The following is a 128,821-nucleotide window of genomic DNA, read 5'->3' as shown; positions in this document are numbered from 1 at the left end:
TCTTCAATCAATAATAACAATGTCTTGTGCAAATCTCAGATTGTTAATTCTCATCCCATGCACTGATATTCCTTTTGCATCTTCCTTCATTTTATCCATTGCTCTTTCTAAATGTGCGATGAAAATGCTTAGTGATATTAGGTTCCCCAGTACCTCTGCCTGTTTTAAACCATTTCTCCAAATTTGGGGAAATGGTTTAAAACAGGCACCTATTCTAAATGCTGCAACTGCATTCTTATGAACATCTTTTAATATAGCTATTAGTTTCCTGTCAATTCCATCTAGCACTGCTAATGTCATTTTCTGGTCAATACTGTCAAATGCCTTCTGAAAATCAACAAAGCAAGTATATATGTTTTTGTTTTTTCTGCTAGCTTTCTCTGCTATTAACTACATTGTCAAAATCTGTTGAATTGTAGTTCTGTCTTTCCTAAATCCTGCTTGATCGTCTGTAAGGTATGCTTCCAATTATGTTCTCAGTCTTTCTGTCATTATCATCATCATCATCACCTTTCCAAGATGACTTTTCAAGACGATTGTTCCATAATTTTTACAATCTAGCTTATTTCCTTTCTTGTATAATGTCACTAATATCGATTTCATCCACTCCTCTGGCATTTTCCCTTCTTTCCATACCATATTATAGTTGGTGCATTTCTGTAACCCTACTTTTGCCACCATATTTAATCATTTCTCCAGTGATGTTATCATTACCAGGACTCTTGTTGTGCTTTAGCCATCTTATTGCTTTTTTTTACCTCTCCTCTTAAAATGTCCATATCATACTCCTTACATTCAATTCTTCAGTCAGTTTCCCAACACTATCTAAATCTAGTTTTTTCTTCATATAACTTACTACAGTATCTTGTCCACTGCTGTACAATTTTATCTTCAATCAATACTTTGCCTTTTTCATCTTTAATTGTAGTCTGTTTTGGTTGCCACCTTCTATTAATGGTTCTAATCATTTCGTACACCTCCCTAGTTTTATGCAACAGTTGCCTGAACTTTATTGACTAACTCTAGCTACTTCCACTGTTATGTTTTGGGAAATGATCTTTTTTTTGGGGGGGAGGGGGTATTTACGTAACATTTCAGAAAATATACTACTCGGTTATTTAGGATGAAAAATTTGATAAATAAGTATCTTGGCAGCATTAAATTTTAGAATAGAAAACAGCGATATGTATTTCCTGACATGTAATGAGAAATGGGATTGGATAAACAGTTCAGCTGATGCTTTTTTTTAATGTGAATCCCACCCACAAAAGGCTCCATATCCATAGTACTTTAGGGCAGGCTAAGTGTTAATCATCTGAAAGCCCTACTCTAGAAACCAAACTTGGCGGTTTTTCAAATCACATCAGGCCTCTAGTAGGCAAGATGATGGTATTCTGACAGCAGACATCAAAAATTGTCTTCGACCTAAAAACATTCACAAACATCTGTACCACAGTGGGATTTGAACCTATGGCCTGTTGGTTTGAGAATGAAGACACTGTTTACTCAAACAGACTGAGTGTGGTTATATTTATTGCTAAGTAATGAACAGGGAGTCCATATAGTGTAATTCTGAGTATTACAGGTTTCCTGTAATTTATATACAAACCCTATCAAAGAAGCAATTTGGTTTTTTTTTTTTAATGTTTTGTCAGTACATGATAGGTTGATTGATCAACCTATAGTACATTACTGTATATGGGTAGCAGGCTGGGAAAGGAGAAACTTTGTTTACATTTGATTTAAAAGCCTGTATGTTGTATTTCTTGGGAAACACATCATGGAGGAAGAGTGTTTCACAATACAGCAGTAGCAGGGATGGAGGAGGAAAAGAAACTTGTTTTTTGGGTTTCAAGGTGTACTGTGAAGGGATGTTGAACAGCAACTCCACATGTTCCAATAGGCTTTTAGTACTAAGTGGGGGAATTATTGATGCTATTTCAGATGAATATTTGCCATGAAAATATTTATAGAATACATATATTGCAGAAACCAAACGTCTCTGAAAGTAGGAGAAGTGAGTTGGTAACAGATGTGTCATTAATCAATTTAATTGCTCTATGTATTCAGTCAATCATTTTGAGGGAGTTCTTATGGGCCCCCACTCTAAATGTGAGAGCAGTATTCAATAGGCAGATTTGTCATTTGATAACGTTAACAGCTGTTTAGAAGTAATGTCTTGAGCAAAAGAGAAATCAGTTTTTTAGAAGCTGAGGATCCAATGATTGTGATGTGTTTATGCCAGGAGAGGCTTGATGTCAGGGTAATTCAAAGAAGAGAACTCTTATTTGTCTGGAAATTTGAGTATTGTCAAAACCTGGGAATTTTTTGAGAAATATGATAGAAATGGGTTTTACTAGCATTGAAATTGAAGAGGTTATCTGAACCCCATTGGAGGACGTCTTAGAGATTTGAGGGCAATGGTGGTTAATGTTCTGTAGGTTGAGGTGAGTTGTGTAGAGTATGGTTTATCAAATGAAAGGGAGGAGTGCAATGTGCTATCATCTACAAAACTGTATTTGGTTGGAGGTCAACTGAAGTAGGTCATTGATATATAGAAGGAAGAGGGTTGGTGAGAGAACAGAACCTTCTGGGAACCTGGCATTAGTTGAATGGTGAGAGGATAAGGAACCATCCACCATCACACGTAGTGTGCATCCAGACAGAAAGCTGGCAATCCAACTACAGAAGTCCTGAGACAGACCAAATGATGGAAGTTTGCTTAGTAAGCCTTTGTGCCAGATCCGGGCAGTAGCTTTGGCGATATCAAGTGTAACCACTTGAGATTTGCCAAACTTCTCCATGGCATTTGTCCAGAGATGAGTGATATATATTAGTAGATCTCATGTTGATCAGCAGCAACAGAATCCATACTGGTGATGGATTCTGTTTATTAGCTGGGTGCCTTTGAGGTAGCATAGGGAATTGACGGTTTTCTCCATTACTTTAGACAGGACTGAGATGAGCACAGGACTATAATTAGATGGCAGTGATTTGTCACCCTTCTTGGGAATGGGTTGGATATAGGCCAGTTTCCAGGCTGTGGGATAGATACCTGTGGAGTAAGAGAGTATACACAGATGACATAGAATAGGAGTAAGTTCTGGTGCACAAACCTTTAGGACAATTGGAGGAATGCCATTAGGACCACAAGACTTTTTGTGTCTAATTTGGACAATATTTTTCTCTTCTCCTGGCAACATTGCATGTTGGGCATCTGGAATGGTTAGGGGATGTTTACGATTTTCAGTTATGCATACATTGGAAGCAAAGTGTGAAGCCAGGAGATTGGCTTTTTATGAGGGTGATGATGCAATAGAGCCATCTGGGTATGATAGGAGTAGGAATAGTGTTGAGCAAAAGTTACAACCAATTGCTTTGACAAGAGACCAAAAGTCTCAATTGCTGTTTGAATAGGCTGCAAGTTTCCTGCTTTTTTTTTTTTTTTTTGAACCCTGTTTTGGAAGCATTGATGCAAGTTTTCTTGCATCTATTTTGAGCTTGAGTACGTAGAAGCGCTAAAGGAGGATGGAGTACTGGATGTGAGCCAGTTATGGTATGTTTGATTTTTCATTTTGCACAAGCTTGGCATGTATTTTGGAGAACTAGGATTTAGTTAGTTCAGAGTAGTATGGGGAATGTATGTTTCCATGCCAGAGAGGATTACTTTGGTGATACATTTAGTACTTATGTTTGAGTTGGAAGGCCAGAAGTAATAGTCCAACCATGGGAATGAGGCATAGAAGTTAGGGAGGCAGTCTCATTTGGTACTGTTATGATGCCAAACTGCTCTTGTATGGGAGTGGCTGTGTAAGCGTTGTTGCATGGGGAAGGAGATGAGCACTAGATTGTGGTTGGAATTACCCAAGGGATCCACTGCATCCACTATGTATTTTGAAGGGTAATTGGTGAGGAAGAAATCCAGGGCGTCTGGGGAGTGGTTCATGTTATTTGGTTGGCATGTGAACAATTTGTGTACGGTCGTTAGTGATGGCAAATGTTTTGGCATCTCTGCCTGCAAGATCTGTACACCTGGAGGATGAAAGCCAGTTGGTGTTGTGGACATTAAAATCTCCTAGGAGGATGATTTCGCTGTTGGGAAAGTGGGACCGGAGAAAATCAATTTTTAAGGAGAGGAAATTAAAGAGTTCAGAGAGATTGGTGGCATTAGGGGAGCAATAGAGACAGCAAATAAATATGAATTTGACTGAGTAGGGGAAAAGTATATTTTCTACCAAAGAAGGTCAAAGTTCGGTGATTCTAGGTTGGGTGCTCTCAGGCAAGGTATGTCAGAGCAGATGTTTGCACAGATGCCACCCTTAGGTCAAAAGGAGTTAGAGTGTGTAGTTTGGAAGGTTGAGATGAACTGAGGGGAGGGGAGATTTGAGTTCATGCCAAAAAGAGTAGGTGGGGTTTGGTAGACTGAAGATGGTAGTATTTATGTAGAAAGTGAACTCATTATGACACACAGCTGAAAAGTCTGAGCCACCATAGCATTGGTGCTAGAGGAAATTGACTGTAATCTTCTATTACAAATTTCTTTCATCCCTGCAAATCCACTATTTGATGTGCTCCCTATATGGCAATAAAAGGCATTAGCTGATTTTATATATATATATATATATATACACAAACATATACAGTCATCCCTCGACTTATGTCCAGGTTCCGTTCCATCCAGCAGGACGTAAGTCAATACATTAAATCAACAGAGTTATAGGGATTAGGAACTTAACCGTAATAAGTATACTGTCATTTTGATTTTTAGACCTTATTATAAAACTGTACTGTGTGTTACTGCAACTATAAAACAGGAGAATAATCACCCAGATCTTCCTCCACAATCACATCTTCGTTACCTTCCCTGTGTGAAGATCAGACTGGCTTTTCTGGTGTAACCTTTGTTTTTTTAAGAGCATTGCTAACTGCAAAAAACATTTCTGCAAGACCCTTCACTGTAACTTGTTTTAACTACCCCTTCCTGTTTCTCTTTTTCTCATTTTTCCTCTTCTGCAACAGTTGTTCCTCTGGTTTGACCAATTCTTCATTGATCAACTCTTCAGGGAACTTTCAATGAGTTGAATTATGTCATCATCATTCACTTCAAGATTCAGATTGTTTGCTAGGCACACAATTACAAACTTCCAAAATCATGCACATACCTTTTTAATGTCTTTTTTCCATATGTCACTCATACATTGAGAGGTCACTTTGTCCCAAGCCACAGCAATATTTTTAATAGCATGATAAATATTGAATGTTTTCGAGAATTGCATGAGAGTCTGGTCATTTCCTTCAGTAGCAGAAATGGCTTTTGAAAAAGTTCTCCATAGATAATAAGCCTTATCCACTGCAAGAACTCCCTGATCCATTGGTTGGATCTATAAAGTAGTGTTTGGAAGGAGAAACATGACCTTGAACTTGGTGAAGATCACTGCTATAAGATGGATGACTTGCAGCATTATCTAGAATTAATAAAATTTTAAATTCTACATTTTCTTAAACACAAGAGCTTTTTATTTCACTCGCATAACAGTTGATTAAGGCATCCTCAAACAATTTTTGAATCATCCACAACTTATTGTTCCTATAATGAACTGGGAATATGCTTCCTAATGTTTTTGAATATTCATGGATTCTCACTGTGCCATATCACAAATGGTTTCAGTTTATATCCAGCCACATTACCCGTAACAGAATCATAATATGGGCATTAAGAGCCTTGAAACTAGGTATAGATTTTAGCTTTTTGTGGATGTCTGCTCAGGCATTTTTTTTGAAACAAGGACATCTCATCCATATTAAAAATTTGCTGTGACAAATAATTTTCCTACATAATAATTTGATCCAATTTTTCCACACACTCCTTGGCAGCCTTCTCAGCACTTGCAGATTCCCATACATTTTCACATAATGCAGTGCAAAACGCTGCCTCTCATGAACCAACCAGAAGAAGCATTGAATTCATAGTCATAATCGGGTTCTGCTTTCTTCTTCAACATGTTGAAGAGACTTAGTGCCTTAGCTGTAATGGTCACAGTGCTAAGGGGTATGCCCTTTTGGTTTAGGTCCTCTGGCCATAATGTAAGTAGCTTTTCCATATCACTGATAGGACCTTGTCATTGCTTCATCACTATCATTGATTTAATGAAAGCAGATCTTTTTTTTTTTTTTTTTTAGATCCTTTCGATTTTATCCTTATTTTTCAAAATGGTTATCACTGTAGAATGAGACCATTCAAAGTCATGTGTGATCACATTGACAGGCTTACCAGTTTCATGTTGCTTTATAACTTGCAACTTTTCAAGATCAATTGCTCACCTTTCTTCTGGGATTCTTCACTAGATTTTTTTGACTGTGCATGCTTTACTTTACACTCGCTTGCGTCTTGTTCAGAAGTATAGCCGAAAATCTTATTTATTCCCTTAAGAGATCACGAGCGTAACTCGAGAGATGACTGTATATATATATATATATATTTATTTATTTAGGTCTTCACTAGCTACCTGGTCTTTTCAGATCTATATGAAACATACCAGTAGCTAGGTGGTATCCCAGACATTTGATGAACAGTAATAAGTGAAAAATATTTTGAGCTTATGAATATCACTACATTTGTTTTGAGATTTCTAGGCAAATATTTAGTAATATTTGTTATCTTCTAAACAAATTGTGTAGTTCCCCATTCTGATATTTGCCCACATCACTCTACTTGAAATTGCCTGTCATTCAAGAAGATTAGCCTTGTATTTAGTGTTGAATACTATGGCTTCTCCTTTTCTTTAATTGTCATTTCCTGAATATAACATTTTGTATTTATTGCTCAGAAAGGTCTCACCAGTTTTTGTCTTTTTTTGTTTCAGTCACCCCTATTATGTCGATCTGGTACTTATCTAATTCCTCAGCTTGCTCCATTTCTTTGCCATTCAGGCTTCTTATGTTGATAGTACCGATCTTTAACTTAGGTAATGTTGAGTTGGGTGTGTTTTCATATTTGTTCCAGTAACTGACTTTTCGCTGTTCACCCTGGTTCCCTGGCGAAAACAGTGGGGGCCTTGTTTAACCGGGCGACGCCCCAGCCAGCATGAAATTTTGTCATGTTGTACCATCCTAACTGTGAATATCATATTGAAAGAAAAAATGTATAAGTATAAAAGCAAATGCTACGCAATTTTTGCAATAAAGCAGACCCTTTTTTTTTTAAAAAAATTTAACTCGTAAGCCTTGTTTAAAAAAAAAATGGAGAGGTCTACTCCATTACAAAAATTGCTTAGCATTTTCTTTTGCATTGTAAACATTTTAAGAGCATCATGAATTTCAGTTATCTAAAGTATATAAGAAGTTTTAAAAAAAAAGTGGAGCAGGCAGCTTCTTTCAGAGTCAAACTATAAGTTTAATTATACAAATATTATTGGGGAAAAAATGAGTTTGAAATCTTGAATGAAATCTTGGAAACTTAGTGGCATGCTCTGAAGGTCTTGATGAGAAAATAAAAATCAGTCATGAGAGGCAGTCAAGGAAAAGAAATTGCATCAAGAGTTCCTAGCAAGTAAGTCAACATGATTTCTGAAAGAATACAGAGAAAAATGTATGAAAGTAGAGCAGTGTATAAAAGTAACTAAACAAAAGTCACAGAAAGACTTTGGTAGGAATATCAAAGATCAATATAGGAAGGTGGCAAAGTGTTCTGGAGGTGATTAAAAAAAGCTTTGAAATGGAGAAAAGAGTGTTGTAAAAGGAATCAGAGATGATAAAGGCAACACAAAAACTGAAGATTAAAGCTATCATGCATCTTTGTGGAAAATATTTAAGAACATTGCACCTAAACGTACATATAGCTTAAGGTAAAAAAAAAGCCATCAAAACCTTAAATGTGCAAAATGTGAAGTGACAGGAGTAGGTAATATTCAACCAGAGATGCCCAAATATGCAGATTTAATGTTTTACAGTGGCCACACTGCATAATTCAGATTCTGAAATGGAGCTGAGTTTGCATAGTACCAGTCTATAAAAGATGAAAATAAAACTTGGTGAAAATGCTAGAAAAATTTCCCTAACGAATGTTAGAAAGCAAGATATATGCTGGCATACTTGAGAAGCAGCTAAGAAAAATTGCAGAAGAGAAACTCAGAGAAGAACAAGTTAGGCTCAGGCCAGTTAGTGGTTTTCAGGAAATTTGCACTTTTAAAACAACCAGTTGAAATATGACAAGAAAACATTGAAATATGACAAGAGTCTCTATTTAAGTTTTATATCTATTTAGATCTAAAACTTAAATAGAAAGGATAAACTTAAATGGAAAAGGCACATGGCAAGGCTTAATGACTGCAATTCAAAAGACTCACTTAGAATAGGAGGTACAGAAAGGTGGTTTGATGTGATATCATGTATGACAAGGGTGCACATTATCTTCCCTATTATTCATTATCTGTATGGATCATACTAGGAAGAAATGTGGTATTAAAATTGGAGATGTTAATCTAAGATCTTTACTTTGTGCAGATGATGATAAACTCCTCCTGTAACAAATTTTGAATGAAAACCAACAATCAATAAAATGACAGTTATTTTATGTACCATGTTTAAAAGGTGCACAGTATTTTCCACAATTAACTGTGGAAATAGACAATAAGCAAAGCTGATATTTTAGGGAGTTGACTAAATAAGAAGATGGAATAAGAGAGAAATTAGTCAAAACACTAAACTATCTATATAAAAGACAGTGTTCAAACCAATTTTAACTTATGTATCTGAGAACTAGATAAGAAATAAAACAGTTGATCAAAAACTCTAGAGACCATATATATATATGAGAGTTTTAAAAAAATGTGTTAATAAATGGAATTAATGGCAGAATCACATTAATAAAATGAAGATAGGGAATTTGACACTGTTATCATTCATAAATGTGTCAACAGAGTTAATGTAAAGTGTTTAAGTGACCATAATGATTTTATAGTCACTTCAAGGTTAACAGCAGATGCTAGATGTCCCCTATTAAACCTCATTTGGAAAGGGGTGCAAATTTTGAATAGAATGAGGAATCGGGATCATTCCAGTGAGGATAATTTCTGACTCATTCAGAACAGCTATTTGAACGAAGAGTAGAAGTAGTAAGCTGACCACACAAAGGGAATAATATAGTTTCTAGAGGTCGTATAACCTATTGTAGTACCCAAATACATAAGTCTAGGAATGGTTGGAGGGGGGGGATTCTATGAAAGAGAACACTTGCACAAAATTATCTGAATTGAAGAGAGCAGTGATCCTATGGGCAATGTTATAACTAGCTTTTCATGGGCCCTGTGCAAGATTTTATTTTTGGCCACCCTTTTTTTGGAAAAACAAAAAAAACATAGAAGTAGATTGGTTAATTTTTAACTTGAATGAAAATCTTTTATTATTATTATTATCCCATGGTATTAATATTACACCAGATCATAGAGGTCAAATTTGTGTATTTTATAAAGTAACTTTTCTGGATTGTTATAAAGTTCACATTTAGAAATATTCATACAAGTTGTAAATGCAATGGTGATGCTTCCTCGATGTTACAGATTTGCAGATGGGAAAGACTTTTATGGCATTGCTAAACTTGATTGATCTTGTGTGGCTGGTTTTGAGTCGAGATCATGGTAGTAGCACGCCGATTAAACTTGGAGTTGATGGCGACTTCTGTTTTTTTTTTTGCTGAGTATCAGTGGTGAGCCATGTCCTGAAGAATCATTCTTTGTACAGTTTCATTTTGAGTAGTTTTAAAAAGATCAAAATCAGTGGTATCACTTGATGTTGCAGCCATATTTACTACATCACCTACAGTTTTTCTTCCTTTTAATCCACATGGGATGGCATCTATTGAAAAATTATTATGGAATCCTTATGTTTTTTTTTGTTTTTTTTAATATGTCTCTAAGTATTTCTTGGTGGTTAGTGTAGTAGTTCTTAATAGCTGTAAGGGCTGCTAAGGAATCTGTGAAAAATATAAATTCCTTTGGGTTTTGTTTATCCAAAAGGTGCAGTGCTGTGTTAATGGCTATTAATTCTGCATGGTATGAGTTGCATCCTATACTGTTGGTTGTTTTTAGTTCTATATTTTGAGGGCCATAGATGAGTGTGCCACTCCCAGAATTGCCATTCAGGGTTTTCTAGACTTTTTTTTTTCCTTGTGGTTCCTTATTTCAGAATTAATGACTATATTTTTGCTGTCTTAATTTGGAGGAAATGCTGGGTAGTTGGCTATTTTATTTGGACAATCCAAGGGAATTTTATTTTCTATGATTTTATGCATTGTTTTTTCTTTATTCTGTTTGTTGGTTGCCACTTTTTAAAAAGTTCACTTGTTCTATGATTTGCAAGGTTGGCTCTTTTTTCCACAAAATTAGTAAGATTTTCTTGCCACCTAATTTTCAAAGGAACTAGGTTGGATTCAAATTCTGCTATTTTTCAAGGAGTTGTATTCCTTAGATCACATATTTTTCTGAATTTTTATAACTTGTCTAACCTGCTTTGTGGTGTTTGCATCCTGATGGGTAAAGTATATTCCATTAATAATCAGATAATATAGGTGTATGTGATTTTTAAGGTTTTAGCATCAGCTCCGCACTCTCTACCAGAGATTCTTTTCATGATATTTAGTCTTCTTTTTGATCTGATCTGACAGTGACATTGTTGATATGTTTATTGAAGCATAATGATGGATCCAGAGCAACTCCAAAGTATTTCAGGTTTTCATTGAATGCAATTAGTCAATTGTTTAGCTTAATCTTTGGTCTCCACTTTCTACAGTGGTTATTAATGATAAATACACAAATTTCTGATTCAGTGGGACTAATTTTGATTTTTTTTGGTTTTGACAATATTTAGATAAACTTTCAATGGCTTTGTTTAAGTGACCTTTTGCTGTTTCTAATGAGCTGAGAATAGGACCAAATATCCAGACCAAATATATCCCAAAAGTTTACTTCAGAAATAACCTGGGGAAATATAATAATCATCCAAAATACTTAGGAGTTACCTTTGACAGAAGTTTCACATTTAAATATCATCTAGAAAATATCACTGAAAAATTAAAAACTCGTAATAATATAATGCATAAACTTGCAGGTACTTCTTGGGGTGCTGATGCCAACACACTACATACTACCACACTGTCTTTGGTTTATTCTACAGCAGAGTACCGTACGCCTGTGTGGCTGAACACCGCACACACTTCTTTAGTCGATGTCCAGGTGAATCAAACCATGAGGATAATCTCTGGTGCTCTAAGATCTACTCCTGGCTACTTGCTCCCAACTCTCAGTAATATAGCTCCTCCCTCGCTTTGCAGGACCCAAGACATTTCCTTCCATACCTCACAAAGATTGAAATCCAGGCACCCTGCCTGAGGAGTGCAATACAAATGAACGACTAGAACTTTGACTTATGCTCGTCATGGGGAGAGTATTGGCTTCAACATACTCCAATCTTCAAATTCCCATCTCAAAGCCAACATCTCGTCTGGAAGGCTTCAATCTCCCTAGACATGTATGGACCACTTTAAATCAGATCAGAACAGGACATGGGAGATGTAAGCATTTCTTGCATAAATGGAGCTGGTCCGATACTAAAAACTGAATGTGGAAGCGGGATCCAGACTATATGGGTTGCCAGAGGTAGTTGTGAGTGCTTGTCAGTGAATGAGTTCAAGGAAACAGGTGTGATAAAATATTGTGTGAATAATGGTAATGGGGTCTCCTATGAGTTGGATTCCTTGGAGATGCCTGAGGCATAAATAATAATTTGTCCATATTAGATCATTTCTAGTCATATTTTCCCATTTTATATTTTGATGATTTTCTTCTGCTTTCTAGTCATTCAGAATATGCTTATTTTCAGTTTTTATTTCACCTTTGTCATCTGTGATTCCTTTAACAGTTCTCTTTTCTCTATTTCTAACCTTTCATAGTAACTGAAGCATTTTTGTTACCTTAATGATATTTATTTTCTGTATTCTTTGTAAAATATTTTAAGATATTTGAGCCTTTGAGGATAACCACATGGACCTCTGTTGCATGAATTGGAGCAAATGAGGATGAAGCTGGTGATGTGAATAAGAGAGCAGCTGATGAATACATATTAATGAGTTCTGTATGGGGAAGTTGAGTTTGGGGGAAGGCAGGTAACTAGTGGTATGCTGCTGAACCCTGCAGTATACTACTACAATATACTAATGATGCAAAAAGAGTGATAGTTAATACACATGATGTAGAGATCCTGCAAGATGATTTAAATAGATGCAGTGTGGTCATGCACTTTGAAATGAAGAGATCACAAACTGTGCATTATGATGGAGGTGAACTGCACTGCATGAAATTGATGAGGCTAGTGAGAGTTTGGACAGGGAGTTTAGAGGGCATATTGTAAATGTGACCAAACATCAGATTATGTGGTTATTGAAGAAAACACTGACAACCAGAGATAAGACATCCTGGATCTCCCAAGATGAGTCTTTGACTCCATGAAGATGCTAAGAAATAATAATAATAATAATCAATCACATTTTACTTGAGTGCCCTATCTACTCATTCTCAGACACTAAAGAGGACTTTTTTAAACTGATCCCAGAATCCTTGGAGTGGATCTGGGATTTAAGGATTAAGCTCTGATTCTTAATTTTTAATGTTTAATCATTTCAACCTATTGTACCCTTTTTAATATGATTTTTAAAATTGTTTATATGTTGTTTTATATAATATGTATGTAATATCCTGAGACCTGTACATCATATGCTAAATAAATAAATAGGACCAAATCATCAGCAAGCTTAGTTATCTTTGTTTTTCTTTATTTATATTTTTGTCTAAGTCGTTTAAGTAGATGGAAACAAGGAGTGGGTTCAAAATAATACCTTGAGGGGGGGGGTTCTCTGTCTTATTTTCACTTTCTTGGGAAAAGTATTATTTATTTTAACTCGAACTGTGAGGACTAAAAACGTTATGTAATCAACCCCCACGGCAGCAAAATTTAAAATTTGAAAATATAATACTGATTATTTTTTGATATACCATTTCAAGGCCCTCTTCGTCCTGTGCCTTGTGCCTCTGCACCTGCTTAGTTATGGCATTGTGTATGCGATATCTGAAAGGAAAACTGGTTTTCTAGGAAATACTCTAGAAAAGCTCTAGAGTATTGCAGCAGCGAATTCTCCATGCTTGCTGCGCAAGCTCATTAATTGAGAAAGAAGTAATATTTATTTGTTAATAAATGCATGCATTTATAAGCATTCCATTTAGGCTTTTATTTTTGTAGACAGAAGATGTCTTAAGCTTACGTGGCAATAATTGAGCTTTGCGTTGTGTATCGAAGGCCGATGTTTGCTCGTCTAGTCAAAGCTACCTTGGCTTGCTCGGTTGTAGGAGCTTCCAGGTCCTCGCAGCAGCACTGTGATTTCATGTGCGCACATAGCCATTTCACGTCGTCTCACTCTGTTGCTTAAACACAGGCCATACGCAGTCAACGTAGCTCTAGCCAGTGAGCTTCAGCCAGCCTTTCCAAGTGTGCGTGTTGCTTGGGAAAGTTAAATTACAACCAACTTTTTATGACGATGTTATTGGCCAGTTCATAAAGAAGAACTGTAGGATAGAATTTGTATTCAAGTAGCTAAATTGAAAAAGATAGAATATTCATTTGTAAAATAAATGTTGTATTTGTATGATTAAATGTACATAAATTTCTAAATATATAGTTTTAAATGGTCAGTAATTCATTATTCCCTAATCAGACTTCAATCACACCTCTCAATCCCTGGATGATAACAAGAGCAAGCGTGAATTTCAAGAACAGCATTCTCTCCTGGAGTATTGAGAGAACGTTATCAGGTATCTTAACAGATGTATAAGTTGCATTAGGTGACAGCTCATAGCAAATATTTTCGCATCTGGTCCTGCATGATTAGCGGAACTGGAAAAAGGAAGTCAATTACTGTGGACATTAAAGCCATTAAGGAATATGACTTCACATGAATAACTTCTGCAGAAAGTCGAGCATCTGGGATAAGAAGTGAATAGATCATCAAGAGATCATTTTGGGATTTGGAAATATCGCAGTTGAATGTTGCCATTTGGGATAAGAAAACTTTATGCCAAAGGCAAAAACAAATAATTCTAAGTTTTTTAATTTCTTTCAAGCAATCTGGGATCTCAAAAAGGTACAGATACCATCCTTATGGTAAAATAAATCGTGGAAGGTGTAGATATTTTTGTCAAGAATCAAAAATAGGAGGTCCATATTGATGTCTGTAAATGGTGGCGCACGTTATTTGTGTTTGGCGTACATGCCAAGGATATTGATAAAGTGGATATGAAAGTGGTTTATTTTTGTAGAGATTTCAGCATATTTTATATATTGTGTTTGAATTGTCATTTTTGCTTAAAGTAGTTTTTGAGAGAGGCTTTTTAATTATCTGATACTATCATGCATTTCATTTTTTATTAGGAAATTATTGAAAAGAGAATAGGGATATGAGTGAGAGTTAAGGGCATGACGCCTACATAGAAAGCAACCGTCTCCTTGCTACAACGTGGCCTTGTACTACTGCCCGCATACACGAACTCTCGCCTCCAGGCTCACAAAGGCAATGTGCTTACAGTCAATAATTTTTGAACTGACTGCGTCTCAGGATATTACACATTACATAAAACAACATAAAAACAATTTTAAAAATCATATTAAAAGGGATACAATAGGTTGATATGATTAAACATTAAAAATTAAGTCAGGAATCAGAGCTTAATCCTTAAATCCCGGATCCACTCCAGAGATTCTGGGATCAGTTTTAAAAAATCCTGTTTATAAAACAAGTTTTCTCTCCACATGAACACCATCAGGCAGTTTTTCATTTTTTTGTTTTTAAAGAAACTCATATTTCAACTAGAGAACAGAATCAATTTCAACCTATTTTACAAGCAGTTATTTTATAATGTTCATATCACCTATTTTATTTAGTGATATCTCCACTACAATATTGCTCTAACCGGTTCCAACGTAATCCACTCTAATTAGTTATTTTTAGCCTGTGTCATGAAGTCGAACTAATGTTGAAGAGGCATACCTATTTGTTTAAAGGGTCTACTGTCTACTGAACTTCTAAACGGTGACGAATTTTTGTAGCTACGCAGATTTAAACGAATTAATTTAGTGCTCGATATTTTACAGGTGATAACTAGACAAAAAAAGGGCAGCATTAATATGAGAAATATTATCGCACATATTGAGTCTAAAACCGGAAACTTGCACAAAAATGTTCATTATGCGCCCATGAGCATACAAAATTTAGAGGAACATTGGGTTTTCTCACACTACATGGCAAAGAGAGCGAGAAAAATAGAAAGAAGAACGCTTACTCTGGAGATCATAGGTGATCTTTCCCCCCATCTGGGACAATATCGTTTTGTAGATGAAATGTTCAGTCGACCCCACAGATCCCCTTTTTTGTGGAAACAAGTCAGCCACCATAAGAGAAGGCGAGATTGACAACTGACAGGTAATTCTATATCTTGTACATACCTACCCATTATTATCTCTAATGCAGATTACCATCAGTTGATATAATTGCCATATTTAAAGCATCAAAGAACAGTAAATGATACCATTAAAAGATGAAAGCATGAACGAAAAGAAACAGAAGAAATAGCAGACCATATAAACTTTAAAGGATATGTGCTAAAACAAGTCTTTCCTCTCTTTGTGCTTCATGATGCCAGAGTCGTCAGTGGACTATTAGAAATATGGGGTATGTGGTGAGGATCCATAATACACAGTCTTCAAATCAAATCAAAATCAAATGGCCGTTTTGAATATGAATGCTACGGAAGAGCATTATTTACCAAAGTATATATACCCTCTGTCCAAAGAGAAATCGAATTTTTCGAAAATAAAAGAAACTAGTGACTCCACCTGGTGTATTTTTTGTTGTCGAAGCGGCAACCTTCATTAGTGTTGTGTCAACTGTTTATGACATTTGTTACATTAGAAGCCGAGTTATAGTGCCAAGAGTGACAGTGTGTTTTGACCAACGGTCGGAAAATCAGTTTCAAACAGAGAGCTGCGATTGACTTTTGTGTTAAACTTGGTAAACATTTTACCGAAACGCATCAAATGCTTCAAAAAGCATACGATGATGAATGCTTATCCCGTACTCAAGTTTACGAGTGGTTTAAGCGATTTCAAAGTGGTCGGGAGACGTTTGAGGACGACGAAAAGCCGCGCCGTCCAAAAATTGGACTGAACGAAGTTAACATCCAAAAAGTGCGTGATGTCATCAAAGAAAACCCGAAATCGTCCTTGAGATTGATGATTGATTGAAGATGAATTGGGGATTCCAAAATCAACTGTGCACAACAATTTGACCGAGAGTTTGGGCCTTCGTAAATTGAATTCGCGATTTTTTCCCCACAAGTTGACCGACGACCAAAAAATGTATCGAACTGAACACTGCAAGGACCTCATTAAAACCGCTCATAAGGACTCACTTGAAATGATAGTTACTGGTGACGAAACGTGATGTTTTGGGTATGAGTGGAGACCACCTTTCATCCGAAAAAAAGTAGCTTGGAGAAGTGTCAAAAGTAAAGACAATGCTGATTTGTTTCTACGATTCCAAAGGCATTATCCACAAAGAATTCATTTCACCAGGCCGAACGGTCCATAGTGAGTTTTATCTCGAAGTTTTGGAGTGATTGATAACAAGAATTCGTCGCGTACGGCATGAATATTATTATTATTATTATTATTATTATTACGGGCAACTCCAATTAGTCCTTAGACTCTTCGAGAGAGGCCCTAAACACCATGTCAAGAACAACTATCCACACAGTATCTAATATACTTGGCCTTGAACTCATTCACAGTCATGGCACCCACAACAGACTCTGGCAACTTATTCCACTCATTCACCACTCTCCAAGTAAAAAACCTAGTTCTAACACTCTTGCCCAGCTTCCATGGATGGCCCCTAGTCCTCCCACCACCAGTCCTGTTCTGAAAAATATCATCTAAATTAATCTTATAGGAAACCCTTCAGTAATTTGAATGTCTCAATCATATCACCCCTTTTCTGCCTATCAACCAATTTCTGCAACCCACAAACCTTCAACCTGTTCTGATGAGGTTCATTCCATAGACCTGCAATTATCTTGGTCACTCACGTCTGGATCCTCTCCACCCCCCCCCCTCCATCAAGAAGAAATTCTGGCGCCCAAATCTGGGTACAGTAGTCAAGATGGGTGTCTTATCAAGGCTCGATACAGAGGAACAATAACTTGCTTGTCTCTGCTCGTCAAAGTATTCTTCAGTAACCAAGTGATTTGATGAGGTGATTTAGCCACTTTTGCAATGTGCCCCCTAAACTTCAACTCCGTATCCACCAACACTCCCAAATCCCTGGCCTTGTCAATCTCCTGGAGTACAGTTCCACCAATAAGGTATACTGCTGCTAATCTTTTCACCCCAAAATGCATAACCTTACACTTTGCCACATTAAATTGACATCCATTCTCTTTAGTCCAGTACTCTCATCTATCCAAATCATCCTGCAAAATTTTGATATCATGTGCATTCACTATTGCACTACCCAACTTTGCATCATCAGCAAACAAATGAACACTTTCTCTCAGATCCTTTCCTATATCGTTAATGAAGAAATGAAATAGTAGTGGTCCAAGAACAGAACCTTGTGGCACACCACTAGTCTGAGGTCGTCTTTTGAACTCTACCCCTGAATAAACTATTCAGCGATATCGGTCCGTCAACCGCACTCCTATCCACCTCACCAATCCTATATCCATCCCCATATGCTGCAGTTTACTGATTAGAATTCCATGTGGTATCCTGTTAAAGGCTTTAGCAAGGTCCAGCAGTATCACTTTATACCCATTACCCTTATCCAGTTACGTTTTATAACTGTGTTATAAAACGTAAGCAAGTTAGTAAGGCATGATCTACCCTTCACAAAACCATGCTGTCTGCTATACAGTATCCCATTTTCATCTATCCATTCCTGTATTTTTCTCTTGACTACTTCCTCCAAAACCTCGACAACAACTCCTGATATGCTGATCAGTCGGTAATTTGCAACAGCAGTCTTGGATCCTCCTTTATGCAATGGAACTATTTTCCCCTCTTTCCACCCCCTCGGGACTAACCCAGACCCGAGACTCAAATTAAACAAAATGGTCAGGGGCAGTGGCAATTCTTTAGCCGCTTCACGTAAGACTCGAGCTGATACACCATCCAATCCCACAGATGTATTCATATTAAAGTTTTGTAATATGCTATTCACCTCAATTCCCGTATAAGCTATTGGTTCCTTCATTCCTGCAATATCACCACCTGGATGATATACTCTTGTAAAGTGCTCGCTCAGTAATTCCACTATATCAACTGATTCAGTTCCCTCCTTACCATTGGCATTCCTTAAAATCATTCTGCCATATACATTTTTCTTTTACTTGCAGCATATCGAAAAAACTGTTTGGGATTCTCTTTAGCTTGCGTGGCTAATTTCCTTTCATAATCCGCTTTTGCTTTTCTTACCGCACTCGTTATCCTTCTGGCCTGTGCTTTATACTGTTCATGGGCCTGCAGGTCACCTTTCTCCTTAAATTCCCTCCACAGTTGTTTCTTTTTTTGTAGCTCAAGCTTAATAGTGTCATTCATCCATTTAACCCTTACTTGATTTACTATCCGGACTCTAGGTATACAGTCAGCCATAACCTCCTGCAAATGCTCCTTGACCACTTCCCATGCACTATCAACATCCAGCCCTTGTAGTTTTGTATGCCAAGGCGCTGAACCAAGCAATCTCTAAGCTTGTCATACTTACCAGCATGGTTATTCCACATGTACCCTTTCTTAATTGAAAATACCACACATTTAGCCACCTCCCAGGTCAAGACCTTATGATCACTCTCACCAATAGGTGGCAACATGGTCATATTCATTACAGTCAAATTCTCAGATGCAATTTCTAGGTGAAGCACTCTCGAACCCCTAGTATATTCCATTACATGCTGTCTCAGGTAGTTATCCCTTAATAACTGCATAAAATCCAATTCCTCCCATGTGTCCTCTCCTCCTTCCAATCAATGTTACTATAGTTGAAATCGCCCATAATAATTACCCTCCTTCCACTCATTGCGTCTATTTTCTATGCATACTATCTGCACTATCTATTCCATCACCTGGTCTATAGCAGCACCCAACTGTATGTTATGTTCTGCTAGTCTCAATCTCACACCAAATACCCTCAAATGTGCTCTCTCTTCACTATCCTGCAGTTTAACTTCAATTCTCCTTGGCTGCAGTTCATCAGCTATCATCAGTAACACTCCCCCCCCCATTCTTTTCTCTCTGTCCCTCCTAAACACACTATACCCTTCACATTCTATCCTACAAGCTATATCATCTTCTGTCAGTCATGTCTCACTAATGCCAATAACCTGTGGCCAGGAAGAGTCAACCAAGGCCAAACATTCTTCCTTCTTGTTCTTAATAATCCTGGCATTAGTATACATGAAGCGCAGAAGCCTGTTAGTCACACCCCTATCTTGATGCCTTATACTAACTATCCCATTCTGATTTGTTGTCCTTCGTACTAGCTCAGGCATATTATACACATTCTTACACTCAACTGCCTCCCTGATGTCTGCATATCCACTCCCCCCCCCCCCTAATAGCTCTAGTTGCCCTGACTCTCAAAAAATATCGTGACGACCGACCATTCTTCAAAACACACTGTCACTCTTGACACTATAACTCGGCTTGTAATGAAACAAATGTCATAAACAGGTGACACAACACTAATGAAGGTTGCCGCTTTCGACAACAAAAATATACATGTGGTGGCACTAGTTTCTTCTATTTTCTAAATGTTCGGTTTCTTTTTGGACAGAGGGGGTGTATATTCCATCTTTTTGATGTGCTGATATTTCTTTTGTGATCAGAAAACTTTCCATATTGTTCAGAAAAAGTAAATATTATACTGGCATTCTAATGCTGTGTTGTCTGTGATGTAGCAGTTCTATGAAAATAATCTAACTTGGTAGCATTAAATGCATCATGTCATTTAATCTAAGGTTACTGGTTTAGAAAAATGGAAAATGGAGCCTAAAGATGAGCCTTGTCAACACGTCTGACTTCACTATATTTACTGTCACAGTTTGGTAGAGAAATGGGCTACAGCGAATTTCCACAGCTGGTGTATCTTATAATCCCACTGTGATAGGATTCAAAGCGGACCAAGTGGAGAGATTTCGCTTTACCAACCATTTCGTTTGCTGCTGTTGTAAAATCCTTAATACTCCTTGCATTAACAACACGTTCTGGTAATGCGTTTTCCATTCACTGACAATTCTTCATATAAAAATTTACTCTTCACACTCCTCTTCACAACACCTACATAACTTCCCGGGATAACCTCTGGTTATTCCTCTCTCACCTTCTCCTCTTTTATAATCCTCTCTGGATTAATTCAGTAAAATCCTTTCACTAGCTTAAACGCCTCTATAATATCGCCTCTATAATATCGCCTCTTTTCCTCCTATCTACCAAATTCAGCAATCCACATTTCTTGAACCTCTCTCCATAACTTGCATTCCAAAGCCCTGCCTTAGTCATTCGTCTCTGGACTCTCTCCAATCTTTCCATATCACATTGAAAACCAAGCCAAATCCGAGCACAACTTCCTTATCTCTACATGTTGGAGTACATAGCATAGAGGCACTACGATGTGCAGTCTTTGCACACTTGCAATTTGCCCTCTAAACTTCAGTTTATTTTCAACCATCATTCGAATTTCGTCCACTTCCTGCAATACAGAACCGTTAATATAGTGCAGAATCTTATATTTTTGCACTCTAAAATGCAACACCTTGCACTTCTTAATATTAAAACTACAATCCCACTTATCCAAGTCAAAAGTCTAGTCAGATCTTTTGAAGGGAACTGACATCAGCAGTATTACTTATCAGGGCCGTCGCCAGATTAGATCGCGCTCTGAGACAAACAATTAAATATCGCCCCTGATGGATTATAAGACAAAAATATAAGAAAATCTCCAATTGCTCTTTTGTTTTTATTACAAGAGAAATATTAATGCAAAACGATTACATAATAATATTAATTAAATGTTTGTTCTACGGGGATATCGCACAATAAAACTGTTTATAAGCTATTCTAAATTTAAATTATAAGCATAATAATTATAAATTATTATGCCCGCCTCTATCGATATAGTTACTAGACCAACCAATTTTTCTTGGGTCATTGCTGTTTGCAAATAATTTTAATCAGTTTAAGCTTGGAAAAACTTCTTTCCACACTCGCTGCGCTAACAGGAATTGCTAGCGTAGCGACTGTGCCTACCGCAATATGGCTGAACTAGCGCCCTTATTAAGCCGTGACGTGAGGCAGGCTGCCTTTATTTTACGCCCTGTCGACGGTAATTGCTACTTATAATTCTCCTCAACTTTGCATCATCAGCAAACAACTGAAGATCCCCAATCGGTCCACATGGCTGGGGATCTTCAGTCGAGGATCCACATGAAAATATCTTTGTGTCCTTGACCCTGGCTACTATTTTCGGCTATTTTCTTAATTATTCTGCAGTCTTCTATTCCTTCTTTTCTTCTTTGCATTACACTCTCCTACAGTGCATGATTTCAAGAATGCTCCTTCATGCCACATTCTCCTGTAAACTTGCTAATTTTTAAATGGCTCTACCCTCAGTTTTTTCTCAATATGAACAAACCATTTCTTTTTTTTTTCTTTTTTTTTTTTCAAAGAAACTCATATTTCAACTAGAGAACAGAATAAATTTCATTTTCGACCTATTTTACAAGCAGCAACTGCTCTTATTTTCAAAGAAAAGCCAATGCATGTAACACATTTAACCCATGAAGTAGCTGACATGGATAATGCAAACTTGGTGTATTTCTCACAAAGCAGAAAAGCTATTAATCTGTTTGTTCTTTTTTTATCTGATTCCTAATCACGATTTTTAAACTCATTATACAGTTAAGCCTGTAGGTTGGCTAGGGTTAGATAATCTAGTTTCTCTGCTTTAGAGAAACCAGATTAACCACATAGGACTTTTTCAAGCCTACAATAAGCAGGATGGTGATGTCACATTGGATAACAAAAATCCTACAACACCTAAAAACGCTCGCGAACATCCATGCCTACACCAGGATTGGAACACTCTGTCATGTTCAGGCGCTGGTGAAAAAGAATTCTCGGCTCACTCCAGCAAGAACGGACATGCTAATAATGATACTACTGAGAAAAAAAAAAACATGTGCAACTCAGTCAGGTCCCTTTAATTTGTGTTCATCCTTGCTTCCCTTTCGTCGGCCCAGCCTACACTGGAGCTCAAACCCACAGCTTGCTAGTTGGAAAGTTACAACACTGTCCACTCAGCCAACTAGGCCGACTCTTATCGAAATATTAAAACCAAGCAAATGGTCGATATGTTATGGCATTTCTTTATCTGAACAGTTTACTTTGTTCAACTTAATTTAAAAAGTTATTCCTTACTCTTGTTTCCTTAGCTCAATGATTCTTTCTTGAGAAAAATTATCAAAGAAGATAACAGTATAGAAAGTCGACACAGTATACCCGTAAACATAGTCACATATCATCAATAGCGTATGATCCCCTCTAATGGCTAAAAGAACTGGTATCAGTGGATCGTGGACCATAATCGATAAAATGGTGTCTATAAGATTCTGTGGCAATAAAGCTCATTCTTCCACTAGTGAAGACTTGAGCTCATTATGTGACCGAGATGTTGCTGCAGGCGTGAATGCGATGTCCAAGATCGTTCCACACAGGCTCGATCAGATTAAATTGGGTGATCGTGCTGGCCACGGCAGTCCTTGGATATCATTAGTTTCAAGGTGCACTTTCACTACTCGAACTCTATTGACAGTGGCATTTTCATTCATAAAAAGAAACGTTTGACCATCCTCACCTCTTCAAATTCATACATAAAGTTCCATGATTTGTTCTCAGTACCTCTGGCAGTTACGCTATCTCTCCCTGTCTCTAAAATATGAAAGGGACACGTCGGTTGATCATTATTCCGCTCCAAATGAGAACACTGCCTAATCCTTAAATGTTCCTTTCTCTGATGCTGGAGGTACCGTATTCCTCTTTTTCTCCAGATCAAACAACATCTAAAATCCATTCGTAGTTAAAACTGGATTAATCAGAAAACACAACTGTACTCCATTTGTCAGGGATCCAAATCGCATGTTCATGGCACCAGTTTTGTTAAGCTCTGTGCTGGTTTGCGTTTAATGGGATACAAACTACTGCTTTCTTTGCATAGAGTCCAGTTGGAAATATTTTCATCTGTGGCTGCTGCAATCTCAAGAGACACTTGGTTACAAGACATCGTAGCGCTCCGTCTTGCTGTTAGAGCCAGATAGCGGTCTGTTCTGGCTGTTAACGTAGTTCCTGTCTCCTGAAACCGCATTCATAGTGCTGAGATGAAGCTTCGTGGCACATTAAGCAAACGTGCTATCTTAACTTGAGACTGCTCAGCTTCAACTTGTCTAACGTCCAGCTACGTCAAAAATCATTTAAACGATGATAACTTGACATCTTGTTGCTACTGGAAATGTGACTAATCCACTTTCTTAGTGGATTAGCCACATCTAATTGCACTGTGTGCAGATCGGTTGAGTGATAGATCAGTTTTTATTGAATATTAGGAATGTGCATGCCAGAATTCCTATTATATCAAATATTCACCTTCGGCCGTTAAAAATAAAATATTCACCAAAATCTTTTGTTCTGTTGGTTTTGCCGATCAGCTCTGGCCACCCCTGTTATATTACATATAACAGGGGTGGCCAGAGTTTTTGCAGCAAGAGCCCTAGTTACCTACCAGAAATTGTTAAGCGCCACATCCGAAAGGTCTATGTCAGTCATATACGTACACATATAAATGCAATATCATTTATAAGGAATAAGAAAAAAAAAGTTTTTGAAACATTATATTTATTATTACATAATTTTTTACATGTATTTACATTTTTTTATTTTCTCTTTACTAGTAGAAGGTTTACGAATTTCTAAGTTAGCAACTAATTTTTGATAATTTGGTTTGTTATTAGTAATCGAACTTCTTATTAATTCTTTCAAATGTTGGTTTGTTAATTGAGAACGATACTTGGATTTTACAAATTTCATCGTTGAGTACAGTGATTCAACATCATACGTCGATCCAAAAATTGATAATAAACGATATGCTGCATTTTTTAAATGGCTGTACTTTATGGTGGGTACACATTTCGAAAATTCATTGATTGAATTTAGTGATTTATCTAACATTTTAAGACCTTCATCTTCTTGCATTTCTATTAACTCCATTTCTCCTGTTACCGTTCCAGGAAGTAAGCTTTTTAAAAGCGGGAAACCGTTGTTAATTGCATCAATTTCAAATGGATTTAATAGAAATGCGATAGATGGTTTTAATTCTTGTAAGTCTACAAATTGTTCTTCAAAATCGTCCAGCAGGGTTGTTTAATTTTGCTCGATAGTTACTGATGGCTGTAGGAAGAATATCACATCCTGATGTCGCTTTTTTCAACGTGGAAAGTGATTGAATGTCTTTTCACTTATATTTTTTTGGAAAAAGTTGTAATTTTTTTTAAACTAAAAATGCTCTGACTCAATTCTGAAATATTCTTATCCTTGCCTTACAGCGGCACATTGAAATTTTGTAAATGTTCCATTATATCAGTAAAAAACATTAAGTCCTGGATCCATTCATTGTTTTTTAATTGCGGATATGATTGTTTTTTTTTTATATCAAGGAATTCGATAATAGGTTCCAATAAAGCTACAAATTTGTTCAATACATCGTACGTAGATAACCATCTCACTATGCAGTACAACGATAAATCATTTATTTGTTCATTCAAATCAAGTTCATCAATAAAATTTCGAAACTGACGGTGGTTTTTTGCATTGGTCCGAATGCAATTTACGATTTTTATGAGTGGTGTAAACACATGTTCAAAATTAAAGTGTTTTGCAACAAGATGTTCTCGATGCAAAATACAATGCATTGGAATGAAATCGGGAATGCTTTCATCTTTTTTAAAAGTCCAATTAATCCTGCATTCTTACCCACCATTGCTGCTGCTCCATCAGCAGCCACATTTATTAATTTACTTTTTGGAACATTTTTAAGGGCAACATCAAAAGCTTCCTTAATATCAAGGCCACGAGTACTACATTTTAATGCTATTAAATGTAATAATTCTTCTCGCGTCACTCCGTCCTCTAGAACGAAACGAATAAAAATTGCTAATTGTGGTTGGTCTGTAATGTCAGTTGATTCGTCAAGCTCCAAACTAAATGCTGCATAATCTTTTATATCATTTTCTAATTTTGATAATAAATCCACGTTTATTTCTGAAATTCTACATTCAATTGTATGTCGTGAGGTAGGAATGTCGGTAATTAACTTTAAAAGTTTTGAATTATTGATACAATTGAGTCCAGTGACTCAATTGTATCAAGAATGTTTTGCTTAATAAATTCCCCTTCGGTATAAGGCCGTTTTGCACGTGCAATGTTCCATGATATTTTAAAACTAGCTTCTATTACAGTTTTAGATTCTTCAGTATATTTTGTCATGAAGTTAATTTGGTTATTAATTGAAGATTTCAACGATTTAAGCTTTTTAATTCGTATTTCAGATTTTTCTGGATATTGAGACGAAAAATCGCGATGCAATTTTTCATAATGACGTTTTAAATTCCCTATTTTGAAATTGCTCACTGTTGAATTACAGATGAGGCAAAAAGCTTTACCATTTTTCTCAATAAAATCATAGTCTTCTTTCCATTCTTCCTTAAAATTTCCATGTTAGTCGATATACTTCCGCTTCTGTTTATTTTCAAGTGTCATGCTGCAAAATATTCTATAATAAAATTTTAAAAATAAAATATTAATATTTAAATCATTTGGAATTTAAATTATTACCTTTTTATTAATATAAGAAGAACGAAAATTCAGTAATGTATCTTTCTAAATTAAGAAAATTAAGAAAAATTATGAATATTTTTTATTTGTTAGTTGAGCCGCAATAAAACTTAAGTAGAGCCACATGCGGCTCGCGAGCCGCAGTTTGGTAACCGTGGACATATAATATATATCGAGTTATTTGTTTGGTTTTGGATCGCTAAATATCCCCTGGTTTCATCAGAGGGTAACAAAATCGTTATTTAATTACTTGAATATGCTTCTTGGAATCTATACACACTGAGGGAACATGGGCATGCTATGCATTACTCAGAACCTGTATTAAATTGCCTTTAAGTCTACATGCATTTTAACTTTTAAAAGATCCACCTTCATTATTTATACATGTTTTCTTGAGTTTTGCAGTCATATTTGCTTCCAGAGACAATTCTTTACATGCTGCTTTACTTTTACCCCACAAATGTTCAATCATGTTTAGAGCGGGTCGAGATGGTCAGAACATTATAGGCATTATTGTCCAAATTTAGCCCTAAAGGATTTAGTTGTATGACAATGAAGACCGAAGTTTGTTTTTCAGGAAATGTGTCGCCACTATAGAATTCCATAAGTGCTGCATTTCTAAATATGGAGGCATACTTATTTTCTATAGCAATATCGATAAAAACCAATAGCTGAGTACTGTTATGATCTGTTCTGGAGCAGTTGACGATTGCTGTTCTTGTGCCACTAAACCTTTAACCAAACAAAACGAAACCAATAAATGAGTTTCATATCATTTATTGGTTTCATTTCGTTTGGTTAAGGGTTTCACCACTTTCACCACTTTAACAGTTGGAACAATGCAGTTCTTTTCATATGTATCAGTGCTGAATCACGTGCACTTCTGTCGGAATATTCCAGTACTTCTGGAAACATTACCTATTAGTGACGTGACTAGATGGAGTCGTCTATTGTTGCTTTTAAACCCTTGCATCACTTAAAAAAATCTCTTGAATGTATTAATACAGATTCTAGTATTTACAAGGTATGAATTGAATCGGTGCAATCATACATCCAAAAGAGAATGAATTTCAAGAAAACTGCTTAATGATAAGAGAAGAACAATTACGATCACAATCCATAAGAAACTGGATTCTGTTCCAGAAACAGTTTTCTACAGACTTCAGTGAAGAGAAGAGGCTGTATGAGTAGGAACAGAGTATTAAGTGCATTATGCCAACATCATATTTCAGAATGATGGTGGTCGAAAGAGTGCTTCACTGCATCGACCACAATCTAAAATCCAATTCGCTATTGCAGAGTTAAAAAAAATGGGTTCTTACGAATGGCGGATTGTATTATATGATCTAACGAATAAAAACTGCTCCAGAATCATGTGCAGCAAGGGTATGTTAACCAAGATTAATCCACAAGCTCCACGAACTTGGTCCAAAGGTAGGTAGTAAACAGCGCCCAGAACATTAAGTAAGAAGGAACTGATCTTCTTTTCATACTGGATAAATAGATGAATGCTGCAGTCTACCAGGATATCGTTATTAACTAAATAGCGGAGATGCTTGTGGTCGTTTCTTTCAAGATAAAGATGGAATGTGGGCCATACCACTGAAGTTCAAGATACAGAAATAATGCTATAGCTGTTCAAGAAAAAAATCTATAAAAATTTTTATTCTTTATTTATAAACTTTTTTTTTTCAAGTCTTATCTTTAACTCAACTCTGTAACAGAATTAAGGGTGGAATGCTTCATACGTATAGTCTCACTACTATGAGAAGGATTTCCTCCTCTGGGAAGAAATTCGAGTTTTTAACCTGTAGTTCGAAATATGTGTTGTAGATAGGCTGACCATACGTAACGTTTTGAACGGGACAGAACCGGGTTTTTTTTTTCACATTTCCTGGCCGTCCCATCGTTTTAATTAAGATGCCAATTTTGTCCCGTTTTTAATAAAAACTATAAATATACTTTAATATTGGTCAATCATAAATTATTATTCATTACCTATAATCGTATATCAATATCACGGATACCAGTAATTTGTATAACCATGGAGTCTCATTGTTCGATACTAAATATCGATATCTGCAGCCATTTGTTCAGAGAAAATAAAAACTACATGTTTGCAACACTTGCGCGTCTCAGGCGCGGTGTCTGTTTTCCTGTAGCGTTAGTTTTGTTTTGCTTGTATGCTAACCGGTGGCTTTGTTATTCAATGCCGGTGGTTTAAATTTCATATTTTTAAAGTTTTAAGTCTTTTTTTTTTAAGCCTATCCTTGCAATGTCGAAGAGGCGAAACTACAGTTTTAATGACGATCTCCAGAAAGAATTCAAATTTATTAAACTGGACAAGCTGAATGGGAAGAAATACAGGAAGGCCTGAACGAGGAACTCATCACACGCACAGAAACAGAAGAAACTCGTGTATTCGATCAGTAAATCCTCATAAAATCTATAATTGTGAGGCAGTTGGATACACGGAATACGGAAAACGTTCCTGTATCTGATAGATGGAATTTTTCTGAAATGAGCGAAAAACGCCTAGACGTTAAGCCTTTTGTAATATTGTAGTTTATTCTTTGTCTTCCAGGAAGTACCGCACCTGTTCAGAGAATATTTTCTGTTATGAACAGTATGGTCAAAGGAGAAATCTAGATTAAGTGTTGACACAATGAGGGCTATGTTAGTTGTAAGACAAAATTGTGTCATGCAGTGTGAAAAGTTTTATGATAGGTGTTGAAAGACCGAAATTTGCTGCGTAAGATCACTTCATCGGAGAAATATTCATGATACGATCGTCGTGAAATACAATCCTCCTCCTCCTCTACGTCTATCTACATTTTTGCATGGGTTCTGTCACTGAAGAATAATGATAAGCTCAATATGTTTATGTGAATAATTTTTTTTTTATTGTCTTACCTTTTCATGAATACAGAATATTCCATAAACCCTGTCCCGTTTTTGTCATCCCAATGTCTCGGTTTTGTCTCAAGGAAATATGGTCAGCCTAGTTGTAGATCACACGCACACTATATTTAATGCATAATAATACTAGATATGATAAAGAACATGAGATGGCTGTGGTTTTCTGTGGTATTTTCTCACTATTTTGTCTACAAAATGTTCATAAAACAAAAGTAGCCGCCGACGATCACGAACTGTGTGTTACAGATATCAGCCTATTTGGAAGAAATTAATATTAAAAAAAAAAACGCCATTTGCGAAATAAAAGGAATTGGGGATTTTTATTTACAAGGTTCGGCAAATATGTCCGCCCACTTGCCTGTGCCGAGCGCATTTTGCCAACTGGAGAGTGGCTGCAGACTGGACAAAATAGAACATTTTATTTAATAAAAAAATAACTTTCTAAACAAACTCTTTTTCAGTTTTAAGAAAACACAAATATAGCACTAGTAATCACTTTATAGAACTTCTGACATTATTGGGACATATCTTTGAAAAAATTGGGCAAGGGGATTAAAATGACGAGTGCATTTTTTGCACGACGAATAGGATTTTTACAATTTGTCTAGTCCAGACTTATTTATTTATAAATTTTTTAGTGTGAGTTAATTTCCCAAAGGGAGAAGACACTCTTTTATTGTTTGTTTGTTTTTTCATTAGTAGATGGCCAGTTTCTGAGATCTTTCAGCATAGTCTCTGTAGGCTTCATATATTCATCATGTTAGAAAAAAGGCAATATTTTTTATCCTAAGTAACAATTATTTGTATAAATATGCGTATGTTCACCTGATTTTGCTTATTTCTGATTCTAAAAACAAGCATTTCCTGGGAGCGAAGAATCATCTTTAGCTGAGCCAAAGATTAACTACTTCTGGAATTCGCTGAAGAAAAACTTCAGAAAAGGATCCTCTTTGACTAGAATTGAGCTGTTACGTAATAAACAAACTGCAAAAATAGTTTCTACTTTCATGGAACATTAATATCTCGAGGGAGAGATGAAAGTCATCATCATCTAAGGGTATGCTCACTGAGAATGTCACTTGCGCATTGAAGTTACTCTCATCGCTGGAGCAGTAAAACATGTATTTTGGCCTTCATGCTATGTGGTAAATATTATTGTTGGGTTGTAATAAAACTGGTGACCATTCCCCCCACCCCTCAGTCTTAAATATTAAGTTTAATCAGAATAAATCGGTTCATTTGTTTTAGAATTGTTTTATACGGACCGCAAAGAGATAGGTAAAACTAATACATTCTATTTGCTGGCGAATGCACCTAAAATCGAAAAACGAATTAAGCTAAAAGTACCTATACCTCCCTTCTGATGGAGATCCCAGTGATAACGTTGGAAATCGATCGATTTTCAATTATATTCAGCAATAAAAGTTCGAAATTTTGGGGTTAATACTATAACGCCATCCATGTGTGGATGAATTACGTTATGTTATTAAACGAATAGTTTTTCTGACACTTGCAGCTACTTGAGGGTCGCATATGAACTACAATCAGTTATGCCATTCTTGCTTTGCGATTCAATCACTCGCTTCCTATTTTCTTGTGTTCGCCGCTTAATCACAGGTGGTTACTCCTTTCTCGATGACACAGGTCTAGAGAGCGAGTAGACAACACGTGGAAACGCAAGAATCGATCGCCCGTTGGCAACTGACACTCTCGAAAGTATTCGCTCCTTGTGTGCCGTTCCTCTGGCTTCGAGGCTAGACCGTGTTATGTTTCCTCCTTGAGCTGAGTAAAGAGGCAGAAGAGATTTCTTCGGCCGAAGGATGCTGAGTTGTGGTCAGACTGTGGAGGTGTCTACACTGTTTCTCCTCTTTTTCATGATGGACGGTAAGTTAAACTTTCCGACTATGTTCTGTCCAGTGAAACCTGTTCTCTAAGCTGGGAAGCTTAGGAAGGTCTGTGCATTGCAGCTATATGCTTCAGCATCGTGACATCGATGTCGACTACGTTGCAGTGCAGTAGAGACACCCAGTAAGGTCAATAGAACAAACCGTACATCACACTGCGGTTGATTCGCTAGGATTCTAAGCTAAATTTCGAATACAGTAGTGACACAGAATTCAAATAGCCATTTTTAATCGCGAACTCTACAAAAATCTACCAGAAATTGCATAATGTATAGGCTTAATAGCATATTCTAATATTTTTCTTTGTTTAATTATGGTTTGTGTGTGTTTATTTGTCTTTACTTACTAGGCCCGTGAACTGATGTCACAAGTATGGCAAGTGGAAAGTTCATTGACTTCGAAATCGAGGTCACTAAAATAATATAAATGTGATCACACACACACACACACACACACATACAAATTTCAATGTTATTTCAAGTTTTATTTATATCTACTGTTTTATACACCTCAGTGGCAATGAACAGTTTTATTAATGCATTCGATATGAGCAAAAGAAAAGCTAAGGATTTAAAAAAAATAATAATAAACAAATACTCTGTTTTATATTGCTGCTGTGCTGTATGGTTTAGTAGTTAGTTCTGAATTGTGTTTGAATGGAGTGTACAGCATGATTATCTTAACGTATTTACACATATTTCACATCTGTTCATCTCGACGTATAATAGTAATTTTTAAATGAACGAATATTCGGACCACAGTAAATTTTATCGACCAAATTCGGATTTCGTTTGATCCAGCAAAAATGTACCTATCTATGATGAACAATTGTGATTTTTTTTATTATCATCTATTATACATTGTGACTTTATAAATCACTGGAGATTTTTGTCCCTTTCAAGATTAGTTTGAAGTCATTCCTGGTTGAAACGAAGGAGCTTAGAAAATGTCAAAAAAAAAAAAAAATCACTTATGTATCCATGAACTCCAGGTTCTGGGTTGTGTGACTAATCCAATTCTTTGGCGTTGACCACCGAATGGCGTCAATTCTGTCCGCCAATACTCAGGAAACAATTCGAAAAACGATTCTGATGAAAAACTGTCAATGAATTGTGATTTTTGTTAAAGTTGGACAGCATCACTACTACTTTATACGAAATCAAGATGCATTTCCACAACACGAGTGATGCGTACAGTGGAATGATTCTCTGGCGATTGCAATTTTAATCGCGCCCAGTGAATCTTGCTCCTCTAAGAAACATCTTAATATCGCGGAACGCACTGCAATGTTATAGTCTACGTATATTTCAGAACTTGTTATGTTCATATCACGGTGCATTTGACACGAATAGAGTAGAAATGCAACTCTACTCACAGTTCGATGTAAGTTAAATATCAAGAGTTCCTTGGACACAATTTCTGTTATATATAGCTAAGCAATCTTTCAGGACTCTTACTCCCTAATAGGATCCATCTGGTCTTCATTATCTGTCTTCCATTGATGTGATAAGAAGTTGTTGCTAGGGACAAAGAATTTAAGAACACTTGTCATCATTTTATGAGCTAAGTTTTATAATAAAAGTGCTTCTGTGATGCATTTTGGGCTGGATAAAGGTGAATTATCATCACACAATATACTTTTGCTTTCAAAAAATTATATTGATAATTAATTGATTACTAGAATAACTATAGTGATCGATGATCCCTGTTAGTTTAGGAATCCCATGATGGAACTTCGATCACTACAAAATTTGCATATTTTCTTTAATTGTTTGAAACGTGTTTTTGTTTTGTGCTTTTAATTAACGTGCGAATGTTAAAAACAAGGCCAGAATGTTTAAAATACCGTGAACAAATAAAAAAAAAAGTCTTAAGTGTAAAAATGTTCAAAAAAAAAAAAAAAACGAAAAGATAAGATAAGAAACAGCATATTGAAGAAGAGCGAATTTTTATGTACATGGACATCGATTCTTTTTTGGCGGAAAGAAACCGCTGCCAAGCTTATTTATCGTAGTGGTTTATTTTCAGATGACAGGGCAACGGAAAAGCGGGTAAAACGTATTGATTGTTTGAAGTGAGCCCACAAGAAGTGTACGAAAAATCACATCTCACTACAAATGTGTAAAAGTCTTTTTTTTTCCCCTGATCAGTTTTGAATAGTTACAAAGAAAAAAGTTTCTCTGAGATGCCACTCATTTGGATGTGGTGGTTGTTCTGAATTCGATAAAATATATAACAATTATCGATGTATATGATTTTATGTGTTTCATCAGTAATATGATGTTCATAACAGGCACCCGGATGTCACAGTATAAAGAGTGCTTATTGAATAAATCTTATAGATATGATAAAACGTAAATTCCTAAATTAAAATAAATTCATTATCTGTCATAAATCAGTATTATATATCACGCTGAGCACTTTCTGTATTGTACACAACTGTATACAGAAATTGTTTTTGTTCTATTTTTTTCTTTCCTTTTTTTTTAATTTTTAAATTATCCGCGGCATCAGCATCATTTATTAAGAGTGATCTTATAATATTATCTTCATTAGAAAGTATTCAGACCTTACTGTAACTTTCTGTAAACGTTCATGAAGTATTTTTTAACTTAATCTTACCAATAATCTTACCAATAATGACTGTAATGAATATATCTGAGGTGGTGGGAAGTGATATGAAAGAGCAAAAAAGTAAGGTAGGGAGAGGTATTTGTTCAGTTGCAAATGGGGAGGTGAATATTATGAATGAAGTAAATGAGAGAGTGGAGGTACAACATGAACAGGGAAACGGGGGGAGTCAGGGTGGACGGGGAGAAACTTTATGAAACATGCGGGTGTTGAATTCAGAAGTGAATGTGTAAGCGGACAAACACAAATTGAGATGGCCTGGGATGGGTGGAAAGAGTTTAGGTGCGAAGAAAGTTGTAGAATTGGTGGTAATATAGAGGAAGTGACAGGGGAAGGTATTGGAGAGTCACATCGCAGGAGTGATGTTCTTAGGACTTGTAGAAGCAGTAATGATTTATTATGTTTATTCACTAATGCTAGAAGTATTCGAAATGAGGGGAACGAAATTGTTGCTTTGCTCGAGTCTGTTCGCCCGCCCCAAAATTGTTGGTATAAGTGAGACGTGGTTAGATGACGATAACATCCTGACAGGAATAGAGATGAACGGATATGATATTTTTCGTGAAGATAGACAGGAAAGAAAGGGAGGAGGAGTACTGTTAATGGTAGCAGATGAGTTGTGCCCATCTAAGGTGGAATTGCAAGATGCAAATAGTGGTCACGGTTTTGAGGCCGTATGGTGTGAGGTAGAAGTTAACAGGATGAAATATTTAGTTGGGTGTTGCTATAGACCTGGTAATATGGAGGGTAATGAGAAGGAAATGTATAGGCAAATTGGCCTAGCTAGCAAGAAACGAGTTATCATTATGGGCGACTTTAATTATGGTAATATAGACTGGAAGCAAGAGACTGCATTTGGGGGTAAAGAAAATGAATTTTTGGAGTTTTTGAAAGATAATTACCTTAGGCAGCACGTAATGGAGGGTACACGAGGATCAAGAGTATTAGATTTGATCATCTCATCAGATGAGGTTATTATAAATGAGGTGTCAAATCTTCCACCAGTTGGTGAGAGTGACCACGAGGTGATCACGTGCAGGGTGACCAGTCATTCGAGGACATCTGTTAGAAAGGGATATATGTGCAATTATAAGACTGGTAATTACGAAAAGCTCAGGAAACAGCTTGCGATAATAAATTGGAAAGAGGAACTGGATGGAAAGGATATCAATGCTGCTTGGGCCATACTCAAGAACTATTTGGTGGAGGCAATATCAGAGTGTATTCCAAGGGTCAAGAGGGCAAACAGAGTGGGTGTAAAATGGATGAATCAAGAGATAAAGTATGCAATATGGAAGAAGAAGGTATTATGGAAGAAACACAAAATGAGTATATATAATAACCAGTTGCATAATTAATATAAAAGTTGCATAATAGTTTAATTTGCATGAAAAGGACAAAGAGCAGGCGAGGAAGGTGACTAGCTCGATAAGGGTAGCAAAAATGCAGTATGAGCAGCAGTTAGCTAAAGCGGCCAAAAAAATCCTAAGGAGTTTTTTCTATATATCGCCAGTAGAAGAAAGAATGATTATGGTAGGATGGGATTGATTGGTGAAAACGGAGGAATGATAACCGCTGCGGAGGATATAGTTGAGATATTTAGTGAGCAATTTCTAAAGGTATTTCATTCTTGTGAATGTGACATCATGCAGAACTTGAAAGCAGTGGGAGAGGAGGAGGAACTGTTAGTAAGTGAACAGGAGGTATATGAGGAATTGAATAGACCTGATGTAAATAAGGCTGTGAGACTTGATGCTATTCCACCACATGTCTTGAGAGAATGTGCCAGAGAGTTAACAACAGCTTTTGTATATCTTTTCAACATGAGTCTCTCACTGGGTCAAGTTCCAAAAGAGTGGAAAGAGGGTAAAATTGTTCCAATTCATAAGGGAGGTGATAAGAGTAAGGCTTTGAATTATAGACCAGTCTGTGTGTCTGGAGTTGTGGTCAAGGTATTAGATAAGTTAGTTAGGAATAAAGTTCAGAATTGGGTTGACAACAGAAAAATACTCTTTGGTGGCCAACATGGATTTACTAAAGGAAAATCATGCTTTAGCAACCTGCTTACTTTTTATAATAAAGTGACAAATGCGTTGGATAAGGGTATTGCATATACAGTGGTATATTTAGATTTTGCAAAGGCGTTTGATAAATTGCCACATGACAAGCTGGTAACTAAATTGGAATGGATGGGACTGAACGGTAGATTGGTTCACTGGATTGGAGATTGGTTGTCTGATAGGTATCAGCGAGTTGTCTATGGAGGAGCGATATCCCAGAAGAGGAAAGTTACTAGTGGTGTACCTCAAGGGTGTGTTTTGGGTCCATTGCTGTTTAATTTGTATGTAAATGATATCTGGCGAGGTCTGAATGGTGATGTGCAGTTGTTTGCAGATGATGCAAAGTTGGGCAGACTATCAGGAGTAGTGTGGATGCTGTAGCTTTGCAGGAGGACTTGAATACACTGCCTAAATGGGTAAATAAGTGGGGATGTCAATTCAATGTTTCAAAGTGTAAGGTTTTGAAATTTGGGAAGCAGAGATGGGATGTAAAGTACACAATCGGTGCGAATATCTTGGAAGAGGTAGAGGAAATGAGAGATCTGGGAGTGATTGTAGACAAGGACCTAAAATTTCGAGGACATGTTACTAAAATAGTGAAGACAACACAGCGGATAATGGGAATGATGCGGAGGACATTGACTTGTAGAAGTAAGGATGTTATGTTCCTTTGTATGAGGCTTTGATCAGGCCACATATGGATTACTGTGCACAGATCTGGTCACCTGGTTTTCAAAAAGAGGAAATTGCGTTGGAAAAAGTTCAGAGGCGATTGACTAAGGTGGTTTCTGGTCTCTGGAATGTAGAGTATGAAGACAGATTGACAAAATGCAATTTGCAGAAATTGGTGGATAGAAGGAGGAGGGGGGGATATGATTGAGACATATAAGCTGGTAAGTGGTTATTACCAGATTAACGTCGGGGAGGTTTTGCACAGAATGGGTGAGGATAGCAGGAGAATAAGAGGTCATTCCTGGAAACTGTATAAGGAGGGTGTGAGCAAGGGAGTGAGGAGCAGGTTTTTTGCATGAAGATTGGTGAGTGATTGGAATGCTTTGCCCGAGAGTGTGGTGTGTGCAGAGACAGTGAATATATTTAAGGCACAGTATGATAAACTGTGTGTATAACAGTGGACCTCCCACGATGAGTCTTTGACTCCATGGAGGTTTTTATAATAATAATAATAATAATAATAATAATAATAATAATAATATTTTTTCTTCATTAATTATGTTTCAATTTTTATATTATGTTATGCTTCATGTAGTTCGTTATCATTCTAATTATTTGTTAGGAACTTTACGCCATTAATTAAACTAACAATTTTGTACCTTCGAATATTTCCGTTTGAAATTATCGAGTCGCAATAAACATTCACTTTAATTTTTTTAAGGCAAATGTGTATGTAGATTTTTCGGGTATTTCTAGGGCAGATTTTGCTGAAATATTTTGCATTTTTATTAAAATTTGTTGTGTCATATCAGCTTTGGTTTTAATCGAACTCTTTTAGTTACTAAATTATATAAAATGGCACGAAACTAATTCTACAATACTGCACACGAAACTTCTGAGATGTTTATTGTAGTCACTGTAAGCGTGAACATGCTGGATTCATGAGCGAACTATCACATCTAAGTGCAGAGTGACATTCAATCAATAAGCAATTAGTGAATTAATGACTTTTCCGTCCAGGCTTGTGACCTCGGCATTAATACTTTTCATGTGGACAGAAAAACGAAGCTCTTCTTTCAAAAAAATATTTTGAAATATTAATAATTATGATAATGAATGTTAACAGATTTTCAGTTCGGTAACGTAATTAAATCTATAGTAAAGTTATTTATTATTTATATAGTAAAAAAAAAAACTATTTAAAATATTATTTTTTATATTCCGGAACCCCAGCTCTTTAAACTGAACTGAAAATTAAGTGAAAAGTTAATTTTTAAAGTGGAAAAGAAATGGCGATGGAGTAGACTTTTGTGACGACTAGGCTTAAAAGTTAAATTTAATAGGGTTTCAATCGAAGGATATTTTAATTTACATATCTGTTTAAAAATCTTGAAAGTAAAGATGATAAAAAAAAGCACGGGAAAAGACTTGATTAGAGCCGAGATAGTATACAATTAAAAGTGGTGAGCACAAGATAGCAACAACTGAGTGTAGAAAATACATTCGGATAAACAAGACATAAAAACCAATGATTCAAAAATTAACAATGTATGTCTGATGGCGAGGTGAAGGGCTCTTTTTCAATATTCTTTGAAGTTTATTTTTATAAGAAATACAGTATATTATTCGTATAAGAAAAGCTTGCAATTTATAAATTATTGTTGATATTAGCAAATAATATTCATGAAGGTTGCTAATATTCAAATCAAAGAAAGAACATTCGAAAATAGCACATTTTCAATAAATGTAAAATTAAGAAAATGGAAGGTGTATTAAATTTAATTCTTTATTTATCAAAGAAGAAATAATTATGGTAGCAATTCAGAACCTCAAATATTTGGTTCAAAACATCAATTTTTTGGTTGAAAATTGAACTGCGATATAGATAGATTTACGATAGTTATATGATAGTTATTAGATGAGATTAGATAGTTATATAGATTTAAGAAAACGAATGAAAACTTCTGCATTTTATATGTTTCTGTATAGAAACGGCAATGAACATTATTAAAAAAAGACATTTAACTGCATCTGTTTTGTGGTTAGTTCAAAATTTGTTTCGCTGCATGATTACACATTATTACCAGAGTTGGTACCACAAAAGGTAGATTGTGCAGCGCGGATGCAAAACAACTGAATGTAAGTAATCAAAAAGTATGCAGTAAGAAAAAGAAAAGTTAAACAAAAAAAAAAGTACCAATAGCAGAGAAAGCAAAAATAATTCCTTTGGATACAATAATAATTATTGTACCCAAAGGAAGCTTTTAAATATCTTACTTTGTGTATATTCTTGGAAAATTATCATTTTCCAAGAATTAAAAAAGTTACACACACACACACACACACAAGATTTTTTCCAACTGAGAAACTTAAACTTCGTTTTTTTTTTTGTTTTTTTTCCACGAAACAGGAAAATTGGCTGCTCAACCACGTACAGTTAATAAACATAATACATCGATCCCTAGCCTCAGTTGCTTCCGTAATAATTACTTCGAAACCAATCACTGTAATTTTATAAAACATTAAAAAGTGCACTTAATATTTACAAAAGTTTCATTTACTCCCATTAATCTTCGTAAATGTCTTAACTGTTATTGCCCTTAAATTTCACTTACATTGAGCAACAAATTGAAAAATTTGTTTTACTCTGAAGCAATACGCAAGTCTGATTATTATTAATTTCAACTTATGCTATATTCAAATATCAGTTGCATCCCATTCAATTATAGCTGACTGCTTTCTTCGAGATTTCTGTAATTGTCACTATTAACAATTACCAACAGCTATTGGTAATTGTTTTGGGAGTTGTCCTTGCTACTTTTTCGTATATATGACAAATCTGTACGCCAATTAAAAAAATCATCTTTAATTTTTTTTTTAATCACTTATTCTTGGGAACTAATCCTTTATGTACCTGAAAACATCACGTTTCCTATTTTAAAGCTTGAACGAAAAATTTCATCTGACTTAAACATTGTATTAAACAGTGATTTCCATACCATCCTTCAATGGGGCATTGAAAGTGACTAGGTTATCCTTGCCCCACTGAAGGATGGTATGGACATCACTGTTTAAGGCAATGGTTGCAAATGATCGATTAAGCGAAGATAAAATCATACTCAAGAGGTATTAGTATGTATAACGTCCGAGATACGAGTCTTGAATATAATTGGTAATTTGAGGACCTGACATGACGTAAAATGATTTCTCCGTTTTTTTGTTACATTGGGTGAGGGTTACTTAACGTTTCGGAAGCTTCATTTGAATTTTCTAACCAAACCATTGCAGTCAGTGTAGGACATTTTTGTTTTTGGCCAAGGGACTTGATGACCTTTATTGTTGCATTGGAAAGGTAGACCAGATTTGATGTATTTTGACATGAGAACTTCTTCAGCTCGACCCGTATGTCCAAGAGAAGTAATTTTGTAGTATAGTTCTTTGTAAAATAGGTTCTTATACCTCTCATGTGCGGGATAAATATATAATTGTTCAATATATTATAATATTGATTCCTTTATCGTTAGATAGCATGTTGCAAACACTACTTTTTGAGCATCTTCTTGTAAATCATCTGAAATAAGTGTACCACAAAGTACACGAAGCTCAGTTGAATTTTAAGCTAATAAATCAGTTTTTTTAATTACTAGTCTGCATGAAGTCTGCTTGGATTAACAAATAACGTGCATTAATAACTGGCTGCTGAAACTCTTGATTCGGTTCATAAGAACATTATACTGCATTTTCCGGTTTATCATTTCATTTACAGTCTTAAGTGGTTTAGGAACAAGCAATTTCAAGAACACTTCATAAAAGCCTGAAGTGTTTGTTTCAGAGAATTAGAAATAATTTTCATGGCAGATAGGCGCTCTTTATAATATTGGAGATAACAAATGGCATTGCCGATTGTGTACCCTTTTAAAAACCCTCTTAAATACCACGCACAGATGCTGCATGGAGAATCCCATGTATCTTTCTAATCTTCCTTTTTCTCTGACCAAGGAATCATTTCAGTTACACCAAATGTAACTTAAAAGCTTTCCTGTTATCAGAGGAGTGCATGTTCGTTTCGCAGATTTAAATGTCACTTCGTCACAGTAAAAAGTCTACATTCATACATTTACGAGATATCACCCAGTTTTTTTCCATTGTAGAATAACAATGTTTTTCTCTTTTTTATGTGATCCTTAGCCCACAAAAAGTGATAAATCTGTAATATTATTAGTATACCATAGGAGGGATAAGAATTTTATATATATAAAAACTTTATTTTTATTTATTTATTATTATATTTTACATAGTCTCAAAACCCTGTTCTCTAGAGGCTAAACATGGAACTTTTTCAAACTATTTCAGAACTCCAATAAGCAGGTCTACTCTTACATTAGGCGATGATATTCATCTCCGTGGCTCTTCGACTAACAACTGCAGCTTGTTAGTTTGAATGCGGTTATGTTAACAACTCAATCAACGAGGCCGGCAATAAATAATTTCATCAAAATGCAATGAACAGAAGTCATTAAAAGCCACAAGAAAATCATTTTATCTTAAGCTTTAAAATTGATTAAAAGAGAGATAATAGTAAATCACATGGGTACAAAATGTAGCGAGAAGAAGCCGTATATCTGCCTATTCTCATTCTTTGTAGTAGTGTGATTATGGTTGAAGCAGCACATACACTTATCACATCATGTGATGACGCAATCCTTTCTGTTGTTTTATTGTTTGGAATTATGGCCAATGTAACTAAGATGAGGCTACTATGTTATGTCTGTTAACTGCTTCTATTCTCCCGGCCTGCTTATGTTGCAGGATGAAAAACTCGAGCTTCCAGGAGGGAAAAACCTTTCGACCTTCATATGGGACCAGCCAATTGAACTTCAGCTGAAAAGTCCTTCCTGTCCTAGATAGGATTCGAACCGAGGTCTTTACAATTTAAAGACATTAATATTTGAGGTATAGGGACTCACGTAATTCTTACACACTTTCATGCCGTGAAGAGTGTTAGCCTTGCACTGTCTAACTGTAACTCAAGGCTTTTCCAGGAGGGAAAAACCTTGGCTAGACTATTAAAATAGCCTAGCCTGTTTTTGCCTAAATGCTAGTGTCATTTTTATTTAAATGTTTTATTTTAAAGCTTCAGTTTTTTAAATAGTTGTTCTGAAAACTATTCCTTTAAAAATCAGAATTTTTAGTGAGTTATTCTAAATTTTTAATATTTTGCTCAACTTTAATATATAACTCAGTTACTGAAGTGAAAGGTGGTATTCTGCTTATGTGCTACTGATGCAGGCGTCCGAAATATAACAAGATATGAAAACTAAAATTCTTCATATTTATTGGATGAAAGAATGGTAAAATGATTTTAACTTTTTTTGGAAGGGGGATACATCCTTATACTGACCAAGATGAAATATTAATTGTGAATTACAATGAACATATTGTTGACAGGAAATTTAAATTAAATTAATAGACGAGTGAATCATATCACATTATGGTACTACACACACCAGCCACTGAATTAGAAACTTTCCGGTCCTCCTCTCCTAGAAAATATCTATAGGCCGCATTGTTCAACCCATCTCTACCAAATTTGAATTTTTTTTTCTTAAGTCCTCCTGAGAAGCGAATTAATTCCGATTGAAATAAAGAGGAAGGAAGATTATAGCTGCAGACACTGCTACATGTGTAATCGTTCAACCAAATGTGGACTGTTGCTTTGGATCATCTAGACAGTTCAGCCTAGTCGAACTTTAAATGAGGCGGGGGAGAGTTCGCTTCCTTCTCATATTTGTACAAGCTGCATTGTTCGACTATTTTGGACCAAATTTGGAATATATATGTTTCTTGCGTTGTTTACAGTCTCCTCATAATTTTCCAAAAAGTAGATAAAAATGGCTTAAGTGATTAAGAAGGATGGAAAATAAAGTAAAATTTAAATAAAAATTACAATAATGAAAACGTTACATCGTCAGTTTAATTGCATACCTTTTTTTTTTTCAAAAGAAACTGATGGCAATACGACTGTCAACCATATCGCCATTTCATGTGTTAAAATTGTATCCGAACGAACCTCCAAATTGCGAAGTTCATTATCTCAGTTCGCCAGATTAAAAAAACTTACTTCCCATCTAGGCGCTGAAGAGAATAAAATCTTCCTCCCCCATTTTGGCCTACTCTGATAAATATCAAACTCCCTTCGCGTTTACTCTATCACACTGGCTAAACAGGCAGATTTGCGGTGGTTCATCGTGAGGAGCATCTAATCTGTATTAAATTCCACGAGCCGAAATAATCTGGACTACCCGAAAATACATCTCCTCCAAATATGGAATTTTTGGAGAAACTATTAAAATTTTACATAAAATCTGTTTTCTTATGGAGCTGTTTTAAAGAAAGCTATGAAGCGATTGTATATCTCCAATAATGAATAGATTGTTGAGATTCCCTTTATGGAAAATTGTTCTATTTTCATACACCTCACTTTAGTTGTTAATATTTTACGCATAAATTTTATATATTTTACGTATATATAAAACGTCGTTAGAAGATTTCAGAGCATTTCAACCACACTTATCTACATTTTTTATGTGTCAGACACGCTCGCTTTGCTAATTCGTCAGTTACGCTACTTGTGCTTTGTTTAATTTTTGAATTGATACTTAAAATATCCTGAAAACTTGACGAAAAAATGTATGCAATGTGACTGTCCCATTATATTAATTTTATATCAATGTCTGCTTATGTTTCACTTAATCAAAACATTTTTTATTAATCTTTCACTTAATAATAAAAAAAAAATGAAGATTAGCTGTTGACATCTTTAGCGATCTCATTTTTCAATTAATTACAACCAGTTATTTGTAAAGCAGATCTTGAATATCGTAGCGAGGTATCAGACTCGTGACCATTGTTGTGATGTACTGTGTAATTTCTCTCGTTGCCTGTTTCATTAATATGTAAGTCTTTGATATACTGTTATAGCTGACGAAAGCTGGTTTAAAATGAGACATTGGTTTTTATTACGTTGTGTGTCGGACATCGTATCGGTTTGCTAGCTTCTTTAAATCTGCGAACATAGTTGTTGTCTAATTCTATGTATGACATTTTCGTAATTTGCCAAACTGCTTGATGCTTTTCTTTGGAGGTGTGAAGTAGGGTAAACTGTTAAAAATATATCAGTGATGCAGTAGCTTTTAAAACATTCCAAGAATGAACTGTTGAAATCAGTTGACCAATATAACCTGGAAGTACCCCCCCCCCCCGTATTTGATTTTCTGCTCCTTCCGTTACAGTCTCACTCTCCTTTATGGTCCGTGTAAGGAGACCTCAAACAACAACATAAGAAACAACTATAGTACAAATTTTTTGAAAACAATTGAACAATGCGATCTTTAAAGGTGTTTACAGAGAGTTTCCCCACTGATTTTAGTCCGGTTATAGTGAACGTCTCAGGAGACCTCTAGCAATATCAGAAAGAACTCTATTTCAGATTTTTTTTCGCAGTCTGATAAACATGTGACCTGTAAGAGGTGCCCATAAAGCATAATCCCCCACTCTAACAGCCTCCTTTATTTTATTCAATTCTGCTGAAATTCTCATGGGAACTTAACGTAAGAAATAACTGTTATTCCAAGTCGAAATCAGTTGAAGATTGTCTTCAGAAGAAAATATCCCTTCCTAATCTCTTCATTTCAGTCCAATTAGGCTGAATTTCTCAGGAGATCTCCACCAAGAGATCTCCTGAGAAAAAGCAGTGTATATTCCAAAGATGGTCCAAATCGTTGTCTGCGGAAAAAAATGAAATACAACGCTTTTTTTCATTCTTGTTCTTTTTTTTTTTTTTTTTAGTCAATGCCGAAGCTACTCGAAATGAACAGTGCAAAGTTACAACATGGTTTACGCTTTCTTGTGTGCTGGAGTATATTTTAATCTGCTTCCAATTTGGTTTTGACACAACTCACTTCCTGTGTTGTTTTGTGAGTGGGAATAATTTGCTGTTGCTTAAAAATCGCGGTAAGTTTGAGGACAAAACTCATTTTGGTCAAAAATGCTTTGCTCCAGCACTGAAATCCTTATACATCTTTAGAAGTTAAGGAAGGAGAGCCCTTGTACTTTAGAAATCAATAACGTAAGCTTTATCTTTACTCCAGGGAGAGAGAGAGAAAATTCAACACTGATACCGAAATAGAATACTCTCTCTCTCTCTCTCTCTTTCTCTCTCTCTCTCTCTACAAAACTAAAATCATTAAACATATCTGTAACGCTCCCTATTAACGACCATTATAAGGGAGATATATTAATTATGGTTTTAAAATCAAATATTTGTTTCCTAACAATTTTTATACTCATAAAATTCATAAAAAGGCTGAATCTTTGTGATATCCATAAGTCTTATTTGGTATCCATAACTCTGTTATTTTTACTACCGTTCAGACGTTGGGCTTAGCTGCTAATTTGCCTGTTTGGGTGAGTAGATAACAACTCTCTCTCTCTCTCTCTCTCTCTCTCTCCAACCTGGATTCAAATCTCACTGTGGATATGGATGTTTGTAAATGCCTTTTGGTGGTAGATGAATACTCGTATCATCATTCAGTGCGAAACCACATCGTGTTTACTTTAGGCCTGAACTGAATTGAATAAGCATGGTGTTTTATCTCTTGAGCAGATTTTCGGATTATCTAAGCCTTAGTGTACTCATGCTGCACGTTACTAATACTAATGTACTACGGGTTTACAACCATTAATGTGTGGGATTTACACTAACACAATTGAATCAACATAGAGAAACTTCGGTTAATAAGGAATACTACCTACAAAGTATCGTAGCCTACCGTACTATGGCGGAACTATTAAATCCTTTACCCCCCCCTCCCCTCCTCTCCATGCCTGAAAGGAATTAGTCTTGTTGTTTGGGAGCTTCCATCTTGAGTAGATATTCCTTTTCTAGTTTACCATATTTTGAAAAAAATTACAGGAAGTTTTTCAACTTTGATATTCGTGATTGTATTCCTTAATCGCTCTTGACTACATAGAATGAAGGCTAAATTTCATTTCAGCATAGTTTTCACAATTCTTTTGGATCTTTGTTCGTGGCCACGCCATGTGTGATTTCAAAATGGGAATGTCGGGTATTATGGAATAGTTGGTATTTCAAGTGGAATATTAAATAAGAATATTCGTATTTGGTGTCGAAAAACCTGTTTATATGTGTAACTTTTGCAAATATGCTTTCGTCAGTTTTTCTAGGATTATTTTATTGTCAATTTTACTTCATAGAAACACATATAGCTTATTGTTTTAGATGAAAAAATCTTCAGTATTATCCCAAGAAGATGTATTTGTGATCGAGATAAAGGAAATTTGTAAACAGCATTTGAGGTAAAACATTTTGGATTATATCTTAGCACAGAGATTTAGTTTTCCTTTAACTTTATCTTGCAAAAACAAAATAGAAATCCGGAAGTATTACTCGAATTCCTCTGTTATTAGTTGAATCCTGTTATGTTGAATTTCTAAATCAGGACTTCACTTTTCACTGCCGTTTGCAGTCTGGGGATGTAAAATTAAAACACTCTGGTGAGTCGGCTATATCGAAATGAAAATGCGAAGATATGGCAGCATTCAATTATCTTAAATTAAAATACTTACTAACAATCCTTACTTATTTTTATCTAAAATATGACTATTCTATTTCAATGCTGTGTTTAGATCTAACGTTCACTTTTATTTCCTTCTTTCTTATGAAAAAACAAATAATATATATATATATATATATATATATATATATTTTTTTTTTTTTTTTTTTTGGTAGCTATAGTCTATCTCAGACACGTGCACTAAATTGATCTGTTCATTTCTAACCAGTACAATGGTTGCTGGAAAAAAAAGAAGCTGCCAGACACAGTGCATTACAAGACAAGTGAAGCTGTTCTCCCGTACTGGCAAGTATTGACGAGTAGTCCGAACATCTGCACTTCTCACGATCAAAATAAATACGCTGTGGGGTTGCTTGTGTCGCCCGGACAATTAAAAAAAAAAAAAAACTGCCTATTAGGCTTTACAAAACCTAATAGGTGAACTTGGAGAACATTTACGATTATTTCTGAAGAAGATGCACAGCCAGAAATATATTTCCAATTTTATTTATTGACACTAGGCTGGGTCCTCCTGCTTCGCATGGTGGAATTATACTGCCAGCGGTTCACTTCAGGGTATTTACTCGAATATTTGGTGATAGTGCTTTCGTGATGGTGTAGAATTGTGATCATTATAACACTTCTTTGTAAGCAACATTATAAGTCATCATCCTCTACCAAAATAATTAAATTCTCAGGGCTGCTAACTCAAGAACATGCTACATATAACTGCCCGTGTCCGAAACATTCACCTCTTAAATCTAAACCTGCATATCTGCATGTCCTTGGGCTTTATTAATCATCATTGCAAATCAAACTCTTATTGGAAATTGTAACCCTTTAAATGCAAATGATAGTCTGAAGGAATGAGGGATATCATAGGAATGAAGGCAATATTTCCAATACCAGGACCTGTAAATATCACAGCTTCTATCATATTCGGTTTCAACAATTATACTTGATGCCTAGTTCCATTGCAAAGATTTGGGAGTGCAGATTTCAGAGCAACATAATAGGAACACCTATTTTCTATTAACTATCTTCTTAGTTCATGGAGAGGATAGCTCTTTCCCTGAACTAAGAAGGTGATGACTTTTCTGTTATGTTCTCAATCGATGGGTAAACACTGACAATAGTTCGTCTGCAATTCGCAAAATTTCCCCAATATTTCGGTGTGTTAATATAATTTTTTCGTCTCTTTGCTGTACTTTGCCATTGCCAGTTTTTAACAATTTTGAGGAGAAAGCAAGTGCATTAAAGTCTCCATGTAGGTGAACACGCATATTGATAATGAGAGGAAAACCGCTATATCAAGCCATAGTGACGATTTATTAAGACAGCATTCACTTCGTTCGCCCTGGTTCCGCGAGATACGACGGTAGTGTTTGTCAAAAATCACCGCCAAATAAAACAATTATTCCACAGATTCTTCGATCGTTTGATCTGATATCCCTCAGAGTTCTGTTCCGTCGACCGCTTCAACAGATGTTTTATGGGACATTCTCCCAAACAATCAAAAAAAAAAAAAACTTTTGTAATAATTTCGACAAATTACTTTGCTTGATATGTTGCACATAGGTGTATCATTAGTCACATTTGTAAGTGGTAAACTGAAAGTAGAATGACCACCTTTCAATAGAGTAATTGCTATATGTGAGTATACCACAGCCAAAGATTTTACCTTGGCTTCTCAACTTAGCTAATATCAAATTTAGTAAAAAAAAAAATGTTTTCCCAGTACCACCTGGAGCATCCAAGAAAAACATTTTCCCTGATTGATTTTCACAGCTTGTTAAAACATTGTGAAAAACTTCAGCTTGATTTGAAATAGTGATTGTTCGTGCTGACTTAATAAATTCAGAACTTCATTGAAATTGTATGAGGTTTCCAGGACTAAATCTGTATCTAGAGGCAAAGGATTGTTAGGTATCGGAAGACCGAAAATCTCTAATTCTTTTGTCACTTATTGACTTAACAATTGATTGAAATCTCAGTAATGCCTCATTATATATCTCTTCATTAAACTGAGCCTGAGAATGAGTAGGACGTTTTTGGTGTAAGATATCTTCCAAAAAATTATTTTTATAAATTGACCATAGCTATAGAGGGTCAGTAATGTTGCAGTGAGCCAACATTGTAGCGAACAAAAGACGCAAAGTTGACGGTGAGTTTGAAATGATTGCATCGCCAGGACAATCGGACCAGTGAGAATTATCTTCTATCAAATTCAAAGCCTTACATGCATCCCGGTATGTCGGATGTACTACACCATTTACTGTTCTCAGATCGCTGAATGATTTTGGTCCTTTCACACGCATCAAGATCATTCGTAAATAAAAGCATTCAGCATTATTGGGATGTTGATAACCATCCATGTTGGCACCCTGTCTTCGTTGAAATTTGTTTAGATGCCAGGTGTAGTATGTAGATACCTCGCTTTAGGTCGATGTTTGGACAAAATTATCATCGATGCATAGCCTAAGAAAAGGCTGTTAATGTTGTTTTCCTGGGTGATTCCACTATGCTGAGTGCGTTATTTTCTGCGAAGTATACTCTTTGACAATTTTCGAGATGAACTGCGAGATGAACTACGGTTGGATGATGCTCATCAATATCAAAAGATAAAATCCGCCAAGCGGCTTCAGAGATACTGATGTATTCCGGTTTGGCATAGAGATCTGCTTCGCTAAGTTCATTTTGCAACAAAACATAGCTTAGTCTGAGCCCTTGTTGATATACTTGCATACATATTTGATCTATTTTACGAAACTGCGAATTTCAACATATATATGTGTGGATTAAAGATTTGCAAAACCGGATTACAAGGCACTATATGGGGATAATCAATTTCAAAAGTTCCTTCGATATTATATATGGTAGCAATTTGGCCACCATCTGAAGGAGCACGTCGACGATATCGTGGATATCCGTCCTCACCTGTTTGAGTTTCATACACTATCTTGACTTCATGCACGAGGAGTTTGGATTAACAGGTCCGCATGGACTGTGCACCATATGTTTTATGATGATATCGAACAGTTCTTTGTCACATTGAGGAGACGGCATCTCGGCGCTTATAATGGAATCGATTTCATGATTCCTGATTTTATCTCCGAGCCAAATCAATATGCGAGCTTGTGGTAGTCTCCTTTTTGTCATTATACTGAATACATATAGCACATCTCCACGCTCCAAAAATCTTGTGCTTTGTGATAAGATTCATCAATCTCTTCAGCAAGTCGTGAAAAACTCTTGCAATGATGTCCTGCCTATCATAAGTATTATTACTTGGTATCAAATTTTCCGAAATCTCTAGCCAATTACTGTTGTACATAAAAGTAATGAAAAGGTCAGCGCCACCATCCACTCTAACATAGACCATTGCATCCTGAGTCTTTTCGTGGAAATAACAAGGGCTTCCCACGAAAGAAGAAGAAGACATTATTTGAATTTGATCAATGTTTAAAGCATTTTCATTAGCGCGCAATGCGTCGCTGAGATGTATACAATTTTCTACTCGAAGTTTACTTTGGTTTAAACGTATGAATGTGAGACGCTCGGACTCAATTCATTGATGAGTTGACCATATCTGTGTGGTGGATTTAAAATTTTCATCAGTACCATCATGCAATACGCATATTGCTGAAACAGTTTTTCTACTTGTAGGTCCTCTACTTCCTGGATTCATTTGTGGTAAATCAATGCGATATCTATCCTCTCTTCTGCAAAATAAAAGTAAATATTGGAATGCATCATAGGCTCTATGCGCGTGCGCATAGAGTGTGTGTGTGTGTGTGTGTGTGTGTGTGTGTGTGTGTGTGTGTGTGTGTGTGTGTGTGTGTGTGTGTGTGTGTGTGTGCGTGCGTGCGTGTGTGTGCGCGTGCGTGCGTGTGTGTGTGTGTGTGTGTGTGTGTGTGTGTGTGTGTGTACACTTTACCTCGAACCATGAAGTAAGCATGAACCCTCCCCCAATCCCCTTTTAACTATTTGCTTAGCACCAAATGATGTCATGCGGGATTGTAAGTTCGAATCGTTTCAATAAATGGATGAGACTGTGGATGCTGCATTGTAATGAGTGATAATAATGGTTCAAGAGGAGTTGTGATTTCATTTAGTTTCACCTTTCCATTCAAACAACACATTCCGGGAGATTCGTGTCTGTAGTCAAGTGCTTTACACTGTTGACATACTACAGTGATAGTACCGATCACAACTGTTTGGATTAGTGGAATATCATTGTAAGAGAAAGCAGACCGTTCCTTATTATTCCAAGAAACTTCAATAATTTCACTCTATTTAGTGAAATAGAGTGAAAATTGTCGCAGAAGTCGCTCGACTCCTGTGGTAAAGAGTCAAGCGACTTATAGAACTTGCTCTTCGTCTTTGCATACTGAGAAAAAAATAAAATACCTACTAATAGTTATAAAAATTAATAAAAATCTAATAATAAAAACTACTAATAAGCACTGATATTAATATAATAATAATAATAATAATAATAATAATAATAATAATAATAATAATAATAATGGTAATAGCGAAAGAACTTCACAAAATAGTGGCAGGTATTGTTAAACTACTTTACCTTACCGTATTGTTAAACCAATACGATAAGGCGAGCTGTTCACTGCGCATGTAACATGAACGGGATGCTTCTGACTCCTGCCAGCTCTAGTGTTATGCCATGGTTTCTCGCCTGACTAGAGCGAGCCTCTCCCCTCCATAGAGCAAATACCAATGAGTCTCGGCCTCTTCATTTGCTTCAACAGCGCATGGCACCTTGACACACTATGATTTTTTGCATATTGTAAATCACCTGTAGAAGATAGACGTATGCTGTTGCGGAGTTTTTTGTAGATCTCATCGAGATCTACATTTTTGTTACACATAGTATGCTCCTATTTTCTACGTTCAGTTAGTGCATTGAGTTGAACACGCGCGGGCGAGCCGTGGAGGGAGACAAAAAAAAACATTAATTACTGTTAATAATCTGGAGATGTACATCGATGAAAATACACAATTTTGACACGTTTCGCCCCATATAGAAAAATGAACGTCTGAACAATGATGCCTATGGATTGTTAACACTCTAAGCAGGTACTGGGGCCTCCTTGTTCATTTTTTAAAAATCACTTATTCTCACTATATGAAAATTTTGATGCCTCGAACTTTATGATTGATTGATCTCATCCATCCCTTTAGGACGGGCAAAGTCTCCTAATGACGGGGTTAACGACGAAATTAATGCGGCCGGTTTGTCACTCCTTGCTGCATCCCTTAAGGGAAGGAGGGAATGTTTATGAGTGTAATCCGTGTGTGTTCACGGGGCTGGTTTGCTTGCTTGCGGGATGAAACCCCCCAGATAAACTGGCGGAAAAAACCCTGCTATCTACGCCCAAGACCAGGTAACTTGGCTGAGGAAAATCCTTAAGCTCCTCACGTCGTCGTCGACGGGAATCGAACCTAAGACACTCCTTCCCGAGGTATATGGTTGCGAAGCACAAAGCCACTAGGCTAACTGAGCGGACGCGAACTTTATGGGTATATTTCAATACTAATGTATGGGTGGATGTCCCACTCCTTTTGTAGTATAGTGCATAACTACGGTAATAACGCACATGTAATATGTTAATATTTGTAATGTGTGATATTACACACTGCAGATTTAATGTTTAAGTTGATTCTGATTTACACAGAATTGTAGACTGCGATGAATGAGTCATGATCATAGAATACTATTTTAAACTAAAATATTAACAATATTATTTATTAATTTTAAGATCTGGAACAGCAAATCACTGAAAAGTAAGAAATTGATTTGTGCTTAATAGTTATAATATTTTTCTTACATGCACATAATTAAATTTTTTTTCCCTGTCTATTCAGTGTTGGTCACTTTTCTTATATCAATAAGCATCTTAATCATATCGAAATTGCAAAATCTTATGAACTGAATACAAGTAAATACATAAGATTGTTCATCACCTTTTTATTAAGGTCCACAGCAGGTCCATTATGAGAAAATATTATTCATTTTGAATAGGGATGCTTCTACTATAATTTCCGGTTCTTGAACATTTTAAATGTCTTCGTTCTTTGAGAAACAAGCAATTGTTTCATTTACAAATCGAAAGGAGCATGGAGGGGTGGGAAGTTAGTGTTTTCAGCAAAGCATGCTTACAACTTTCTAAACGTACTGTTATGGTTCAAACTTCAATTATTTTGAACACACAAAATATAGATGAACCTATCTCGATGCAAAATATCTTAACATAAATTACACTGCATTCTTTCGTAAAGTTTTCTTCCAAAAGAATTATCATTTTCTTGAATGCGTTATACTCGAGAATTCTTTCTTTCAAATGGCATGGAATAAAGAACTCTGATATGAATTTTATGAGTTGTCTTTATTCCTTAGGCACAACTCATAAGACAGTCCTTGTTATAGTGATTTATTTCCATTTGCACTAATGATCGTTTGAGATGAATCTGTTTTGAAGAATGCCTGAACAACTCCTCCAAATTCATTACGAAATAAAACTATTGAAATAATTGAAGAAATGAAATTCAAATATTTCAGCTTGCACAATGGATGTATTTTTAACTCTCTCTCTCTCTTCAAATTCTTATTTCACCTTTTATCTTTTCAAATTTTAGTGCAGCGATTTTTCAGTGTTTTATTATTATTATTATTATTTTATTCACATAATTGATAAAATAAAAATTTGACTGGTGATACAGAACAATTCAGATTCTACCCAAGAATCTAAGAATAGTCCGTCAGGTAGCGTCGTAAAATATGGACTGTTCCAAGTAATGCTGTTTTTTTTTGTAAATCATATTGGGATCACTTCATTGATTTTTAATTGCTGTAAATAGTTGGACAGCTTCTTTGAAGTTGCACCAAGTGCACTGATAACTATTGGGATGACTTTGGTGTGTTTAAGCCACAGTCGGCCAACTTCGATTGCCAGATCTCGATATTTAATCATTTTTTCCAGTTCTTTGTTGTTAATGTTGTTATCACTGGGCACTGCAATATCAATAATCCAAACCTGTCGATGTTCGATAATTGTGATGTCAGGTCTATTGTGTTCCAAATGCCGATCAGTTTGTATTCTAAAGTCCCAGAGAATTTTTGCTGTTTCGTTTTCTAATACAGTCTCTATTTTATGCTTCCACCAGTTATCTGAAGTAGGAAAGCCATATTTTTTGCATGCCAATGAATTATTTTGGCCACTTGATCATGGCGTATTTATAGTCAGTTTGAGCTATTTTGCTGCAGGCACTGATTAGATATTCTACAGTCTCATCTTTCTGATCGCATAATCTGCATTTGCTGTTATTATTGATGTTGAAAATTTTTGCTTTGATTGCATTAGTTTGTAATGCCTGTTCTTGAGCTGCTAGAATAAATCCTTCTGTTTCTTTTTTTAATGTATCCGTATTGAAGCCATTGCCATGTCTTGTTCACGTCAGTTTTGTTCCTCAGTATCTCGAAGAAATTGGCCATGCAAGGGTTTATTTTTCCAGCGCACATATCGGATATTTTGTTGTTCCTTTTTGTAATCGAATTTGTTTCCTGTTGCTTTTAGAAGGCCCTCTTGTATAATTGCTTGAAGCATTGACTCAGAGCTATTGTCGATGTAATTTCTTAAACCAATTTCTTCTTCTTCCACAGTCTGTCTCACTTGTATCAGACCCCGTCCACCTATTCTCTTCGGTAGGTACAACCGGTCAACATCACTTCGTGGATGTAATGCATGATGCATAGTCATTAGTTTTATAGTTTTGCGGTCTAATTTGTCGAGGTCTCTTCTATTGTCCAATTAATTATGCCAGCTGTGTATCGAATCACTGGTATAGCCCAAGAATTCATTGCTCTAATTGTGTTTAATCCATTTAGTTTTGTTTTCAGAATATTTCTAACTCTTTTAATGTATTCTGATGCTGCCTGTTGTTTAACCTTCGAGTGGAGAATATCATTGGCTTCTAATATTCCTAGGTATTTATAGTGTTCATCAGCTGAAATTGCTTTTATATATTTCTCGTGATCAAAATTAAAATTGCTAGTGTCATTAATTTTTCCTTGTTTAATAGATAAAATTGCGCGTTTATCTAATTCAAATTCCATTTTGATCCTGACTGTAAATACGAACTGTGTTCAATAAAGAATCTATTTGCTAGGCCGATTTTCCATATAGCTTCAAGTCATCCATATACAACAGATGGGAAATTTTAATATTACATTTAGAAATTTCATATCTAAGTTCAAATCCATGCCATGTTTAAATTAGTTTTTCGTCTTTTTGAGTTTCTGAGAATCATTTTATTAATAAGGATCTGGTCTTTTGTTCCTCTTGATTTTTGAAAATTGCCTTTTTGTTCAATCGGATAAATCTGATTATCTGATAAGTGGTGGTATATGAAATTTGCTATGATTGCAGTGAACAGCTTAAGCATAGTTGATAGGCATGTTATTGGACGATAGTTACTTGTGTCTGCACCCTTATCCTTATCTTTCATGAAGATAAAAAAAAAAACAAATACGCCCAGATATCATCCAGTCTTCCACTGAGCCTGACTGCAACAAATAACTAAACTGTTCTGTCATTCGATCATGTAGACTGGTTAGATGTTTTAACCAAAATCCATGTAGTTCGCCTTTCCCAGGTGCACTCCAGTTTTTTAATTTTCTAGCTTGAGCACTGACCATTTCTTTAGTGATAATGATATTTTGCATTTGTTTTTGTTCCATTTCTGATTCTATTTCCTTAATCCACGAGACATCTTTATTGTGTTCAATAGGATTATCCCAGATTGACTTCCAAAATTTGAGTGTTTCTTCTTTTCCGGGTGAATGATGGTTTGCATTTGTATTTCTCTGGAGAGACTGAAAGAACTGACGTTGGTTCTGTCGAAATTGCATATTTTGTACATAGTGGTTTATTCTTGCTTCATATCTTTTAATTTTCTGTGCAGTCGCTGTAATTCTTTGTTTTAGCTCTTCGGTAACTTCAGCAATTGTTTTGTTGGCCAAATTATATGTGTTAATCAGTTTGTTTTTGATGTTATTATTTTCAGCCGTCCTTCTTTAAAACTCTTTAAGTTGCTTAGATCAGCTCGAAGCCTATTGACCTTTCGTTCTAACCGGATTTTCCATGGTGCAGATTGTTTCATCCTCGGCTTTTGCTCTTTCGGTTTGCAACCAAGCTTCACTGAAATGATATAGGCTGTGCTGTATAGGATCTGATTTGTTTCCTTTATACTGTTGGTTGTGATGGTTTCAATTACAGCATTTGCGTCTAAGAGGAGCTGTTTTAGCTTAGATTGTTGTAAAGCTTTTAATGGTGGTAGTCTTATACGCTCATTTATGGGGTTCATATGTTCCAATATCCCTGACTTCATTTTACACTGCCCTTCTGTCAAAACATTCTGAGGTATGTCGTCAGCTTGATGTTTACTGAGTTGAATTCCAAAGTTTGATATAGCTACTCCTGATGATTTTCTGTTACTGGTGTTGTTGGTTTATTACGTAACTCTTGCAGCTCAAGTTCAGTAAATATTTTGTTACGGAAAATGAAATTCTTTTGGTCCATAAGTCTTTGTTCTGTTATTGCAGATTCTGTGAATTTTTGTTTCCAAATTAAATGCATACGCGTTCTGAAACCTCGTTTTTTTTGGTGTTGATCTGTAAAAACATTTCATAATTTCTCTGTTTTCTTCTAAGTCCACTTTTTACGTTTGGTTTCTTCCAGTCGCTTTTCAGCTTCCTGCCCTGATTGCCCAGCAAGGAGAGCTGGGTCCTGAAGCCCACTTGTCGCCTGATGCCCAGGATCCCCAACATCTGACGCAGGCCTTGATGACCCGGGCGTCGATTGATCCGGTATGGATCTCTTCTTCCTTTTCACCATTAAGATGGGGGATGGAACACTGTTAGTCTGGCTCCTCAGTTGAGACCTGTTTGACAAGGGGTGGCCCTGCTGGCAGCTATGCAACCTCCAGAATAGCTCTCAACATCACTGAAGCACGCAAGCCCCACCGCCACGACAAGGCCGTGTTCCTTCGGGGGGGGGGGTATTATTATTATTATTATTATTATTTGGATCTTATAAGGTGTTAGTATCAGGTACTAGTTATAATTTAAATCATACCGCATGTTCATATAAAGGGCTGTCGTTTCCAAAACTGGTCATAAACTCAGAAAAGAAAAGAAACTAGATAATGAGAACACTTCCTCTGGAAAGGTGCCATAGTCTGCTAACACTACTGATATTCTGCTGTCACTATATATGTCTAAGAACTATCAAAACATAAATTACCTGATTAGTACTATGGGCTTAGCTAATTTTAGATTAAACTTTTTCTTGAAAATAATAGCAAATAAAATTTTATTAAAGATGCGAAAAACAAAAAACAAAAAAAAAAAAGGAAAAATCGGTTTCATCTGCACATGTGTAATTGAACAACAACTAATTTCAGCTCCTAAATTCAGAGTGTTGGTTCCAGAACATGACAAACCACTCACGTGTAACATATACCAAAGTGGTTTGTCATATCTTGCATCGTATAGCCGACATCCATTGCGGGACCATTCGTCACCTAAGTCCTTAATTGCAAGAACAGCAGTCTGTACCGCATCTTTAGAGCTTCGCAGATATCTTTGCGGAAACCTGGCCTCATATTGTGTAAAATGAGATGTTATATTTTCTCGATTTTTTTCTGTGTTCCATACTAAATGATAGGCACGCATCTGCAGCGGCAAGGAAGAGATCAAATTAGATAGTTTATATGATATCTAAAGCTCTGGAATCTGAAAACAAATCCGACATTCGTTGTTTTATTCATTACTTTCTCCTCCATACACGATATTGAAAGAGCATAACTCAAATGGTATCGACTGAATTATGCCCTTTCATTGGAAAAATCTGAGTTTGAATGCCGTCGAGGACAAGAAAATCTAATATATGGACTTTTCAACCGACATTGAGTTAGTAGGCAAAAGTTTTTTCTACCTTAAATCGGGTTTTTCGTCCCTCAAAACAGGGAAATGAGCCAGAAGAGCACGTGTGATTTACAAACAAAATAAACTCAACAGGCGTGAGACTAACCTCCTTTGGCGTTCGTGAGACGAACGCCAAAGAGACTTGGCTGGCTGGTTGGGAGTGATGGAAAGAAGACCTTTAAGTACCATGCATGAATAAATCATGTTGTGTTAAGATATTAAATTGGAGGATATTATGAATCCCTACATATTTCAGAACTTTTGTAACGCTATACTTTAATAATAATATTAATTTCCGTTAATATGCGAAAATAATGAAAACGTTTAAATTCAGATTATTGGATAGTTTATGAGATCGATACCAAAACTTTCATCACTTTCAACAAAGAAAGACTAAATTATGCAAAAATCTTTTTAAATAAACCTAAATAATGGTGCTTATATAGGATGTTAGGTTTAAATCACACCCTATTAAAATGTCATTTCTCTTACGTTTTAGACTAGAAAATCAAATGATAAATTTTTTACCTAAAATGATTTAATTAATTGAATTTGATGTAATAATAACACAATACAGTACTGAAAAAAACAAAGTAATATACATGGAGAACAAACCAAATAACACAACACTATAAACAATAAACAAAGGACATTACATTTTAAAACAGAAACAAAGTTCTTTGTATTCTGTTCGAAACCAAAAGGTAGATTTTCATGCCGTATATCAGTTTCCACTAATTCTCCGGAAATATCATTTTTGATCATTATTAATGACTTCTCACTAATCTTTCTTATGATATTCTTCATTTTAGATAATCTTTAATTAATTAAATAATCCTTTTACGGTTGCTGCATAACTTGCGAGGTAACTATAGTCGTAGTGGCAACTTCTTGCCTGCCATGTCTACCTTTCCTGACATTTATATGAATGCTGCACTCTACTTTCTTAAATATTACCTTTCTCACAGCTCGCATCACTGTCATTTTCCATAACTGCATCTCTCCATTCTGTTACCCTCCTCTCATCTCATTATGTTATGATAAATGGTGTTTTCCAGGATTCTCTGTTAGAAACAAAAGCAGCTAAAATTGCATTACGTGTACACGTACTAGATATTGGAACTTGCTTAAAATAAACATCTATCAATCACACAAAACAAACTGCTGTATATCGGGTGATTTTTTTATTTTTTTCTAATATTCGAGAAAGAAATCATATTTCTCAATATTTTCTGAAAGTTAAATTTGAGAAAAGTTTGTGTACATAGTAAATATTTTAATAGTATCAACTGCTTCATGAAATAGCAATATTAAAAACAAATCCTAATGTACTATAACTTTGTTACAACCATGCAGAAAACCAAGACTTGTTTCCCGATTCTGAAACACAACGCAATTTACTATTAATTTATGGAAAGATTTTTTGGCTCTTTTGAAAACATATCATAAAGTTTAATAACATATTCATGACCATCCCACAGTTGGCTAACTGTTTTATTGGATTATCACATAATATTTTTTTATTTCGGGGTGTTTTAGCAATCTATTGTAATGCATAATTTTTTTATCAATCTATCAGTTTTATCAATCAGTCAATCTATCATAATGTATATTTTTATTTCATGGCGTTTTTTCCTGTTTCCAAGAGCTTAGTCAAAAAGCTCAGTTAACTAATACTACAATATTCTAAGTGAATATATTTAGTAAATTAACTAATTTTTCCTTGTATCATTAGCGAGTAATTGTATGTGCTATGTAATTGATTCAACGAATCAATTACATAGCACATAATTGAATCTGTACTGTGAGTAAACTTGTATCTCTAATTACCAATCACAAGATTATCACACGTGATTATTACTAATAAACAGAACAGCATGATATGACCTCATCTGAATTATAGCAAATATCACCCGTAGTTTCCCAACAATAAAGAGAATATTGCTTGACCCAAGAGCGTGCACACTATACAGTCTACAGGGAGGGGGGGAGGGTATCAACGTAATGGAAACACCTGCAATTTTTTGAAGATCTTTTTATTAATAAGTTGCAGGCCCACCTCGGGCTGTTAGAACACCATGAATTCGATGTGAAATAAACTGATACAAGTCATGCACATCAGATAATGGGAATTTGTACTATTCTTCCTGCAAATATGTCCCAACTGTGCCAGTGATATTGCAGGTGTATGATAAAATGTGAGCGAACGGTGGAGAACCGATGGAGACAAAGTCTTGTCAGGCCGTTTGGCTACGGCAGCTCCTGCAAGCTGCACTCCAATGATCATACCTTTTTTGGAGTATGGTCATTGGAGTGTTAGCGTGCAAAATGTTAGATCTTAGTGACCTTCAAAACTGTATGACCAAAACACCTACGATTTCTGCTGTTTTGGGGTCACTCACTGAGGTCTGACAATTTGCATACTTATTGTACAACAGCTAATTCAATATCGACTATGGCAGTGCTATGTGATAGCCGATGTCATAAAAAAGATATAAAAAAGCCGCACTCCAATGATTATACCTCCAAAAGGTTACCATTGGAGTACGGCTTGTCCGAGCTGCCTAACAAAACCAGCAAAAATCGTAGGTGTATCACGAACCACAGTATCAAAGATTATGACAAAGTATGGAAACGGACAAGACTTTGTCTCCAATCAGTTCTCCAAAGCTTGATCACATTTTCCACCTGCAACATCAGCGCAGTTGGGACATATTTTGCAGGCAGAATGGTCCCAAATCCCAATATCTTGTGTACATGATCTGTATCAGTCTATTCCACGTCGAATTCATGGTGTTCTAACAGCCCAGTTGTGCCTACAGCTTATTAATAAAAAAAATCTCCAAACATTTCCAGGTCTTTCCATTATTTTAATGGCCCCCCCTGTACAGTGTGTGGGAGTGACATAAATAAATAAATAAATATACATATATCAAAATGGACATTCCATATATTCATTAAACAAGTTCCACTTTTCAACTCTCTTTTAGAATCTTGCTGTCCTCATTTGTAAACATAAAAATAAGCAACGTTCATTAACTTATTTATCATAAACCAACACAAAAAAGCTAATTTGTTCTGTAATTCGCATAGTATCGATTGAAGTTACAAGATGCTTTTGCGTGTTCACGAAACTTGAATAAAACGGGGGGTAAATGATTACTTGCAAAACCCAGTTGATTAGAGGACTGTTCGAAATTCACTACGCCTCTTCCAATTAACGCAACTTGCGGGTGGTTGATTAAATTCTCGAACTTAATTCTTGCCTCTTATGACTACTAACTCGAAAAAGGTACATAATTAGCTTCAGCACAGGTGCATTGCTCATTCATCTTAGTAATAAAGTATCACATCCTGGTTTATTAGGAAAATAATTAACGTTGTTAAATGCTGACCATTACATGCTGTTTAATTAAGCCTAAAATCATTTTCGGAGTGTTTCTGTTAAACAGCAAAACTATAAACAGTATATATAATTTTTGATAAATCTGGTTTCATAATTACATTTTGTCAGACGTTTGTCTATGTATACATAGCATTCGAGTGACCAGCTATTTATGAGTTCTCTCTTTTTGGATGATTGCTCTCAAAATTAATGGATAAGTGCTTGTTTTAATGAAAATAGTTATTCTAAGAAAATAGTTTTCACTTTCAGTTTCCAATACTGCAGTTCACATGCCTTTCTTTTTATCATGCTGCTTAACGTTATTCTGAGAAGTGCAGATATCTCATTCCATCTTTCCCTTAACAGATTAGGTTCAATGGCCCATCATGTTAAGAAAATGGACGAAATCTAATCAGTGGTATAATAATAAGGTTAATTTTACCTGCGTAGTTTTATATTTCTCTCAATGCATGTAATCTCCATATGGAACTAGCTGAAACTCACTAACAGGTGTGGGTTCGAAACCTACTGAGGCACTGGAATCCACGCTGGATATTTCTGAAGATCATTAGGTAGATGACAAGTTTCATCACCCGGCGTGAGACTATCATTCTGCCTGTTGGAGGCCAAGTGGATTGAATAAAGTTAATTTTATTTAAGTTAAGTTAATGCGGTTAATTTTACCTGCATAGTCTGATATTTCTCTCAATGCATATAATCTCCTTTTGTAACTAGCTGAAAAGCTATAAACATTTTTCAGATCCTAGATGGGTTTTCAACCCCTGTCTTCTAACTAAAGGACATTGTCTTTAACGACTGGACTGCTGAAGTCCCTATTTACAGATACCGTAAACCAAGATCACTTTGCAACTACCTGAATAACTTTATGTCCGTTATTATTTTTTATGTGAAACCCGTCCACAAAATCTATCATACACTGGCAAGACTTAATCTGAAAACCTTTCTCTAGAGGACAAGCATAATACTTTATTCAAGTCACCTGGCTTCCAACATGCAGAATGATGGTTTCACGTAGGGCGACGAAACTTGTCTTCTACTGAATGATCTTCAGATATATTTAGCGTGGATTCCAGTACCTCAATGGGTTTCGAACTCACGCCTGTTAGTGAAGTTTTAGAAATACGTATGATAGGACGATTTGACTGCAATAGGTGTTCACGTGTGCCATTTCATTAAGTATGGCGTAAAGAGAACACTTGTCCACGCGGTTAGCTTAGTGGCTATGTGCTTCGCAACCATATGCCTGGGGAAGGAGTGGTCTACGTTCGATTCTCATCGTCGACGATGTGAGGAACTTAAGGATCTTCCTCAGCCATTGCCAAGTTAGCCGGTCTTGGACGTGGACAGCAGGTTTTCCCTCCAATATTCCCTTCAAAGACAGTTACGGTAAGTTCATGCATCTATACAGCATTCTTAATGAAAGCATATTTCGTTTACTCACAAATATATTCTGCAGTGAGTTAAGATTATGAGAGTTACTAGTATACATTGTTCTACTTTTCTCAGTGTGCATGTTGCTGAAGTAATTATGAAGATAGGAAGCGTATAATGTAAAAGTACCCAAAGGGCATTCTTACGTTATAAGTTTTCTATCTCTTCATACGAAACTGAAGTTCTTCTTGTCATTAGATCCATACAACAGTTTCAAATCTTCGTCACTCATTGACTAAATTATGTAAGATGAAAACGAAACTATAAATATCATATGTTATAAGGGATTAAATAAATAATTAAATAAATAAGAGATTAAATATCAAAATATCTTTCCTTTTTTAATGAAAATCACAAATTTTGACGTACATTTCATGGATTTTATGAAAACAAATTAGTCTTCACTAACATTTGAAAGATATTCACTTTTTATTTTTGTCCAGTGTTGCTGCTTTAGTTGCTGCTCTTCGATTCTCTCGTTAGGCGAAGTACAAACCTGGTAGTCATTTTATTTTATTTATCTTTGCCTCCCACCTGCAGGGGTGGAGACTAACAATTTACTGTTGTCGATTTGTTGCTGTGCAACGGGTGTTTGTAGATGTATTCTTCCTTGCGAAATAATGTACTGAAGTACATAAACAGTTTTGTTGTTGTTGTTGTTATTATTGTAATTTGTTTCCACTAAAATAAAGACATTCTTATAAAGAATGCAAATTATATATATATATATATATATATATATATACTTTTTTATATAATCTTACTTTTATTTTTTATTATTTCTTCTTATTATTATTATTTTATTATTATTATTTTTTATTATTATTATTATTTTATTATTATTATTTATTATTATTATTATTATTATTATTATTGTTATTATTTTATCTTATTATATCTTATTATTATTTTATTTTCATAACTCTCGATACTCTGTAGACTTACTCCTCCGCGAATAGGGAACGACATATCAAAATTAGATCCTACATTTCTGAAATGTCCTCATGCAAATCCCATCCATAGAACTTTTGTCTAAGAAGACTACAATGAATGTATGTACAAGCATACTGCAGGTACGTTCTTGTATGAAAGAAGTATTCGCAAATAGGTACTGTATTGTAGCTTGTGAAGAAACAGAAATATAAGAAAAATTATAGGTGTAACAACACCTATGTATTTGTTTGATATTTTCAAATTTTGAGAATAAACTCTTTTTTTAGGGATACCCTTTTATTTATTTATTTTATTTGAATTCTAGGAGAAGAATGATTAAATATTTATTTCCTCCCCTAGAATGCTTTGAAGTTTTTTTTTTCATCTGTTTTGAAATAGAAATAAAATTACTGAGTAAGAAAAGTTTTAAGTCGAGCGTAAAATTTTTATTTATTAAAAATGAGGAATAAGTTATTAAGTACAGAAATATATTAGCGGGATATTGCAACATCATTCCTTAAAGATCATAAACAGCAACTGTTTTGAAAGAAACATTCCACGTTTTCGAGCTGACTAATTTTGTTTATTATTTCTATCCGTTATTTTCTATTTTAACAATAATAACACATTGCTGTTTTATAGCCTGGTATAAAATCCTCATTTTATTTATAAATTTTATAAAATCCTAATTTCCCTCTGAAATTTAGTTTCTGAAATGACAGAGAAATTGTGAGAATATAACTATTGGCCTCACAACTATTTTAAACTGACAGATCAAAGACCCCCCCTCTCTCTCTCTCTCTCTCTCTATATATATATATATATATATATATATATACATACATACATACACATACGATGGAATCTCATGTCTGGAAATTTTATTTTTCATCAGTAAATTGCGATCTGTAGGAATATGAAGAAAAGAATCTAAAGTAATAATCTTGGATAGGAATTCATCCTGGATATAAATAATGATTTATATGTATGACGTTAATGACGCAAACTTCCCTTTGGTCGATCCAGATGGCCGTTTCCCCACCATTTCGGTTGGGAAAGGGACGGTTCAACTTTTCTAGGTTCTCCATCCAACTGAATGATAGGTACATGCTCTGAATCAGATACTGCAATTGAACTGCGTGAGCCCCACTTATACGCGGTTTTTTATGAATAAATGTATTCGAAATTTTTGTGGAGATTTGCGACAAGTTGAAAAAACTCACAGGCGAACGCGTAGCTTGGAAACATCGAAAAAATTAAGAAACAGTTAGGTATGTCATGAATGCATAAATTATATGTAGATACTAGTCTATCTTATCATTTACTACCATAAAATATACACAAATCTATTATAAAAGTTTATAAATTTTATTTTATAAATTTTATAATCTATTATAAAATTTATAAACACTTATAAGCATACAAATGGCCGTTTACTCTCGTTTACATTTCTCTCGACCTAATTACATGGCGTAATTAGGTCGAGAGAAATGTAAACAAATGTAAAGATTCGGTATTAAATCTTAACTGCATAAAATTAACTGTTATTAATTAGTTAACTAATTAATTAGCATAAAATAAAAATTTTATAACGATTCATTCATTAGTGTATAGGCTAGGTTACCGTGAAGCAATCGTATTGCTGCTCCTTCATTATCAATTGATGAATCGTTATACCTGTAAATAAATATGAATTTCTTTTTCGCATTATCTTTTCATTTTTGATGTCTAGTGTTAGTAATATATGACATCTGCAGTGTTTTGTATCATATAAGAAAATATTGCTGTAGATACTGACAGGCATACGATTCAAACTTACGGTATCGATAAATACAGTACAGTACTGTAAATGTACTGTATTTTCACTTCCTTACGATTTTCATTAATAACATTTTCTTTTTTCTAGCTTACTTATTGTAAGAATATAGTATATAATACCATACAAAATATGTGTTAATCGACTGTTTATGTTATCTGTAAGGCTTCTGGTTAACAGTAGGCTATTAGTAGTTACATTTTTCGAACAACTCGGTGGGGGGGGCGTCGGCGCCCCTAAACCCCTCGTTGTTTAAGAGTCAATTGTACTTGTCTTTTCGATGGTTTCACTTAGGTCAATTCATTCATAGGTTTCCTTGAAATGTCAATGATACTTCAGTTTCAGAATGAAAAAAAAAATTATATTGTCCACGGCATATGAAAGTTCCACAAGTGACTTTTTTTGAATTTTTTTTTCTTTGACTGGAGTCTATGCAGTTAGTTTCCCCTCTATCTAATAGGTTATATCAACACCTCGAGGAAGTTTTCTATCAATGAGATGAAGAATTGCTACACTGAAGACATGGATGTAAGATACAGTCTTGCTTCACGCCTGTTTTTTATTATCATAACTTATGACTGATTCTCCCGAATGATCACGTTTGTTAACATGTCGTGTAGCAGTCTAAAAACAAATATGAATTTTGACGAACAACCAATCTTCAAAGAATATTCCAGAGATCTTAACAGTTGGTAGTCGATCTATTTGTTAGATCGGTAAAAGGCCATCAGAAAATGGGCTATTTTGTTCACGACTTTTTTCTCGAATTGATGTACAGTAAACATCATGTCGACTGTTTCACGGGATATCTTGGAGTACTACTTGCACAACCTGATAAAGCAATGGATTCTTTCTTCGTATAAAGTGGTAGAAACATTGAGGTGTTTAATTTTGTGTGCGGGCATAACATGAGATCATTCAGCATTTTCTTGTTAGCGAGTGTACCAATACTGTAGCAAAAATATACTACATTTTGAGGAACATTTTAAATGTAATATTCATATTTTGAATATTGCATTTAAAATATTTTTTTCAATTTAAAGTGATCTTCTTTTTCTGAGCTTTTTTTTTGCTTTTTCATTTAGTATTAATACAGATATTTTAATTGAAAGTTATCCACAATGACGTATTATTTTTAATACTACCGAGATCTAAACTGCATACTCAATTCCTTAAGAAGCATATCAATAATTAAATGTAAAAATCTTTTTCTTATTGGAGCTAAATGTTCTTGTTATGCCAAGTGGAATTCCACATTTCTCTATAGTTTTAAATCCTTTCCTTTCCACGCTTAGTTTCTTGTAAAATTTTGATATTTGTTTCTGTTGAAATTTTTATATTTTAACGTAAATATTGACGTAAAAATTGCCATAATAAAAGCTAATCTGAAATTTTGTAGAATTACATTCTACAAAATTGCAGAAGCATTAAGATGTAACTTAAAGAAACTGTCGATAGGTACTTCAATATACCGCTTTCTCTATTTCTTGCATTGTGTTGCCAAACTTTTCCCCAAGTGGCTGCAAATTGGGTTTTAATTCATTGAACGCAATTAGCGCTAGAGATCGCAAATGATATTACTGTGATGTTTAAGGTCAGCTGCCAACCACTTTCAAGAAATGCGAGGGCTAGAGTTTCGTCTATTCCCATTTACGAATATTAAGCAGCCTCTAATCTTTAATTTTAAAAATTATATTTGAAGGAAGGAAAGAGAGACTTAGTTGAGTTTCTTTAATTATCTTCTAGCAGTCGCACAAAATGTTCCTTCAGATATAAAATAAAAAATTTAATTTCATAGTAGTAACAAAAAAGTGTTTATTATATATTTAGTTAATCCTTTAGATTTTGCTTAATCCTTTATCCAAGTGTAAGCAAGCAAAGTTTGCACCTGAAATAACTTCAGGACTGGGGCAACTCGTGGCAAAGGTGGACTAAGTTCTCATCTCTTTCCTTAGTATCCCATAATGCAAAGCACATCTCCTTGCGGACATGTATAATGCTATGCATTATGGGAAGGGATGTGCTTTGCATTATGGGATACTAAGGAAAGAGATGAAAACAACTTAGTCCACCTTTGCCACGAGTTGCCCCAGTCCTGAAGATACTTTGGGCGCAAACTTTGTTTGCTTAAACTTGGATAAAGGATTAAACTAAATATGAAGGATTAACTAAATATATAATTTATAGTCTAACCAAGTGGGAAAAAACTTCCAAAAAAGTGTTTAGTTCTTACTCACTTCTCAAACATCCTATTGGTCGGCAGTGAAAAGAGGTACTTCTTTGTTACCTAATCTTATTCATCTTTGACAATAAATCATTCATTTGTTGCCATGTCTTCATATATCGCTGGAAAAGAGAAACGGATTGAATGATTCATGCCATGCGTTCTTCTTTACCGCTACTTTATGCTCCCTCGTATTCATATGCCTTATCGACCTGTATGCCACTGTCTTGCGAAACATGTACAATCCATCAAAACAAATGCTACAGGTGGAGTCATCTGCTGTAACTGGCCAGACAGTTTTGTTGTTCGATAATCCTTCAGTTTGCAGTATTCAATCGAGTGAAAAGCGTCATATGATTAATATGATGCAACAATATTTATTATCTAAGATTCTTTATTCAAGGAAAATAATATAAGGACATTGTAATGAGATATTTTTTTTCTTTTGATATTTAAAACGTTAATAAAATCCTGAAGGTGGATAATGTCGAACCACATTAAGAACGTATCCCATTCATTATGGCACAGGAGATCCAACGTACTAAACCATTGCAGTTTTTGATTAAAATAAATTCTTAACATATTTTATCAGAATGCCTGATTTATGCTAGTAATAATGACATAACCATAGACAAAATTGCTTCTGTTTATTAAAATTCAATTCTGTTGTGCCTCGCTGAAAACAAATGCTATAGGTTACAGTTGCTCTACTTGTAGTTAAGCATACAAAACGCAGACTTATCTAGTCTGGAGACAATTGCCTTATTGAGGAACCAAAAAAGGAAGAAAATAAAAGAAGATAAAAGCAAAGAAGATATGGGGGTGGAGAAGACTTACCAAAACAAGCAACGGACTGGGGCTTCATGGGAGCTTATGGGTTGTCTCAATATGAAAGTAGATATTTCTGCTATGTAATCTCCTGAAAAGCACTGGAATATAGAAGCGCAGCATTGATGTCATCTTGCTTTTGAAGATGGGTTCATACATGACGTCCTTTATCAGATAAATGTGGGAGAAGAAAAATTGCCAGTGCATATTCATGGTGGATTGGTAACTCCAGATGACGGTTGACTACGAGCTATGCTATCTGAAATGGATATAATCTAAAATCCACCTTCGAAGTACTCAAGGTGGTTCAAAATTCCATAAGCCTATAGATTTATTACAAAATTACACTTGATATTATATTTAAACAATCAGTAAAATATATGCTGAATGCACCGCAAGTTTGAAAAAAAAAAAAAAAAAAGAAAGAAAGAAAGATCTTTGCCATACTTCTTAAGTTCTTGTTCGTTTGTGTAATCATTTGTGCTAAAGTCGTCTTTCTTTCCTTTGCAGGAAAGTGAATTATCTGTCAAAAATATCTGTATACTAATACGTATATGTATGTTAATATCTGTATAATTACAAGTACCACACCTAACTTATCAATATTATATCCGGTCTTGACAATTGTTTGATACACAACTGTATACGCATTCATAACTAAGAGTTTTCAAGTTATTTCAATGTGGTCTAGTCAAAGCTCTACAACATAACTATTACTGAAGAAAACTTTTGTAATGAAAAAAAAATAAATACTGAATTACGAATAATGCGAGTTTAACTCACTGAATATTAAACATACCAAACCATATTCTTTTATCTTGGAAAACCTTGTGATTAAAATTTCGCATTGTTTATCAAAATGAATTATTTAATTAATAGTCCAACACACTGACAATAGATTATTGCCAGTGTGTTGGACTCTTTCTTTCACACAATTCCCTATCTTTTTATGTTTTCGAAATTAAAACACCAAGTGGTGCTACATTCCGACACAAAGTAAAATATTTTTGGGACTGATCTACGATTTCATGTCCATGCAACTAATGTGTCGATGATCGGTAGCCATTGAACAAACTTCTTTTTAAATTATAATCACCCTCATTCACCCATGCCAACACAGTGATTAACGATTAAAAAAAGACATAAAAAAGAGCACGACATTAAATGCAGCTACGAAACATGAATACGTTCTCCTCGAATTCAGCTGGACTTCGTTTGCTTATCTGCAAGAAGAAACTTTCTAGTAACGAGAAAATAAGCATTAAAAACGCGCGTTAATCAGAGTTTCTGCGGGCGTAGCGAGCAGAAAAAGACATTTGCATGTATGGCTGTAATGTGATTCATGAAATATTTGAATAGAAAGAAGGGGGGGGGATACCAAAACTGGCTTTTCTGCCCTGAAAAACTGCTGCTCCTACGTAGTTCTAACTGTTACCGTTATTGCTGTTAAAGAACAAACATTCAAAAATACAAACTTTGAATTCTTTAAAAAACTGTTCTACACGCTGAGTTTGTTTGTTTTATAAGAACTATTATCTTTTTTATTAAACTTTTAAGATTGTGCTCGACATATGCGCGAGTCAAGAAGAATATTATTTATATTTTTGTAAGTATTTTTTAGGTGCGTGTTTTGATAGAATGCATATTATCTGACGCTTCTTTCTTAAATGTAAAATTACTACTATTACACACAGAACGAAAAAGATGTTTTATATCTCCAATCTTTGTTAGCTATTTTAAACTATTATTTTTGCAAACGCTTTGCAAACACAAAATGCATTTGAGTGATTGTTGTATTTTTTATGTTTTTGATATCGATAATGAAAATGCAGTTCAGTATTCAACAAGAGCATTAATTCTCTTCTAACTGGGTAATACATGACTAACCAATTTAACTCAATTGCCAATTAAACAGTACTGTTCAAAGGGTTTATAAATGATCAGGTAATAATAACCTCTATTGAGAATATAAACTGGACATGTCACCAGTGCTTCGTCGTTCAAACTAAAATAGTTAATTTTAAAATTTATATTATCCGTATATCTATACTTTTTATAAACTATAGATAAATGGATAGTTATTGTATATTTATTCATAAAACTTCATTTTAAATTATTCTGCATGAAATATTTTTGTGATTCTTAATTGAATTATAATATATAAAGATATTGATATATTATAATTCAATTAAGAATCACATATAAGATAAAGATATAAAGTGGGCTGTAATATAAAGAGAGCATTTTTGAAACTAACGTCGATCATTTGGTTGTCTTTCTATTTTTACGCTACTTTCCAGCAACGATAGCGAACGAGAATCTGGTGTGCTCAGGACATTTTTTAGTGCGATGGTTTTAGTAGCGAACGAACTGTTTAAATCCTAACAGTCTTTCAAGCAGTACTGTTTACTTAAGAAGGTTTCTTAAAAACAGATGATGGCGGTTTGATAGTTGTTCCTTTTAGGTTTATGAAAACAGTCAGTGTCTGCATGATATGTAAGAACCGCGATTTTAAGAGGTTTAATTTTGGGTAACTGTATAATGTTAGAAATGATTAATATGTTATTGTTAATAATTAGCTTCTGTAAATAACTTCTACCTTTAAAGTACTGCCATTTCTGATTCGTGACCATCAAGAAGGTACATGTAATAGTCGAAAACATACAGGAGCTGTGAAATTATAAAGATTTTTAAGCTTGAAGAGATGACTTAACTGTAGATGGGGATAGTTTTTTGTTATTTATAGATTTAGAAACGTGCATGACTCAAGTTTGTTACATATTTTTAACAATTGGTCAGTAGACGATCAGGATATTAATACCACTGATGCTGCATCTGCTACATACCGATATTTTTGGATTGAGTTAAGGAGATTTATCATTTATGTACACAGAAATAAAAGAGATAATAATTTCGAGTCCTAAATGACAGCATATTTTTATGTGCATATCTTGATCCAAGTGTAAATAATACTTTCAAACAAAATTTCTGTTTCTAAATTTAAAATAAATATATGAGTACGAAATTCGAGAGCAAGTTTTGGCACATACTCCTGACAGACATGGGATTCAAACTCTCTACCTTTGTGGTAAACAAACAAGAGGTGAATATCAACTTATGTACTGAGGCGGAAAATCTCACTAGCGATCAAGTAATCACATTAGTAGATAGTTTCACTTTTCGAATCCAGTATCATTTATTGAAAGTCTGATCTAGCCTGTACATTAGGAATATTGCTGTAACAAAGCGTAATAAGATACACATCTCTCGTTTGACTTTTATGATCATCATACGATATGAAATGTTCATATTACAATATTCTTCCTTGATTCTATGAGGTTCTAGATATTCATTAAATGAAATCTCATATCTTCAGCAGTCTTCAAAAGTATCTTATTAGGTGCGTTTCGCGATCTTTTCCTCTCCTTAGGTAAGTTATTCAGTGACCATAGATGAACAGATGTTATTTAAATTAGGTGTTTCGTTTCCTTACAAAAATTGGACCGTTTGCAGCTGCATAAAGGAGAAAAACGCGACGAAATTATATTTTTTATGTGGCTCCCACCCACGAAAAGTTATTAGTACATTTGCGCCGTGGGTGGGCTAAGGATTTATATATATATATATATATATATATATAATTTTTTATTTATTTTTACAAAGTCCAAAAATACTGCTCTAGAGACCAAACATGGAACTTTATCAAGCCACTTCAGGCCTTTATTTCTCATTGCCAAAAAAACTTGGCTTTAATAATGATTGGTATCACTATAGAGAAGAATGTGATTATGAAACCTTTTTAAATGTCTACGATCTTTTCCTGAGTTGTATTGTTATATTCTATGATTTCTTTTTTGATATAATTCGTTCTTAAATAAAATAAAATAAAACAAAATTGTTTTTGTTTTATTTTATTTTAGCAACATAACGTTTTAGATTAAAAGTTCGTGTCAAGTTTCAGATTTTGTCGAAATATCTCCTCTAAAAAAGTACATTCGGAACGAATGCCAAGTGGAACGAACAAAGAAGAGTCTCGTAACGTACATGAAACACAAGCAATAGGACGTTTGAACTTATTTTTTAGGCTACTGCCATTTGTTACATTAGCTGTCGCTACGAGTAGATAACGCACGGAATTTTGACAAGTAGATATCTGGTACACAGCCAAACGAATGGCATGAATCTCTAACTGCGCGTTAAATCGCTTGAGCTACCGACTGAGTCTGCTCTAGAGATGGAAAAGAGGGAGACTAGTGTGAGCGCCAGTTTTTTTATTTTTTATTGTTTTTATTTTTAAATGATTTAAGCGATATTACTGAAGGAAGGGAGTTTTTTTTTTTATTTATTTTATTTTTTTATTCAATATCGAGGCGAGACTGCTAGTCCTAATTACCAGTATTCCAAATATTTCATTTTCGTCTTGTCTCGGACACACGTATTCAGTGATAGTTTTATCTTCAGTATTAGAGATAATAGCTAAGCTTATTTTTCTTGGTTAATCTCCAGATAATTTCAATTTGGTATGCTTATTTAGAGAATTACATAAAAACGGTACCCGCTTCTTGCTTAGTACAATATAAACATTTTATAATTTAATTTAAAAGAAGGTTATCTGAAAAACTATTTTTTCTCCCCTGTTGCTGCTGATCACAATAGTAATAATAACTGACATTATTATCTGAAATATCATCGTTAGGTGTGAGACTTACCTTGTAATCGAGGCTTAAAGTGGCATGAAAAGAACACGTTGATCAAAAATTAAACATTCCTGGAATATATTTTCCTCTTCGCAGTACTAATGCCCTATAATTCTCCCACCAACATTTTGGTGGTGGAAAGAAAGAGTTCTCATGTAGCGATAATTAAAAACAAATCTCATATGAAAAAAACAAGTGAACCAAGTACATAGAAAGCGGAAGATTGACAACAATAATTGCTGTCGCTGTCATGGTAATGCTCAAGTTTCAGAAAGGAGTTTACAATTTCCACTCTGAAAACCAGAAACAGGTTCTAAATTGCAGCTGTCTCCTCTGCATTTGTTTCCCTTTTTTATTATTTTATTTTATTTTTAGATTAAGTAGGTAAACTAGTCGAGGAATGAATTATGGAAATAAGGTGAACGCTGCGACCAATAGTAGTTGTCTGCGGCAGTTTGCTTTCTTCTCATTTTATAATTCTGCAGTTAATTTTGGTTCCATTGTGTTGACATTATTATTATTATACGTCACTCAGGTTAAAGCAATACGATACCTTGGAATCTACTTCGATGCAGATATGAACTGGAATAACCACATAAACCATAATGAATTTAGTTTAATTCTTTACAAGTGTAAGCAAACAAAGTTTGCGCCTGAATATATCTTCAGGACTGAGGTAAGGTGGTGCATCCCTGGAGGTGTCATCGTGGAAGAGCACTCTACTCTACTCCACTACACACACACACACACACATCTCACCTTCTCTCCCACCGCCTCACCCCAAATTATCGGAGGACCTTAAAGTAATAAACAACTATAATCCAAAAAGTTGATCTATATATACCGGGTGATTATAAAATAACGTCAAGTGCTCAGAGCCCTCTAGCGAGTAATGTATTGGACGAAACACACCAATATTCGGTAGACGTACACAGTGGAACATGTGGATTCGATTTAACGAAAAAAAAAGTAACAAAAGTCGCCAACAGGGGAAAGTTTAGCGCTGCCAAATTAATTTTAGTAGGTGTGACTAATGAATGACTAAATGGCAAATGAGAGGCATCACACATCAATTTCATGACGCTTATTGTTAATTACAAATGAAGTTCAATATGACCACCATTCTGATGTTCCAGGAACTGCATACGGTGCACGACATTTTCCACAGTGGCTCGCAACATACTGAAATTGATTTGTCTCACGTGTAACGTTATTCGATCTTTCAAAGTTGGAATATCGGGTACATGTCCTTGATACACAATACTTTTAAGAAATCCCCACAGCCAAAAGTCACAAGGATTGAGATCAGGTGATCTCGGTGGCCATGGCGTGGGAAATGCACGACTAATGATTCTTCTGTCAGAGAAATGTTGTCGCAAAACACACTGTACCTGAAGTCCGATGTGGGGTGGTGCACCATCCTGCATGAAGATGGTCGAATCGAGACATCCTCTTTGCTGCAGTTGTGGAACCACAAAGTTCTGTAGCATATTGGCATACCTGTTCGCATTGACGGGACAGGTCACTGGTCCATTTTGGCGATTTTCCTCGTAAAAGTATGGAACGATGATAAAAGATGCCGTAAATCCGCACCACACTGTGACTTTGGGCGAGTGGATAGGCATCTGCAGACACACGTGCAGATTAGTTGCAGCCCAAATGCGACAGTTGCGTGTGTTAATATCGCCGTTCAAATAAAAGTGTGCTTTGTCAATTCATAAAATCTGCCAGGGCCATGCATCATCCACTTCCATGCGCGCTAAGAATCTCAAAGATAAGTCGATTCGTGTGATCGCATCACCAGGGCGCAATTCTTGAACATGACTGATTTTATTGGGGTAAAACTTCAACATCTGATGTAGGATTTTTCACACCGTTGTGTATGCGATATCCGTTTGCCGGGATATTGTTCGTGCACTGCTGGTACCCTGCACATTCGTCATCTCCTGTTCCACAATAGCAGTTCCAACTTGTTCAACTTGTTGGTGATTGATTGGTTTGCATCCCCTGCCTACCTGCGCTGCTAGAGTTCCAGTAGTTTCAAATCGCCGAATCAGTTTTCGTAAGTTTGTTAGGTTAATCGGTCCTTTTCGTAAATTTTTCATACGCCGAAAATCACAAAGACAAGCAGTGGCATTATTGTTCCGCTGATAATAGAGTTTGACTAACAAAGCACGCTCACGTAAGGTGAAAATCGAAAATCAGTTCGTCTACGAATGATAAGAAATCTCACAGGCTTTCCTTTTATTGCATGATCGCTCACAAGAAATGCGATAATGCAAATTAATGCATTTTACTCGGTAAACAGCGCCAAAGTTTCCGCTGTTGACGACTTTTGGTACAATTTTTTTTCGTTAAATCGAATCCTCATGTTCCACTGTGCACGTCTACCGAATATTGGTGTGTTTCGTCCAATACATTACTCGCTAGAGGGCTCTGAGCACTTGACGTTATTTTATAATCACCCGGTATATATACGTTCATAAGTAAATTTTGCCCTCAATGATTCTTATAATAAGAGTGATCAGTGATTTGCTGTAATACTGAGTGAGAAGTCACTGGGATTTATTAGCAATATTTTCAGTATTCTTCTGTACATATTGAACGAAATAGAAATCTTTAATTTTGTATATTCTGAATTATCTTGGACCTGAATAAAAGTAAAAATCGGAGATAAAACTAAATTTATTGAAGGCCTGCCAGTTGTCTATCCCTATTTCAAATAGAAACTGTAAAATTGACCAAACTGATAATAAAGAAATACAAATGCATTTTGGACTTTCTCCTTAAATGCCAATTCCAGCTGGAAGCCAGTGGTGAGAAAAGGGATTTATTGCTACAATAATTGCAACAATAATGGACTCGCGTAATCCTGTCAGTATCAGAATTCTTCAGCATAGCATCGGTTATTTGAGAGGCGCGATTTATAAAGAGACTGAGACGGCTAACGCTCTTGTAACTTGACTAAAACGACACTGTTACTTAAACAACAACGGAAAGACAATGATGCAATTAATTACATCATTGTTGGAAATCAGCAGGCCATAATTTATTGCCAATGTCGTTGCTCTTTAACCTATAGAAAGTGGATTCCATCCCACTGTGGTTATAAATGTCTTCAGGTGGTAGGCGATTTTCATTGTACACCATGAGACCATTATCTGCTTATTAGAGACCTGAAATTACTTTAAAAGTACCGCGTGGGATCTCTAGATAAGGGTTTCCGAATTATCTAATTCTTATCCATCCATTGTACTAATGTGGTATATTTACAGCTTTTCGTTTGCAGTCCATGGCCTCACGGCACTACACAAACTAAAAATTCCATTGAAACATTGCTTAAGTCCTCCGCCTATTCCTGCACCAGCAGCTGAAATAAGTTCGGGTTAAAAATAATCAGAAGTGACGTACATTTTCCTGTAGTCGTGATCTACAATGTTACAATGTTTACAGGATTCGAATCCTAATTCCCGTTAAGTGTATCTTTGGAGGAATCATGTCTGTTGGCTCCGAAACATTTTTCGTAGTAATTGTGAAAGAATTTTCGCGAAGACTTAAACAAGTATATAATATTTGGTGGAATGTAACTCTCTCTCTCTCTCTCTCTCTCTCTCTCTAATACAGTTTAATCCCGTTCTTTCTATGCAAGTTTGTTGTACGTTTCTTTTTTTTTTTTTTTTTTCAGTATCAGAGATATCTTATGAATTGTTTAGCATGCCGACTATGCATTGTGACCTGAGTATCATATGATTATTCCTATATATTACAGAATATTGGTTCAAATAAGCGTTATTTCAGAGATGATTACTGAAATTATGGGAGCTTCTGTCATGTTGTAACCTCTATGGTTCCCAAAGCTGTTTACAAATATGAGTAAGATGTGTCGAAACACCCAGTAGATTACAGTCGCACTTTGTATGTTCTAATGATTTCAGTCTGAGACAAATCTATTTATTAATTCTTGCTTATACTTTTTTTAATATGAACATTAAGTACTAGTTTACAAAGAAGTCCAACTCGTGTTTTTATTTCCATAAAAAATGTAAATCTATGAGTGACGTCGAACACAAACCTATGAAGAGAACAGGAGTAATAGTACGAGTAAATTGCGATAGAGAAGAGATATAACGTAGATAGAACCATATTGGCTTTAACGTACATTACCGAAACAGTTATATACTGGCTTGTTTGAGGAATATGAGAAATGCATAATAGATGGGTGACTTTGCTAATATTTTAAGATTAACTTGGATATTTTTATAGTCCTAATAATGTTATCGGCTGGTGAAATGCGTAAACACTGATGAAATCAGCTGTTTCTAAATAAAGTAATTAATCTTAAACCTGTCTCAGTTTCTTTATATGCTTATATGCTAGAATTTCATCCAAAACTTTCTGTCACAATCACTGCCTTTTACAAGAAAGATATTTCTTCGAATGTAATAAATGCATTTAAATCAATCTATAACTAGTATATTATTCTATCACGGAGTACTTGCCTATTAAAAGCAGCACTGTTTACCAAGACTTTTTACCTTTTTATATTGTATATAAATGCATCTGTTTTGTATTCCTTATTTCTACGCTCACGCCGATGCGATATATAAATTTTCGTAATTCTAAACTGCGCCTATCTTTTTACATCGCTCTCAGTTGACAGGACTTTTCTAATGTCTATCAGCAGCCGATGTTTCTTTGACAAAATTACGTAGCGTGCGTAAGTTTGTCACCCAAAATAATTTTCGTTAAATGCAATTTATATTCGTTGGTAAACTTTTCCTGGAAGCAGAAATATGTTGTTTAACGAGAGCGACTGCAGTCTTAACAAGTATCGCGTCCCTGCTTTACTTCGCAAGTATTTTATTTTTCGATAATAGCAACCACCCTTATAAATCTTGCTCTTGCATTACGTTGAACCTCGAACATTTGCTTTTGAAAGGAACGCAATTAGTGTGGCGTTCGTAGTTTAATACCTTCACATTATGTTGCCATGGCAACAACTCTTGCAGCGATTCTTGTTTAATACACATATCTGTTCGTCTAAGGTTTCTGTGCAAGGGACCGATAATTTTAGGACAGCGGCAACTAGTAGGAAGATGAATAATATCAATCTGGTTATTATTCTTTATTCCGCATTATTGCACAACATATATGACTGATCTGTTCTTTCTCTAAAATATTAAAACATACATTTTTATATAAAAAAAAATATTTCGAAATGTAAAAAATATATATAAATATTTTAGTTTTATTTTTATATAAACGAATAATTCTAACTGTTGTAGAATGTAAATGTTAAGGAATGATATAAAACAGAATGGAAACATATGGGAAAATTCGCATTTGACTTGAAGCTAAATGCAAGTAAAGAAAATTCCACAATCACTTTCCACACTTTGACCCAGGGCTTCGTACGTAGGAGAGAAATTTAAATAAAAATTACCGAGAAATAAGGTGAGTAATTGCAGTATAAGATTCAATAAGTTTTCTTGATAACCTCTACAACTGAATAGCTTTTTGAATAAGCAGGGCTTTTGAAGCGGTCACACTAAAGTTTCGACAGTTTTAACCGCAGCTGGGATGGACTACTAGGATGAAAAGATCGTGGAAGACTAATGATTCATTATAACGCGCATAGCATCTGACTACTTGAGAGTGGGAATAATGACGCCAAGAAAAAATATGAATAAAACGGAATGCAAGTGACATCAAGTTTCTAAAGATAAATATTTTGGTAATAGATCTTCCTTTGACTGTCTGCAAATTCCAGGAGAAGAAAAAGAAATGAAAAGTAAAAAAAAAAAAAAAAAAAAAAAAAAAAGAATTAAGAAAAGTACTACTAAATTTATTTTGTACATATTTGTTGGTATCGAAGAGTATAGGCAGTTAAGCCAGAAAAGCAAGGGATCGACAGTGTCCTCGATCTATTAGCCGTGATGTATGAAGATTAATGAAACTTAACTGCGTAATGATGGATATGCCAGTTCATTTTGAGCATATTGAACGATTTGCATTGCTCATCATCCTTATAGTTGTTAAGAAATAACTCTTCTTTCCGCTTTTTTGCTCCTAATAAAATTCACGTGAAATTTCAGCAGTAAATTCTATCCAAGCGCATAATAAATCCATTTTAATGGCAGTAATAATAAAGACTCCTATATAATAGAAAAAACGTTCTATCCTAAAATATAATAGGGAAATTACGTATGTCAATTTTGTCATGAACAGAATTTTTACTAAGCCTGTGGTATGAACCTTCATAGCTCAGTGGGTTTTGACGGAGCCCTCTGATTCTGATTGGAAAGATCTGGGTTCAACCCGTCTACCAAGCGAACTTTTATCAGGACTTTTCAAGCGAAGGTGACTTAACCCGTCTCACACAGAATGAAGGGGTTTTTATCCCTTAAACACAGATTTTTCATCCCTCAAAACAGTCAAATCGACCTCATACACACACACATCTACAGATATAGAAGATTATTGGAAGGAAAACAACGGGAAACAACCTTGCTCTATAATCACCAAGTAATATAGCATTGCTACTCCTCCAATTACTAGATTCAGGGAAAACACACACACACACACAAAGAAAAAAAAAAGACTGTGGTTCTAAGAATGTCGCTCTTAACATAAAGGTTTATTTTATTAGGGAAATCCCAGTTAATATTTCGATAAGATTTGAATTTTATTAAAAATTAAAAATTAATTTAATATCTGTAATTACCACTCATTTAGACACTAGAATCCTTATTTTGCTAAATCTGGATGTTTAAATTTATAGCTTTTACCTGAAATGAAAAGTGACAACTGATTTGACACTTCTTAATTATTATCAGTATAAGATAATCATACATAAAATCAATTTTAGAGTCAGTTTACTTTCTATAAATTATAAGTTAAACTTTTTTATTTTATTTAAGTTAAGGGATATTACATCCCATATTGTTTCTTAGCCGAATAAGAAACTCAAAGAGTTTCATGCCGAATATAGAAACTATATCAAGTTCGGCGATTCCAAGCGTAAGCAAATACCTGGATAGTGCAGCACCTGACCCATTTGGTAGTGCAAGCTGAGGCAACTCATAGTAAGGGTGGCGCAAGCTCCGATCACTATTCTTGGTATTTACCCATAATGCACTATCTAGGTATTTGCTTACGCTTAGAATCACCGAACTTTATATAGTTTCTATATTCAGCATGAAACTCATTGAGTTTCTTATTCGGCTAAGAAACAATATGGGATCTAATATCCCTTAACTTAAATAAGTTCATGTCGCCGAATTGAAGCCTTCGGCTCTTCATATAATTAGTAATTTTTTATTTTAGTTTATTTTCTCTTTGCCATTAAGAAGTTCTGTTTACTGTTTACAAAGCAGACGCATGCCAATATTCTAATTTTGTATTTGTGATTATATTAGAATAAAAATGACTGCATTAGGAGCAAAAGTTTTTATTTCATGAAAGTTTCTGCCTTCTTTTTTTTATTTTGAAAGGAAAAAAATGAAAACTAAAAATATTGCTTTGGCTGCATAAAGCCTAGTGCTATGCATATTCACGCGTAATAGCTTTATGCTGCTTTAGTATGGAATTGTAAAGAATAACTAATTATTCTGTATTGGACACCTCACATTTCGAATATCAGTGAAGTTAGTTTACTAGTATAACAGATTTGTTGTCATAGAAATCTTTGAAAACAGCACAAATAATGAGAGAGTTACAGAATGAATTCTACTAGAATATCTGTATTCTGCATTCTACTCAGAAGGAAATCATTTCTGTTTAGTAAAGTCTTCCTTCCATCATTTCCGGTAAATAACCCCAATAGTCCAAAATGAGCAATTCGATTTCCGCAGGAGCAGACGAAAAGAGAAACCGTATTCAAAACGTCTGTAGGAAAATTGAATAACGCGTTAGTACAATTCATGCATTCCGATGAAGTACGCATGAAAAATACAAAATAAAGAACCAAATATTTGTTATACAGTGCACGATTTTGCCATTGCACAACTTCTCTTTCTATTCTAACTACTAATAGAAGATGAACTTTTTATTCTGCTCAGGGTTTTTGTATTCGTGAGTGGAACGAAAAGAACTCATCATAGGGGTCTGCCTCTCTCTCCTTTAAAAGTTCGATTTTTCCTTCTAAACGCCATTCAGCGATCCTTCGTGAGTGTTTGGTTACTGACTCAGCACCAAAGGTTATTGGCAGAAGCAAAATATCGCAGAGATTTAGATTCTAAATGGTGAAACGTTAGAACTGTTATCATATGCAAATCTATTCAAAACCTTCGTAATCCGCTTCATCATTTAAGATTATTTTGTCACTAGACAGATGAAGAATAAATAAAAAACATTTAAGACACTAAGATTGTTTTTTCATCTTATCGTGTTAGTTCAAGGTTTGCGTACATTATTGCCATTTTTGTACTACTTCGTTATTTTTAAATATCCCTTTGTTTTGGTAAAGAAATAATTCCTATTTTGATACTCATATCTTTAGAATAAACCTTTCTTGGTTATATTAGCTGATAGTTCTGCTCCAATCAACAGGCTGTGGGTTCGAATTCCGCAATGGAAAATAATATTTAAAAAATCCTTAACCCTCCCATGCTATAATGTACGACAGGTTTACAACTTTTTTATGTGGGAGTCAAATAAAAAAATTAGACATAAACTTCAAACTTTTTTATGTCAGTGTGTCTGTATTACAATAAGCAGCAAAACTCTAATAAAGCTGTTCCATTCGAAATTTAAATTAAGAAGCAACTGACTTGAGAGAGAGAGAAAGAAAGAGGAAGAGAGAAATGCATCTCCAAAGCAATTCTTTTAGAAGTTAACTTCATAACAAATAAGTTTTTGAATTGTTTGTTATGTTATGCTACGAGGTAAGCTCCTCTTAGCTTCATATGAAACATTAAGATGCAAAAATCTTTATGAGGACTTTTCATCCGAAGGAGAACTAGTCAGTCTCATATGGTGGTAGGGTTTTTCTCCCGAAAGCTCGATTGTTTTCATCCCTCCAAACAGACAAGCCGACCAGACATCCAATTAACTGGTATAATTTACTGACATCACAGCCTTAGTTGCTTCGACCATGAATTCCAACGAAGCCGTATGAGAAAGACGAAACCATATTCACATTAATTTCCAACGAAATCATATAAGGCAGAATAACTAGTCTTCGGTTGAAAGTGTTTAGGATCTCTTTCTTTTTAAAGACGCTATTTGAAACCAGGTCTTTCTAGCGAAAGAGCGCCCTCGCTACCGACTGAGCTAGAGGATCTTCAAAATTAATGATATGGAGAGAAAACTGTATCACCCATTATCATTAAAGTACACTTTAAGAATAATTAAAAGGATAATTTTATTTAAAAGCTTTACAGTTATGCAGAAAGACTGGCAAAAAAAAGTAAATATTTTTCTACTAAATTTTTCTACAAAACCATGCGTTTTGTAGAAAAATGCAAACAAAATCTTGTGATAATGACTACATTTTACACTATGTTAATAGCATGAGTGACAGGGTAATTTTCCATCTATGTTTCTTTTCCAGATGCAAAATTAATTTGTTTTTACTTAAAGGCTACCTTGCTCGTAACAGATCAAGTAGCCAGGTTATAAACTTGACGGTTTTTGTTTCACACTACCAGAGAGTGGCAATCACTCACACTGTTATGCGCTCTCTCTCTCTCTCTCTCTCTCTCTCTCTCTCTCTCTGTGCGTGCGTGTGTGTGTGTGTGTGTGTGCGTGCGTGCGTGCGTGCGTGTGTGTGTTTAAAAAAAAGATGCGTGCGTGCGTGCAGGCTGAACTGACCAAGTGAAACACAGATCATCTTTTTATGACTTGAAAGGATTGCGTAAATATATAGTATGGTTAGCTCCGTTAATTTTCTAATATTCTAGTTAATTCTAGAATTAACTAGAATATTATGGCCAGTTTTAGTCGCGTGGAAAACAGCTATTCATCTCAGAACGGTTTATGTGCATGTCTAAGCCATTCTCTGTCACTCCACAGAAAATAATGAAAAGAAAGATTAAAAAAAAAGAAGCTCACATTGTTGAGAAATCACCGATGCTTCAGTACATGTTTGTCTTGTGTGTGCGTGTGATATAAAATCCAAGAGCAATAAGTTCGTTAGTGTTTGTAAACAGTTCTTCTAAAAACTGATTTTGAAAGATTCTTCAAGTTTTTTTTTTCCTCTGTTGCAAAACATCATTAGAAACATCACCAAACTACCAACAATTTTGAAACTTTCTTCCGTCGTCGACATATCTCAACTAACAAACATTAAGTTGTGATATATCCGAAACATTGTCATAATGATTTTTTTCAGTTTTTTTAAATAATATTTAGCGAAGTACTAAAGGCGAATGAAAAATCCGTAGCCGAAGTATAGAAGGATTAGAATGATGAATTTTTATGTGTCATTAGTACATATATAAATAACCGAAGAGAATATGAATTTATTCTAGTTTTCTTTCTTCCTTTTTTCCTCAGGTTTCGAAGGTAACTGATTCCTTCATGCTCAAAAATTAGAGAATATTGCCATCCTAAACATATCCTAAAACGAATGATTATCTATATGGCACAGACATTAGAGAAGAATGCTCTGTCCTATGTAATAGTGAAGAGAGCGGTAAATGAATTCCTTTATTATCATATCAACTTGAAGATGATCATAGCTCAAGCATGCCATCATATTAAAAAACTGGCGGGCAAAATTCACTAAATGTCAGATAGATGAGTTAACCATTAGGCACACTGTTCTTGGAATATCACTGAATAGTTCAATCAGGACAAGACATCACCTTTCTAGTCAGTGGTGGAAATGGCTATTTTGCGTAGGGTTGAAAAAATCTTAATGTCTATACTAATCACTTGATTCTTGTTTTAGCAGATTACTACCTCTTTCCTAACCTTATAAATAAATAAAAATAAATAAATAAATCTGTGGCTCAATGGCTGCAACCCGTTATCCGTCAGATCATGAAGTCATCCATACTGTATAGGACTTCTTTATTTCCTACATTCAGCATGTTATCTCCTTTGTTAATAGGATCAGAACACTGCAACATTGACTCACGAAGTATGACTCCGTTGAAAAATAATAGGTGATTCACTTCAGTGCAGTGCTTAATATTAAGTTATGAACTTTTAATTCGTCCTTCCTTGTAGTTTTGTATGGATTGAGCTAATTAACTTTAAGTACAATCATCAGTAAAAAGATTACTAAGATTATAATTATTAAAAAGCGTATGGTATGTTAGTCATTTCACAATGCCCAAGACTAAGCTGTATTTGAATCTAATTGCTTTATGTCTGAGTTTAATTGGGAGGTCGCCAAACATGAAGTCAATTTAGGAAGTTTTTTACCTTGGGTATAATATATGTTTAAGATGCCAAGCTATTTTAAACCTAGTTTTACTCCATTTCCCAAGTAAGCAAACAGACAAATAAGTCAAGTTTGCGCCTGCACGTAGTGTAAATCTAAGTCATCCGTAAGTAGTACAAGTCTAAGCAACTCGTGGTAAAGGTAGAATAAGCTCTGATCACTGTTCTTAATATTTACCCTTAATGCAAAGCCCATCTCCTTTAGGAGATGTATGATGCTATGCATTAAAGGCAAGGGGCCACTACCCAGACCGGTTTACGGGTCACTTAGACTTGCACTATGTGCAGGCGCAAACTTGACTTATTTGTCTGTTTGCTTACTTGGGAAATGGAGTAAAACCAAGTTTAAAATAGCTTGGCATCTTTAACATATATTATACCTAAGGTAAAAAACTTCCTACATCTATCTCTCATCCTGAGATTTTTATTTAATAAGGTCAAAGCACCTTTTGGTAACTTGTTTTTGGTAAAATACTTATAAGCTCTGTATTACTTAACCTTGGTATTTCTAAGCCTGGCTCCCACTGATGAGACCTCAATAAAGGTCGAAACTGGTCTGGGTAGTTTCCCCTTGCCTTTAATGCATAGCATCATACATCTCCTAAAGGAGATGGGCTTTGCATTAAGGGTAAATATTAAGAATAATGATCAGAGCTTATTCCACCTTTACCACGAGTTGCCTAGACTTGTACTACTTTACGAGTCACTTAGACTTGCACTACGTGCAGGCGTAAACTTGACTTATTTGTCTGTTTGCTTACTTGGGAAATGGAGTAAAACTAGGTTTAAAATATCTTGGCATCTTTAACATGAAGTCAATTGTTTATTCGCCCTTGTAAATATATACCTGCCACAATGTTTACCTGCTCTACAAGCACTTTTCACCCTTTCATGAAGTAGTACGTATGAATATACATATTTACGATCTTCAAATGTTATATCACCAATGCGAAAAATGTTTGGCTACGTTTGGACCCAAAATCTGATTCATCGTGTTAAAATCTGTACTTTTTACTTATAAAATTTCATACACGTAGAGATATAAGGATTTTGGATTTTTATCGTCAAAAAAATAATAAGCCGGAAATAAAAATAAAATATGAAAAATATAAAAAGTTGCTTTCCAAAAGTGGTTGAGTAATTTCAGAATAACTCCCAGTTTATCATCTGACTTATAAGTTATCTAATAATTAGATATTTAATTAGAATTAAATATCTAATATTTAATTCTAATCATCAGCCAGAGGAACTTTTTCTGTAAGCATTTTTTTTTCCAGCCGATCCTGAACTATCAGTCTTTGTTGCAGATGAATCATTTTATTTCTCTTTCTCTAGGTTTAAAAACAATAGCTTTTTTCCTAAAAATCTTGTTTCTTAGCCTACAGATGCAGGGTTAAACCAACCGTCCAATATTAGTTATGAGCAGGAACAAATACAAAATTGTGGTAGCTGCATGCCGCATTCTCATTATCTTTCAACTAACACAAGGACAGCTATTCACTCAAATGCCGCGGTAGTGAAATGCTGGGAGAGGATTGACCACCGATATTTAAAACTAGGGTTGAAAAGTACAGCCTACCTACCTTTAAAAAGTTGTTTAAAAAGTTATATATATATATATATTAAAAATACCAAGCAATTTTAAACCTGGTTTTACTTCATTTCCCAAGTAAGCAAACAGACAAACAAGTCAAGTTTGCGCCTGCAAGTGATGCAAGTTTAGCTGATCCTACAGGTAGTGCAAGACCAAGGCAACTCGTGGTAAAGGTGACATAAGCTCCGATCACTAATCTTAATATTTACCCTTAATCCCAAAACACATCTCCAAGAAGGGGATGCATGATGTTTTGTATTAAAGGCAAGAGGCCACTAGCCAGACCGGTTTCGACCTTTTTTGAGGTCGTTTCCCATTTTTCACTATATTTTTCAGAAAGGTTTAATAGTGGCGTGTATCTCTTATTGTCTTGCTAATTTAAACAGAATTTAAGTATTTAATTTTGTTCCTTCTTTAACTTGTTTTATATTTGTTGTGATTTGTGCACTTATATTTAAAGGTTAAGCTATACGCGAGCTCAGCGACTGATACACTTTATCCGATATTTAGATACATGAATTTGAAATTTCAGTACTGTATATTTTCCTAAATTTATTTCCAAGTCCTAGTTTTTGAAATCTGGACCATCCTAAGATCATATTTGCTATGATAATTATTTCAGATACTGGAGGGTTCCACACATACCAAGGCTATCTCTCGGTTCCTGTGCTCGAGTGGTCGGCTGTTTTCACAGCTCATAGAAGAGGAGATGGTTCTTCAGACAACTCTGTAAGTATCAAAGCTGTGATGTTCGCCTTCGCTGACTTAGTTAGATAGCGATTGGGAGAAATAACGCGATAGTATTTTAGTGCATGTATTTGGATGCTAAAGAAACACTAGAGTTATACCCAAAGTAACACCACCTTAAAATATTTATTTCTTAAACTTTTTTCTCTCTTGCAGAAATGTTAGTTATGCGTTTATTTGAACGGTCACTGTTTCACCATCAGTATCAATATATTCAGATACATCTATTTATATTACTAAAGAAATTAAAATAAATATTTTTTTTGTTAGAAATATAGTACACATTCATTATTCAGTTAGTTCATCATAATTATAGTGGTGTTTTCTCCTAGATAGGTAGTGTTTTATTTTGGTTGCTTTTCAGAGTTGTCGAAGTGAAAACATTGATATTTATGTCTTCACTAAGGACAAAAATATTTAGACAAATAATTTTTATTGTTTACTGAATTACGTCTCTTTGTTTCGTTAGTTAAATATTTCACTGCCTCATGTTCTGAAGTCATAAAATCAAAACATTTAATTAATCTCTTCTGGAATTAATCCCCGATTAGCAGAAATTAGCTTCAAGTTCTGTTTCATTTTTTTCAAACATCAAGCTAAGAGAAAAAAATAAAGTAGTGGTAGAATGTAATTTACATTGTCGCATCCAAATCTGAGATTCACTATTTTTTATTAATAAAAAATATTCCACTGAACGAAGATATTATCTGAACATCTGTTTCATTACTTCTACAGAGCGTACTCCCCCCCCTTCTATTATGCATATACACTGTCTAGTTAAAGAAGCTATCCGGACTTTAGTGTCGCCTATGACGCTCGCTCTCGAAGTAGGCCAGAAAAATATTTTTAATTCTTTCCATAATGAGGATGGTGGATCTTGGCCAGTTTACCGTCTTTTAACCTACTCCACATTTATCCAAAATAAGAATACCTATTTCATTATACTTTTCTTAAAACTGCAGATACATATGACATCATGAGACATTTCAATTCGAAGGAAGTAGTTTTGTCCAGCTGGATGCATATTTTAGTGTTTCTGTACAAATTTTTCTATGAAATACCAGAGATGGGCAACACTCCATTCAGTGATCTTACAAAGTTATGAGTTTTATTGCAGTTTACATTGTATTAAACGAAATTTAATTGAAGTTTAACTTTCTACAGGTAGATAACAATCGCTAATGTTGTGAAAATATAAAAGTAAAAAGGATTCGATAACCTCCAAAAAACTGGATGCGAATTGGGATAGGATTTGACGGTTCACTCTTAGCAAACCTTGAAAGTTACAATTCACATCATTGAAAGTAATCTGCTTCTGCAAATGATCCACTTTAAAATGCTGCTCTCTTCCTTCTTCAATCAATTAGTTACTCGACTTGAATCGCAAACTTCCCACTTGGTTGTTGAATATTACAGACTAACGTTCTGTATTGTCTAGCGAATTGGTCTCGTTAGAGAACTTCCTCCCATCCTTGCATAGCTTAGATATGATGGTATGCACATCATTTCATTCTGCGTTACTATTGTGTACACTGAAGCTCTTCCACGAATGCAAATTAAGTAAACTGATTCTATGAACATCTCTTTATATAGTTAGTCTAAACCCCTGTAATGCTTTGCGAGGAAGGGTGATACGATATCGATCTCCTTTCATTTTCTATCCAGATGCTGTCCCGGTCTGTAGAATCTCTATGCGTCTGCAATTTCACTTACAACTTTTCTCAAAATTATTGTCAACTACTCATTTCGAAAGATCTGAGTTTTGATAGTAGCCCTCATATTTAACCAGAATATCACATATTTACGCATGCTATTGAAACAAACTGCTCTGCAGGTGTCCAGTTCTGTAGATCACCCTGAGCTTTTTTTTTTTTTCTTGGAGAGTGGTGAATGAGTAGAATAGGTTGCCAGAGTCTGTTGTGGGTGCTTATGACTCTGAATGAGCTCAAAGCAAAGTATGATAGATAATGCGCAAATGTTGGGTAGTTCTTGACATTATGTTTAGAGCCTCTCTCGATGAGTCTAAGGACTCCTTGGAGTTACCCGTAATAATAATAATAATAATAATAATAATAATAATAATAATAATAATAATAATAATAATCTGCGATGAAAAGCCAAACGGTTTTTATCCCCTTAATTTCTAATAATAATCTGCATTGATATTTGTTTCTTTTTTGTATGCTGTGTGTGTGTGTGTGTGTGTGTGTGTGTGTGTGTGTGTGTGTGTGTGTGTGTGTGTGTGTGTGTGTGTGTGTGTGTGTGTGTGTGTGTGTGTGTGTGTGTGTGTGTGTGTGTGTGTGTGTGTGTGTGTGTGTGTGTCAAACAATTAGTTTAAAGATCATTATATTATACATCTTAGGAGGCAATAAGAAGCGATTCCGTTGATGGAGACTCTGCTGGGAACGTCCATCATCATACATCGACAGGTAACAACTCTAAATACTTGTTATTACATTTTTGAAATTACTGTCCACCAAACGAATAGCATACTTAATGTAGAGCCCTTCATTATATGTAGTTTATTAAGAACCTAATTTGAATTAATATAACTTATTTTGGATTAATATTTGAATTAATATGTAGTTTATTAAGAACCTATTATGAAGAACGCATCCTATTTTGCGCGTGAAAATCTGGATTTGTATACTGCAAAAAGAGCAATACATGGAGACAGCACATGCAATTAACATAATTGGTATACTAGCCTGTTGATGTTAGTTGGTTTGGCCATTTTAGCGTCTAAACCAAACTCGAACTATTTTGCATTGGACCATCCTTAGTCCTATGATAACATGCAGTTGCCGTGTTAAGTATCAGTTAAAGTTCGGACTACAACACTCCTCTGCACTTTCAGCCGATGACGCCATTATAAACATAACTATTCTGCTCTCGCGTATATTCAGATCTAATTGTTATTTTGTTTTTACGCTAATGGCAGGGTTCGAATCCATATGCTTTGGAAAATGAGTACGTTAGCTGCTCAGCCGACTAGATTGGCATTATGCTCTAACAGTAGAAAATTGAAACCATAAAAAATGGCATTTCAATAAACAAAAAACACATATTCAGTAAATATATTTAAATGGAATATATTTGCAGAATTCACTAAAATTATTAGACGCATCTGTTACCACTACAAAGGTAGATCTTAAAAATGAGTATCGTAAAGAACAGAAACAATAGAAAGAAACTGAATAATTTTGTTTTGCATGTTTTTAAAATAAGCTTATATGACTGAAATAAAAATGTAAAAAAAATTCTAGGTTCTTTAAATTAAATTTTCATAAATCAATGGCTTTTATAATTCGATTGTTTCGATAAAAGTTCCATTCCTTCACTTTGTGTCAATCCAGTGCAGAATTGCATCAAATAGTTATGAATTTAACACCTGCAAAGTTTGTACGACGAATTTCATTTCAATTTAGTAAAAGAAAAAATAAATAATAAAAAAATGCAAGCCTTATATTTTGTCTCGATGCAGCTACATAGAAAAGTCCGTGAAAAATTAAACATTTTGTAATTATTTATTCATACGAAAATTTCTTTCCTCTATTAAATTTGGATTTATTTTTAAATGACTTCAGTGAATAAATTTGCATGATTAATTTAATGGATGCGTCTTTCCAATTAAATTTTGTTGTAGCACGTTTGATCATTTCAAATAATTTTTAATTTCAGTGGGGTATAAAGAGAATTATCCGCATCTGAAAGAAATACTTTAGTATTTAAAGCAAAATATTTAATTTATTCAGTTCTGGAATAATTAACTGATTCTTTGCTCCTTAAATATTTCCATGCTTCATAAAAGCATCCTACGTCAATCTTGGTATCGATCAGTACATGGAGTTGACTGAAGCTGCAGTTGTTCTCTCGATCAACTGCAGCATATAATCTTTAAAACTTTGAAGCTTAAATTCAGGGGAAAATATTTTCTTTCATTATTTAAATTAGAAAATTTCGTATACAGAAATTTGTAAAACCACAATAAATTTTCTTAATTAGTGAAGATTTCATAGCGACGACCAACGGCAATTTGATGAGACTTAATGATTGTATTTGAAAATATCTGTTTATGTTGGTGGATTTCATTAAAAAGAAAATAAAACGCAACCAAAAGCAGGATAATTTTCTTAAAAAATAGCTTCGACCAAAACTGAAGTGACCAACATGATTTAATTCACCAAAATTATTACCTAAAAATGATGATAAAATCAAGTAACACTACTGCTAAATAGAGTAGAAATCTTGGAGAATATACTCTTGATTGCGGCAGTCTGCAATCAAGAGTATATTCTCCAAGCAAGAGGCCATACGAACGTGTAAATAATGCCTCATTCGTATTCAGTTGAAAAGCCAATATGAATGTTCTTATCATCCAATGTGATATTCAAAACAGGGTATTTCCCATCCATAAGGCGTTGTCTTTATATACGGTGTTATGGAGACGCTTTGAAGATTTATGTCAAACTAATTAATATCTTAATGCAGGATCGGTGCACAAAGGCGAACAGTGTCAGAAGGGATGACACTTTTGATGGAAACAAAAGGGATTTGTTCCTTCGCCTCCATCAAAAATGTGTTAAACTAATATTAATAAAGATTAATTTATTAATATTAATAAAGATTAATTTATTAATAATAAATTAATAAAGTTAATATTAATAATAAAATAATATAATTAATTAGTAATAATTAATACCTACATATTAATTATTACTAATTAATTAATATTTCATCTGAGAGATGATCATTTTTACGACTGGTTGCAGACTTAATGATACCAAAATTCTAAAATGGAAAATTCTAAATCGCATGTTAATAGGCAGAATACTAATTGTAAAATATGAATAAATAATATTTTCTCATGCATTGAGTAGTTGAAATAATTATGTGTATATTTTTTTCTTCATTTTAAAGTATATTTTGAATTCTTTCTTTAAATTTTTGCAGATAATGCAAAAGAAGAGTCTCCAGAGAACACCTTCCCTGTTTGGAATTCCACTGGCAAAATATGTCTTCTGGCAAAGTTTCATGCTACGTTTACAATAACTTACGCCATCAAAACAGGAGAAAAGGTATCAAATAATACTTCCCTAGCTCTAAATCTAGCTTTTCGTGTAATTTAAATTTTAATGTTTTATGCAACGACTTTTTAATCATTTCTTATACTCATGTCTTGGTGTGAAACTTAAAATTAGCAGATACTTTTAATAAAATTATTTTAAAATGAATTTTTTTTAATTACTGTATTAAAAAAAAAAAGTAAAATAAAGGTTTGCTGAAATGGCGCCAGGTCTGTGAAGAAAGGCAATGTGTTTGTAATATGATGATGGTTTTTCCCGACATGAGTCATATCAGTGCCACCTGCCTCAACTGGAAAGTAACAATATAGGTTTCAGATTTTCATCTTTTATTAATCGAATTGCTTTTACACTTACTGTCGCTTATATTCATATTCCTACTCCGAAGTAGACGAAGTAGCTTTCCTTTAATTTTAATTCTCCCTTCTATAGCATTTCTTTCACATAAAAATATTCATCTTTACAGTAAATATCTTTTCTCTTTCTTCTAGCTTTTCATTACACGGCAAAAAAAAAAAAGTTACGAGTTTACCTGTTTGCAGTTCTCATCTATTAATACAGGGTGGCCATAAAACAACTTTCCCTCTTTGGAGGCATCTGTATCTAAAACCAATAAACGGAATGAGACCAAATTTTATATTGAGACTTTTGAAGGCATGGGGAGATGATTTCCGCGAAAAAAATATTCAGTACCAAAAGTCGCCGATAGGGAAAATTTTGGTGCTGGCGGAGCCGAAAACAAGCGGATAATTACATTAAAGGCAGATAAAATGGAATAATAACATTTCGACGGTGTAAGCGACAGCCGCGTCACTCATTCCCGCTGGATGTGTGGCGCGTTACAATTATAATGAGAATAATAATAATTAAACTAAAACAACAACTTGCGAGAGCCACAGAAATTAATGTAGTGATTGAACTCACAGGAAATAATGTTTTATTCATCAGAATCTGGATCCCCTGGACCACACACACGATTTTCAATGTGCTGACCTATATTATTAACATTGCTTTCAATCAAATATCTGTCTTTTCTGCTGTTTCATATACTACCTATGGTTGTTGAATATTAATAAGTGACGAATTTATCTTCTTTTCGTCTATTGCAGGTAGTAACAGTACATCTTCCTCTAGACGTCGATAGCAAAGGCAGATGCGGTTCGGCAAATCAAGATCCACTTTTACAACTCACTTGGCCTGGTTTTCGGTTTATCATCCTCTTCACCAAGGTAACGGTTCTGATGCAAAGGTCATTCACATTGTATTCACTGTTAAACAATAGTAATATTCCAGTAATATTTCATGCGTAATATTCTAATAAATATATATAACTATAATGACGTGCTACTAATATTTAGGCTAAAGTCTCAAATAAGTTTTAATTCCATATTTTTCACACATCAAAAATGCTATCAATGATGCATTATTTCAAACAATGTGTGACGTGACTTTAAATATTCCATACTTGGTCTCCAGAGCAGAGTTTTCTGATTATCTAACGCTTAATCCGTATGGTTCTATAGATTTAGAACCTTGCATGGATGGGAATCACATAAAAATATAAATCTCTGACGAACAAACTGCCATTAAATACTTAACTTGAATGAATTGCAGTTATTAAGAAATCTATTCTCCTTCAACATGTTCTTCTGTTAACAGCGTTAAACTAAAGTGCTGATGAACTTTGATTAAAATTTAAAATTACTTAATGAATTAAGCTTTAACATCTGTTTATTTGCAGTGGCTTCTTGAGAAATTCGAACTTCGGAAACATCAACTCAGTTTACTAGTTGTTTTTTTTTCCTTAAACACGACATATTTATATACAAAACCTAAATTCCGCAATTAAAAATAATTTTAAAGGAAACGACAGCCTGGTATTTTTTCTTTAAATTTGTAATGCTATTTAATAACAAAAAGCTAAGCTAATTTCACTTCCAATCAGCAGCGTATTGTAAAAGTATAAATTAAATTAAATGAGGTAATGGTGCCCCTGGTTGTTGAAATACAAACTTACTCTCTTCAGTCGTAGAGTGGATAGTGTCTCTCTACTTTGCAGCTTAACAGGTTGTAGGTTTGAATCTGACAACACCATGCATGTTTTTGAACGTATGATGGTAAGCGATTTGCTTTTTAGCGGAAGCTTAAAATGGCTTGGAAAAGCACTGAGAATCATATCTTGATTTTCCACAACGGGTTCCTAGGTTTTCTAACTTTCAGTAGCTGAGATTAAAATTTAAAAACCAACGACGAAAATTGGAATTGAAAATTAGAAAAAGATAGAAAAACTACAAATTCGTATAGCTCTATTTTTAGATGTTCAAAATTTTCCGCCGTAAAGAAAGTATAGAAATACAATTCTAATTATTTTGTAATAACTTAAAACGCCAAACTTGTGAATTTAGAATAAAACTCATTTTCTTAAAATGCTTGTGGTTGCTCTATTTCCAGGTACCGAATGAAGGCAAACAACCTGAGACTTGGGCTGTTAGCTCAGTTGAACTGTTTTACGACACCCAAGGACCTTTATTTGATGGTGCGACCAATGGTAAAAAGTATTTCATTCTTTATTATTTTCTTCATTACATTTATATTATATACGAAAGAGGGCAATCCGTCTAATAGATAACTCCTCTCCAATTACTCATAGGCGTTGTTTCTACATTATGTCTTTTTATAGGTACTTTCATGAGTATTGCTCTACCGAACTTCCTTCACTTTATTCTAACAATGTAAGAACTAGAGAAACAACTCTGAACATGAACCGACCTTCTTATCTTCATTCATTCTACTTCTGTTTTCTTTGGAACATCCTCTTCTTTATGTTGCAATTTGTGATCTCTCGTGTGTGGATCAATATAAACATTATCACTATTATATAATAATATCAGTAATGATAAATATATCTTATACGGTATCCATTATATTATATGCATCATACTGTAATTATTTAACAATAATTAATCTGATAACATTTTAATGTTTCTTTTTATAAAAGAGAAATAGCTTTTAATTAACAGATATTTGACACTCTGGGCACATAATCCATGCAGGTAATAGATACGAAGGACAGATGTGCAGAAGAAAACCGCCTGGAATATTCTCAGAAATCATCCTAAAGCAGCAAAATCATGAATGGTTTGTTTAATAGTAATAATAAATTTTCCTACACACCGAACTAAGGTGTTATGCAACTTCTCCTGTGAGTTTGACATAAACCCACGAGATTGTAACCCTACCCCCCCCACACACACACACCATACAAAAAAACTAAGCAGTCCACGTCATTGTTATCTTATCATATTATACTCTCAAGGATGATCGAATTCCGGCTCATGTAATCATCAGGAAGCAATGATGAGTAATCCTGTAACAAGTAACTGGAATTTAGTTTGTTGTTGTTGTTTTATTCTTTATGTGAATCGCAGGCGCATAAATGTCACGAACATGACATACAAGTAAAGTGAATAAAAGAGACAAAACATGGGACTTTTTCAAACCACTTTGAGTATTTCAAAGAAGAATAGTGATTTCACATGAACTACTTCCATCTAAAGTCATTCAAAAACATCCATGCCAAAGGCGTGATTCGAACCCGCAGCCTGTTAGTTGAGGAGTAAATACATTAACCTCTCAGGTTAATATTCCATATTAATCAGGTTTATTAACTATATTATTATTATTATTATTATTATTATTATTATTATTATTATTATTATTATTATATTATATTATAATATTATTACCCATAATACTCAATATTAATCAGGTTAATATTGAGTATTTGCCAAATACTCAAATATATTTTCCTTTAAAAAAGAATTAAGAAGAAACCAAACATGGATGGTATTCATAACTTTTTTTTTTCCACACGTTTCGGCTTTCTTCCATAAGTTCATTATTTTTCTAAACAAATTTATAGTCCATATTATAATTAACTAATATTTGTAGGATGACTTCAAGCATGAATATTTCCATCCTGATTCGTTCTTCGTTCTACTGAATATTTATTAGAAAAAAATATTCTATCAACGTTTCAATTGTGCAATGGAGTTGCACAATATTCTTTTAGACGTTTTTATTTCTTTTAGCGCAGATTTAATATCTGCGTTAAAAGAAAGGGGGAAGCGTTGCTTACAGATTGTGAGTAAGAATGCTATTGTATTAACTGCAAGTGGCTTTGTGCTTCGCAACCATATGCCTGGAGAAGGAGTGTCCTAGGTTCGATTCTAGTAGGAGACGTGAGGAGCTTAAGGATCTTCCTCAGCCATAGCCAAGTTAGCCAGTCTTGGGCGTGGACAGGAGGGTTTTTTCCGCCAGTTTATCTGGGGGGTTTCATCCCGCAAGCAGGCAAACCCCGTGAACACACAGATTACAGTCAGGAATACTGACCCAGCCATAGGTCTGATTCGGGGGGGGGGGTGAGATGGTGACGTACCTCCCCGTAAAGGGACTCACGGCCATTGTACATCATACGATAATTATTATTAACTGCGTAAACAAGTTTTAAATTCTGTTGGGATTTTCCAGCCAATTAACAGTGCTTTTAAGTAAATGTCTATCTGCTACCAAAATAAAACTACAAATTGCTGTATAATTATTTAAATTGTTTCCACTCAAGGGAATGAACTGATTTTTAATTTTTCTTAAAACGTATTTTCAAATCCATTAAAATATTTTAATTAAAATTTCTTACTCTTTTACTAATTTGCATTTATTTATGGTGACAGCCAATAAAACTTGTTGGCAGAAATAGCGCGTCTTAATTCATGCCCACAGCATTAATCCAGTTACTACTGTCAAAACAATCTTCAGAATTCGCACAACTCAAAAGAAAATTAATTACCTGAAGCGTGAAAAGAAAGAATCTGAATTTAAACAAAGAAAAAAATATTAAAAAAGTAAGTATGGTGTATAATTAGCTCAAGTGCTTTGTAGTGGAAGTCTTTTTCTCTTCTTTTTTTTTTTTTTTTTTTTTTTGTAAATGGCTGTACATCATACTACTTGCAAAAGAGCATCGTGAAAGAAATAGAGCGTCTCTGTTCTCAGATCCCATTTAGATATTGTGAAGGATTATTCGTGATGTTTAAAAATCATGGCCTAAGCAGACTAGGAAAGGAGAAGAATATATTTTGTCCCAACTGCATGCTTTCATAAGCTAGCTTGTTTTTTGTGGAAGTAAGCAATATGTTCCAATGTGTGCGTGCGTACGTGAGCGAGCGAATCATGGGAGGCCGCAAAACCGATAACAGTGTTGTGCATCGGTAAATAATTGCAGAGGATGAAGGAATCTGTTGATGCGTTTCTTCAACATCTTGGAGGTCATAGTCATTGAGTTACGAGGGTGGTCTGAAAAGTTCTCGGCTTAATAGAAAAAAAACAATTTATAATATCAAAATTATTTTTATATTTCAGCATAATCTCCCTTAAGACTAATACATTTATTCCAGCGATGCTCCAGTGCCATTATCCCGTCCCTGTAGTGGTTCTCAGTAAGATCTACAAAATACCCCTCTACAGCTGCAATCACTTCTTGCTTCAAAGAAAAACGCTGACCAGCGAGGAAGAGTTTTAGTTTTCGGAAGGGATAGAAGTGAGAGGGAGCAAAATCTGGGGAGTAGGGTGTATGTCCCAACAATCCATAGTGCAGATCCCTTAATTTTCCCATTGCCAAAACACTTTTGTGGGCAGGTGCATTGTCTTGATGAAAGATGATTTTTTTCTTCTGCAAACCGGGTTTTTTCTCACGATTTTTTTCGTCTAGTCTGGTTAAAAGATCGAAATAATATTCTCCAGTTAGTGTTTTACCCTTTTCAAGATAATTAATAAACAAAATACCTTTAGCATACCAAAACACCGATGCCAAATATACCTTTCCTGCTGATGGAACCGACTTTGTGATTCTTCTTTGGCGCTGAATAACCGGCTTCTGTCCACTGTTTTGACTGCTGTTTGGATTCTGGTGTTTAATGGTGAATCCAAGTCTCCATAATAATAAATCGACGCGCAAAATCAGTCTTATTCTTGTTAAAACGCTCCAAGCACTGTTCAAAGATTTTCATGCGAGAGCTTTTTATTTTTGCTGTGAGCAAGCGCGGCACCCATCTTGTGCAAACCTTTTTCATCTGCAATTCTTCATGCAAATATATCCTAACATTCTGTTGAAATGTGTATAGTTCTCAGCAATTTCACGCACTTTGACTGGCGGTTCATCCAATACCATATCGTGCACTTCATCAAAGATTTCTAGTGTTGTTACACTTTTTGGACGTCCTTCACGTGGATCATCTTCAAGACTGGTACGGCCACGTACCAATCTTATACTCGGAAGTCCATTTCATAATTGTCGAAAACGAAGGAGAAGAGTGCTCATAAACTTTTATGAACTTCGAATGAATACTTTTGGAGTTAAACCCTTTTTTACAAAGAATTTTATAACCTCACAATACTCAATTTTATTCATTTCAAGGGATTCATACAACACTTTTGCTTCAGACAGCTGTATAAAACAAACTACAGTACTTGAAAGAATGACTTGCAATTTCACAGATTGCTTATGACAGATGTACTAGAAAAAAAAAAAAAACATCCTTCCGATAGTGTTGCCATCTATGGTCGAGGCCGAGAACTTTTCAGACCACCCTCGTATATGGAATGGAGGGGGCTATTTCAAAGAACATAGATAGACCGAATGAAAAATGGGGTGATGAGGAATGATTCGATAAGTTTGACCCGGTGAACTATTGTATGTACGATGTTGAAATTTCAATTGCCTTCAATTCGATGGAAATGAACCAATGAAAATACCTAAAAGCAAGACATAAAGCAGAAATAGAGGATCTATGAGGTGAGTAGAGGGAGTCTGTAATACAGACACTCTCCGTTAAGCGGATTGCCATCTTCTGTACAGCATCAAGTATTTTTCAGGTTGGTGCACGACTCGAAATATGACATCATAAGGCTTTGTGCAGTTAGGATTTATTTGATGGTAGGAGTTTTACAGATGAGAGGTAGCGTCTTGAACGGAAGAGGGCACAGAGTTTTTTTGAAAGCTGAGAAGGATAGCGATTTGATGCATTTATATCAGGAAGTTAAGTGTGTTAGCCAGCCGATGATATATATTATGTTACTGATCTGAAAATTATCAAAAGTAAAATGGGCTGAAACGAGATCTTAGGAGAAATAAGGCAGAACCATGTTTTAGCAGCTTCGAAACTCACTAGATTATTCTCGGTTTACTTGAACATGATAAGCAAATTATGGTTTAAAAAATGCTTATTATGGAAACATGAAGCATTAGTTTGAAATGCTTTGATTGTTTTGGAATTATGCAAGAAGCAACTAAGACGAAGACTAAGTTGCTTCTTGCATAAAGAAAAAAAAAAAAAGAAGCAAGAAGCAACTTAGTCTTCGTCTTAGTTGCTTCTTGCAAGAAGCAACTAAGACGAAGACTACGAATCAGTTCATTGTCTGGTAGTTGCCAGACTTAATGCTTCTTTCATCTCGGCTAATTCCCCTTCACTTGAAAACATCTTATAAGCTTCTTTCCAACCAAAGTGCATCATTCATATGAGTAAGAATGTTCTAATAATTTGAGCACGGTATGATGTGTTCCAATTAAGACAAATGGAATGAACTTGTATCAAAAAAACTATGAAATGAATTTGAGATTAGTGAGAGAACGTTTATTAATGTATAGGTAGTGGTGAGCTATGAAAATTTTAACAAAGGGCTCGCATCGTAAAGCAAAAAAATAAAAAAAAAGGCCTAACTTAGCCCTTATAATACATATATTGCGACTTTGTAGAGCTTTTGGCAGATATGATAATTCCTGTAGGATATCAATCATAAAGTGTAAACGATGAGCGCAATGCCAAATCACAACGTTTAGGGAAATTTTTGTAGAAGTTTGATTGCAATACCTGATTTGTTTCCTAACATTACACTAGCTCCATCAGAACAAAAGGCAATGAAATGATTTTTTAAATAGTTATCAGAAAATCCATATGAATTTAAAGTAGCAATTATAGTAGCATGCATACATTCCACGGTGGTATTTTCTAGTTCTACAAGATTATTAAACAAGAAGAACAATAGGCTCGCAAATTTGATAAAAAATTAACAAAGGGCTCGCGCGAGCCCATTATAGCTCACCACTGTGTATAAGTAAAGAGAGTGGGATAAAGCAGAAAGTCTAAGGTACAGCGGTAACCATCCGTGTTAATAAATTTGGCACAAAATATTTGCAATGAAATTTGTATAAAAAAATTCACTGAAAAGCGTGAGATCATATATCCGTATTTTTTTAACAAGGTGACATTTAAACATATTGTCTTTCCTCACAATTAGGGGAGGTAAATGAAATCAGGAAGGTACCTTTATATCGTCATGATGATGTTTCCAATAACCCTAGATGGCGAGAAGAAAAGCCATTATAGAATCGAAACCAAGCCTTTGGTTCTTTCTTTTCTTTTTTTTTTTTTATATTATTTATAGAACTTTTGTTTCTTCAGAGGTTCAAGTGCTAGTCTGTTTTTGATGCAAGGTTTTTCCCTCATGGACACTCGAGTTTTAACTGTTTCTGGGAAAAAATTCTGAGGAAAATCGACCACAGAACTGAAACTATGTTAGATAATTCAATATTAAATCGCATTCTATTAACCGCAATTTGGGAAATAAACAATGTTTTATTTTCTCGAAATGATGAAATTAGCTTCAGATTTTAACCAGATGCAGCCATACATTCTCCTGCTGCTACTAAAGGCAAATTCAATGCTTTGTTGAATGAATTGGATTCACAATACAGCAGTTTGCTATATTATACGGAGGCTAGATGACTTCGTCGTGGCGTCGTTTTAAAAAAGATATTTTGAAATCTTAAAAGAAATTGACATGTTTACTTCATCCAAAGTAAAACTGATCCCCCAGCTCACTGATGCAGATTGATGCAAAGACTTGTCCTTTTTAGTTGACATAACAAGCCACTTAAACACTTTGAATACTGCTCTGCAAGGACGTGAACAGTTGATATGTCATATGTATGATTCAATTAAGTCATTTTTGGAAAAACTCTATCTTTGGCAAACCCAGTTGGCAAAGAATAATTTAGCCGACTTTCCTACACTTAAATCAATTTATCGAAATAATAATGATGCTGAAAATTACATTCCTCAAATTGAAGAATTGAAAATTGAATTTGAAAACGATTTTCTGATTTCAGCCAGTTTGAAAATGAATTATTATTATTAAGTTCACCTTTTTTAATTAATAATGAAAATGTTGACGAAGAATTACAAATGGAAGTAATTGAACTCCAGTGCAATAGTGAACTAAAAAATAAATATAACGAAGTTGGCATACCAAATTTTATAAATACCTCGGCAGTAAATATCCCAAATATAAAATTTATTGCAAACAAATGTTGTCAATCTTTGGAAGCACCTATGTATGTGAGCAATTATTTTCAATTATGAAACTTAATAAGTCAAAGTTCTGCTCACGGATAAAACATTCTAGATTAAATGCAATACTTCATCTTGCAACACGAAACGAAAAAGATATTGACAAGTTAGTAAAGAGGAAAGGATGTCAGTTTTAGGATCAAAAACAAATTTAAAAAAAAAGGCTCGTAGATATAAATCTTTATTTTTGTAACTCAAAATTGTGTATTTAAATAATTTTCTTAAAGTATGAATGAAATGTAATTGAATTTATATTTTCTAAACTTGTTATATTTTTAAAATTTAAAAATAAAAATAGTTATAAATTAAAAATTTAAATGGTGGTGTAACTGTTTACTTAAGTCGTAAAGGCCCGGCAACAAAAGGGCCTTTGTTAGACCTTTCTTTTTTTAGTTTATGTTTTGGTTCACAGAATAATATTGAATACGGCCAGCGTCAGATATACATCTAATTGACTGGCTCTTTGTTGCGTTTGAGTTTGAAACTCCTGAGCTAAACATGTAAATGGAGTCGCAGGAGTCTCAAATTATTAGTGGAAACAGTGAAATTATTAGTGGAATTAATTAGTGGAAGTATTTGGAGGATGAAATCAAAGAACAGAAATCGAGTTAAGAAAGAAAAAACAAATATGAAAATTTAGTCACCAAAACAATTGGCAAAGATTTAAATTGCATTTAGCTGACGACGCGATTCACTTCCTTAGTGCACGGTGTGACATAATTTTCAATTATAGTGAATCGAGTTTCGCCTCCTAGATGTGATTTGAACTCATGTCTCCTCAGCCAAGGTTCATCGTCGATACTGAGTGAGCAACGGAAACTCGTTGCTTGGTGGGAGAGAGGGGGGGGGGTTTCTTTATCAATTCCTAAATGGTATCATTTTCGGTGCTAAAAAAACACTTGGAGATAGCGATGGCGGTGCTTTACCCACGAAGCGTCAAACTTTCTCCTTTTGAGAAAAGAATTTAAAAAAAAAAAAAAAGACATTACTACCAAGTGTTCATGCGATCTAATCTTTTAATTATCACTGCATTTCGTTCGTTTGTTTGTTATTTTTCTACTAAGCTTTGGATAATGTCAAAAAAACGTATTTAAATCCATACAAATATTAACTTATTGATCACAATGTAAAAAAAAAAAAAACTCTGCTCATCTCATAGTTGCCTTTTTTCTTTATGGCAGTTTATTTAGCGACTGATATGACCCCATTAGTTATTTTATACTTGTTTTTTTTGCAAATCTGATTTGCAAATTAGAAATTAGAAACTAAATTATTATTATTATTATTATTATTACCCCAAGACCTCATGGAGTCAAAGACTCATCTGGGAGGTGAATTGCAAATAAAATATGCAGGAAATTGATTTGGTAATTTTCAAAGTGTATAAGTGCATTATAGTTAGTTCAATATAATTTTACTTTTCTGTACTAAGAATCTTCGTAACGCATTCATTACTCTCCATCCAGAGAGTAACGAACGAGAGAATAACATCTGAATTCGAATCCCATCTATTGTGTGAAGGACATTTATAAGAACCTATTTGTCTGAAGGTGAATCGATAGCAGAATTTTTTTCTACCGCAAAAACAAAGTAATTTGAACCTGAACCATTTCGAAAATATAAGACATGATGCTCATACATTAGTTATTTCTCATAATTTGAATACATTCAAGGAAAATTTCTTAATAAACGGCGCTGTTTCGATGTTTATATTTTTATATTATATCTTAAATATAACATTCTAAACTTTACTATCTTTTTTTTTAAACTTGACTAAAGTGGTCTTGGTCTCAGTTTATAGAATATAACGCGATCTTTTATAAATTATTATTATTATTATTATTATTATTAAAAATTATTATTAACCAGTGCGACAATACGTTTAGACATTTCATTCTCGAATTACATCCGCCATGCTGCAAGGATTGAGAGAAAGAGAGAGAGAGAGAGAGAGAGAGATCATTGAGTAAATATGTTCAGAAAATTAGTGGAATTAAACGATCTTAATCGGTCTTCGGTGTGGACAGTAGGGTTTTCTCCCCAGTTTATCTGGGATTTTTCCTCCCGCAAAGCAGGCAAACCGGTCTTAAGAATACAACACTTCAGAGACAATTAAACATTGAACGGAGGACATGGGACTGTAATGCCAAAGAAGAAGATTCTTGACCAAATTTTTCTTGTATCCTGCAGGATCAGTCAATAATGGTGAATTTGGTAGAACATCTCTGGGTTTGTTGAAATGCAAGGAACGTATGAAGGACTTTTTTTTAGTTAAAATTGATTTATTCGGTCTCATGCAAGAATCCTCCTTCTACTTCTGTATGAGATCACAGAACACGATGCAGTACATTTGCTCATAGCCTTAGTCTTTGCATAATCTAAAACAACAACCAACCATCAACTCTCTAGTAGAGCCTGGTTCAGCCAAATGCAACCAGTTCGTTGTTATATACTTTATAAATTCCCTGAATCAGCATATGGATTTCTCTCTCTCTCTCTCTCTCAGTAGATAAAATGAACAAATTACAACTAATATCAATTTTATAACATTTCACTCCACGGATTTGCGGAATCTCCTTTGCACTTCGATTCCTTTGAAACCCATTAAAAATCTCAGTGACAAAATTGTGAACGGTAATCAAGTATTGACCTGACCTGAGATTTATGCCAGAGTATCATATAATGCCATATCATATAATTATAACTTCCATTAATTAATCGTATAATATTCTAGGTTTTAATACTTGTCATACTAATACGATTCCAAAACTACCTTACAACCAAAATGCCCAATTCTCATATTCATTAACTCTTTCCAAAGTCAGTCAACTCATCTTGTATACATCTAAAATTGCATCTTACCAAATAAATCACATATACTAATTGCTTCATTGTTCATCTTCTGGGAGCACCCAGAAGAAAATGATTACCCCTACTCTCAAGAAATCGCAGAAAAATAATACAGCGAATTTGCAGTTAATTAACAAAAGAAAGAACGTGTTTTTCTGAATTGTAACATACATATTATACATTGAAGTAGGTATTATTTTAGGGAAAATTTGCAGTTAATAATATTAATAAAATAAAATAAAAAAATTACAAATTTAATAATAATTTCATACCTGCCTTCATTGATATCGCAATCGCTGCTCTTTCAAAACGAAAGACATCATTTCTTTATCCAGTAGCATATACTTACATATGTTCACATCAAATATAAATATATGGTACCAAACCGGACTGGAAATGCATATTTGTACTACCCTTTAGGATTCTCTTTGTCACTGCAGTTAAATGAGAATTTAGAATCAAAACCTTCTCCATACCTTATAAATGTTCTGAAAGCTGCGTACTTGACAACAAGCAACATCTCCGTCTTGAACCTCAATTCTGCAATAAGGAGATAACTCCGAAACTTGAGCTATTTTATGTACGGTTTAATCCTCAACTACAGTACTATTGAATTTCTATAAAAGATTGAATTTGGTAAAAAGAAGAAGAAAACTATTATCTGTTTATACAAATTTACAAACCAATAATTTGATCTGATCTTTAAAAAAATAAATTTGTTGAAGTCCTATCTAGAATTTTTAAAACTAAAATTTCGTCGTGAAAATACAGTATTTGGTTCATATAAATATATTAACTGATCAGCTTAAGTATCGTCTTTTTTTTTTCAGCTGGAAAAAGTGCTAAGAGTGAAGAGACACCAACAATGTTTGAGACACCAATGAACAAATCATACTTCTGCCAGAACCCAGAGATTATTCATCTCTATGATTTAAAAAACAAAATGGTGGCTACTGCAAAACTCCGTGATGTGAGCTTACAGCCATTTAATGTAGAGAAAGGGAATTTTTCTTCAGGTAAATAAATCTTTTCCGATTTCATTATTCTAATCTATTTATAGGACAGACATTTCTGTTTAATTTAAAGCATTCAAATTACTTAGAAGTTATATTCATGTGTGATAAATTGCAACTTCCCTTTTTCCATTAAAAAAGGATGATCACTGTGTGTTGTGGCATTTATTTATAATAAAGCTGTATTATTAAAGAACATAATTCAACATGCAACTAGTTACACAGGATTTCTATCAGTCTCTAAGTTAAACAAGAGTTCATGTATTCTTACACAGCCGAAACAGCAGTTTTACACATTTAATTCTCATTCTACAAAGGCTGAAAAGGAAGGCTGGCTGTTTTCTGATTTACGGCCAACGCAACAAAGACTATGAGACCAGTGTTCAGTGTCTGTAAACTGCGTATGCTCTTTTGGCCGGTGTGCGAGTTGAAAACCCTTCCATCACCTTATGAGACCGGTCAACTCACCTTCAGTTGAAAAAAACCTTGATAAAGAACGTTCTTCGCGTTTTAGAGATTCAAATCCACGTCTTTCCAACCCAAGACCATCTTTGAAACCTACCAGGCTACAGAGATTCTTGAAAGGAATACCGTCATTGAGTAATATGTTCAGAAAATTAGTGAAATTTAAGGAAATTGATATATGTCTTATTAGCTAAACAATTGTAGTAATTAATTACAGGACGATTGGAAAACTATGCATATTTTTTGGAAGTTTGAAAGTGGCAGCTTTCAATATGGCAGTGATAGCCTTTCCTTTGGTACGTGGCAAACCGTATTGATTACTTCCAATAAAATCGTGAGAAATAAGCTAAGATGGAATGAACACTCAGATGTTCTTCATTTGATCATCTTATGTGATCCTCATTGACTACATTATTAGCGACGTGAAGACATATTCATTCTCGCCTTGGTGAACAAATGGATTTAGTATGAAATGAATTTTATCACCCAATGTGAAACTACCACACTGGTTATTGGAGATTCAAAGTGACTCGAAAAAGTTCCATTTCTATTCTCTATAGAATTCCGGATTAAGTAACTCTTCGCCCACCCACGACAGTAATGTACGGTATGTTAATAGCCGTTTGTAGGTGAAAGTCGCATAAATAATAATAATAACACAAAAGGTAAAAACCACATGAGTAAAATGTACTACCGCGTATCACGTTCTTATCAGGGGTAGTCGGGCCAGGGCCACACCCTGGTACTTTTTAAAAACTATCAAAATTTTTAAATTCATTATAATAAATTATAAGAATTATAATAATGAGACTTATAATGCATTTCCAGCTTTCGGTCAAAAAATAGCAGCTTGCCGCTCTTGTCATCTTCGTTTCAGAAAACAAGGCAATGACCTGCGTCTATGCTCCGTTTTGAAGTTTCAAAACCAAAGAAAACTGACAATATTGCACCCCTATCCAATACTACATTGCAGTTGGTTGTTTGTCATCCCTACACTAACGGGTTCAATGGACCTAACAAGTTAAAACGTGTAGTGTGCTCTGTGAAAGTGTGTCCTCGCCATAGTTTGCTATATGGTGTTGGGGAAAGTATTTTAAGAAGAAAAGTGTAATAGTGCATCAATAATATGAAGAGAACCAATGAAAACGAATTAACCAATTACTTCTCAAAACTTAAAAAGAATGAAAATTCTAGTACGAGTTCGGAATACAATACAAAATTTCTGCCGAAAATTAAGAACAATGAGTGCGATCGTGTTCCTTCTTCGATGCTCTCAGAAAAACCGGAAATGCAAGATAATTTGTGCAATGTTGCGAGTGTATCTTCAGTTATCACAAGACATCAAGAACATGCAGATAATGTTCTTGACAATTGACACTAATTCTATAAATGTATAATACCCGGCAGTATGGTCAGCGCAACAGTGGATTGAACGCAAGGACAAACATAAGTGGCTCATAGCAAAAAAATGGATATTTAGGTTGTAGTGATGGTTCATCAGTAGGGTACTCAGGACTTCACAAAACTCAGAGGTCAGGGGTTATCTCTCAGTAACGAATGGGTGAATTGCACAATTACATTTAACGGTACAGAAAAAACTCAGCAACTGCAATCCTTAAGAACTAAAATTTATGCCCACCAGGCATCTATAACACAAAAAATGGGAGTCAATTTTAGCCGCGTCTAAAAAATCTCAGTTAGAAAGTTTAACATTACAACAAAAAGAGCATCATATCAGTGCAACAGAAAAAAATTTTAACACTGCTTATCACTTGGCTAAGAATGATCGACCATGAAGATTTAATTCAATTGCAAAAGAAAAACGGACTTGATGTTGGGATAACTGTTCATTCACGTTACAGTGCAGCCGAAATAATCAAACACATTGCATCAGAATTTAAAAAGAGACTGATATCAGAACTTACAGGTACTGATAATAAAATTTCCATTTTAATAGATGAATCAACAACATTAGACAAGCAATCTTCTTTAATAGTCTACATTAAAACTTTCATACATGGCAAAGATGAAATTATATTTCTTGACTTAATTACTCTTGCAAATCAAAATGCTGAAACAATCACTAACGAACTTCTTAAATGCCTTTGCTCATACGGTTTCACGAGTTTATTATTATGATTATTAACTTAAAATAAACGATCCTGTAACATTATACGAGAATTTTCAACTAAAGTTCACAGAAATATACAAAAAAGCAACAAAACCTACACAAACGAGGCGACAAACAGACAACAATCCATTGATAAATGACGACATTCTAAATACTATAACTGTAAAAGAAAATCTATGGAAAAAACTTAAAAAGTCACCCAGTAACACACATTTACAAACCTTATACAAAAACACAAGAAATAAACTAACAACAAAAATTCGTGGGGCAAAAAGACGCTACTACTTCCAAAAATTAATGGAATATAACGACAACATTAAGCAAACATGGGCTACACTCAACGAATTAGTAACCCGAAAAAAGAAAAATTCAGCACAAGATTTTATTGCAAAAAGCTTCGGTCAGGACACAAACCAAGAGGAACTAGCAGACTCATTCAACCCTGCTTTCACAAACAACATCACACAACTCAAAAAAGGCAAACTACCAACGATCAACAAAAAATTACCGACACAAAGTCAACAACAAACGATGTTTATTTAAATTAAGGGGATATTAAATCCACATTGTTTTAAAACCGAATAAGAAACTCAAAGATTGGAATCAGAGAGTTTCATGCCGAATATAGTAAACTATAAAGTATCGGCGATCACTAGGGTGAGCTAATGCAAGTGACCCTAGTACGTAGTACAATACCGGACGACTCGTTGCAAAGGTGGGGGAAGTTCAAATCGCTATTCTTAGGTATTTTCCATAATGTAAAAACACATTTCCTAGGAAATGTATGCTGTTATTACATTATGGAGGGAAGTCACAACCCAAACCGGTTTCAGCCTTTTTTGAGGCTTCATCAGTGAGTAGCTAGACCAAATTAATACCAAAGGGTATAGCGAAAAGAACTTATATACTCTGCTATATGAGTTTCCGAACAGGTGCAACCATTAAGTTACTTAAATATAAAGAGCTAATAAGCTTCATTTCGGCGTTTACTATATTCGGCATGAAACTCTGATTCCAATCTTTGAGTTTCTTATTCGGTTTTAAAACAATGTGGGATTTAATATCCCCTTAATTTAAATAATGTTTATATCGCCGAAATGAAGCTTATTAGCTCTTTATATTTAAGTAACTTAATGGTTGCACCTGTTTGGAAACTCATATAGCAGAGTATATAAGTTCTTTTCGCTATACCCTTTGGTATTAATTTGGTCTAGCTACTCACTGATGAAGCCTCAAAAAAGGCTGAAACCGGTTTGGGTTGTGACCTCCCTCCATAATGTAATAACAGCATACATTTCCTAGGAAATGTGTTTTTACATTATGGAAAATACCTAAGAATAGCGATCAGAACTTTACCGCCTTTGCTGCGAGTTGTCCGGTATTGTACTACGTACTAGGCTCACTTGCATTATCTCACGCTAGTGATCGCCGATACTTTATAGTTTACTATATTCGGCATGAAACTCTTTGATTCCAATCTTTGAGTTTCTTATTCGGTTTTAAAACAATGTAGGATTTAATATCCCCTTAATTTAAATAATGTTTATATCGCCGAAATGAAGCTTATTAGCTCTTTATATTTAAGTAACAAACGATGTATTTTCCACCCATAACAAAACAGGAACTGAAAGAAGCAATCCTATAACTAAAACCAAAGACCGCTCCAGGAATAGACCAAATAAGACTCACAGACCTTATAACACACTTTGAACAAATAAATCCAATACCTTTGAAACTCGTGAACATAATATTCGACACAGGCATTATTCCACAACAACTAAAAACTGCAGTAATTATGCCAATATACAAACACGGCAAAAGAAACGATACTCAGAACTACAGACCAATAGCTACACTACCAGTCATCTCAAAAATTCTAGAAAAAATAACGCACACCAGACTACAGAACTATTTGCAGAAGTTCAACATCATCTCACAAAACCAATATGGCTTTCAGAAAACAAAAAGCACCATCACTTTATTAGAAGACATCGCCGACACAATAAACAAAGCTCTCGACAAAAACAAATACGCCGTCCTTATACTGCTGGACCTAACTAAAGCATTTGACACACTTGAACATGACATACTACTCACCAAACTATACTCAATAGGTATGAGGAACACTGCATACATGATTCAAGAACTACCTCTCAAACAGAACACAGGTAACAAAAATAGGTACATCTCACAGTCGGAGTATACAAGTAAAACACGGTATACCTCAAGATGCCATATTATCACCCACTCTATTCAACATATACATTAACGATGTTCATAACATATCCATAAGAAGTTAAATATTTCAATACGCAGATGACACTACACTACTAGCAATCCACACAGACATTAACACAGCTCTCTGCAAAGCACAACAAGACCTAAACGAAATCACAACATACTTCCACCAAAACGCAATTCTAATCAACGGCACCAAACCACAGATGTTGATAATACACAACCCAAGAATCATACTCCCTGCATCACTATCGATACACTGTCACACATACCGCTGCATTAACAACAAAAATACCTGCCAATGTTCCGAAATCAAACCTGTAACACACGCAAAATACCTCGGTCTCTATATAGATTCCCACCTTAAATGGACAAAACATATAGAATACCTACACACCAAACTCCGGATCATCGCAGCAAAACTATTCCAAGTTAAAGACATTATTCCACCCAACATAAAAAAAAAAAAAACTCCTATATCACGGTATCTGCGAATCCCTACTCAGATACGGAATAACAGTCTATGCAAATACATCAAACAGCCACCTAACAAAATTAGAAACATTACACAGGAAAATCGTGTCAACAGCGATCTGGACACCTTACACACAACAACCAATATCCGACAAGCACATGGCGATACACAGACTTCTGAGCATTAAAAAACTGAAACACTACATGACATTAACAAGGAATTACTTCAACATCACCTATCGAAACAACAGAGACACATATCGCATAACACGACCTACAACAACAACTCTCTATATCCCCACACCCTTCAACAACTCATACGGTTCTTTTGTGAGATCACATCAGATACCCATGCAACTCAACAACCTACCAAGCAAGTTAAAACACGTAGATAACTACAGAACATTAAAAAACGAACTCTGGAAAATATACCAACAAAGTTAAGAAACCATTAACACTAATATACACATCACAAATCACTAGCATCCAATGCCTACATCCCATACATAAACAGTAGCAACAACACAAATAGTGAAGGCTAAATCCCACCTCTTCATCAAAGCTAACTAACCTAAGCTTCGAAGTAGGTGGGATTAACTTGCCTCACTCATCTACAAGTAATCCTTATAAGCAAATGCAGAAATTTGTATGTGTAATCACTCTTTCTCAAACTTTAAAAAAAAAAACTAACGCCTTTTATTCCCTAATAGGGAGTAGGCGAGGCCTTTATACCCTATCTAGCTTTTGGAGACTGAGTGGGCAGTTCAATCTCCACCAGTAGCCAATCAGAGATAGTGGGCCCATGTCTATAACTAATTATAGCAGCCGCCGATGAAGAGGCTGGCAAACAAGTGCTGCCATCTCTTGGTACCTAACCCTAACAAGATATGTCACTGTCTGAAATAATGTGGGTACTACCGTCGATTTTCTTGAATTTACGGGACGAAAAACCCGAGTTTCCGGGAGGAAAAACCCGCTTGCCAAACTTTAAAAAAAATAATAATAATAAAATAAAAAATAAATAAATAAATAAAAATTATACAAAAAATTCTGTTTAATCTTCATTGTTAATATTGGAAGAACATGTTTTGTAAATACTCAATATAAAAGCAAAAAAGTATTATTAAAAATTTTAATTGAAACCCAATGTAGGAATTGCAGCACTTAGTGCTGAACTCTGTAAAATTATAACGTGCAATGTCACATAAGATGTTTATTGTATGTATAAATAATTTAGCAATCAATAAAAAAAGATAAAATTAAAAAATTAAAAAAATTATTCCTGATACCTCCAAGGAGTCCGAAGACTCATCGCGGGAGAAACTTGCAACTGTTTCAACCACTACACCGAACCTCTACTACGAATCATCTCCATCAACGCCATCTACCGCCCCCTCCACCACCACTACAACTAGTATTTTTTGTCTGTAAATTGCATGTGTTCTGAAGGGCCGATTTGTCTCTGTATGCGGGATGAAAAACCCGAATTTCCGGTTAAAAAAACCCTGCTACCTCCGTATGAGATCGGCTAACTCACCTTCGATTGAAATCGTCCAAATAAAGATTCCTCCTGAAGTATTACCTGAAGAGAAACCCGATTTGCTTTGTATGCGACGGTGCAAGTGTCCTAGTTGGTAGATCCTCTGGTGTTGTTGGGAAATTGCTTCAGAATAAACTGCAACAACCCAATATTATTATTTGGCACTGTCTTAATCATCGTTTGGAGTTGGCTGTTCTTGACCTGACATAAATGCCATTAATCATTTCAGACGTTTCATTGACACTATTTACGCCTTATTTAGTCAATCACCAAAAATTATGACAGAATTGCAAACAGTAGCCTCAAGCTTGAGTGTCCACTTAACTAAAATGGGAAGAGTCCTAGATTGTCGTTGGGTTGCTAGTAGTTTCAGATATATGTCTGCATATGGAATGCATATATAGCATTAATTGCTTATTTCAAAGAAGCAGCTTCTGATTCTAAACGAACAGCCAATGAAAGAAAAAAAAGATCACTGAGCTTTATAAACGCATGGAGTCTATCGAGTTCCTGAAAGACTTAGCATTAATGCATGATGTCTTGGAAGAACTGAAAAACTTGTCTCTGCAGCTTGAAGAGAGAACTTGCACCGTAAATCGTGCAGATAAATTGATCAAAAGAACAATTCGGTATATAGGATCACTGAAGGAAAAACCAGGAGAAAACGAAAAAGAAGCCGAGAATGCATCAGAGAACATGTATTATCTTGGGATCTCTATGACGATTAATAAAAGAATAATAAGTATTGATATACTTCAGTTCCTTACAAGCATTATTAATAATCTTGAAAGCCGTTGCTTTACCACTGTTGCATAACATCAAAAAAGTAAAGATGGCAACCATGAAACTGAAAGTTATAACCAATATTGGCTGACTTTGAAATTTTAAATCCTGACACATGGCCTGAAGATGAAAAAGAAAACTTACGATATGTCGAAGAAAATGTTAAAAGAATGTGCACAAGATTCCCCCTTGAAAATGTGCGATTCATTTTAAATGGATTTCGAGAGTATTTCGACGAAGAAGGGAAGAAGATGCCCGTTGCTTTAGCCCCTTTGTCAAATGCAGTTACAACTAACCATGCAGCACGGCTGAGTGTGAACGAGGATTTAGTGATATGAATGCTATAATTACAATGTTACGCACAAAACTCTTAATGAAAAACGTTTCTGCTGTGATGTTCATCAACTAAATGGACCACACTTTCCACATAGAATGCGCTTCCTTACGTCAAGTCATGGCTAGTGTAACACTGCTCAGCTGAAGATCGACAATCGCGATCTTCAGAGAAGAAAGACGAGATCATGTAGCAGAGAAGAAAGACGAGATCAAGGAAGTTTGGAAATTATTTTGACAAGGTAGGCCTAAATGTTAATAGTGTATTATTTATAATTTTAATTTTAATTGAAGTAACACCTAAATGATCATCAATGCAGGTTGCTGGATGATTAAAATTATTCCAATGAAAACGATGAAAGAATTACATAATAGCATGGTGTAATTTTGCATAATAATAATAAAAAAAAAAGTTTTTGTTTATGTACAGGGTTTGTTTATGTCTGGGTTCTGGGGTTAACCATGTGTTTAGGGTAATCATTTGCCCACTGTTATTTTTTGTTATTCTCTGTTAGTCTGCCAGATTATCCCACCCAGTTGGGCGGGGCCTTAACCACACGATCTCTCTCATCTCGTAGGGCGTACCACAAGCCTTCTTCTCCTCTCAGAACCACGCCCACGACTCGGCCATATGGCCGTCGCAATGATAATAATAATAATAATAATAATAATAATAATAATAATAATAATAATAATAATAATAATAATGCCGCACTTCGTGCTCTCGATTTTTGTTTCCGAGGTAGAGCCTGGCACTATTTCTTTTAGGACTACACCCCTGGTTCTTAGCTCTTCTAACAGTTCACGTCTTCACAACTAATCTTCCTATAAGCTTTTAATATCACTAATGATAAATTTTTATCCCCTCACCATGATTTTTGTCATATAGTGTATTCAGAATTATGCCTGCTAACCCAGCCGCATAGAGCAATCACAGTACAATTATGTTACCAAATACAGTATATCATAATGTGAATAGTTTTATTTTTGAAAATTATTCCTTGAACAAATGTTTCTGAACCTGCAAACTTGCTAACACTAGCAAATGTGGAAAATAGCCAACTCGTTATAAGAAATTGGTTCAAAGAAAGGGGAAAGCCATCTCAAAACGGATACCGCAAATATTTCTTGTACCTTGCTGAATTGTATCTCTCTTCGAAAACTTCACTACGTGCGTCATCAGCGAGAATGACGCTGTGAATGAGAAAACTGCGTGAACAATTCCATTGCTCGCACACAGAAAACTGAGAATTGTCCACGTTTTACAGATGAGCATACATTTTTAAAGGTCATGGTGCGGCAGTGCTTCTCTGAAGTAGCTTAACAACTATCTTTCTCGTACCAAGTGTCGTTAGGATTCGTTAATATCAGTCAGGAATTCGGTATTCAATCCACCCATCACTGTCTTAATTAATCACTAGGGAATCGAGATAATTATTAAATAATTATCTCGATAAAGTATCAGAAACGATTACATGATAAAATAAATAAAAACCTGCTTTTCCCACTTTTTCTAGGACGTTCATCTACAGATAATGTGAAATAAGAATGTTAGTGTTAATATTTTTTTTCCTTTCATTTAAGAGATTTAAAGCGAAGGGTCTAAATAGCAACTCTGCATTAGAATTTCAAGAAAAGCTGGTAAGCCTGGTACCTGAGGTGAACCTTAATAATAGCCTCTTCAATAAACCCAGTTCAAAACTACTATACCAATTAGGCTTGCGAGCTTGTTTCTCCAACTTGTTTTTTAAAATCTCGAGGAGCATTTAAAGAAATATACTCGTATGTTATTTCATTTGGAAACATTTAGATTCAATCGCATTTAGGATAAGAGGAACCTTTTAATGGGCTTTTCAATGGGAAGTGAATTAGAGTCAGTTTCAAATGAAGGTGGCAGAGCTTTTATCCCTTTTTGGAAGCTGCATTTCCCAGCTCAAAAAAAAAAAAAATAAATAAATGAATACATACAAGTTCACAAACATATTATTTATTTATTTATCTTAAATGCAATGACTCAATGTAATCTTAAATAACACTTGTTTCCCTGCTTAAAAATATTCTGCTCAGCTTTACTAGTAATGAGATTTTCTTTTCTTTCTTTCTTTCGTTCTTTCTTAATATTTTCCTCTTTTCCCTTTACGGTGTCGAGGGTTTGTATTCCTTATGACCACAACCGTTATACGAGAATAAGGTGGTTAGCTCTATGCTCCCGGCGTATCCTATGTCTGTAGAAGCGCTATGTTCTCAAGGCCGGTTTGTCTGCTTGCGGGTGGAAAAACCCCCAGATAAACCGAGGAGAAAAACTCTGTAGTCCACGCCCAAGACCGGCTGACTTGGCTATGTCCGAGAAAGATCATAAGCTCCTCACGTCAGCGACAATAATCCAACCCAGGACATTCCTTTCCCAGGTATATGGTTGCGAAGCGCATAGCCACTCGGGGCTAACAAAGAGATTTTCTAATAAATTCATTACTCTGATAAACGTAATAAAATAAAAGCATATACATCAAAGTTTTAGTTATAGATATCACTGGAGATTTATTCCCTTCAAAGCTTTTTACATAAATGTCCAATGATAAATTAAAAGGAAGATTAATGAAAATTCATTAATATTTGATGCGAAGTCGGCAAGTAAGGTTTATCTTTTAAAAGTTGAAAAAGGTCTGAAAGTAACCGACAACTTAAACTTAGCTATAAAACAGCAATGTACATTATTATTATCATTATTACGTGACACCTCCAAGGAATCCAAGGACTCATTATGAGAGATCACACTACACACTACTCCAAACACAACTAACCAACTTTTTTTACTTAATCCTACAACTACACAACAACACTATTACCATCAACAAACAACGCCATCTACCGTCCACTGCCACTGATAATATTTTTCTATAAATCTCTGTGTGTGTGTGTGTGTGTGTGTGTGTGTGTGTGTGTGCGTGCGTGCGTGCGTGTGTGTGTGTGTGTGTGTGTGCGTGTGTGTGCGTGCGTGTGTGCGTGTGTGTGTGTGTGTGTGTTCTCTCGGCCGATGTTCTTCTATGGGGGAGAAGAAAAATTCCAGTTTCAGGAAGAAAAAATCCTGCAATCTCCTTATGAGATCGAATAATTCGAATACCTTCAATTGAAAAAGGCCATATTTTCCAATTCCAAGTCTTTGTCGGCATTTTTCTTTAACGTCCATTGTAAGCGACCATTCTCCAAAAAATATTTCTTAGCCGTAGCCACAGGTAATGTACAATATGGAATGTAGTACAGCCAGCTCTGTCCCGCTGATCTGTGCTATTACTGCATGTATTGTACAGTTTGGTCGGGTGTTTTGCAATAACTTACATTTTAAGAAGGTAGATACATTATTACTTTCTAGACTCACGGTCAGAAAAGAATGCTTCTGGCTACCACTCGTTTCCATAGAATCAATGTAATAAAACATATTTAAGAGTATACATGGAAAGAAAATTTGTAAGTGGGAACATGACCTGGAATTACTTGTTTATTTATTTTGTTTTAATTTTCCGAAATTGGAGATGAGATAAAAAGCGTTCTAATACAGTAATGTATGACTCTCTCTCTCTCTCTCTCTCTCTCTCTCTTTTTTTTTTTTTTTTCCTTTTCTTTTTGAAGAGCGGGGAGCAGACTTTATTGGTATTTATTATATATGATGAAAAAATGACCTGAATATTTCACGTAATATTATTACGTCAAATATTACCTGGGAATATTCTAGTTGGTTTCCCATCATATATAATAAATACCAATAAAATGAATTAACTTTGTTATTTGTTTAAATTTACAACTATCTGGATATCTTTTCCCCCTTACTCCTAACTCTAGGAGTAAGGGGGAAAAGGAAAAGATTGAGTTTCATCCTCCTCCATTATCTCATTAATATAACTGCGTTTTTTATTGCAAAATATCAAAAGCGGTAAATGTTAATTTACTCTCATCTCAATTCTTTTGAAATTAAGCTGAGAATGATTTTTTAAGAAATTTTTAAAAACTTTTTAAGAAATACTTATTCACATGAAAATCATTACAACTTTCAAAACATCAATTTTGTAAAGCAGGTTGCTTTCTTAGAACCATTCTGTATAGAATTCATTTGGACTTTATCCATGATAGCAAAATAAAGTGATATTGTATGGTTAATCACAGTATCATAACTTTCAACGGATCTTTTACTTAGTAATTTCAATGCTCCTCTAAATCCTGTGTTTCCCTTTTCCCCCATTCTGCATTTTGAGGGTTTGATGTGGCTGTTACGCCTCTAATGAATCAGATACATTAAAATTGTATAAAATTATCCATGAAACAAAATATAAACTTAATATGAACTTTTTTGTGTGAATCCGCAGTAGTCATAATAAAAAAAATGTACATCTGTACATTTTTATTATTACATTATTATTACTGCCTTCCTACATTTTTATTATCATCATCATCAGTTGCATCAGTCTTGGGACTGGTAGTTCAGCAGCAATTTCCTCCATTCCGCTCTGTCATTGACATGCTGTCTTTGACTTGGTCAAGAAAGCTTTTCCTTGGTCTGCCTCTTCTTCTTTTCCCCTCTATTTTGCCTTCAGTTATTCTTTTCACAAGTCCATCATGTCGAAGTGTATGTCCAAACCACCTATCCCTTCTAATTTTGATCGACTTTATTAGAGTTCTTGTTTCGTTTATCTCTCTCTCTCTCTCTCTCTCAGGACTTGTTGGTTTGATTTTTTTTTCTGTCCATTTTATTTTGTTCATGCGACGCCAGCACCACATTTCAAAAGCCTCCAATCTTCTTACATCTTCTCTGCCTAGAATCCAGGTTTCACATCCATACAGTGCAATGCTCCATATCAATGTCTTTGCTAATTTTGTTTTTTTTTTCAATTGTAGGTTGAGGTTTCCTGTTAAAATGCTTTTCATCTTAGAGAATTTGGCGTTGTTTATTCTTGATCTTATGTCTTCTCTTGTTCTGCCATCTTCTGTTATCAGGCTTCCTAAATATTTAAAGCTTTTCACTTGTTTTATTTGTTCCCCGCTGATGTCTATATGCTCTGTATTGATAGGGATTTTGCCTGTAACAGTGATTTTAGTCTTATCTGTGTTGATTTTCATTTTATATTTTTCAAGGTTATTATTTAGTAATTCTAGCATTGTTTTTAACGTTCTTCTGTTTTCTGCTACAAGGGCTATGTCATCAGCAAATATTATACACATGACTTGCTTACCATTTATCTTTATGCCACTATTTATTTTATCTTTAGTTTCCTGAATGGCCTTTTCAATATATAAATTAAATTAAAGTGGTGAAAGTATACATCCTTGTCTTACTCCACTACTGATATTTATTATTTTCTCCTTATCATTGATTTTAATCCGTCCATTTTGATTTTTGTAAATTTGATAAATTATTTTCCTATCCCTCAAATCTATGCCGATATTAGTTAGACAATTTAGGAGTATTTGCTGGTTTACTTTATCAAACGCTTTCTCTAAATCAAGGAAGCAAATGTAAGTATTTTGACTAAGGTCTAATCTTCTCTCTATTAGTGTTCTTAAACAGAGTATTGCCTCTCTTGTTCCTTTATTCTTTCTGAATCCAAATTGGTCTTCATCCAATAGACAATCTATTTTTGAATAAATTCTATTTTGAATAATTTTTAGCAGAATTTTGCTAACATGTGGGATTAAAGCTATTGTTCTAAATTGGCTGCATTTGTTTGCATTATTCTTTTCTGGTATTGGTATTATGGTTGATTTCACAAACTCCTTTGGTATTTCTCCTGTATCATAGATTTCGGCTATTAATTGATAGAGTAAAGTTTTTGTCTCCTCACCTAGATTTTGTAGCAGTTCTATAGGAATATTGTCTACACCTGGACTTTTTCCATTACTCATTTCGGACAGTGCTTTATCAAATTCTTCTCCCATTATTGGGGGTCCTAGATTATCTTCATTTTGATTTTCTATGCTGATATCAACATCAAGTTCGTCGCCATTATAGAGATTTTCAAGATAATTCTTCCATTCCATTAATATATCTCAGATTCTATTAGTAATTTTCCATTTTCATCTTTGATGGCATTTTTTTTGCTGTTCTTATTAAATTTGAAAATCAGTTTGTTTATTTCTTTATAGGCTTTCTCTTTGTTTTCTTTTTTAAATAATTCATCTATGCTATTACACTGTTCTTCCAGGTATTCTTTTTTGGCTTGTCTACATTTTCTTGTAATTTGATTTTTAAGATATTTTATTTGGCCACATCTTCTTCTTTAACAGCATTTTTACATTTTCTTCTTTCATCCATAAGGCCAAGTATTTCATCTGTTATCCAATGTTTTCTTTTTTCTTTTTCTGCATTTTTTCAATAATTTATTTGATGAATTTGTAATTAACTCTTTATTCATATTCCATTGGTTTTCAATATTATTCTGACTATTTATGTTTTCTGGAATGTTATGATCAGTTGCCTCTTGGTAGCTCTCTTTACTTCTTTACTCTTTAATTTTTCAAGGTTCCATCTTGTTGGTTTGTATCTTTGGATTTGTTTCCTATGTTTCAGTTCTGTTTTCATTAAGACAAGGTTATGGTCGCTACTAATGTCGGCACCTGGATAGCTTTTGCAATTTTTTATTTGGTTTCTGTATCTTTTCTTGACCAATATATAATCTATTTGATATCTATTTGAATCCCCAGGTGCTTTCCAGGTGTATCGTCTTCTTTTTGGAGCTTGAAATAGTGTATTTGCTATACCTAACTGTTTTTGTGTACAAAATTCTATTAATTGCTTTCCTCTTTCATTCCTACGTCCAAGACCAAATCTTCCTGAAACATTATCGCTGCTCTCTTTTCCCACTATAGCATTCCAATCTCCCATTATTATTGTATTGTCTCTGTCTTTAAAGCTGCTCCAGATTTCTTCTATTTGTTCATAAATTTCTTCTATTTCTTCATCGCTATGTTGTGATGTTGGCATTATTATTGAGGTTTACTGGTTCATTTTGAATGCTTATCGCCATGATTCTGTCACTATAGTTAATTATTGTAGTGATTAACTTTCCAACTTTTTTATGAGGCATTATTGCAACACCTGACTCGCCCTTCTTTTGTCCTGAAAATATTATCCGAAATTCTCCACTCCAAAATTCACCCTGCCCCTCCCATCTCGTTTCACTAATGCCCAGAATGTCTATTTCAAGTCTTTCCATTTCTTTTTTCGCATTTTCTATTTTACCTGGTTCTAGCAATTGTCTTGCATTCTATGTTCCAATATTCAGCTTATTTCTTGTCTTCATTTTTGAATAAGTACCAGGATTTCGTTGGCTGTCCACCTGAGAAGCCCGGTTACTTCTGCCGGGCATGACTCCTTCAGTGAAGGCTCCATCGCAAATTTGATTTCATTTTTAACTTTCATTGCTGCTTTTACTTGGGAATGTAATGTGGTGGTTTCCCCTTGCCTTCCACATCGCAGTATTGTAACATGTATGCTACAGGAGGTTAATACAAGTAGCTCTGCTGCCCACTACTATAATTATTAGTGGTTAGTTGAAAGAGGAGGAAACACCCCTAGCCCTCGAGTACTCTAATAGCTTCAGGGAGAATGGAGGACCTCCTCCTGAGGTTAGTAAGCAAGAAAAGAGAGAAAGTTTTAAGTAAAGAATCCTCATTAGGAAGAATGTTAGTATGAGGGTAGAAGCAGGAAGTGGAAGAGTTAGAGAAAAGTATGACCAAAAGCTTTGAAATAGAGCATGCTTAGCTCTGAGACCCCATGCCCGTGCCTACAAGTCGCAAGCCCCATTATTCTGACTACTTTAAATTTTAGATTATTAAAGTGGCAATAATTAAAAAATTTAGTTTATTAAATCCTTACTATCAGTTTCACAGTGATACTCTCTTTTGCCATTATCTTTGTTTAATAACGATGTTTTAAAAACAAAACGGTTTTCATACTAGAGCTTGTCCAGAGCAGGCAGCCTTTTACCAACATCTCTTTTACGGTCAAGTATACTACCGGGAAAAGCTTTTATTTAATTATTTGTTTATTTTTGACTTTAGCATTATGGTACTTCAAAGAAAGTTACTGAGATGATGTAGGATGCATCTATTCTCTTCGTCCAACAGTGTACACATAGTGAATATAGTCCTAAATTATCTTCTCTAACCAACAAAACTAAAAGCACACTTACTGAAGAAAATTTACTGTTGTCGATATTAATATATCTTAATATCAATATTAAGATATATTAAATAATTTTTACTACAATGAATTAAAAGATTCTGCACGATTTGTCCTCTGTTATATATGAGATTTCAACTAGACTGCGAACAAACCAAACTTTGACGTTTCTGTGCCATGGGAAGGTGTGTGCGTGATCAATTAATGTTATCGATTTTTGTTCTTGAAACTAGGCCATAATGAATAATTTAAACGTTAGGTGCGCTCCAAATATTGATAAATATAAGCATTCTTTGGGTAACAACTATATAACAAATTAAAATAATGTTTTTATATACAAAATGAAGATCGGTGGCATCTGTTGACAACGTAGAGCTCCTGTAGATTGAGAATAATAATTTTCCCAACGATCTCCCCGTTAATTTTACTCTTCATTCGAAATTTTTAATTAATGTATTTGATTAGAATACTTGTCATAATTCCAAAATATGATGATTTTGTAGGAATATTGACTCATTTATTTCTATCTAAAACATTTCGGAACAGACGCATACATAACCTGATTCAGTTCAAAATAAGAAAAAAGAAAATTATGCTAAATACTTCATTTTGATTATGGTTGTTAATGCTTTTTCTTTTACTCCTGTGAAAATAAAACGATTCAATAAAAAATAGAAAAATAAATAAATCTTTGTGTTACATGCCCTACTTCGTGTTGTGAATAATGCCACATCCTTTAAAAACAGAATGGAATAATCTTCCTTCCATTCATCATTAAAAGAGACATAAAAATTGCCTCCTTGAAAGAAAAAAAAACTTTACCAAGTTTTTATCCCAAAGTGACAGGATTGTTACTTCTTCTCGGACCGGATGCAGCCTCTTAATTGAGGACCAATTATTTAGAATTTAGAGTTAAAACTCTAAATTCTAAATAAAATAAACGCGGCCGCGCATCGGGCTATGAAATTCATTTACCATTTAATTCCATCAAGATATCGAATTCTATTAAAACCTGAGTAACAAATCAATTAATATCATTTTTATTTAATCTCGCTATTCTAACTGCCAACTAATTCTTATTAATGCTTATTCTTAATTCATTCCTGCTGCTCCAATCCTATAAATCAAGCTCCACCAAATAGTATTTCAAAGAAATTAGAGTTCTCATGAATTCAGAAAACTGCAGTAATTTCTACCGCTACCTATTTCGAACCATCCATGATAACAAACTCTGTTTTTGTGATATGTTAACCATGGTTTTCAGCAATTACCAATTTATCTACACCTGTTCGAATAGTCTAGATAACCTGCCCTCTAGTGTGTTTGTTTATGACTTTATTGTACTGTAAATATTATATAATAATAATTTATAATAACACCAACTATGTGAACACCGTTTGCTTTTCTTAATCCAACTCTGTGCTTTCACTTCTTCGTTTGCATTAATGATTATTTCATTATTTTTTAATATTTCTGTTTACAGCGTACAGTTGCAGTCAGGTACAGATTGGAAATATTGTTGAACCCTATATTCGGGATGAGACCATTCCTATAGCAGTAGGTAGCACTATGGCTCTTCTTACTTTGCTTGTCGTAACCGGATTCGCCATTCATCGATCAATAACTGTAAGAAGAGTAGAATACAACACTATGGAATAAGATATACGTAAGGCAATCTAGTACAAAATTTTAGGATGTAAGACACCGACTTCCCTGGAACTTACGAAAGTCTGTCTTAATATTATTCTTTGTGATACAGCGATTTTGAATTGATTTAATTATATTTCTATATTATTTCGATATACCAAAATTTTGGTATATCGAAATATTGTAAAGAATTTCTTAAATATTCCGGAGAATTTTGACCGAGAAAATACAGAAATAATTATGTTGTAAAGAATTTTACGATCATTTATGAATCTATTACAAATATGTTTTGCTCTGTAATGTTATCGGTTTAGAATATTAATGTTGTCGATCAAGAGATCAATAAGATACAGATTTATAGCACGTTTTCTATTTCTCTTTTTGCAACATGGTTCGTTACTAAATGAAGCACTATTGGCAAAGAAATGAATATGCAATTTTCCTGTGATGAATACAAATTGTATATGAAAGTCTGTAATGATGTTAGAAGTGTGCATCATATGTCAATGTATGTGATAGCGAACTTTCTGTGTTAGCTAGTGTGATTATAATGCAGAAAGAAAAAATAATTTGTAAATATTGTGTTCCTGTTTGTAACTGTTATTCCATATCAGAAAATTATTTAAAATATCGAAGATAATATAACAAACGTGAACATTTTATAAATAGTTCGTATAATTTGTGATGTATTGACCTCGAAACGATTTGATTATCTAAATTCAAATTATTCTGATCCTGAATTTCTGATAATTCTGTACAGAAAATATTTCACGATACGTAGTAAGTAACTTGCTCTTGTAGGTCATTTATTTGAAGGATACTAAAAAAGTGCTCTTTAAAAATATAAACACCACAATTGCCAATTCTTGAATGTGTGGCTTTGAATCAAGGTAAATAATTTAAATTATGTTTAATTTAAATTATTTAAATTATGTTTGTTAGATATTTTATTACAAACATTCATGTTCCTGGATAGCGTACAAATCAATAAGCCCTCAAAACTTCATACTCAATAACATTTTTAACATCTTTTAGACATTAAACTAGGCATGTCTACATATCAGACGAAAATAGGAATAGCAATGGAAAAGAAGGATATATTTTCAGTAATGCAAAGAAGATAAGAGTAAACACTATTAAATGTATTGAAACTATATTTAAATACTGTATATTGAAGCTGGCAATGAAATGCTAACAGCATAACTAGAGTTTTCACTTCACACAGGTTTAATTATTTCAAGCCAGTCTTTCCGACTGCGGTTTAGCCCGCCTCTTTCGGATGTGATAAGTTATTCCTTCACAATAGCAAATTCTCACTTCATATAACGCATAAAGCTGCCATAGAACACATGTTGTTTAAAATATGATAGGATAGTGTTTCAGAGCTTTAACAGCTTGGCGTAATCTAAACAGTAAACCAAATAACCCGGCTCACGGTAATATGTAACTGGGAGAACTGAAATATTGTAATTAGAATATCTGAACCATCAGGTGTAAAAAGAAAAAAAAAATTGTTCCGAATGAAACTCTTGTGCTTTTACTTCTGAAAAACAGTGCAGCTCAGAAGCGTGTGTATATATATATATATAACATTTTTGACCATTTCGAGGGTCAGAGACTCACGAAAGTTTGCAAACCTAAAGTACATTGGTACCGTCAGTGGAAATAAGGGATGAATAATATAATAGAGAGCCTAGCTCTCGAAACCAAGAATGGCATCGCCAAGTGTAAGATGAAGACCTACAAAAAGGTTAAAAGCGAGGTTCAGACAAGGTTAGATAAAGTATTAGATCGTTTAATGTATGGTTAAGACAGGGCCGTACTTACATTTTTCCCGAGGCTGGCGGAGTTCGAGGCGCTAGAGTGTTTGGGCTTCCTCATTGTTTGGGTCCTTAAATTGGCCCTAATTTTGGAGCCCCCAGCTAGAACCTCATGTGCCTGTGCATAAGTACGGCCCTGGGCTAAGATAAAATGCTGAAAATAAATGTATATCTTAAAAAACTTTCTAGTTAATGGGATGTAGGCTGTTTCTTTCTTTATTGGCATTATCACATTATCAAGAGACTCGTAAGAGACGATCAGACTCTTAGTATTCTAAAATCTCCCTGTGCATGAGATTGAAATTATTTCATTTTCTTTAATTATTGTGCATGCATTCAACAATAGAAAAAGTTTTATTAGGCTAACTGGAATTAATACTATTGACGAGGAGTACAATTTGCCAACTACAACACACACACACACACACACACACATTCAGCATTCTTATGAGACCTCAAGCTGTTCATTAACCCAGTAAAGTGAATTTATGGTATGGTTATGTTTTAGTAGGTAAGTAAAAGTCTATTTCGATATGACTATTCTTAAATATAAGACAAATTTAAACAATTTTTGCTGCACAGCTGTAAAATTTAAAGTTAGCCTACATAATGATCATTCTATATGTGATCATTACGTACTCCTTCTCCTCACTCATGTTTGATGCGCACACACTCTGCTCAATTGTTGTCTTCCAATATGCATTTTGCAATAGCTCCCAGTACAACTATACGATTGAATAACCTACATAACTTCGTATAAAATATACGAAACTTTATTTTAAATGCATAAATGAAAGTATATTTGTCACAATAATATTTTAGTAAATTTTTATGATTAGGTGACGAGTAATCTTTTCTCATAATTGGGATGGATTCGGATGTTTTTTTTTTTTTTTTTTTTTGAACAGATAAAGGTTGGGTACGCGCGACTGATAAATTAGAGGTTCGTTCAATCAAAAAATAATAATAATAATGAGTATGGAATGCCTATTTTTAATGTCTTGTTGAATCACTCCTAACAGATATTCCACATACAGGCATAACACGCTAGTCATCAAGAATGCGTGTATGCAAAGCACTTCGACAAACAGCTAACACACAAATAATGAACCTGTATTTCCAAGATGCATTAATGCAAGAGACGTGATAACAGTATTTTGAATGTCATATTATGAAGTACACAGACACACATAGAGAGAATATTATTCAATGAATCAGTTCAGTTATATATATATATATATACATATATATATATATATATATATATATATATATATATCTTCACGGTGTCGAGAAGCTTACTAAAGATTGTAAAAGAAATAAAGCTAAGAAGAGATATCTTGAACAAAATATAAAATGAGAGATATGCTGATAGCGAAACAGAATCCAAAATTGTTTGACAACATAACTTTGAGTCCACTACTGCAACTTTATCATATTTGCAACTGCGACGTATTCTTTTAAAAATTACACCCATTACATCGAAAAGTACGATTAAGTTTTCTGGTCAGGTAATAAAAATCGAAATCCACTTAAGAGGGAGGGCAATGAATCAATGAATCTAAGACATTTTGTGTGAATATTTTAGAATGTTTTAAGTATTAAAAAGTGCACAGACACACACATAGAGAGAATGGGTAGTGAGCCTTCTTAATGCCTAGCATTATACATGTCCGCTAGGAGATGCGCTTTGCATTATGGGATACTAAGGCAAGTGATGAGAACGTATCCCACCTTTGCCATGAGTTGCCCCAGTCCTGAAAATACTTCAGACGCAAACTTTGTTTGCTTACACTTGGATAAAGGATTAAACCAAATATATACAGTAATTGGACACATAGAGAGAATATTATTCAATGACCTATCTATATATATATATATATATATATTATACTTTAGCTAAATGTTTTATTAATTTTTCTTTCGGTTTATATTTTCCTTTTTAATCTCATCTTAGTTCCTCTTATTAACATCTTACATCTTATGGTCACTGGCCTGTCATAGCCATTCATATCAATCAGTACCTTTAAGTTGTTTGTGCTCTCTAGTTCGTTGTCTGGTTTGCGTTATAAAAAATTTCAGTCATAGCCGTTAGCTAACTATTAATTGAAAAACGTTTATAAAAATTCCTCGCTTTCAACATGATATTTGGAACCGATTTGTACTATGAACTTTAATATTAATTTAAACTCTAAAAACTGCTAAATGAGCATCCCTTCCCAAGCTCAAAATTAAGAATATTAACTAATGAAACTATTTTGAAATAATATTAATGGAGGATGAAATATTTTTCTTTAGATACAATTCAAATATAATTATCTTAATTGCATTTGTACATAATGTGAAAGTTCTTAAGAATGAAGTATTGACATATATCCAAATATAAATAAAAGGTCACTATCGAATTTTTTTAAAAAAAATTAAAGGTCCTAACACCAGTTTAAAGATTTTTAAAGAAATATTTTTCTTTAGATACATTTCAAATATAATCATCTGATATTATTTGCAATTTTGCATAACGTGGAAGATTTTAAGTATAAAATATTGACAAATATCAAAATATAAATAAAAGGTTACTATTAAATTACTTATCATAAAACTCAACATATAAAAAAGGGAATGAGGGGAACCGAATTTTTCGCTACGTCACTGTTCCTAGTGGTGTGTAATTTGCACTAAAAAAATAATTAAAACACACGAACAAGTGTTCAGCAAGAGTATTGCAGCGGGGGGAGGGGTGCAGCTAATATCATAAAGGCGCAATCACAGTCGAAATCTTTACTGCTAGAGACGGTGTTTCTAACATGTCAGCATACTATATTGTGAATCAAATTTAGTTTCACTCCTGCTCTTGAAGCATTCCAACGTCATAAGTTGTATTTGTTTTCTAGGAAGAATTAAAAGGAAATGATAAAGGTATTCTGAACTAGATTTATACTGTTTTAATCACATACTGTATATATATTATGCTTTTAAACATTCAAGATCATCTAGCGTTGAGATTAAACAAAAATAGTGTACATTTAACAGACGTCTTATATTTAAATTCAAACCTAATTTTTATAATTATACTCAGTATGAGACTTTCACAGTATTTGCAGAAATATCTGTAATAATTATAATAAATACTGTTTAATATTGCTCTTTTATTAAACACATTAAATTAGGTATAAAATGCAATAATACTGTATTTGAAATAGCGTGGGTAGTATGTTTTTAATATTTAAGTGCTGTCTACTTCAGCTGTTTCGTTGTGCAATCAGTGGTTATAAATGTGAAATCCAGCAAATGATTAGTACTGAAATCTAAAGAAATGATTTCACGGAGATTACTAGTAATTATTACTTAATCATTTCAGGAATAATTCTAAACAGTTTATTCCGTTATGTATTATTAAACATATCCGATTAATAAAGGAACTATTCCTCACTACATTGATTAATACTTTGATGCAACTAATAGCAAACTTGTCTTTGTAAAAATACGTCAGAATACTGTACAATCGTATAACCTATTAAATCAAACACAAAGTAATAGGCATCGAGCTAGTATTTAAATAATTTGACCTCTTCCCAAACATTTTTTACCTCTCACTCAGAAAAGAAGAACCTTCTTTTCTATTTAGATTTCCATTGGATGAGAATTGTATTGAGCCATTCAACGAAAATAGTCGAATTATTGGTACTGTCAAATGGTAACGATTCTATGTGTAGCATGGCACTCAGCAGAGAGTTAACTATCCGTGTGACCAGGAGGGGAACAAGGGGGCCCTGGCCCCCTCCAAAAGAAAAAGGAAAAATATACTCGAAGAATTTCCAAAAATCTTTTCCTAATTAAAATTCATTTTTTTTATTTACGTTGTGTCGTGTCTTCTATTTCTATACTACTCGTAAATTAGCGTCATATAAGGTGGGAATACCTTATATCTCTCGGAATGACGGCCGCTGTGAACGCAAGGCGAACGAAGTAGTGTTCTTCGGGCAGACCGGGCGCTACTTCGTTTGCCCGAGCAGGACTAGAGGAGATCACGAGTATCATGTATTGGCGATCACTGCAGATAATCAGTCATATGCCGTATTCAATGTGTAGTGTGTATTCTCAAATAGTCTTCTCAACTCTTCCCCCCCCCCCCAATATTAAATCTTGAGTGATCGGCCCCCTCCAAGATGTGTGATCCCCTCCTGAGTGCGCCACTGCATGTGACAGTAGTTGAATTAAGAAGAGAGAGAGAGAGAGAGATGAAGAGACGTTTAAATTAATCTAAGTACTGGCTTCTGAACACAATCACGGAATTTTTGTATGGTAGTGATAGAGAAACCTCATAATCCCACTGGAAGCAGTAAAAGTTTCCAGGTTCACGTACCACAGAATGGCCTACTAAGTAGTGGGAGTGTTCGAGACTTTCCACACTTGCCATTCAATATGCAGTATTCTGACCTTAATGTTGCAAATATCAAGTGATAAATCAACCTTAGAAAATCCGCATGATTAGATTATCTCATTAAAGCAGATGCATACGGCGTGCTGCCCACTTTTGTATTACAGACTTATGCCCAGCGCTACAGAAAGGATTAATAATTCGTTTAATAAATAATTTTGTTTAATTTCTAAGATAATAATAATCTTATGTACACAATTGATATCCTGTTTTATGGTTAAGAACTCTTAATTTTAGTTTCAATTTTCTGTATTTGCTTAATTAATTAAATCGTTCATTTTAAGAAGTCTCTTCATGTTTTCTCTTCTCGTTATTCAAATTTTTCAAATTCTCTTTATTTTGCCTCCTTAATAAAAGGATTTCTTTTATTTTATGAGTCTTTAAAAGGCTGCTTGATATCGATAAATGGATGTTTTGGTAAATATTTAATCTCGATACAATGAATTC

At 34.6% G+C, this 128,821-nt stretch overlaps 1 protein-coding gene across 2 annotated transcripts; it reads left to right on the top strand.

The window, feature by feature from the left end:
• Window positions 1-30,716: 30,716 nt before the first annotated feature.
• On the top strand, window positions 30,717-124,784 carry LOC150104591 (lysosome-associated membrane glycoprotein 5-like). 2 transcript variants are annotated; one of them, XM_090395799.1, is made up of 9 exons: window positions 30,741-30,837; window positions 62,637-62,770; window positions 85,803-85,909; window positions 88,290-88,356; window positions 90,881-91,005; window positions 92,121-92,240; window positions 93,463-93,559; window positions 104,153-104,338; window positions 121,953-124,784. In XM_090395799.1, the coding sequence occupies exons 2-9, from the start codon at window positions 62,752-62,754 to the stop codon at window positions 122,126-122,128; spliced, it is 897 nt and encodes a 298-aa protein (XP_090251925.1). In that variant the 5' UTR covers window positions 30,741-30,837; window positions 62,637-62,751; the 3' UTR covers window positions 122,129-124,784. The 2 variants fall into 2 exon arrangements, with proteins under 2 accessions (XP_090251924.1, XP_090251925.1); XM_090395798.1 differs by lacking the exon at window positions 62,637-62,770 and having other exon boundaries at window positions 30,717-30,837.
• The last annotated feature ends 4,037 nt before the right edge of the window (window positions 124,785-128,821 follow it).

Source organism: Typopeltis vanoorti, chromosome 7, assembly GCF_054136105.1.
Source record: "Typopeltis vanoorti isolate ZY-2024b chromosome 7, IOZ_Tvanoo_1.0, whole genome shotgun sequence".
In the NCBI taxonomy this organism is placed as follows: domain Eukaryota; kingdom Metazoa; phylum Arthropoda; class Arachnida; order Uropygi; family Thelyphonidae; genus Typopeltis; species Typopeltis vanoorti.
Note: the sequence above shows the minus strand (reverse complement) of the source record. Positions and strands in the feature narration are given on the sequence as shown.

Bases quoted from the DNA above. Each gene is read 5' to 3' on its own strand.
- LOC150104591 (XM_090395798.1), top strand. From the start codon at position 30,774: ATGCTGAGTTGTGGTCAGACTGTGGAGGTGTCTACACTGTTTCTCCTC. The intron at 91,006-92,120 runs GTATCAAATAAT...CGTCTATTGCAG, and splicing joins CCATCAAAACAGGAGAAAAG to GTAGTAACAGTACATCTTCC. The intron at 92,241-93,462 runs GTAACGGTTCTG...CTCTATTTCCAG, and splicing joins TTATCATCCTCTTCACCAAG to GTACCGAATGAAGGCAAACA.